The sequence below is a fragment of the Hibiscus syriacus genome, unplaced genomic scaffold (assembly GCF_006381635.1).
Source record: "Hibiscus syriacus cultivar Baekdansim isolate YM2019G1 unplaced genomic scaffold, ASM638163v2 tig00110247_pilon, whole genome shotgun sequence".
Classification (NCBI taxonomy): domain Eukaryota; kingdom Viridiplantae; phylum Streptophyta; class Magnoliopsida; order Malvales; family Malvaceae; genus Hibiscus; species Hibiscus syriacus.
In genome coordinates this window covers 69,276-205,000 of record NW_024062645.1, presented here as the reverse complement: position 1 = coordinate 205,000, position 135,725 = coordinate 69,276, and the positions used below count along the sequence as shown (strand labels likewise).

The 135,725-nt window shown below is 33.6% G+C and overlaps 16 protein-coding genes and 4 pseudogenes across 21 annotated transcripts; 14 read left to right on the top strand and 6 right to left on the bottom strand.

Annotated features, from left to right (window-relative positions):
* Positions 1-3,817: 3,817 nt before the first annotated feature.
* LOC120114775 lies at positions 3,818-6,220 on the top strand (annotated as a pseudogene).
* Positions 6,221-6,876: 656 nt separating this feature from the next.
* LOC120114774 (brefeldin A-inhibited guanine nucleotide-exchange protein 5-like) lies at positions 6,877-9,145 on the bottom strand. The gene is made up of 8 exons (XM_039135564.1): positions 9,135-9,145; positions 8,887-9,046; positions 8,377-8,526; positions 8,172-8,264; positions 7,924-8,083; positions 7,449-7,746; positions 7,079-7,364; positions 6,877-6,941 (listed from the first exon to the last, which is right to left on the bottom strand). Exons 1-8 carry the CDS (start codon positions 9,143-9,145, stop codon positions 6,918-6,920), a joined length of 1,182 nt encoding a protein of 393 aa, XP_038991495.1. The 3' UTR covers positions 6,877-6,917.
* Positions 9,146-11,567: 2,422 nt separating this feature from the next.
* LOC120114814 (protein TIFY 3B-like) lies at positions 11,568-18,514 on the top strand. The gene is made up of 5 exons (XM_039135596.1): positions 11,568-11,859; positions 17,465-17,576; positions 17,668-17,821; positions 17,915-17,972; positions 18,061-18,514. Exons 1-5 carry the CDS (start codon positions 11,708-11,710, stop codon positions 18,218-18,220), a joined length of 636 nt encoding a protein of 211 aa, XP_038991527.1. The 5' UTR covers positions 11,568-11,707; the 3' UTR covers positions 18,221-18,514.
* Positions 18,515-19,008: 494 nt separating this feature from the next.
* LOC120114773 (protein FATTY ACID EXPORT 7-like) lies at positions 19,009-20,796 on the bottom strand (the record flags this gene model as incomplete). Its single annotated transcript, XM_039135562.1, has 3 exons — positions 19,009-19,322; positions 20,133-20,267; positions 20,568-20,796. Coding segments are annotated over 3 exons (504 nt in total), but the record flags the coding sequence as incomplete, so codon positions are not given.
* A 3,849-nt stretch (positions 20,797-24,645) lies between these two features.
* Positions 24,646-25,595, top strand: LOC120114772 (E3 ubiquitin-protein ligase AIP2-like). Its single transcript, XM_039135561.1, has 3 exons — positions 24,646-24,886; positions 24,975-25,141; positions 25,577-25,595. Exons 1-3 carry the CDS (start codon positions 24,731-24,733, stop codon positions 25,593-25,595), a joined length of 342 nt encoding a protein of 113 aa, XP_038991492.1. The 5' UTR covers positions 24,646-24,730.
* A 1,956-nt stretch (positions 25,596-27,551) lies between these two features.
* LOC120114815 lies at positions 27,552-39,684 on the top strand. 2 transcript variants are annotated; one of them, XM_039135598.1, is made up of 2 exons: positions 27,552-27,558; positions 39,284-39,684. In XM_039135598.1, the coding sequence occupies exon 2, from the start codon at positions 39,292-39,294 to the stop codon at positions 39,667-39,669; it is 378 nt and encodes a 125-aa protein (XP_038991529.1). In that variant the 5' UTR covers positions 27,552-27,558; positions 39,284-39,291; the 3' UTR covers positions 39,670-39,684. The 2 variants fall into 2 exon arrangements, with proteins under 2 accessions (XP_038991529.1, XP_038991528.1); XM_039135597.1 differs by lacking the exon at positions 27,552-27,558 and adding an exon at positions 39,023-39,194.
* On the top strand, positions 29,387-29,986 carry LOC120114771 (ethylene-responsive transcription factor ERF017-like). Its single transcript, XM_039135560.1, has one exon. The coding sequence runs from the start codon at positions 29,387-29,389 to the stop codon at positions 29,984-29,986; it is 600 nt and encodes a 199-aa protein (XP_038991491.1).
* Positions 39,685-44,639: 4,955 nt separating the features above from the next.
* On the top strand, positions 44,640-45,240 carry LOC120114870 (copper transporter 5.1-like). The gene has a single exon (XM_039135653.1). The coding sequence runs from the start codon at positions 44,706-44,708 to the stop codon at positions 45,120-45,122; it is 417 nt and encodes a 138-aa protein (XP_038991584.1). The 5' UTR covers positions 44,640-44,705; the 3' UTR covers positions 45,123-45,240.
* A 3,375-nt stretch (positions 45,241-48,615) lies between these two features.
* On the top strand, positions 48,616-50,098 carry LOC120114812 (annotated as a pseudogene).
* A 184-nt stretch (positions 50,099-50,282) lies between these two features.
* On the bottom strand, positions 50,283-52,681 carry LOC120114811 (F-box/LRR-repeat protein fbxl-1-like). Its single transcript, XM_039135594.1, has 6 exons — positions 52,389-52,681; positions 51,732-52,165; positions 51,488-51,649; positions 51,193-51,268; positions 50,914-51,069; positions 50,283-50,653 (listed from the first exon to the last, which is right to left on the bottom strand). Exons 1-6 carry the CDS (start codon positions 52,653-52,655, stop codon positions 50,510-50,512), a joined length of 1,239 nt encoding a protein of 412 aa, XP_038991525.1. The 5' UTR covers positions 52,656-52,681; the 3' UTR covers positions 50,283-50,509.
* Positions 52,682-55,222: 2,541 nt separating this feature from the next.
* LOC120114813 (F-box/LRR-repeat protein 15-like) lies at positions 55,223-56,921 on the bottom strand. The gene is made up of 4 exons (XM_039135595.1): positions 56,621-56,921; positions 55,952-56,535; positions 55,675-55,835; positions 55,223-55,608 (listed from the first exon to the last, which is right to left on the bottom strand). Exons 2-4 carry the CDS (start codon positions 56,174-56,176, stop codon positions 55,566-55,568), a joined length of 429 nt encoding a protein of 142 aa, XP_038991526.1. The 5' UTR covers positions 56,177-56,535; positions 56,621-56,921; the 3' UTR covers positions 55,223-55,565.
* Positions 56,922-66,788: 9,867 nt separating this feature from the next.
* Positions 66,789-87,158, top strand: LOC120114769 (annotated as a pseudogene).
* On the top strand, positions 69,227-69,805 carry LOC120114768 (leucine-rich repeat extensin-like protein 3). Its single transcript, XM_039135559.1, has one exon. The coding sequence runs from the start codon at positions 69,227-69,229 to the stop codon at positions 69,803-69,805; it is 579 nt and encodes a 192-aa protein (XP_038991490.1).
* LOC120114809 (serine/threonine-protein kinase EDR1-like) lies at positions 74,618-81,140 on the top strand. Its single transcript, XM_039135588.1, has 13 exons — positions 74,618-75,069; positions 75,998-76,438; positions 76,677-76,780; positions 77,073-78,136; positions 78,442-78,482; positions 78,731-78,799; positions 78,932-79,032; positions 79,502-79,580; positions 79,706-79,804; positions 79,932-80,000; positions 80,112-80,161; positions 80,237-80,413; positions 80,747-81,140. The coding sequence occupies exons 1-13, from the start codon at positions 74,674-74,676 to the stop codon at positions 80,850-80,852; spliced, it is 2,796 nt and encodes a 931-aa protein (XP_038991519.1). The 5' UTR covers positions 74,618-74,673; the 3' UTR covers positions 80,853-81,140.
* LOC120114810 (protein REVERSION-TO-ETHYLENE SENSITIVITY1-like) lies at positions 86,266-88,615 on the top strand. Of its 4 annotated transcripts, none has more exons than XM_039135593.1 (3): positions 86,266-86,484; positions 87,520-87,838; positions 87,950-88,615. In XM_039135593.1, exons 2-3 carry the CDS (start codon positions 87,536-87,538, stop codon positions 88,370-88,372), a joined length of 726 nt encoding a protein of 241 aa, XP_038991524.1. In that variant the 5' UTR covers positions 86,266-86,484; positions 87,520-87,535; the 3' UTR covers positions 88,373-88,615. The 4 variants fall into 4 exon arrangements, with proteins under 4 accessions (XP_038991524.1, XP_038991523.1, XP_038991520.1 ...); XM_039135592.1 differs by having other exon boundaries at positions 86,267-86,459; XM_039135589.1 differs by having other exon boundaries at positions 86,269-86,459; positions 87,439-87,838.
* A 2,092-nt stretch (positions 88,616-90,707) lies between these two features.
* LOC120114767 lies at positions 90,708-91,682 on the top strand (annotated as a pseudogene).
* A 2,428-nt stretch (positions 91,683-94,110) lies between these two features.
* LOC120114864 (protein NDL1-like) lies at positions 94,111-97,205 on the bottom strand. The gene is made up of 11 exons (XM_039135647.1): positions 97,139-97,205; positions 96,378-96,477; positions 95,934-96,031; positions 95,752-95,840; positions 95,383-95,443; positions 95,188-95,274; positions 95,024-95,101; positions 94,877-94,933; positions 94,701-94,756; positions 94,477-94,612; positions 94,111-94,377 (listed from the first exon to the last, which is right to left on the bottom strand). Exons 1-11 carry the CDS (start codon positions 97,196-97,198, stop codon positions 94,165-94,167), a joined length of 1,035 nt encoding a protein of 344 aa, XP_038991578.1. The 5' UTR covers positions 97,199-97,205; the 3' UTR covers positions 94,111-94,164.
* A 13,816-nt stretch (positions 97,206-111,021) lies between these two features.
* Positions 111,022-111,755, top strand: LOC120114766 (vacuolar-processing enzyme-like). The gene is made up of 3 exons (XM_039135558.1): positions 111,022-111,174; positions 111,289-111,465; positions 111,582-111,755. The coding sequence occupies exons 1-3, from the start codon at positions 111,022-111,024 to the stop codon at positions 111,753-111,755; spliced, it is 504 nt and encodes a 167-aa protein (XP_038991489.1).
* Positions 111,756-115,987: 4,232 nt separating this feature from the next.
* LOC120114808 lies at positions 115,988-122,784 on the top strand. 2 transcript variants are annotated; one of them, XM_039135586.1, is made up of 7 exons: positions 115,988-116,174; positions 116,301-116,390; positions 116,489-116,702; positions 117,681-118,074; positions 120,652-121,021; positions 122,347-122,422; positions 122,563-122,784. In XM_039135586.1, exons 4-6 carry the CDS (start codon positions 117,695-117,697, stop codon positions 122,377-122,379), a joined length of 783 nt encoding a protein of 260 aa, XP_038991517.1. In that variant the 5' UTR covers positions 115,988-116,174; positions 116,301-116,390; positions 116,489-116,702; positions 117,681-117,694; the 3' UTR covers positions 122,380-122,422; positions 122,563-122,784. The 2 variants fall into 2 exon arrangements, with proteins under 2 accessions (XP_038991517.1, XP_038991518.1); XM_039135587.1 differs by lacking the exons at positions 115,988-116,174; positions 116,301-116,390; positions 116,489-116,702 and adding an exon at positions 117,221-117,350 and having other exon boundaries at positions 122,563-122,783.
* Positions 122,785-133,548: 10,764 nt separating this feature from the next.
* LOC120114765 (transcription factor RAX2-like) lies at positions 133,549-134,716 on the bottom strand. Its single transcript, XM_039135557.1, has 3 exons — positions 134,523-134,716; positions 134,265-134,394; positions 133,549-134,119 (listed from the first exon to the last, which is right to left on the bottom strand). The coding sequence occupies exons 1-3, from the start codon at positions 134,656-134,658 to the stop codon at positions 133,549-133,551; spliced, it is 837 nt and encodes a 278-aa protein (XP_038991488.1). The 5' UTR covers positions 134,659-134,716.
* Positions 134,717-135,725: the final 1,009 nt, after the last annotated feature.

The following is a 135,725-nucleotide window of genomic DNA, read 5'->3' as shown; positions in this document are numbered from 1 at the left end:
AAATTTTGAGCATTCAAATTTCATCCCCAAACTATGAATCTCATTCTAAATCAGTCCCTAAACTTTTAGAACTTCCAATCTCATCCCCAATTCATCCAAATATGTAATCCTTTTCAACCATAGTTTAACCTAAATTTTATTTTTTTTAAACATATAATAGTATAACTTGCCTAATGGTTTATTACAAGAGATGTGATTAGTATATATGAATAATTTAGGATAAAATAGAAATATTTAAAAGTTTGGGACCAATTTAGAATGAATATCACAACTTGGGATGAAAATGAAATGTTCAAAGTTTGAGGACTAATTTATAATAGTCATAGTTTAAGGATGAAATTGAAATGTTTACTATTTTAGGGACCAAATTGAATTGAGAGTCATAGATTGGGGACGTATAATGCAATTAACTCATACCTAAATATATTTAAAATTAGACTAGAGTAAACTTAAATGGGTAAATTACATAATTCATCATTCAAACTATTCGTATAGTTTTGTTTTTTATTATTTTTTTTTCAAAATCTTCACTAATGTCATGTTTTAATTTTATTTTGAGCATACACTATTAAAAAATTAATTGTAATGTTGATGTATCATATAAGATAAAGTCATATCATCTTGAAAAAGATAAAAAATATATAAAATGTATTTAGAAAATAAGACTTACATATTCATGTATGAAGATTTGATAAGTTAGGGATCTATTATATATAAATTCTAATTGGCATAATATCAAAAATTTTAATATTTTTAAAATTTAAAATTGCACGTAACGTTTAGTTTTTTTTTCATTTTAGTATCTCATCGTTAAAACTTAATGGCACTACATTTTTATGGGTAATTACATCATTCACCACTCCACTATCTTCTTACTCTTGTTTTGGTACTAAAGTGTAAAAGTTTTCAATTTAACTATTCAACTTTCAGATTGCTCCTATTTTATTCATCTAATTTATTTATTAATAATTGTTGTGATATAATTTTTTTTATTAATATAATTAAAAATATTTTTTGAAATTTAGAGTGATTAATTAGGAGTAATTTTTAATGTTAAGTAATTAAATTAAAAAATTAAATTTTAGTGACCAAATAAGAGTGAGAAGATTGTTAAGTGATGATGATGCAATTTACCCATAAAAAGTATCACTTGCAATCACTTGTTAAGTTTTTAATGGCGAGATACTAAAACGAAACAAAAACTAAATATTACGTGTGATTTTGAAAAACTGAAAATTTAGATACTAAAACGGACTAAAATTGATAGTTAGATACTAAACACGTAATTTACCCAATATTATATTTATCCATTATAATATACATTCAGATCTGATTTTACGTAAAAGAAATCCTATAACGACACCGTTTAATTTCATTGAAAAGACAAAATATAAGATAAAGAAAACCGTAGAAAAACTAGAGTATTCAACAACCTAATTTAATATTAAAGAACGACATGAAAAATAATATTTATGATTAAACATGACTTAAAATTTATTTTTTATATTTTTCGATTGCAAACATTTTTAGTAATATTTTCGATTCAATTAAAAATGTTAACATTTTAAAGTGCGTTGAACTTAAAATATTATATCTTTTTATAATATTCTCGATTGCACTCATTCATTATCGTCTTTAGTATTTTTTTAATAATTTGAGATAAGTATAAGATAATATTTGTTCGAAGATAAATCTCAACCTTTCAATATTAAAGGCCTACACCTTTAACATCTATGATGGTTAAACTCGAATATTTAAGAATAAATATAATTATTTTATCATAGAAATAACTTTATTCATATTTATTTTAAGTTTTAAATTAAATTGTCCTACAACATAACTTCTTTAGAAAAACAACTGAAGAGAAGATTAAAAAAAAAACAGAGCATGTGAGTGTTGTCGGCGAATGAGGAGTGAAGCACAGAGTGAGATATGATATTATCCACATTTGCCTCAACTGATGCACCGGGCTCAGTATTAATTCGTCCCCAACTCAATGACTCGGTATTACCATAAAGTAATAATATTAGACCCCAATTCCGTCCCCTTATAAGGGCCCTATGTACCCCACTCTCCCTGTGTTTCTTTTGTTCCTTTGCTCAGTTGAAGAAAAACAATAATTTCTTGGCTGATTTTGTTTTTGTCTTGAAGGGGTAGTCTTTAGTTGGTGGATTTATTGTGTCAGCAGTCCAATAAGACCTGATCATGAAATTCAACTGAAAAAAAGAAGGGAAAAAAATTGAATCTTTGGGGTTGGTGTTTTGTGTTTCATTAGATTTTGTGTTGATGCTTTGTTTAAAGCCTGAAGCTTTGGATGAAGATCGTCTTCATCCTCCTCAAAGTCCTAATGGAGATTGCCATGGTGGTAATAACGGGGGCTTGTTCTTCCAATCAACTGGTGGGTCCCTTCTTCTTCTTCTTCTTCTTCTTCATTTGATGCTTATGTGTTCTTGTCTTGTGTTTTTAGCTATGGTGAATGCAGTATTGTTAATGGTTTTTTTTTTGCAGGGTAGGTTCTATTAATAGATATTTGCAATGGAAAAGTGGCAAGGTTTGGAGCAAGTCATTGTCAGCCGAGATGAGTCGTGTAACTCGTGTTCTGAGTTGGAGGTAATTTTTCCAGAATGCTAATTGTTGATGGAGGTAATTTTGTTTATTGCTTTTACCGAGTTTTGGATTCTGGACTCATTTTTCTGTCACCAGGAAAGGAGTGGACAAGAGACAAGTCAGCAGATCTGTGATTATAAACACCAGCTCGAGCAAGAAGTAAGAATGGTTTTATTTGTCCCTTTGCATATATATTTTGTGAGCGTTGAAATCGGTTCATGGAGCTTGCCTGCTAGGTTTTAGGGTTCGTGTCGGGTTTAGGGTTATTCGAGCTTAAATGCCACATGAACACGGTTCTTTGGTGCATAGGAACTCCAGTCATTTGCTGTATAGTTCATTTTCCGTTCGGCATTTCCGATTTCTTCGATTTGTGCTAGTCGGAGAAGTGTTTTAGGTAAGGCAATTGAAAGGGATATGAAACATCAGTGTTTTCTAGAGCATAACCACCGCATGAACATGGTTCTTTGGTGCATAGGAACTCCAGTCATTTGTTGTATAGTTCGTTTTCCGTTCGACATTTCCGATTTCTTCGATTTGTGCTAGTCGGAGAAGTGTATTAGGTAAGGCAATCGAAAGGGATATGAAACATCAGTGTTTTCTAGAGCATAACCACCACATGAACATGGTTCATCAGTTAAAAACTCCAGTCTTTTATTGGGAAGTTCGTTTTCCTTTCGACATTTCCGATTTCTTCGATTTGTGCTAGTCGGAGAAGTGTATTAGGTAAGGCAATCGAAAGGGGTATGTAACGATCAGTGTTTTCTAGAGCTTAACTACCACATGGACATGGTACATAAAGACTCCAGTCATTTGTTGTAAATTTCATTTTCCTTTCGGCATTTTCGATTCTTCAATTTGTACCAGTCGGAGAAGTGGCAATCGAAAGGGACGTGCAATGATCGGTGTTTTCTAGAGCATTTCCCTTGTTTCGCTTTACTAACACCCGAGGCAAGATGGGTTCTAGGCATTGAGCTCTTTTGTAGTCTACAACTATATGCCGGTTAACTCCTGGTCATCTTATATCTTGAGCTTATCAAAGGTTGATTTGATTTATTCCGCAACAGCATTGGCGTAACGAACCAACGGTAGACTCGATCGAGGGAGAAATACGAAATATAGAGAATAACAGTAGTGCTGATGAATGTTGAGCATGCCTTGATCATGACGCATATGTTTTGAAATATTTATATCTCATTCTCATGCAGGTTAAAAGTTGCAGCAGCAGTTGCAGGAAGAGACCGATTTGCACTTAGCTCTAGCAAGTGCTGTTGAAAACTGTGGTTCACCTTCTACTAGTTCTCCGGGCAAGCTTCCGGATAAGGTCAGCCGCCGTGTGTGCGATTTCTCTTCTATTTATATGATCTCTCAATCTCCTAAATCCGGATTTCAGGCCCGAGAGCTTTTAGATAGCATAACTGCTCTGGAGATTACTGTATCAAAGCTTGAGGAGGAATTTGTTTCTCTACAATATCGGCTTAGTCAGGAGAGGAACGAGCGGCGTCTTGCCGAGTACCATTTAAAGCATTTGCCGTGTCACACAACATCACGTTTGAACAACTCTCCGGGTTACATAACCGAATCGGTACTGTCATCTATTCCTTAAGGCATTATAATACATCTGCTGTAGGAACGAAAGCCGACTAACAATCTGTATGTTTCAGAATGCAAGGGTACGCAATGGAGAAGAAGCCGAAGAAAACACGGACGACATGCCTCTGTCGGAGGCTTTTATCGATAATATAATTGTGGAGAACCTTTGGCATCATCCCAATCAGCTAGCCAAGGAAATGGTACTGCGTATGAGAGACATTTTCATTTTCTTAGCAGATTCATCGATGCTTTCTTCTTCTTCGGTGTCACCCGCTTCACCTCACTGTCCCCTTGCCAATTTTTTGGCATCTTCCTCGGACTCACCCGTTGTAACTTCCTTAGTAAGCAGTCCCCTGGGAGGTGGTGCATTCGATCCATACGAAGTCTCTGACAAAGTCGACTGGAGCTGTGACATTGGGACCTACAGTAAAGCAGTTGAAGTCTCGTGGTTGTCTGTTGGGAAGAAAGAACTCGAATATGCCGCTACGGCTCTAAAACGATTCAGGTCAACTATTTGTATCGTATTTTTAGACTAGCTTTTATATCCTCATTTCATTGGCTTCTAAGCATTGAGTTTAGACTAGAGAATTGCAATTGATGCACGTATTACGGACAGCCTGAAGATTGCTTTTATCGTTCTGCTTTTTTCGCCTGCAGATTGCTTGTTGAGCAGTTGTCCATGGTGGATCCGTCTCGAATGAGTTACAACGAGAAACTGGCATTTTGGATTAACCTGTACAATGCTTTGATTATGCATGTAATACGCTTCTACCTTTCCGATCTATGCAGTCGTGTTTAGAAGAAGCGCGGACATGGTCTAAGACCTCAGTTTATGACCATCTCATGTAATTTTATCCGTCTCCGTCTCTATTTCGCAGGCATATTTGGCATACGGAGTTCCGAGAAATGAAATCAAACTATTTTCCCTAATGCAGAAGGTTCGATGCCGGAATTTTTCCTCTTTAACCCTTAAAACCCTCCCCCATAATGTTGCACCGGACCGATGTTAACAGTACACCATGATAATGTGCAGGCTGCCTACACGGTTGGAGGACTCTCGGTGAGTGCGGCTGACATAGAATGCACCGTTCTAAAGATGAATCCGGCTACTTATCGGCCACAAATTGTACGTATTATTACTTCATTTATCTACGGTTACATGCACCATGCGATGCCATAGGAACCACCTTTGTCCAAATTTTGAAACATGCACCGTGCGACCGAATATTATGCGAAAATAGAAAGAAAACCGCGAACACCAGTATTCTATGTCATATCTAACTTCTGATCATAATCATTTTCAGGCTGCGGTTTTCGTACTTCAGAAACTCAAGGCTTCCGTCGAGCTGCAGAAGTATACGATCGATCGCCCCGAGCCTCTACTTCATTTCGCTTTAAGTTGCGGGTTGCATTCTTCACCTGCTGTAAGACCTCATCATCTGCCTCTAGTATTCTCATCAGAACGAAACCAACAATGAAGTTTCCAATTCGATATGATTGAGGCCAGGTTCTAACTTTACCGACTTTTCCCGTTTCAGGTTCGTATCTTCAGTCCCGAAAATACGAGCGAGTTGCTAAAGCAATCGATGGAAGATTACATCCAGGCATCCGTTGGCATAAGCAACAAAGGGAAGCTATTGGTGCCAAAACTGTTGCATTGCTTCGCCAAAGGAGTCGTGGAAGACTCGGTTTTACCCGAATGGATTTGTCGATTCTTATCGCCGCAGCAAGCTTCCATGGTTAGGAGCTGTTTATCGCGCAATAAGTGGAGGCTCCTCGGTGCTCGGTCTTCTCTATCGTACCCTTTGATTCGAGGTTCCGGTTTCTCTTCATATCGGATGACGATCGGAGCAGCCGGCCTTCAAATCTTAAGTTTTGGAAGACAGCGTGCTTTGAGTACCGGAAACAGCGTTGTCCATATCACATTGTATATTTAGTAGTAGTAGTTGCCGATGACGAAGATTTTCCTACATAATCTATTGTTACTCAAATTAGAGAGTGAATTAATTTTATCACATGTCCTTAACTATGATCCTCATTTTAAATTAGTCCTTAAACTTTTAAATATTTCATTTTATCCTTAAACTATGGTTATCATTATAAATTAGTCTTTAAACTTTTGAATATTTAAATTACTTCCTTAAACTATGACCTTCATTTTAAATTAGTCCCTAAACTTTTTAAACATTCTAATTTCATCTCGAACTATACATATACACCTAAACTATCAATTTTAACTTATTTTAGTACCTAAACTTTTAATTTTTTTTTTAAAATCAAGCATAAAATTTAATTTTATTTCATTTTAGTACACCCGTTCAAAATCTAACATTAAATTTTGATTTTTTTTGAAAGTTTAGATACTAAAACGGCCAAAACTGATAGTTTATGTACTAAACGAGCTAAGTTTTTAATGACGAGATACTAAAATGAAACAAAAACTAAACGTTAGACATGATTTTGAAAATGATTACAAGTTTAGATACTAAAACGGATAAAAACTGATAGTTTAGATACTAAATACATAGTTTACCCAAAACAATAGCATCAAACTAAAGTCCTCAATAACTATTACCAGCTCCGGCAACGTTGCCGACGACTTTAGTCTAAATATCTTCTCAAGCACCACACGACTTCACCGGATACTATATTCCGCCCTAAATCCCTAAATAATGTCCTAGGATAGAAATCGCTGAGGTGTCTCCTGAAAATCTTTCTGTTCATGAGCACATGCCTCTAAGCACCTGCAAGATCAAAAGGAAGAAAGATTCTTATCACCCACTGTAACTAATACATTAATTACTGAACATTCTTGCATCGACGACATAGTCTAAACCATGTCAATTTTCAGTATCGATTCTTCGTTTTCCTGATATAGTACCTTAATGATGATTGGGGACCGCAACTCCAGAACCCGATGAATGCCCAAATTGCTAGTATCCCCTATTGTAGACCGGAGGTCGGTTGCATCCCTGAGTACCTGTTCACAGAAAGACACCAGCCTCTCTTCTGCTATTCCCTCCAGTTTCGTTTCAGCAGTGTCACGAGTCCCATTAGATTCTAGACGTTGTCCATTATTGCTATCGAGTCCCGATGTTACTCTTTGCAAGACATCCAGATGAACACAAGTTCCTGCTAACTCCTGACGAAGAAGATTTAGAGGGGGCCTGCGAAGATACAAGTTATTAGAAGCAAGGTTCTTTGACCTTGAGAGTGATAGTAAAAGACGAAATTAGGAAACATTTTCTTACCTTTCTGCAGGAACGTGGTTCATTCGGGTTCTGAGGTTAGAATATGAATTGTATGAGGCGGCAAACTCAAGTAAGGATAGCACGACGTCCATTACAACAACCAAAGATGATTTGCGTACCTTCAGCGGCGAAGATGGAACTGAAGTCCCTGATGTAGGACTCTTTGGTTTTGAGGGAAAACTTCTAACAAATATGTTATCCATCATATTTCCCATGATTCTTTGACCTATTGTTTGACTTCGTTGGAGACTCCCAGCTTCAGCGGACTTATGAGCTCTACCTGATGATGAGGGTACACCTACAACAGTGACAATGTATATATTAAGCAGGTTTAATAAAGGACAGATTCAAATGTACAGATTGGGTTGTATGAACAGTATATGAATGATATTAACTGATGCATATGATCAGTTAATTAAACTTCGTGAAACATTAGACAGATGATTCTTAAGGCGAAAGATTCTCAACAACTAACCTTCATATCCATCTGGAATATATTGTAATTCTTGATTGTGATCTTGTGAAACAGATGCATTAGCATTCCTTGTGCTGCATGGGGATGCATGTGGTGAAATCTTCCCATTATCATTAGAACCAAACTGATAAATTTCACCGTCTGTATGAACCTTAAATCTCTTACAATCGAGGAGTACATTGGGTTCTCTAGTCCTAATGCACTGAGTAGCTCATGCGATTGTGTTGTGTACGAAACAACACGTCTACCTTGTAAAAGGTGTTGAAAAGGTTGCACAGCAACTGAAGAGAATGAATGCCGCTTTCACGAAACAACACATCCCCAGAGGAAATTAAGCTCTCCTTTCCGGCATGTCTCACATGATCAAACATGGGAAACAAGACACGGTGGAAAATGCTCTCCCACAATGATGTTGAGAACTTGCCACCTCTTTCATTCAGCAAATCAACAAACTTCAATTGCACAACTCCTAACCTCTGGTCTTGAATCTGATGTCAGGTCAGACAAACCAGCCAGCATTGGGAACCAATAACGCTCAGTTACATCAAATGTTGTGTCAGCGTCGACATTAACTGGTTTAAGAGCCCCACCAGGTATACGTCCCTGTAATTGAAAACCAAGTTGAAGCATTCAACAAAGATGTCAATTACAAGAAAGGAACGCATCGGGAAGTTGCAAATTCACAATCATGGTTTCAAATAATCAATGAGATGAAACAGCTAATGTTAACTTTGTATTCCCCAGAGCTAAGCCAAAGAGTTCATAGAAAACTTCCCATTCAATAAAAAATTGCAGCATGCTGATCATAAGAGAGATAATTAACAAAGTCTTCTCGGTAGAAGGGTTGGCAACCATGGCCAGTTTTAGACCATACTCTTGACTGTTTTAGTCCTAAAATGGAAGATATCAAGAGGGGAGAACAACATGCTCAAGTAACAAATAAGGCTGAAGAATAAAGCAAACCTCCGCTAGACGATCTTCACATATCCGGTGAAGGGCCACAGCCTTCAAACTTATACGGTGGGAAGCTTTATTGTTGGCAAAACCTAATAAGACAGTTGACACAGTCCATAAACAATCTCCGACAACTTGATCAAAGTGTTCCAGTATAACTTCAAAGAATCTATGGCATACATGACAATTTTCTCATCAGCGTGGCTGCCAGCAGAAACGAAATGATCTGCAAGGACAGTCCATATTCTACCCCAGACCTGGAAGGCATAACATTAAAGCTTTTAGAATATAGAAAGGATGTACTTTAGCAGGAAAATACTAAATCATTTTCGATAATAAATCAATTTATAAACCATAATTTAATAAAATAAATAAATATACCAAAAAATAAAGATTAAATTAATAAAAAATTTAAAGTAGTTTTTTTTTTTGAAAATTTATAGGTTTAATCTTAATTTAAGATAATTTAAAAAAAATTAATCATTTATATTTAAAAATTATAGGTTTAATCTGTTTTTATAATCTTATAAATCAAATGATTATATTAATAAAATAAATAATACCAAAAAATAAGATTAAATTATAAAAAATTTAAAGTATTTTTTTGAAGCAATAGATTCCCTGACTTTATTAAAAAAATTAAAACTACAATGATGGTTTACAACCATAAGTGTAACCTAAATGCATAATTAGGGTATGTTGTTTGCCGTAAAACCAATTACGGAATTGGTTTTCCCTAAAATTTCGTGTTTGTTTCATGTAATTCGTTTTTCGGAAAATGTTTTTCCGTGTTTGTTTCACGTAATACGTAATTCGTTTTCCATAAAATATTTTTCGGTGTTTGTTTTACGTAATTCATTCTCTGGAATGTAATTCATTTTTCTAATAACAGAATTTCCTTTGTGTTTTCTGTAAAATGACTTACGGATTCATTTTCCGTAAGTTATTTTCCGAACTTTTCACTTTAAAGCAAAAATACTCAAAATAATTTTATTTTATGAATTTAATATTAATAAAATATTTTAATATCATTTTCATCAAAATATTATTTATTAAAATATTTAAAATATATTTATTAATATTTATAATAATATAATTTTATATTTTTAATATTATATAAAATAATCAATTATATTATAATAATATAATAAGATATATATTTTTATTTAATAATATATAATAATTTTTTTATATTTAATAATGAATAATATTATTTATATATTTAAATAATATTTTAGTAAAGATATTTAAATATACTAATTAATATTTTTAAAATATAATATAACACTATTACTTTAATAAATAATTAATATAATTTATAATATTTATTTCACTAAAATATACCAATATTAATATTTTATTAATAAATTATAAAAATAATATTAATAATAAATAAATTATTTTAATATTTTAAAATAATAATATTAATTTTATGATAAATAATATTATTTATTACATTTAATATTTGTAATAAATAATTTTTAAAAAACTCTTCAACTAGTGGGAAAAATGTTTAAATAACATCTTCCAAACATCATAAAACGTTTTCCAGATGTTTTCCAAAAATGTAATTCATTTTCCATAAATGTAATTCATTTTCCAGAATTCAAATTCTAGTAATTCATTTTCCAGTAATTCAAATTGCAAAAATGTAATATATTTTTGCACGTATCAGTGGCATATGTGGTAAAAGAATTATCGTTATTCCTTAAGTACCCAAGTTCAAGTATTGAGAATGTCAATGGTTTGAACTCACGTATACTATCTTATATTGGATGTCGGCCGTTTGTATTTTTTTTATATCACATCTTTTATTTCTCTTGTTTTTAATTTTTAATAAGTTTATCTTTATGACACATTTTTATTTGTCTTTATGATATATTTTTCTCTGTCTTTTGACATGTTTTCAGTCGTCTGGTCATTGTTTTTCATTTATCTTTTTTAAGGGTTGATTTGACATCAGTATCACCACGATTGATCGAGATAACGATTATCTGTTATCATGTTGATATTTCCTACTTTGAACCATCAGATTGGATTTGGATATTTTATTTGTGTTCATGGATAATTTTTTTATGTCGCTCGACTCTGATTTACAGTTTTGTTGATAGTCTTTCAATTGCTCGATCCTCTTTTATGATTCGTTTATCAATGCGATCATATTTGTTATATTTATCATTTGTTCTGATTTTGATTAAGCTTTTTAATCTTTCCTTTGTACGGTCTCATGTGATTTTAAGTTATTAATTTTATGTCAAAAATTTTAGGAAAATATTTTAGTAATGTATTTAATTTACTATTATGCTTGTAAATCTCCGTCATAATTCATGATATTTTATTTTTTTAAATAAAATTAATGACTTCTATCGATAAGATCTTTGGAAAATATTAAAATTACATAAAAAAACTTGAGGAAAATAAAGATATAAATAAATCGAACAACATCAATAAATAAATCACAATAAAAGATCAAACTACTAAAATATCACCGAATAAATAATTAGCTTACCGTAATATTTATTCAAAATTCTTAAATAATTGATAATATATATGTATTATAAATTATAAATATAAATACAGTTATTCGAATTTAAAATTTAAAAATAAAATAATATTAAAATATTGATTGAACAAAGAAAACGGTCATAAATGTTAGACACGTATCAACCATGAAAACAACGACCCTTGGATCGGTTCATTTGCTTTCACTTTCACGTTCTTTAATTAATCCCGTCGCCCACATCCTTAAAACACACAGTTTTGGTCCGCCACTGCCCAGACAGTGAGAAATCAGAGAGTTTATCAACGGAAGGAAACTCTGGTTGTTTCCATGGAAGAAGAAGCTGAATCACGCGAGGAAGTCATGCCAGACGTCGTCGTCGTTGATGGGACTAACGGAGATATCGTCGCCGACAACGATGTTTCAGATCTGGGATCCGTTGAAACCCTTGATTTTCTTTCCCGGAAGATTTTCCAGAACTGGTAAGCTTAACTGTATTCCATTCTGTGGGAACAAAAGAAGAGAAAATTGTTTTGTTTTTCGGGACCTAGGTCATGTTATTCAGCTGTTTAATGATCAATTGTGAAATTCCCAATAATCAATTGTGAAATTTAATGCAAAATTAATTACCTTAAAAAAGGTTGTTTAGTTGTTTAATTTAGATCTATTGGAATATTAGTAATGCATGAGTGTGATTGTGTGTGAATATAGGCGTGTGCTGTTGAGCTGATATGGTTGTGTGAGTTGGTTAGTTGGTTAGGGGCTGTTAGCAAGTTGTTAAGAGTTGATTAAGGCTGTTAAGCCAGCTCAGCTGAATAAATGTATATATATATATAGATCTAGCTGATAAATGAAAGATATATACGTTTTCTGTATTACTTCAATATTCTTGAATCTCAACATGGTATCTTTCGTTGGACGATCCGGACGACTTGCTTCTGTTTCCACTGCTTGACAAGAGTCCTCACAATGAGCGTTGATCAGCTTGCTTCTTTAATGGAGGGGGTCTCGAGGAATGCTAAGGCTTTCTCGAATAAAAGAGTCAATGTCGTATTGGATGAATCAAAATTTTTGTTGTGGAAGCAACAAGTGCTTCTCACCGGTTGCAGCCATAAACTTGAACGGCTTCTCATTGGCTCCATGATTGCTCCGCCACAAACGGTGGTTAGTGATTCTGGTGAGGAAGTATTGAACGAGTTATATGAAGAATATGTGGCTCAGGATAGTGCTCTTGCGTCCTGGCTTCTGTCAACAATCAGTCCACATTTGTTACCTCAGTTTGTGGGTGCTGAAACAGCCTCTGCTGTGTGGAGCACGGTGCTTCAATTTTTCTCGAATAGATCCACAACGGCGGTTATCAGCTTGCATTACAAGCTTCAGTCTCTTAAGAAAGGAGACGAGTCCATGCGAGTTTATCTTACTCGCGTTAAAGAGGTGTGCGATGCATTAGCATCGTGCGACAGTGCTGTGTCACAGGCAGTGCATGTTGCGAGCATTTTAAAGGGGTTACCTCGTGAGTACCAACTTTTTGTGGCTGTCATAACAACCATGTGTGAGTCGGTGTCTCTTGACACTATTTACACTATGCTGATGGATGCAGAGACTCAATTAGCAGGATTTTATGATCCGCTTGAGTCACTTCCTATGAGTGCACATATGGTTCAAGGGCAAGTGTCAAGTAAGACTGTGGATCCGTCTGATCGTAACACTGTGTCTAGTCAAATGTACTCATGTGGTCGATTGACAGGTCGAGGTCGGGGTCGGTCTCGGTTGCAATGCCAATTATGTGGCAAAAATGGCCATTTAGTCGACCGGTGTTGGCATCGGTTTGATGAAGACTTCCCTGGTGTTACAGCCAACAGCAACAATTATTCAAAGGTTGAGTCAGGAAATGCTTACTATGCTGCCAAGGATAATTCGTATGATTGCAATACCAGTCAAAAATCTGGTGCCCATCAGCTCAAGTCACAGGTTGCTCGTGAACACTGGGTGGTGGATTCGGGTGCCACACAACATGTCACCTCTGATGGCACAAACATCTCACAGACAGTGGACTTTAATAATCCAGGTAAATTAATAGTTGGTGATGGTGGTGTTTTAAATGTACAAACTGTTGGTAGCTCTTCTCTATTTACATCATCTCGTGTACTGTTGTTAACCGATTTGTTGCATGTGCCAAGAATAACCAAGAATCTGCTATCGGTGTCAAAGCTTGCTAGGGATAACAACGTTTTCCTTGAATTTCATGCGCATGAGTGTTTTGTACGTGATGAGAAAACCAGTTTAATTTTACTTCGAGGGAAGGAAGATGGTGGCTTATACGCCTTTGCAGTTAGCTCAACACCTGAAGATAATTCCAAGGCAGAGAATTACTCAACACAACTGTCTACAGCTGTGTATGACTTGTGGCATCAGCGTTTGGGACATCCTTCGCATGACAGCTTACTGAAAGTTTGTAAAGAAATAAATGTAATTCTTCCTTCAAGTGTTAATAAAATGTGTTGCATGCCAAATGGGAAAGAGTCATAAATTGCCATTTCATGCTTCTACAACAATATATGATGCTCCTTTTCAGTTAGTTTTCACAGACCTCTGGGGACCTTCACATGTTGCTTCGACTGGTTACAAGTACTATGTCACCTTTGTTGATGCATGTACCAGACACTCATGGCTTTACCTGCTCAAAGACAAAGCTCAAGCAATTAGTGCATTTGAAATGTTCCAGCAGATGGTTAAGGTGCAATCTGATTTGCCCATCAAGGCTGTTCAGAGCGATTGGGGAGGTGAATATCGAAGGCTGTCGAGCTGCTTGTTGAAAGCAGGCATTGCACACAGGCTTACATGTCCACACACTTCTGAGCAGAATGGAGTGGTGGAACGCAAGCATCGTCATGTTATAGAGCTAGCTCTTGTGCTGCTTGCTCAAGCATCGACGCGTGTCAAATTTTGGGCTTATGCAGTTGTTACTGCAGTCCATTTAATTAATAGACTGCCTACAAGGGTCTTGCATGGTGCATCACCGTTCGAGAAGCTATTTCATCAAAAACCTGCTTATGGACAGCTAAGAGTATTTGGTTGCCTTTGCTTTCCTCATTTGAGACCATACTTGAAGCACAAGTTGGACTTTAGGTCCAAACCATGCACCTTCTTAGGCTATAGTACTCGGCATAAGGGTTTTCAGTGTCTTGCTGATGATGGTCGAATCTATATCACAAGACATGTGGTGTTTGATGAGAGTCAGTTTCCATTTGCAAAGAAATGTGCTCAGTTACATGCTGCCACATCGACCACCAACAAACCATCTGGCTCAATCGAAATTGTTACTGATGTTAGCAGACTTCAAGGAGAAAGGTGCACCACAGGGTCTCAACATAATTTAGTAGATAATGCAAATGATGATTCAAGTAGTTTGCATGTTGCAAGTTCAGGTCATCGGGTGGAGACTGCTGATAATGTGTCGAGTGCTGAGCAACAACTGTAGAGTGATTTTTCAGTCACTGGTCAAAATACTAGTAATATTGAGCAGGTTGAGGTAGTCAGTACACATGATGAGACTCAAGAGTTGAATACCACAGAAGAAGGTGCAGAAAATTTGAGTGATGCACAAGTTAATAGTCATCCGATGATGACAAGGAGTAAATGTGGCATATTCAGACCAAAGGTTTTTACCTCTAATGCTGTGAGTGAAGTCCCAAACAATGTCTATGAGGCTCTCAACAATTCTAGCTAGAGAGAAGCTGTTCAAGCCGAGTTTGATGCACTGCAAAGAAACAATACTTGGTCGGTTATGAAGATGCCTACAGATCGTGAGGTGATTGGATGCAGATGGTTATTTCGAATAAAAAGGAGGCCTGATCGAACTGTGGAAAGACACAAAGCTAGGCTTGTGGCAAAGGGATACTCGCAAGTACTTGGTTGCGATTTTAAAGAGACCTATAGTCCTGTTGTTAAGTTTGCCACGTTGAATACAGTGTTATCAATTGCTGTTGCGAGGAATTGGCCATTACGACAAATCGATGTGAATAATGTTTTCTTGAATGGTGATCTAACCGAGGATGTCTTTATGCAGCAGCCACCTGGATTTGAGGAGTATGCTGCTGATGGAAGTTTGCTTGTATGTAAACTTAACAAAGCATTATATGGTCTTCGACAGGCACCAAGGAACTGGCATGATAAACTTAAAACCAATTTGATCAGGATGGGATTCAGTGAGTATCTAGCTGATGTCTCACTGTTTGTTAAGAATAATGGAGGTTGCTTTACTTATATTCTTGTCTATGTTGATGACATAATCCTTACTTGTGGTTCCTCTCATGTTATTGATGAAGTGGTGAGAACATTGAACCTGCAATTTCCTTTAAAAGATTTAGGAGAGCTATCCTACTTTTTGGGCATTGAAGTTACAAAGAAAAATGAGTCCTTGGTGTTGTCTCAGAGGAAGTATATAATTGAGTTGTTAGAGAAAACAAATTTACTAGGTGTTACACCTACTGCTACCCCGATGATTGGTGCTCCAAAATTAACACAGGATGCTGGTGAATTGTTAACAAATGCTCGAGAGTATCGTAGCATTGTTGGTGCTCTTTTGTATGTGTGTCATACACGACTGGATGTTGCCTTCAGTGTTAACAAGATTGCTCAGTACATGCACGCTCCACGTGAGCTACATATGGCTGCAGTAAAGAGGATACTCCGGTATTTAGCTGGAACATTGGACTATGGTCTCACATTTACAGGTGCTAACAAGGCACCAGATGTTGTGGCATTTGCTGATGCAGATTAGGGAGGCAGTCTTGATGACCGAAGATCGGTTTCTGGCCATGTAGTGTATCTTGGTGCGTGTCCTGTAGTTTGGTGCTCGAGGAAGCAAAAGACTGTCTCCAGGTCTACGATGGAGGCTGAATATCGAAGTGTTGCTGAGGCAGCTTCTGAAGTTACTTGGATCAGCTCGCTATTAGGTGAGTTGGGGGTGAAAAATCGAATCCCATCTGTCATTTGATGTGATAATACAAGCGTTGTTGCATTGAGTACGAATCCAGTGTACCATGCTCAGTCAAAACAAGTTGACATGGACGTGCATTTCGTTCGTGAAAAGGTTAAAGCTAAACAACTTCAGGTGAACTATGTTCCAGCGTGCCATCAGGTGGCAGATGGGCTGACCAAGTCGCTGACAAATGGAGCGTTTGAGGTCTTCAGAGATCAACTATGTGTATTGCCCTGTTGTTAAAAAAAGGGTCGAAGGAGCAGGAAGAATATTGGAATATTAGTAATGCATGAGTGTGATTGTGTGTGAATATATGCGTGTGTTGTTGAGTTGATATGGTTGTGTGAGTTGGTTAGGGGCTGTTAGCAAGTTGTTAAGAGTTGGTTAAGGCTGTTAAGCCAGCTCAGCTGAATAAATGTATATATATATAGATCTAGCTGATAAATGAAAGATATATACGTTTTCTGTATTACTTCAATATTCTTGAATCTCAACAAGATCAGATACTATAGAACTATAGAAGCTCATTATGGGACGGATCATAAACGAATATCAGGATCTGAATCTCTGGTCTTGCTTAAATATTAGGATAGATTACGTGTTTAGTAGCTAAACTATCAATTTTAGTTCGTTTTATTACCTAAACTTCTAATTTTTTAAAACCATATCTAAAGTTTAGTTTTTATTTCATTTTAGCATTTATAGTTAAGTTTTGGAAAATTGAAAGTTTAGGTATTAAAACGAACCAAAACTGCGGGTAATAAAATAAAATGAAAACTAAAAGTTAAGTATAATTTGGAAAAAAATTAAAAGTTTATGTACTAAAACGGATTAAAACTAATAGTTTAGCTACCAAAAGCGTAGATTACTTTGCATCTCATAGTTCTTTTAAGTACATATATAGTTTCTCTTTTGATGAAAATCTGGAAGATGTTCATGAAATCATAGTGACAACTTAAAAAGAAGAGCAATCTACTCTTGTTGTTATAAAGTTTCCTGTGAAACCAGAGCTATCTCACTCATGAGTTAAGGAAAGAGTGCACTAGTCATATTTGTGCATGCTTCAATAATGTTGTGAAGCTTTTGTTCTGCTGTTGTACAAGTTCCCTACAAATGCCGGCATCAAAAGTAATTACACCAAATCGCGGTCCGTCCCAACTTACCATCTTCTATGGCGGAAGAGTTTGCGTGTTTGATGCAATTCCTCTGGAAAAGGTTGGCTTTTACTTAACAACAATAGATGTTAATATCTTCTGTTAAGAGTGATGGTTTATCCGAAAACTTATCCTTGGTTGATTTCTATCAGATGCAAGAGATTATGCTTATTGCTACCACTGCTGCCGCAGCTGGTAACACTGTTGACATGAAGAATGATGTAACTGACACTGCCACCACCTTAGCATCGCCACGGGCTCAGTTGTATCCTCATTCTAGGGCTTCTCTTTGCAAACTGCATGCTGGTAACTCTTAAAACAACTTCTCTTGGCTTGGCTTTATTTGTATTGCATGTAAGCTAATATGGCAGTACTTTATGTGAATATCAATCGGATCAGAACTACCAATTGCAAGAAGACACTCCCTTCAGCGCTTCCTTGAGAAGCGACGGGACAGGTACTCCTTCCATATGAACTACAGTCCTGTTTCCCTTTTATCTCTTCTATCCTCGAGCAGAATAATCCAGGTCTGTTCCCTTTTGTAGGCTGGTGACCAAGAACCCATATCCTGGTCCATCGATGCCAACAATGGGTGATGACGCCAAAGCCAACCACAGCCCTGCAACTTCACCAGAGTCTGTCTGCTTTGGGACGTCACCCGTCCATCAAGAAGAGCTCCAACCAAAAGCTCCACATGTTGCCTAAGCTAAGCATATAGGATTCCTTTATATATATATAATGATAAAAACTAAAACCTAGCCGAGTTATTACAGTAAAATGCAAAGTGCACTGGAATGCATCTAATCTGCCTTTGGAGTTATGCGGATGGCAAGTATTAAACAGGTTTTAGGTGTGGCTATCCACTTCCTTCATGGGCACTTTTGATGTTTCCTAAACCTGGACACTCTGTCTAATATAACAAACTTAGCTATCTAGGATTTGCTGTGCATCTATGGTTTCTCTGTTCTATGGTTATGTGAAGATTGATAATTCGTGTGCGATTGTTCAAACATTTAGCATTACGTTTCTCCGCGATTAGCATCCTATGCATCCATAGATCATTAAATTGTTTAAACTGGGTCGGCATTTAAACACATGTTATTATTAGTGCTACCAAGTTATGGTCATTCTTTGGCCTCAATGTACAGGCTGATAGGTACAGGCCAACCGATCCCAGATGGTCGATAATAAACCGAGACTCGAAATGCAGCAGCTTCATCAGATTGCCTTCTGGTTCAAACTAAAACCTATAGGCAAAGAAAGTTTGAAACAATTATGCCCTCATATAGAATGATAAAAAAATATGATTTATAACTCAAGCTTGCATCCTATGACCCAAGATTTAAGGGTTCTTACTTCTATCTAATGATTAACGATGCATTGTTTATATCATTAAGCATAATGTTCCAAGAGCTCAAAATTTCATAACTGAAAATACATGCAGTATTTCTTATTGGCTAACACCACCATAATTTGCATCACATGAACAAAGAGGAAAAGGCGTTCAAATACAAAAGCAACCGAGTGCCGAAACACGTTGCTCGATGGTGATGGTCTAAAAGAAGTTCACAACTTAAAAAGTTACGAGACACAGCGAAGCATTATACATGGCTAGCTATATACCAAAATACCATGTGGTGTAAGCATAACATGACTACTGCTTCACACTAGTGCAAACTCCTCATGATGCCATGTAGGTAGCCCCCTGTCATCACAAGCGACACAACTGATACAACACCAGCAGGGAAGACTTTTCCCGATCGCTTGAAACGGGAGCCCATCACTCCCAAAAGTGCAGCAGATATACCTTCAAACCAGATATCATTAATGAAAATGGGGATAAGCATGATGAAGCTATAATAAACAAGAGAAAAGCTCAATCCTATTTATGGCCTCACATCTAAAATCAACATTCGAACAAGTACTTATACGATTCACTTCTTATTCCATATAAGTAAGGTTATCAAAATCAGCGAGTAGAACCACCTGTTAAAATTCTCTCAAGTTTCATGGTAAGAAACACAAGTGCATGCTATCTCAAGGTGGGATTGGTACTACTCTCTTTCTTTCATACAGCAATGAAACCGAGCAACAATCGCTTTCTCTTCCTCTCTCACATTTCCTTCTCACAAAAGCAAAAAAATTAATCTTATCAGTAGTACTCTAAAGAATAAAAAAGGGCAAATTAGAACTCGGCATTTACGGCAAGTTCAACACTAATTGACCGGCATCATCTCTCTAACCTCATCATTTGAGAGGTAACATAAACCACACCATGGTGAAGAACCTTAGACTTCACCCAATAAAACTGAACAGCATACCGTTCCTCTTCCGTGCTCTCACCTTTCCACACAAGAGACGCTCTTAAAGTTAACAAAAGGGAAAACCGGAATTCAGCATTTATGGCAAGTTCAACAGAATTGACAAGCGCTATCTCTTCCATGGAAGAGAACTTCGTATCACTCTTTTTGTTTTCGCCTTTCCTTCCCTCGAAAGCAAGAAAATCGATCTTAAAGCATGCATTTCTACTAATCTCATCACTTGATATGTAAACTAATCATTTGTAGCAACATAAAGACCACCAAAATGCCAACAACATACGAAATTAGCAACTTACCAAGCCCAATGGATGAGGCGAAAACTGGATTTGTGGGAAGCTGAGTATAAACATAATAGAGCACGGCGGCCGACAATCCTCCTGCCGCAAGCGATTTCTGGCTGCCACTCTTCATATAGCCCATAGCACCACCCACTATATATACACACACACATTAACAAAAAAAATGAAAACCCCCAAGTCAAAATGAAACATCTGCACATTTGCAATTCCAATATCCATAGAAAATCATTCCCAATTTTATTTTAGGATAAATTACGAGTTTAGTACCTAAACTATAAGTTTTGATCATTTTAATACCTAAAATTCATCGTTAAGTTTTGATTTTTTTTTGAAAGTTAAGTACTAAAATGGAACAAAACTGATAGTTTAGGTACTGAATTGCTGCCTAAATCACCCAATAATCAAGTCAAATAGCCGGATCAAGAAGTTTACCTCCGACGAGAGGAGAATAGCCAAGAGTCCATTTCTGTGACATAGACAAAGCCATCTTTCTATTCCCACCGTCGTCCGAGAACTCCCCTTCTCCTTTACTCCCACTATCGTCTCCGCCGCCGCTCCTGTCGTCAAATTTGTCCCCTCCTCCGTTCCCCGTGTCAATTTCGATGTCGATTCCTCCCTTTTCGGAACCGAAGGTGTTGGTAACGATCGTGGGTGCTTTTGAAAGAAAATAATATATATAGGGGTATTATTATAATTATCCCTAAATATATAAAATAAAACTATAATTTTTTGGGTCGAGTCGGGTATTTCACCCTAAACTCAAACCCGACCCGAACTTTATTTTTTTTAAAAAAATTGACCCAATCGGGTAGGGTCAGGTCGGAAGTCGTCGGGTTCGAGTCTCTTGCCCATCCCTAAATCGAATTTATACTCTTAAAATTTGTATTGAATCGAAGTCATGTGGAGGATATATATTTTTGAATTAGGTAGGGTCAAGTGGATGATATATAATTTTCAAGTTGGATCGGGTTGGAGTAAAAGATACATAATTTTCGAGTCAGGTTAACCGAAAACCCGAACTTACCTGACCCGTCGCTATCTCTAGGCCTACCCCATTTGGTAAAAGGTTGATGCTCTTTTATTAGACTGAGATGATATTTGTTCATAATCTCTCTTAATCTCTAATAATGTACTCATCATATAAACGTAACTGCTTGAATCTATGACCTTAAATAATAATAATATATCCTTTAATCATTGAGGTTTTTCGATAAGTTGATATAAGACTGTCATTTTAAAATTGTCTAATTATGATTTTATTTAAAGGTGAATATCCGATTTTAGATATATTATCATCGCTTAGCCTATTTTTTTTTAAAACGTTCTTAATTACTTGACATGAAATATTATATATTTAAATATTAATAATAAAATGGGTAAAGTACAAATAGTCTCCCGATCATTGGGTGTTTGTTGAGTCTCTTAACTATTAAAAGTTATAAAATAATCGTTTGATTATAAGACACTATGTTGTTGAGTTTTCTAACTATTATAAGTTACAAAATAGTCACCTAACTATTCATATATTTCAAACCCGTCATTTTTTGTTAAAAATTTGATGATCATTTGAGCTAGATGTTAACTTAGTGAATATGATATGATAAAATCGTATTTTAATTATGTATATTGACACCGTTGTTGCTTTCAAGCATTGGCTCGACGTCATAATATTTCAGACACTAGCTCGATGAGATAATATAAATGGAGAGTCGATTCATAAAATATAACTTAAATGGTTATATATAAGATTTTATCATATGTCAATCAACATGTTAATGTCAAACTCAAATGATCACTAATTTTTTAACAGAAAATGACAAGTTTAAAAACATATGAATATTATGAGACCATTTTGTAATTTATAATAGTCTAGGGAACTCAACAAAATAGTACCATATAATTAGCGACCATTTTATAATTTTTTTATAATAATGAAACTTAACAAAACATCGTCATATAATAAAAAATCATTTGTGTAGTTTTCCCTGATAAAATTAATGACCTAATAAAATTAATGTCATTATTTGAATGGAAGTAATTAAATTCTACGAATTATCAATTAATTTGGGGAGATGAGACGTTAAATTCTTTTAAATAAATTAATGTTAGGAATGAAACAATTTAAGTTTAAAGGATCAACTCTCCTAATAATATTTTACAATATTGAATCTAGATTAATCGAGCATAAGATAAAAGTAGTTTAAAAAAATATAAATTATGTATTTAGTATCTAAACTATTAAGTTTGGTTCGTTTTAGTATCTAAACTTTCAATCTTTTCAAAATCATGCCTAAATTTTAGTTTTTGTTTCATTTTAGTATCCCACTATTAAAAACTTTAGTTTTTATTTCATTTTAGTACCCTCGTTCAAAATTTAACATTAAGTTTTGAAAATTTTGAAAGTTTAGGTACTAAAACAAACCAAAAATGATAGTTTAGGTACTAAACGATATAAGCTTTTAACGTCGGGTACTAAATGTAATGAAAACTAAATGTTAGGCGTGGTTTTGAAAAAAAATTAAAGTTTATGTACTAAAACGGATCAAAACTGATAGTTTAGGTATTAAATTCGGAGATTACCCTTTAAAAAATGACACTGATTAAATTTCAAACTTTAACATATTAGGGACTAAAATTAATGTTTAGACAATCAAAAGCAAAGGGCTCACCGCCACCGTTGTTGCCCCGGGCCAAGAAATCTGCTAATAAAAAAAGGTAAAAAGGCATTAGAGGTCCTTGTATTTTTGAAAAAATCAATGTTTCCATTGTATTATTTTTTTCTCTCAATGTGACCCTCCAACTCAGAAAACAAATCCAATGTGGCCCTTTGAGCAACGTTTTTTTCGCCGTTGACCGTTACAGTTTTGATGTGGCATTTCATGGCATTTATATGGCAGCCCAAGAAGGCAGATTAACGTGACGGATGAAATGACAGATTGACTAAGTTGGTAACTCAAATAGGGGCGGAGGTAGGCATGGGCATACTTAGGCCTTGGCCCCCATATGCCCAAGATAATTTTTTTTATACTTTCATTATATTTAATTTTAATTTTATTTAATTAAATTTAAGCTAATTAGAGTCCTATTTTATTTTAAATTTAACTATAATTTTACCTCTTTAAAATCTTAAATTAAGAGTTGTTTGCTTCTAATTTATATGATATGATGTTATCTTTCTCTTATTTATTTATTTATTTATTTATTTTCACCATGTTCTTTTTAAATTCAAAGAATTTTTTTAAAAGCATGAAAGTAATTTTTTAAAGTCATGAAACTCAACAAAGCAGCTTCATGTAATCGAATATCATTTGTGTACTTTTCCCTAATAAAATTAATGTAATTATTTGAATAACAATAATTAAATTCTACGAATTATCAATTAGTTTGGGGAAATGAGATGTTAACTTTTTTTAAAAAATAAATTAAGGTTAGGAATGAAATAATTTAAGTTTACAGGATCAACTCTCCTAATAATATTTTACGATAATATTGAATCAGATTAATCGAGCATAAGATAAAAGTAGTATACAAGAGAATAAATTATGTATTTAATATCTAAATTATCAATTTCTATTTCAGTGTCTAAACTTTCAATATTTTCAAAAACATACCTAAACTTTAGTTTTTATTTTATTTTAGTATCCCACCATTAAAAAATTTAGTTTTTGTTTCATTTTAGTGTCCTTATTCAGAATTTAACGTTAAGTTTTGAAAAAATTGAAAGTTTAGGTACTAAAACGGACAAAAGGTTATAGTTTGGGTACTAAATGCATTAAGTTTTTAACGTCGGGTACTAAAATGAAATGAAAGTAAACTTTAGGCGTGGTTTTGAAAAAAAATAAAGTTTATGTACTAAAATGGATTAAAATTGATAGTTTAGGTATTAAATGTGTAGATTACCCTTTAAAAATGACAATTATTAAATTTCAAACTTTAACATATTAGAGGGTCTAAAATTAATATTTAGACAATCAAAGCAAAGGGCTCACCGCCACCGTTGTTGCCCCTCGCCGAGAAATATGCTAATAAGAAAAAGGCAAAAAGGATTAGAGGTCTCTCTATATTTTTTTGAAAAAAAATAATGCGACATTTATATTATTTTTTTTAATGTGATCCTCTAACTTTTAAAATAAATCAAATGTGACCTTTTCATCAACATTTTTTTCATCGTTGACCGTTACGATATTAATATGGTATTTCATGGTATTTATATGACAGTCCAAGATGTCAGATTAACGTGACGGATGACATGACAGATTGACTAAATTAGTAACTCAAACATGTCAAATGGACTGTCACGTCAACATAGTGGACAGTCATGACAGTACAATGAACTGACATGCCAATACTATAATAATCAACGACGAAAAATGTTAGTCAAAAGGTCACGTTGATTTATTTTTTGAGTTGAAAAGTCACGTTTTGAGAAAAAATAATGAGTACCACATTGATTTTTTTTCAAAAGTATAGGGACTCTGATATATTATTTTTCCTAAACAAACTCAAAATCCGATTCAGATTTCCAAATCAACCGCCGACAGATCAAAGCTGAAACGAAATTCCATATTCAATAATTTAATTACTGTTCTAAAAGAATGGAATCTTCCTCGTCGGAATCGAGCTTGAATCAACAATTAGAGGAATTGCAGAAACAGATCGAGAAGAAGCAGAGATTCGAGGAGTCCGTTCCCGCCATCAATTCACATCTCAAACTCCGTTACCCGTCCGCTTCTCCCTCTCTTCGCAAATCGGCACTGATTTCCGAATTCCTCTTTCGGTTTTACGAATCGGAATCAACAAAATAATCAGATTTTCAACACTCGTCGGCTTGATTTCCAGTTTTATTCGGTTGTTTGTCGAGTTGCAACCATTTTGAAAACGAGATACACCGCCCCTGGCTTCTGGCTTGCCGGTTTACGTCTCTTCGAGCTATCGGAATCCCTTGTCTCCGCTCCTGCTGAAAAGGATCACTTGAAGAATTGCATTTCTCAGGCTAAGAAACAGAGGTTAGTTTCATTAAACAAAAAATGAAGGCTTATAATAAATAAGTACCTAAAGTATGCTCTATTTTTCATTTAAGTATCTAAAGTATTTTTTGATCAAAATAAGTACCTAAAATTGTCTTTTAATTAAAATATGTACTTAAAGTATTCTAATTTTTCATTTAAGTACATAAAGTATTCTTTAATTAATGTCACGTGTCAACTTTTTAGAACTTAGATGAAAAAGTTTGAATAGTTTAGGTACATATTTTGACATAAAATACTTTAAGTACTTACTTTGACAAAGAATATAACTTTAAATATTTATTTTGATCAAAAAATATTTTAGGTACTTAAATGAAAAAGAATAAATAATTTATATACTTATTTGTGATATAAGCCAAAAATAAATCCGTTTGTTCTCCCATTCTCTGAAGTAATTGGTTTATTATGTTGTAGGTCCCTTCACTATAGCTAAGTTTGATATTCAGTCATTGTACTTATAATTCAGTTTTAAAATATTGGACAAACTATGCATTTAATACCTAAACTATCAGTTTTGGTCTGTTCTGTTACCTAAACTCTCATTTTTTCAAAACCATACTTAATGTTTAGTTTTCATTTCATTTTTGTACCTTACCGTTAAAAACTTAACACATTTAGTACATAAACTATGAGTTTTGGTCCGTTTTAGTATCTAAATTTCCAATTTTTTCAAAACTTAACGTTAGATTTTGATTGGGGTACTTAAATGAAATAAAAACTAAAGTTTTTAAAATCGGGGTACTAAAATAAAATAAAAACTAAATGTTAGGTATAGTTTAGAAAAAAAATTAAAAGTTTAGGTGTTAAAACGGATCAAAACTAACAGTTTAGATACTAAGAGCGTAATTTACTAAAAAAACCTTTTGTTCTCCCCTTCTCTAAAGTAATTGGTTTATTATGTCGTAGGTCCCTTTACTATAGCTAAGTTTGATATTCAGTCCTTGTACTTATAATTTAGTTTTAAAATGTTTAGAGTAATTCTTGATATTTTAAAGAAGAAATTTCAAATTCTCATATAGTTTAAATTCTTTTAATATTTTCTGTTGATGTTCTGATTTCGTACTCCTTAAAATTTTGTAATTTTACACTCTTAAATCTCTAATATAACTTCTTAAGTTCGTATCCCTTGACATAAAATCATCACTCCGTCCCTGATCATATTACGCATTATATGTTGGTATGACCCATGGTATTTGTTAATCAACATATGATGTTGGTAGGTATGAAGCCAGAAATTCTTTAGGGGTCAAGCTTGAATTGTAAATTTTTTAGCAGTTAAAGAGCAATCTTATCATTTTTTTAACTAAAAACTTTGTAATTTTTTAGCAGTCCGAAATGTTGGGGGTTTATATTTTTAACGAACATTGAAGTATAGGGACTAAATTTGAACTTAAGTAGAGTATATGGATCTATGGCGTATTATGACAAGTATTTTTTATGCATTGAAGGTTACCGATCTGTGTTTTATTGCCCCATAGGTTGTCTTTCTGAAGGGCATCTTACTGTGGATCCTGAACCACCACGGTCCCAATGGTTGGTCCGATCGAATCTCATGAATACCGTTGCTTCCGCTGCAACCGCCGATTCATTTTAGCGTTCGAGCTCGAATGGTATCACGGTGGAAAACGCAGCCATTGTTATCCTCCTTGCCTGAAGCCATGGCCGGTAAGTTATGTTCCATGAATCTCTATTTGTTTAGGGCTGATGGAGTGTTAACCGAACGGTTTCCGTGAGCAGGACGAGCACAATTCTTGCCCGATTTGTCGATACGAGCTGCAGAGGGATGATCACGATTACGAGAGCCGGGATTTGTTGATACGAGCTGCAGAGGGATGATCACGATTACGAGAGCCGGAAGGAGTGGGAGAAGGAGGCCGAAGAAGAGAGGAGCGAAGCTGCGAATGCGGTTCGTGACGGCGAATACATGTATGTTTAGATGATCGAATCTTTACATTATGAATAAAATAAAATAAATTTATCGTATTTATAATAAATTTTTACTATATTTAATCTAAATTAATCGATTAATGAATTAAATATCGATAATTCTTTGACTGATAGATCACTCAACTTCCTTGACCTCTCTAGTCTAGAAATTTAATCTTCTTTAGTTCGGTTTCATTGATTGAATTTCTACGCTTTGAAATAAAATAAATATATGGGTAAACTACACAAATGGTCACTGATATTTGACTAAGTTTTTTTTCTCACTAAAGTTTTAAAAGTAAAAATTAGTCACTAACATTATCGATCTATAACAAAATGGTCACTCTATCATCATTTTTGTTAAATTAATTATGTTGCAACTCTAACAAAATGATTAATATTTAATTTTATCTCTAAATCACTACAACATAAAATTATCATTCAAGGACTTATGTGATGTTTTAGCAGTTGTTTAGGGGAAAATTAAATATTAAATATTAAATATTTTATTAACATTCTCATGTCATTAATTTAATGGAAATGACGGTATAGTAACTATTTTGTGACAAATCGATAATGTTAGTGATCAGTTTGTTACTTTTAAAACTTTGAATGGGGAAAACGAAATTGTACTCAAACATTAGTTACCGTTTGTGTAGTTTACCCTAAATATATTCCTTTTCAGATTAGTCGACTAATTTTAAGCTTTCAAAAAGTCATCATCATGAGATTTGGTTTATCATCACATTTTTTTTATTAAAGGTTTATCATCACATTGGTCCTTCTAATTGTAATAGGACCGAATCGGTCCAACTCAGAATGGAGACCGGTGAGTCAAATGGGTGCATGTACCAAAATGGAAATAGGAAGATCTTATAATAGATACTTAATATAAAAACAAGTACCTAAATTATACTTAAAGTTAATTTTTGGTGTCTAATTTGTTTTTAGTTAAAAACAGTTGTCTAACGTTTTTTTCATTAGATTTTTAAGTGTTTACAGTTAAAAGTAATTGTTAAGTGAAAAAAATATGAACATACGTGATACGTATCAATTAACATATTTTTTAACGATAAATACCTAAAAGTATAAAAAAAACATTAAGTACCTATTTTTGATAAAAAAAAAATTCATTAAGCATCAAAAAGTTAACTTTAACCCTATTATAAATTAAAAACATGCAATAAAGATGGGACATATGGCTGGAATTCTAGAATCATTGATTAATAAATATAAATTAAATATTATAATAAAAATAACATAAAAGTAAATTTTTAACCTAATTTATTTTATTTATAATATTATGATTTTTATTAAACAGATTTCACTATAATTGGTTAGACAGCCATATTTAATTTATTTTTATAATTGATTATTTATTTTATTAAACAGATTTTTATAATTGATTATTTGTAGGGTTTAGTTTTATACGAGTATTTAATTTCATAATTAATTAATTAATTAATATCATTTAAATTTTTAAAATATAATGAATTTAATTTTTCAAATCGAATAAATAAAAAAGTGGGACTTAATAAGATCAACTGTTGTTATTCAGTCAGAGTCTTATGGGCCCTTTATGTTCCCTTCGAAGAGCCCCCACTTGCATGGATGCAATGGACCATTAGATTGGAAGTTTCTAAAATGGTTTCTTCGAATTATAGTATATTTCTTTGTTAACTCACTTTACTATTAAAAAATTACAAAATAATCACCTGAATATTCTTTATGTTTTGAATTCGGCTTTTCTGTTGAAAATTTAATGGTTGTCTAAGTTGGATTTTAATATGATGAATTTGATATAATAGTCATTCAAGATCATGTGATTAAATTTTATTATATCACAGTCAACGATTAATGTTCAGCCAAGAATACTATCATTTTTAACGAAAATAGACGACTTTGGAATATAATGAATAGTCGGATAATCATTTTATAACTTGTAATACTCGAGGGACACAACAAAATAACACTCTATAATTAGAAGATCGTTTTATATTATTTAATAGTTGTGAGACTATTTATGTAATTTAATCCACATTTTAGTCGGATTTTCAAACTCAAAAACATTTTGTCGCCAATAATAAATGCACGTGGTTTTCACATACTCTATCATTAGAAGATCGTTTTATAATATTTAATAGTTGTGAGACTATTTATGTAATTTAATCCACATTTTAGTCGGATTTTCGAACTCAAAAAACATTTTGTCGCCATTTTCATTATCCACATCTCTCTCTCTCTCTCTGTCAGACATTCAGGGGGCAAAAACCCTTTTTTTCCCGGTAACAATCTCCCATGGTGAAGCCACAGCCGGAATCCCCCACACGCGGCGAACCGAGCGGCGGTTCTTCCAAGTACAAGGGCGTCCGGAAGCGGAAATGGGGGAAATGGGTGTCCGAAATCCGACTCCCCAACAGCCGCGAGCGGATTTGGTTAGGCTCTTACGACTCGCCGGAGAAAGCCGCCCGGGCGTTCGACGCCGCGCAGTATTGTCTGCGCGGCAGCGGAGTGAAACTCAACTTCCCCGACAACCCTCCGGATATGGCGGGAGCACGGTCTCTTAGCCCGCTCGAGATCCAAGCCTTCGCGTCTAGGTATGCCAACGAGTCCTCCTTCAATGACAACAACAATGTCGGGATTACCAATTCTAACCACCGCCGGTTTACGAAATCGTCGACGATGATCTCGACGGCGTCGGCGATCATGCGTCGTTTCTTTGGAACTTCTAAAGGCAAAAATATCTCATTTAGTCCTCCATATTTTTTTTTCTCAGAGTATACAATAGAAGTAGCTGGGTTATCAGGAATTTGGCGAATTTTAAGTGCCACATTCGTGATTTCCCCTCAAGCTATATACGTGTCGGACAGCAACGGTGAAGCTAGGTTTTTCTTTTAACACGCGATATTATATGTTGGGTTTAAGTAGGGATGGTATTTTAATCCAGAATTGTTGGGTTTTGATTCAGTTCAACTTGATAAGGTCATAATTTTTTTTAAAAAAATCGAATACAAGTTAGGTCGAATTTTTTTAAGGGTGTGAGGTCGGGTTAGGTTGGGTTTGAGTGGAGGGTGAAAAAATTACGACTCGATCCTGGGATAATAATGCAATTTCTAAAAAATATTATTATTTTAATTAAGTCATTTTATACTGGATCAGGTCGGGTCGGGTCAAATTTATACTCTAAACATTCAAGCCGGGTCAAAATCAAGTGAAGTATATATATTTTTAGGGTCGGATCGAATCGGATCAGGTGAAAGATATGTATTTTTTAAGTATGATCGGGTTAACCAAAAATCCAACCCGTTACCCTCCCTAGGTGTAAGTTTTATATAAAAGGATGTAAGTGTTATATAAATTTGGTTCAATATATTTTTAAATAAACATATTTTTTTATTTAGTCATTAGTAATCCGATTAATCGATTCAATAATTTAAAATAAATATTACATAAATTTATATAATAAAATTTAAATTACGATAAATTTTAGAAATAATCTACACGTGATTTGGCAATAATTAAAAATAAATTTAAATATTCCAGAATCTATGACTTCAAAGTGTGTCAAAATTGAAAATAAAAATAAATATTTGATTAATTTATTAAACATGGAGTAATGGAAGAATTAAAATTTGAAAGTCAAAGCATGCAAGCATTGCTTACATTGACAACGCCACGTCAGCATTTGTTCATCATTTCTTACGTCCTATCCTTCTACCCCCTCCTTCAGACATAAAGGTCTAACTTTTGTTCTAGTCCCTTTATTATGACTAAAATATGAGATTTGATCTTTCTATTTTTAGTTAACATAGTTTGGTCCTTTATCTTTACTAGTTTTTAATATCACACGTATTGGATGTGATTGTACGCGTCTATTCTTACTATAAAATCAGATTCGAGCAGTTATATTTGTAGAGTGTAATTTAGAATGAAATATTAGGATAAATTATGCACTTAGTATTTAAATTATCAGTTTTAGACTGTTTTAGTTTTTATTTCATTTGAGTACCTCACCGTTCAAATTTTAATGTGATTTGTACATAAACTATCAATTTTGGTCCGTTTTAGTACTTAAACTCTCATTTTTTTTTCAAAACTCATCATTAAATTTTGAACGAGAATACTAAAACGAAATAAAAACTAATTTTTTTAACGAATGAGTACTAAAATGAAATAAAAATTTAAATTTAAGTACGATTTTAAAAAATTTGAAAGTTTAAATATTAAAACGATCAAAACTAATAATTTCAATACTAAATATGTAATTTACCCTAAATATCACGAGGGAGTCCAAAATAATAGAGATTTATTAGGTATTTAATCTAAAAGATCGGAGAGAGCAAAAGTTTAATTTTACTTAAATTTAAATTAATAGAGATTTAAATTATTATTATCCGATAATTTGGGAAGAAAAAAAATACCCTCACACTCTTATGTATATTCGTGCCTGGTTCTCAATTGAGTAAGAACAATTTTAAATATATACTATATTTTAATCGTCTCGTACTATTAAAAATATTATAAATTAATTAAAAATTCAGGATCGGGTCAGATTTTTTAAGTTTGATGTTTGGGTCGGGTCGGGATTTTTAAGTGTGATATTCGGGTCGGGGTCGGGTTTAGGGTAAAAAATACCCGACCCGACCCGAAAAATATATATAATTTTACCTTATATATTTAGGAATAATTACAATAATACCCCTCTATATATAATTTTTCAATTTAGTCACTGTTTTTATTGAATAAAAATATTTTTTTTATTTCGGGTCGGGTCGGGTGAAAGTTTAGTTTGGTCGGGTCGGGTCGGATCGGGTCTAGGGTGGAGATTCCCTTGTTCTCGGGTCGGGTGGACCAAAAATCCGACTCATGGTCATCCCTAATTGGGATGATTTTAGCTGATGATGTTTATTAGTATGATTTTTTATAATTTATTAAAATGAATAATCAATCAATAAAATGAAAATTTAATATTTTTAATTTTTTTTAATATATTGCTATATATAAGTTATAAAACAAACTAAAATTAAGCAAAAAAAAGAAGAAGGGCAATTCTGTTATTTTACATTACTGAAATAAAATTCATCTGACATGTCTGCAAACCAAACAAAATTTGGAATTGGATTCCAATTCAATTTCCTGCCAACCAAACATGTTTCAGATTCAGATTCCAATTTCTTTAAATTTCAATTCCTTCACATATTCCAATTCCCTCATAAATATTCCGACGAACCAAACACCACCTAAGATTAAACATACGAAAGAATTATAACAAATATATAACTTTTCAAAGAGATCCAAGGAAGGTGCAACTGGGTTATTTGTAAATTTAATGTGTTAAATAATTTCAAAGCCTGGGAGGATCATAATCAATAAAATAAATAAGGGTAAACTACTTCAAATATCGCCTGACCTTTAAGCACATGATTGAAAATGCCACATACGTTTTAATTTTGTCAATTTTAACACTAACATTTATATTTAATTCCAATTATGTCATCTCGTCATTAATCTATTAACGGGACGTTGACACGATATTTTTATTCCGTGACGGTGATGACGTGTCCCCCTCACTAAAACTATTTTATTTTGGTACGATCGTTTAGATGCTAAAAAAGCTCAAAATGATGTCGTTATGTTGATGGAAAAATGATCTCAATGAGATATGAACCGTAGACATTTAAAAACCATAACACTTAACTACATGTTAACTTAATACCTTGTTATAAACTTAACAAAACTATTATAAATGCTAAATAACGGTTTGAATTTTTAATTTTTATAAACACAAACAGTCGTCTCCTTCCTTTCTTCCTCAATAAAACCCTAAAAATTTTGAGAGTATTGAACTGAAAATCTTCAAGGAAGATTGGGTGTTGAACCTCTTGTCTGCAACTTCGAATTTCGACCGAGACACTCTACTAGCGGAAGGGAAGTTCGGGCCTGGTGAAATCCATGTAGCTGTTAAAGTTTAGGTCCATGGATCCAGGTTGACAGACCAAGAAGCTGCAATGCAGCTCGAGTATCTCGGTCGAATCAAGCACCCCAACCTCTTCCCCTTAACATGATATTGTTTGGTCGTGGATCAAAGGATTGCCATTTACGATCACATGGAAAACGGCAACTCGCAGAATCTGTTACACGACAACAACAATGGGATACAACAAAATGTCGGGTTGTTAACAACATGGGATTTTCGACACAGAATAGCCCTTGGCACTGCAAGGGCACTCACATTTCTTCACCGCGGTTGCTCACCTTCAATAATCCACAGAGATGTTAAAGCCTGCAATGTTCATCTTGAGTTGAATTTAGAGCCCAGATGATCAGACTTCAGATTGGCCAACATCCTTGGAACTGGTCTAGTGGATGAAATTGCAGCTGAAGGTGATGCCCCGACCCTGAAATCTGACGTGTATTGCTTTGGGGTTGTCTTGTTTGAGCTGATTACAGGGGAAAACAGTAGGGATTTAAGGATAGGGCTGCAAATTAGGGTTTTATATCAAATAAATTATTATTTAAATACCAACAATTATCTTGAATCATAAATGACTTTAATTAGACCGTTTATGTCATCACCGTCACGGTAAGGAGATGTCATGTTAGCGTCATGTTAACGAGATTAACAATGGGGTGACATAATTAGAGTTAAACATAAACGTCAGTATTAAAATTAGTAAAATTAAAATGCCTTGAAGTAATTTACTCAATAAATAATTATCCGAAGAAAATTTGATTTTACGTGATCACTCTCAGTTAAACGTGAATCCGTTACTGATGTCAATGTACCAAATTCAACCTAAATCCAAACCCGATTTAAATATATAAGATAAAATTATATTTTTTTCCTAATCCGGTCAAATTGAATATTTTCACCCTAAATCCAAACCCGATTTATTATAATCTCTAAAAAACATGAACCGACTCAAATTAAACCCAATTTTTTTTAAAAAAAGATCATTCGATAGAATATGATCGAATCAAAACTCATCGGATTCAGATCTCATGCCCGTCCCTAGAATAATTAATGTATGTTTGCCCCCCACATCTCTTCATCAGCAATAAATATTTGGACCACCCCACTCCTCCGTTTTTTAGTAATGTCCATTTCAGCCCCCTTCTTTTTCTACTTTACAAATGCATTGCCATAATAAGCTCTGATTCTTTCATATCTTGCTTTTGTACACTATTTGAAAACAGACGTCCATATGATTAGGACATATGCTTAAAAATATAAAAAAATATTTAGATTATATGAAAATTTAAAATTTATAAAAGATACGTTCGTCCCTCAACATCCTTCGATCCATTTTAGATGAAGACCACATGGATAACTCGTCCAACGGTCCCATGATATCCTTTTCTAGAATGTTTTTTTTTTAAATTGTCTAGGGTTTTTGATTCTTTTTGTTTAAGGTCTAGTTAGAAGCAGATTCAGTGAATTGCCCGTCCAGCTCAGTTGGTAAGAGCGCAAGGCTCTTAACCTTGTGGTCTTGGGATCAAGTCCCACGGTGGGCAATTCATAATTCTGACTGTCGGAGGTCTCCCACGGAAGCTGTTCTCAACCTGGCGTTGGGGGCAGCTTACTATCCTACCTCCCCTTATCTCATTACATATGAGAATAGGGTCAACTAATTTTTTTTGTAAGTAGCGGATTCAGAAATATTTTTAAGAGTGAACACGTACATATTAATTATTAAAAGTTTTCTTATGGAGTGGGTATAAATAAGATTTTAGGGTGGACACATGCCCATCCTGGATGCTTTGCATCCGCCCCTAGGTCTAGTTCGTTTTGCTTTTATTAGTCTTCATGTTTTTAAAATTATCATATATTTTAATTTTTTTTTCTATGTATTTTTTATTGAAAATTTATTCTCATTCTATGTATGTGCTAGGTGCTGTAGTTTGCTTGCTGCATGCTGCTATCCCTATGGTTACACATCACCTTTTATGGTAGTTATGGTATAAGAACCCTATTTAATAATAGTTATCAACTTTTCAATGACGCACCATATTTTGACCAAGGGAAATGGGTTGTCTCACTTACGACATTCTTAATACACGACTAAGAAAAAGATTATAGAAAATATTATTTTTTTAATATTTTCAATAAAACGTTACGTAAATCAATATTTTTTCTACCGAAAATGTTAGTATTGGGCTCTACCTAAAATGTTTAACATTTCTGGTAAAGCGCTAACTAAAATATTATTTTTTCTACCGGAAATGTTAATATTAGGTTATACCGAAAATTAGTTAGCGAAAATAATATTTTAGATAAAATTAATGTTTTAGATAGCGCTTTACCAGAAATATTAAAAAAATAATAAAATTTTCGCTAGGTATTTCCTGAGTCGTATATTAAGGTTGTCGTACAGCAGAACTACCCATGGAAAATGACTTGTATATGTGAACTAATTACACGCTCCAAATGACCCCATTCGGACTTTTTTTTATTACATGTCGGTACTTAAATTTGATTTCTTGGCTCAAATTGGTACATGGATTTGTTTTTCTTTTCAAATTGGTATTTGTAGTAAATTATGAATTTGAAATATGAAGCCAAGTTCATATACCAATTTAAACCAAAAAATGAAGTTCAAGTTCTTAATTGGATCAAAATAAAAGTTAAAGTACCAAATTTAACATTCAGACAAAGCTCAAGTACCTATTTGGATAAAAAAAATGCAAGGAATTGTTTTAGAGAAAGCATAAATTGCTACTTTGATTTTTATTTTCTTTAAAGCGTTTAAGAGACAACGTTTAATTTTTTGTTCAAATTACTCCATACGAAAAGGAAATCGTTAGTTAACTGATAGTCAACACATGTTTTTTATGTGAATTTTTCACATATACTTAATTGTTGACTTGGTATGTAACACGTCACATAAAATAATAATATAACACGTGACACGTCACTCAAAGTGATAATATGATATGTGTTACGTTACCTAAAGTGATAACATGATATTTGTCACATTAATAATTAAATACATGTAAAAATGTCACGTCAATATCATGTGTTAATTATTACTCAACTAATGATTTTCTTCCAATAAGAGATATTTTGATTAAAGATTAAAACGTTAGGGACTAAAATGCTTAAAAAAAAGAATAGAAATTAAAACGACAGTCTATACAAACGTAGGAAGTGATTTTGTCACCATGTCAAATGGATCAAGCTTTTGAAAGCACCGATTATTAAAAGGCTAAATATAAATAAAGTGTTCAAATTATATTATTTTTCACGAATAGGTGCCTAAATTGGTGTCCTAACCGTCAACGGTGTTAATTTCTTTCGTTAAGTGACAAGTGGCACAATATGATGATATTAAAATACTTAAAATTTTCATTATATTTATAAAAATATAATTTCTTTTAAATTATAAAAAAACCTCAAAATCTCTAAATCCTAACCTTAGCCCGCCACCGTCACCCTTTTCGAGCATAACCATTGCTGTGGACGTAGTCTCTGTCATCCTCCTAGTCATGTTGTCGATTGTTTTTCGGAATCGCAATTTTCATCTTAGAATTTGCTGGTATAAAATGTCGATTCGTCGTCAATCGATCACAATTTCATAGGGATTTTGGTCATAAAGAGGTGAGGTCGGGTAGAGCTTAATCGATGGTTGGTGTGGTTTTAGGAGTAGAAATGAATGTTTTCAAAGTTTTGGGATTATTTCAAAAAAAATATTTTTTAAATATATAATTTTATTTTTTTAATTTTAAATAAAACTTTTAAATTACCATATTGTTAAACATGTCACTTAACGAGAAACTAACATTGTTGACGGCTCGAAAACTTAAAATAGTAACATTTGTAACTTTAAGCATCGAGATGAGTCAAAAATACCTTAAACACATATTCGTAAATAATATTATAGTTTCATCACTTGTTTTATATTTAAGCCTTATTAAAATAATAGTTACAATTTTTCGTTGGTCCCCACCCTATATAATTTTTATACTCTAATTTAATCAATTTTAGTCGTCATAACTCTTAACTTTTGAAATTTTAATGTTAATTCAAATAATATATGTATAATATGATTGAATTACGTAGAATTAAAATTTTAATTTAAAGAATAATAATTAAATCTATAATTTACATATAATATATGGACTAATTTCATAATTTGATTTAACAATTTTGAGAGTTACTAACTTACTATTTGGGTTAGGGCTAAAATTTTATCACTTAGAAAACAATGGACCATAAATAACTAAATTGTAGTTCATGAGTTAATTTCACAAATAAATTCATGGTATAGGGGCTAATCCAATAATATGACCTAAAAGTTGCTGGCCTTTTTCGCCTGCAAGCTTTGAAGTGGCCAGTGTTCAAAACAAGGCTTTAATATAAAATAAGTGTTTCATTGATCCCTAATGTCACAGTTTAGAGTAAAAAAAATCCCTATTTTGAAGCATTGATTGATATTGTGTTAATCAGCACTAATTAATCGACCTCGGTGGTAAAGAAAGTGTTGGTATTCATTGATGTCTGGGGTTCGAGTACTAGAAATGTCAACGGTGTAAGCGTTCGATTTCAAATGGTGAAGAGTTATTTATGAATAGATATTGCTTTGTATTTACCCCATATTAATAAAAAAATATCTTCTGTTAACTAATGATTTCCATCTATAGAATATAATCCCCCAAGATGAAACGTTAAGGGCTAAAATACTCTAGAGAAATAATAAGAGTCAAAATGATTGTTTTGATAAACATTGGGGGCCAATATTGACATTACACCATTAACTTTTCTATTAAACAATCTGACGTGGCGAGGCGGCTAACTACAAAAAATAGCTACAGACCCAGTACAAACGCGCATGTCAGGTTTGGGCAGTACGATCGCGTGGGGACCAAACCTGTTAAAAACAAAGGCAGAAAACCGCCTTTAACCGGACGTTAGTATGCGACACGCGCCTGTGATTGGTCGTGGGGAAAGGTTAAGATTGGGAGTGGGAGGAAGGAACAGAAAACCTGTGGAATGAGTGAATAGCACGTTTTCCGTTTTCGGCTGAGACAACATTTGAGATCGGTAATTGTCTTCACAGCTGGCACCTCTTGTCCTTATCCAGCCCAAAGTTTAAGGTTAATTTTGTACGTGGCACATAAATTATCGGCTCGAGTAATTATATGTTACGACAATTTAATATAAGATTAAGAAATTAATAATTTTGTAATGTAATAAAAAATATGATAAAAAAAGTAATAATCAGTTGATTTAGTGAAATTAATTAAATTTTTTTAAATAATATCATAGATTTGAATCGTGATAATTGAGAATGTAGTAAATTGAGTTAATAGGGTTATCATTACCTCTATAGTACTCGATCCTGATTAATCGATTAATAGATCATATATCGGTGCTTATACCAAGAAAATATGATAAGAATCACAACATTTTAATTTCGGTGTAGCCTAAAATGTTACTATTTTTTAAATATTTTCGGTTGAATGTAAAATGTTACGAAGAATGTAACATTTCTAGTTGTCTCCCGAAAATATTCCGAAGAAATATAATATTTTTCAGTTGAATCGAAAATGATAGGAAGAAGATAACATTGTCAGCTGTGCGTACCTCTGACTTATATGATACTCGAATTTAAAATTAAAGTAGATATAAAATAATATATATTCAAAGATTTTCAACCCATCGACCATGAATATTCGTACCTTTAACTTACACGATACTCAAATTTAAAACTTCAAAAAATAGCAACAGATTCTTTAACTTCTGAAATCGTTTAATTATTATGAAATTTCAATAAAAAGGCAGTGAAAAAAAAGGGTGACGTGGAGAGCAATTACAGTGGCTTGAATCTTCTAATGATTGGGGCCTTCATCTCTTTTTTTCTTTATATATACGAATCTAAATCTTCTCTTTCACACCAAAATTCATTCAAAAAACAATGCAAATCGTCTTCTTCTCCTTCGTGTTCCCTTAGATTTTGCTCTTTGAATCGAAGAAAGAGAGCCAATTAGGCTCTGAAATGTATATGAATATCACGGTTCTTCCTCTCATGCTCGTTGCTGAAAATCCAGTGAAATTCCAAGAAAGGGAGTGGGAAAAAGAGAGATAAACGAAGAATTCATAATCTGGGTCCGAATCAAAATTCGACAACAAATTCTGGGTTTATTTTATTTTATGATTTTTCTTATTACTTTGGGCTGAATCCAAGCTTTGTGCAGGTGCTCCAATGGCGGAAGTCGAGTCCGTGAAGTGCGATTGTTGCGGGCTAACCGAGGAGTGCACGCTCGCTTACATTGCCAGCGTGAGAGAGAAATTCGAAGGGCGGTGGCTCTGCGGCCTTTGCTCGGTGGCCGTCGACGACGAGACCGTCAGAGCTGAGGAAGATATCACGACCAACGAAGCGATGGATCGGCACATGAGATTCCGTGAGCAGTTCAAGTCGTCCAGTCCGCCGGCGAATCCCGCCGAGGAATTGATCTCCGCGATGAGACATTTGCTCCGGAGGACTCTCGGATCGCCGAGGAAGAAAGGGTTGTCCACGACGTCGTTTTCTCGATCGGAGAATCGTTTCTCGTCGATGTCGAATGAAGAAGTTAGTACTTAATTGTGAGATTTGAGAAATTAAGAGGATCAAATAAGGCAATAGTTTTGTCCTGATTTTAGGTTAATTTATTATCAAATTAAATTTCATGTTTGGTTCAAATAATTTCCCAACTATTCAAGGAGTTTGGTAATAAAAATAAAAATAAAATATTGACTAAATTACGCGTTTAGTATCTAAATTAATAAATTTTAATATGTTTTATTTTTCTCACCGTTAAAGGCACTGTATTTTTTATGGGTAAATTACATAATTCATCATATAACTATCTTTTTACTCTTATTTTGGTACTAAAGTTTAAAAATCTTCAATTTAATTACTCAACATTCAAATTACTCATTTTTAATCACTTTAATTCATTTTATTAATGTTTTTTTGACATGATATTTTTTTTATTATTTTATTAATATATAATTAACAATAAAAATAAAATTCAAAGTTAGAGTGATTTAATTAGGAGTAATTTGAAAGTTCACTAATTAAATTAAGAAAAATAAATTTTAGTGACCAAAATAGGAGTGAAAAGATAGTTTGGTGATGAAGGATGTAATTTATCCATAAAAAATGTTACACATCCAAATCATCCGTTAAGTTTTTAAGGGCGAGGTACTGAAACGAAACAAAAACTAAATGTTAGGCATGATTTTGAAAAAGTTAAAAGTTTAAGCATTAAAACAGACCAAAACTAATAGTTTAGGTGTTAAATGTGTAATTTAAACTAAATTATTTAAATAATATATCATGTTTCGAATAATGATATTATAAATAAAATAAATTAAAAGAATTATATAATATATAATTTAAATTAGTGGACTATTACGGCTATTTTTATTTAAATGTATTTTAATTGAAGTAAATATATTTTACGTTATTTATATTTCTTTTACTTACATAATAATGGGTGTAACATAGTTTAATATTTTGGTAAAATACACAAACAATCTCTCGTTTACAAGATACTAATTTATTAAGTCATTCGACGATTAAAAATTACAAAATGATCCTCTAATTATATAGTATTACTTTGTTGAGTCCCTTAACTATTAAAAGCTACAAAATGGTCACCAGACTGTTCATTATGTTCGCAACTTGTCTTTTTTCGTTAGAAAATTGGCGGTTGACTAAGTTTGATGTTAACATGATGATTAAGATATGACAATTGTTAGAGATTCTTAGATCATATTTTATTATATCACAGTCAATAAGTTAACGTTCAACTTTGAATATCATTAATTTTTTAATGGAAAAGGACGAGTTTAGAATATAATGAATAATCGTCTCACCATTTTATAACTTTTAATAGTTAAATTACTCAGAAAAAAATACTATAGTCAAAGGACTATTTTGTAACTTTTAATAGTCGAATGACTATTTTTGTACTTTACCCTTACTATTTTTGGTTGAACTTAATGTCAGTTGATTTGATATATAACAAAATTAAATAATATTCTTTGAGATTTTGATTTCATTATATATATATATATATAAGAGTACGAGTATTTAATGTCAAATAATTAATAATTTTTAAATAAATATATATAAATAAAATAAATATTTGATTTTTATTAATAAAAAAATAAGACTAAAATATTCAAATAAATATTAATTTTATTAAAATATAAAAATAACAAGTCCTAAGAAAAGAAAATATCTGAGGACTAGCATTGGAGACTGCGACCTCACTAGGTCGAGGCAGATATTTCATGTGGCCAGTTTTTCAGTATAAGAGAAAATGATTGGTCCCAAATAGTTAAAAACAAATGTATTTATCCCTTTACATATAATTTGTCATTTTCCTATGAAAAAAATCGACAATAGTCTGAGTTAGACGTTAACATGTTAATTAAGATATGATAATAATTTGAGAATGTGAGAATATATTTTATCATATCTCAGTCAGCATGTTAATATACACAGTGGCATGTCCAGAAATATTTTTTAGTGTGGACACATATGTTAACAACATAAAATTTTTAAATGGGACGAGTACGAATAAAATTTCAGGGTGAGCCTTGTCCGTAAAATAAGTAACTAATCGAATAAAACTCAGATTCAAGGGTGGGCACGAAAAAATTTAAGAGGGGAAACATTAGTAAAATAAGTAACTAATCGAAGAAAATTCGAATTTCAGGGTGGGCACCCTCACCAAGACGTGGCTCCGCCACTGAATATACAACTTAGAACCTATCAAAATTTTAACAAAAAAATGATGAACTTGGAATATAATGAATAATTAGATTATCATTTTGTAATTTTTAATAGTCAATGAACTTAATAAAACACTATCTTATAGTTGAGGATTATTTGTATACTCTACCCTATACAATTACCCATATATAGCATAAACTGCGCATTTAGTGCCTAAACTATAAGTTTTTTAGTTTGTTTTAATGCCTAAACTATAAGTTTTAGTCCGTTTTAATCCCTATAAAATCATACTTAACGTTTTATTTTTCATTTTATTTTAGCAGTAACGTGTTTAGTACCTAGACTTTTAATTTTTTTCAAAACTTAACGTTAATTTTTGAACGGGATACTAAAATAAAATAAAAACTAAAGTTTTTAAAAGCAAGAACTGAAATGAAACAAAAACTAAACTTTAGGTATAATTTTTAAAAATTGAAAGTTTAGGTATTAAAATGAAGTAAAACTAATAGTTTAAGTACTAAATGTGTCATTTACCCATATATATATATATATATATATATATATATATATATAGTACAATATTTGGTTCTTGAAATCTATAATGATAATTATCTCTATCTACTCTTATCTCTTAAGTCTTAACCACCAAGTAATGATTGCTTACGTCAATAATTTGATCTCCTTGTTCTTAGTCTAATCTGTTAATAATTAGTTTGACAACCCTTAAACTAATGTCTAATTTAAAAATTAAATGAAATTGTTGGGAGACTTTAAATTTTTTACGTTTAGGGTTAACGAGCAAAACTCAACCCGGCTCGAAATAACTTCGAGTTGTAATTTCATAAACTCGACTCAAAAAATTTTCAAGCTCAAATCGAGTTATAAGATACAACTCGAATAACTTGAAATTTTTAGTAATTAGTGGATGTATTTTCAAGTTTGAGTCGAGTTTCTCAATTCTGTATACACAAATGAAATAAATATATATGTATTGTATTTTTTTTTATCAAAAATCATACAAGAATGAATTGTTATATATATGTATTGTATTTGATCATAAAAATATTTAAATTGAAATTAAATAATATCATAATATTATAAAAATTTATAATTAAAATTAATAAAATGTGAATATTTTTTTTATTAATACACTTTTATCCAGTGACGGAGCTACGTAGGAGCTTGGGAGAGTCGGTGTGTCCCCTAATTTTTTTAATCATTAAAAAGTATAAAGACAAGTACCTATTTAACTCATTAAATTTTAGTTTATTTTGATTTTCTCCCATTTTTATCGTTAATTATATTTTACCCCTGAACTAGAATCCCGGCTCCGTCCCTGTTTTTACGGGTAGTAAACTTTTAGTTATTTTCTAGATACATCCTTAGTCATATGTAAATGACTAAATGGTGTGTTGGAAGATTGTTGCGTTGAAGTTTAGTTCCAACGTGACACGGTTGTTAGAGGAAACATGAATAATCACGAAACTGGCCTAATGCATTATTGTTGGTCAATCATAATCTTAAGTTTTGTTATCATTGGATCAATATACGTTTTGGTACCTCAACTTTATTTAAAGATTCAAGTTAGTATTTTAGTTTTTATTTTTATTTTATTTGATCATATTTTCAACATTGTATGTTGAAGAAGACCATCTTAGGGGAAGAATACATTTATTGAATTTAATTTAAGTTAGAACCAAATTAATAGATTGTGTAAGTAATGTTAGGGATGGCAATTTCACCCGTATCTGACGGGTTCTGACCCGACCAGGTTGGATTTTTTCTTTAAAAAAGTTCGGGGTCGGGTGGAGGGTGAAAAAGCTTCAACTCAACCCAACTTGAGGATAATCATGTAATTTTCTTAAAAATTATTATTTTTAATTAAATATTTAATTTATACCGGGTCTGGTCGAGTCAGATTTATACTATAAAAAATCATGTCGAAGTTGGGTGGAGGATGTATATTTTCGGTCGGGTCAAATGTAAGATATAAATTTTTTGGGTTGGGTCAGGTTCAGGTGGATGGTGCATATTTTTTAGTTAGGTCAGATTGACAAAAAATATGACTCGTTGCCATCCCTAAGTAGTATAGATCGAATATATAATAATATTAATTGTGTTAATTGTCAGGTTATCTCCTTTGTCAAATATTGATGATAAATGACTTGATGGATATTATTTAAATAATTAAGTGATAGAATTGATAGAATTGAAAGATAAATGATTAGATTAGAATCTTCCGTAATTAAGTGGTTATGAACTTTACTCTCTCTCATATTTCACTCGTTGTACTTTAAATATTTTCAATTTCTCATTAAACTTAATACATTGCGGGGTTTTTTCTTCAATCAATCGTTTCTCAATAACCGCGTTATTACACGGTTTTCTATTTTATTTTTAAATGGGTAAATTTCAAATTTAATCATTGAACATTATTCTCTCTCCTATTTCAATCACTATAATTTTAATTATTTTCAATTTAATCACTAAACTTTGTGCATTGAATTTTTTTGTCACTCCTCTGTTAGCAACAAAAAAGCCACATGCCATTAGTGATGAAACGACTAAGTGACAAAAAATTATAATGTATTAAGTTTGGTGAGGAAATTAAAAAGATGTAAAGTATAGTCAGTGGAATAGGAGAGAAAATATTGTTTAATTACCGAATTTGTAATTTAACCTTTCTCAAAATTCGAAAAGTATGGAGATTAAAATTATCAACTTAAAATATAGGGACCAAAGTTACAATTTATGCATGGTATAGGGACCGGTGATAAACTTCGACCTGTTTTCTTATATTGTACTACACAAACCAACTTTAAAATATAGTACAAGTTCTTCTCTTTAATTCTGGGAATTGTTTTCCTCTGCGATTGAAGCATTCAACGACGATGATGCACATGACCTTTTACTGGAGCCGGCAGGTGACTCTCTTGTTCAGTTCATGGCGGACCGATTCGTGGCCGAGTTACTTGTTGACTCTCCTAGCTTGTGTTCTGGCTTCCGTTTTCTACCAGTACCTGGAGCACGCGAGGTACATCGTGAGGCACGGCGGGAATCCGGCGGCGGAAGAGCCGTTGTTGTCGAACCGGTCCGGAGTAGGTAAGCGGTCGGGGAGGAAGATCGCCGACGGGTTGCTGTTCGGGTTGAGCTCGGGTTTGGGGTATCTCTTGATGCTGGAGATCATGTCGTTCAACGGAGGCGTGTTCGTGGCCGTCGTTTTGGGGTTGTCGATTGGGTATTTAGGGTTTCGGAGCGACGACGACGACGGAATCGGCGGCGTTAACAGCACTTGTGCCTGTGCCTGATTACAATGGATGAAATTAAATTTGATTTGGGATTTGGGAGTTAGGATTTGAATGATCATTTATGTAAACTTGTGTAATTATAACGATGTTAAATATTTGAGAATTATCATTAAATAAATATTGTCTTATATATATCTCATTATCGATTGAAATATAGGTGTGAGTTTTTTACTTTAAAAATTAAATCGAATGAAACCTCTTTAAATTCGACTTATAGGTATAATACTCCAATGCGATTCAAATAGATAAATTTTTAACTTGATTCAGTTTATGCTCATCCCTAGTAACATTTTTGTCTATGTGATGGTACAATTGTAAGAATTTATAAAAGAATGACCAAAAATGAAAAAAAATGATTAAATAGGAAAAAAATACACACATATTTATATGAATATGAGTACGAGTCAGATCGAAAATGACTTACTTATACGAGCATTCTTTTAATGTGATTCTTCAACTCGGAAACTAAACTCAATATGACCCTTTGACCAATGTTTTTTTCCCCTTCGTTTGATCATTACAATGCTGACGTGGCAATCCATGGTACTGACTTGACAGTCCACCTGTCATGTTTAAGTTATCGATTTAGCCTATCTAATATGTTATTCGTCACGTTATCAACCATCATGGACTACCATGTCAACATCGTGGACCGTCACATCAGCATCATGGACCGTCACATAAGTACCGTAACGATTAATGACGATGGTTATGTCTTTTTTTTTTGCATTTATTTTAGAGTTTGATGGTCCTTTAAATCAATTTCTAAACTATAAATTAGTATGGAGGTAGCACTCTAAGATTACGACACACTAAATTACTAGAAAACAAATGATTGGTTCACATCACATAAGTGGGACGAAATTTCCAACTTCATTTTGGCAGCCAATGTACACATTAGAGTTTAAGAAATATGTGAAAACTTTATACTATAAAATTAATTAGGATAACTGGCCCGCCCTTAGTGGTGGTTGAAAATTCCAATATTCTTTTCTTGTAACGTTGTAACATCAATAATATATATATAAGGATGGCAACGAGTGGGGTTAGGGTCGGTTTTCGATCAATAGATTCGATTCGAAAATGTGTATCTTTCATTTGAATTCGATTTGATTTGGAAATTATATAACCTTTATTCGACTCGATCGACCTGGAAAAATATCATCCACTTGACTCTGATCAGATATGAATTTTTAGAGTAAATCTAATCCGATCAAACCCAATAAAAATAATGATTTAATTAAAAAATAATAAATTTTTAAGAAAATTACATTATTATCCTGGGTCGGGCTGGTCGTAGTTTTTTCACCCTCTACCCGAACCCGATTTTTTTTTTTAAAAATCCGACTTATATATATGACCGATATTTAATTACACCATATAAAATTCTTTTAATTTTACACCTTTGTAAGACCATTAGATGAGAGAAATTAAAGGCTGAGATTAACATTAGAAAATGAGAAGATATTCACATAACAAAATAAAGAGTTAATCTCAACCTTTGATTTCCTTCAATCCAACGGTCCTAAAAAAGTGTAAAACTAAAAGAGTTTTACACAGTGTAAGTAGATTTGGTTAGGATTTTGTCAACTTTCAAGGAGTTAATTGTACCGTACATTCTTAAATTATGACATTTGTTTGAAATTGATTCTTTAACTTTTAAACATTCTAATTCCATCATTGAATTATGATTCTCATTCTAAATTGATCCCAGAACTTTTGAATTCCATATCAATTCTAAAACTCTGACCCTCATTATAAATTAATCCCCAAACATTTGAACATTCCAATAATGTCCCCCAAAATCTTTCAAAAGTTTGGGGATGAAATTGAAACATTCAAGAGTTTAGAGACCAACCGTAGTTTGGGAATGAATTTGGAACATTCAAAAGTTCGGAGACCAAATTAGAATGACAGTCATAATTTTAGGATAAAATTAGAATGTTCAAAAGTGTAGGGATTAATTTAAAATAAGGATCATAGTCTAGGGACGTATAGTATAATTAACTCATTTCAAGCTATATATGAACAATTAATATGAAGTTTTACGTGTTAGGTTGGTCTTTATGTCTTGATTTTGTTAAAGACAACATGTTGGAAACGTACATGTCGAATCATAGAGCTTATCTAAAAGACTTACAGAGTCTAATAAGATGTTTGAAGATTTAAAGTCCCTATATATCACCGGTTTACCGGCTTCGTGTAGGAAGGCCAAGCCCTTTGCCGCTCCTAAAGCGATTTTCATCCTCGTTGACCACGACAACGTAGCCGAATGCCACCATTGACCACCGTCGACCGCTGTAGATGGTGGTCATTCGGTCCCAAATTTCATGAGTCGCTTTACCTCGACACATTGAGTCTGAATATGACCTCCACTTTGTCGAAACTTACTCTAAAGTTCACGAATTAGAGATTGAAAGTGAATAACCCGAAACGTTTCAATCGAGACTCATGGATTTGAGAATTTTTTCCGATGAAACAACCACCATATCAGACTCAGAGGGTCGAGAAGAATTGACCCATAAATTTTGAGACCGAACGACAATAGACGGTGATTGAAATGAAAATTGATGTGATGGTTGACGGTGGCAACTAGTCACCTTATTTGCAAAGTAGAGAGAAAATAAGGGGAGAGAAGATGACTCGAAACGATGTCGTTTTGGTGTATATTTGAATTTTTCAAAACGACTTCATTTTGATGTTTGTGTCATGTCATAACACAGTTAAAAAATTAATGCCAAAGTGACCAAAATTATTAAATCTATAAAGTTCAGTGAACGAATTAGAAAAATTTAATGTATGGTGAGTAAAATAGAAAAAGAGAGTAAAATTTTGTGAGGAATGATATAATTTACCCAAATATATTTTAACAATTTTTAATTAAATTAAAATTCGATTAATCAGTGACAGTATTTTTATCATAATTTTAATAAAAATGTAAAATATATATCTAAAAAAGTAAATTTAGTTTTGAGATTTTTTCCAATTTTTTCAAAGGCCTCTTAGGGATGAGTACGAGAACCGAATCCAATGGGTTCTCATTCGATTTGATTTTATTGGATTATTTTTTTTTTAAAATTTAAGTTCGGATAGAGTTGAGTTCAGATTTAGGGTGAAAATATCTGACCCAACTAATCAAAAAAATTATAATTTTACCTTATATATTTAAAGATAATTGTAATAAGACCCTTCTATATATTATTTTCTCGATTAACTTTTGATTTTTTATTGAATAAGTATAAATATAATATTTCAGATCAGATCAAATTAAATTCTAATTTTATCTCAAAAGGACGAATCGTGTCAGGTACAAGTCGAATGAAGAGTCCATAGTTTATGAGTTAGATTCGAGTAAGGTGAAACGTGTATAATTTTCAGAATAGATCGACTTAACCGAAAATACGATCCATGCCAATCCCTACTGGTCGGTGGTTTTAAATAACGCAAAGCATCGAGCAAATAAGTTCGTGCCACGTGGGTTGAAATAAAAATATATCTTTTAAGAAGATCCTAATCCACTTAAAAATGGAGAAGCGCTATCTCCTTCCTTCTTCTTCCTCTCGTCATCACTCGAAAGCAGAGCTTCTCGATTTTCTCTGCTCTTCAAAGGAAAATGGTCGGTATTGTGGCCATTACCGAGCTTAACAAACAAACCCCAAGGTCCAAATCCCTAAATTCAGTTCCCAGATCCTTACTACTCTCTTCGGCATTTATTCAAACACCACTCGCGCCTCCATTTTCTAGGCCATCATCGTCAAAGCCCAATCTCGTTCCCTTTGTCCCTGAAAACGTAATCCGTCACCTTCACCATTCAATCGTTTCAACCGCCAATAAATTATGGAATTCCCTTAACCAAAACCCAGTTTTCAAAAACATTATCTCCTTATCATCCGAATTCCAGAGCTTCTGTAATGAGGTAACTGGTTTTCGTTATCTAATTTGTTTCAATCACGATTCTAGTTTTTGATTTGTGAAGATTATGAATTATTCCGGCAGGTAAAAACTTGCAGAAACGACTACGTGAAGATTATGAAATTTTCCCCGCTTTCAAATCGCAATTTTGCGGCGGTTTTGCCCGGCGATTCAGTGGCAGGGGTCGTGGTTGCCAATGGAATCCTAAATTTCTTAAACATTACAATACGCTGTTGATTGTAAGGCTGGTTTTGACTTGGTTCCCCAACTCGCCTCCAGCCATTGTTAGTCCCCTCAGGTACCTCCAGTTCATCTCAAGAAACAGTTAAAATTATGGTTTTAATCCTTCTAATATGCTTAAATCTAGAATTTATTGATAATTTGTTATCTATTTTTATAATGTCATTTGTTAATTTAAATAGCTAACATCGTTAAAGACTATTTATATCATTGTGATTAGTCGGTCAATAGATTGAGTTAGGTGGTGCCACCAAAAAGGTAGACAGATTGAATCATGATTGCCAAAAGAACAAAGTAAATAGATTAAATCATAATTTTGAACAAGTAGAGGGACTAAAACCAGACTTTTGAAATACTTTAAATCTTCGTAGTAATATATAAAAGCTAACAAGTTTATTTATGTTTTTGATTCAGTACTCTATGTGATCCGTACCTGAACATTTTCCGGGGAATAATTCCTCCATTAGGAGGAACATTGGATCTATCTCCAATACTTGCATTTATAGTTCTAAACGCATTTACTAGCACTGCCGCTGCTCTTCCAGCCGAGCTTCCGGTGGCTGGACAACATCCTAGAAGGGCTTTGTCACATTCATTGTTCACCGCTTTAACCTCGTCACAGAAGAAATGGATGAGACGACTCAACCAGAGCCGGTCAAAGAATTCCGAATCCAATGCCGACAATTAAACTTGTTCTTCCTTTTAGAGTTAAATGGAGGTCCTTTAAACCTTTTTACTCTTTATTTTGGATCAGTGGAAATTCTTTTGCTATGAAACTATTCAATTAAAACCTGGAAATCATTATTCTTTTTGTTCTTGTTTAATCATCTGCAGGAATCACTAGAATCAAAATGTTAGATAATAAAAGAGGAACTTTGCACATAGATTCTGCTCCTTTAAGGATCAAGGATAAGGCTGAGAAAATAGAAGAAAACCATATAGAATAAACCGAAATACACTTTCAACTATGGAAGAAGAATTCTACCTCTTTAATTTGATCATATCATGTAAACTAACCAAAATATTCCATTGACCATTATACATGTTTTGAATGATTGTGAATGTAATAGTACACCAAAAGAAGTGTGGAGCGTAGTACTAAAGAGATTAGCTCAATCTGGTGTTTAGTAATTGTTTGCAGTTATGCTTCTTGAAGGCCTTAAATGAATCAGTTTTGCTTTTTGTATATGTCAATGAATTGAGGTTGAGCCTAGCGAACCGAGTAACCTTGTTAATCAGTGTAGACGACCGATAGGCGAATACCGCAGTGGAGGTTCTTGGGGTTTGAGCACATTGAGAAATTTTGATACTGTTCTCAGCTCCTGTCCTATGATCTGAACCTGGGGATTCGAATGCCCTTTTAGGAACACATCCGTGAGCTGCATTGAACACGAAAAGGTCCCGGATAAGAAACACATCTTCATTTGCAGAAGCACAAATATCATCAAACTATCAAACTATGAGATGTTTCCCCATCTATTTGAATTGGCATTTGCTCTTTCTTGCAGTTTAGATTATGTTTTAACTTGAGGAATAAATAATCATTCTCTTTAGAAATTGCACATGAATAGATTGGCCTGAAATGGCAATCCTGCAGTGACAGGATGATCTTTAGAGACAGAGAGGTTGGCAAATTTACCTGTGTACAACCGAAGAGTTTTAGCTGCTTCAGTGACAAGCAACTATCTACAATCAGCCCTAGTGCTTCATCGTTCAAGTGACGGCACCATGATAGGTCCAAACTGAATAATTTTCTCGAGCATTTGGAAAGCGCTAAAGCAGTGTTCAGTCCCACCTGTTACAAGTTGTTCGACACAGTAAGTTGTTTACCAATCACCACAATATGAGGAGAAGCCGAAGCGGTTCAATAGATACAACGTGAATGTGGTAAGGCGTATCAATAACTTGATAATCTCACCAAGGCAATGTTGTTCAGGGAAAGTTCAGTTAGGTCACTTCCTGAAGCTTCCAAGAAGGCAGCAATAGCTTCGTCGCTGTCATACAAAACGAAATAATTCAATTACAGGTACTGCTTCCCTCAAAGTCGAAAGAAAGTGGATATTTGAAAGTGGATATTGCATACGATAATCAGCAGCGTGATTGACAAGGATGGAATGATTAAACATGAGAGAACGATATAAAACAGTGTCACAATGGAAGTATCATTATGTACAGAGGTTAGGAAATGAACAGATGAAGGTATAGAAGGAAACCTGAAACGGTTGCGGATCAGTTTAAGCCTGTTAATTGATCGACAGCCATTGGCAAGATATCTCAGTGATTTATCTGTCAACTTCGACAAGTAAGAAAGGTCAATTGTGCATAACTTGGAACAATTCTTCCCCACAGATTTGATAGATACATCAGTCAATTCCCTGCATCAAAAAACACCACTTGTTACCAAATCTGATGATAGATATACTTCTGAATTTGTTAGAATGATCTTAGATGACTTACAAACAATTGGTGAAAACAAGCTCTTTCATATTTTTGCCACATGCTTCAACCATTTGGATGACGAAATCATCACAAACAGTCGGAATTCCAGCCATTGACAGAACTTCCAGACATTTAAGCTTCTTCAGTGCAGGCAATACAACCATGGCTTCTATATTATGACATTCATCTAAATAAAGCTCTCTTAAGGTGGATTCGAAGCAGTTAGCTAGATTGTTGATACCAGCAGATGTGAGAAGTGAGCAATGGCTCAGATTTATTGACTGCAGAGCAGGGGCAGACAATGCAAGCATATTTAGCCCTTCGTCCGTCATGCGATGTGCACCATTCAGAGACAAGGTAGCTAACGCGGGGAGGCTTTTCGATGAGCAGGCTAACGTATCTCGTAATACATAATCCGGCATGCAAGATCCACACAAGTCAAGCTGCAACACCTGCCTCCAGAGCCCGAAAACATCATAAACGACTGACAGCCAGGTATAAACAAATACTGATCTTTCAATTGCAATTTTTGGCATTGTTTTGGTTATAGGACTCATACGCAGGATAACAGGGTCAACAATAATCTTCACAGCTAAAACCACATGATCCCTACAGTCAAGTTGAAAAATATCTTGCTAAAACCAAACGGAGCAAAATGTGTGAAAGTTCACTTACAGTCAAGTTGTTGGTATCACAGCAGCCAAATATCTTGGTGAATTCGTCTTCAGTCACTTGCGAACAGTCGTTGATTCGAATCTCTTCTGGCAATCCACTGGCAAGAAGTTGCAAAAAATGAGCATCCATTTTCCTAGAATCACACAACAACCGAGTAAGCTTATGCCTCAGCATATCAGGAACATGGTCAAGTGATACGATCACATCAGCATTCTTCGCAAGAGTACGCAAACTAAGGTCGAGCAAAGAAGGAGCCTCACGATCCATAAAGGTGATCTTTTAACATTCTTGGGTACCCATTTGAACTCAACTTCTAATCCACCACTCGATAACATCTTTCTCGAAACTCGGGTTTTAATCATCTCCATTGCCATACCAAAAGGAGTTCCTAATTGTTCTTTATTATCATCGTCGTCATCAACGACAACACTCTTCAAAGCAGGAGCAGCAGCCTTCTTGGTAGAATATTTCGAAAGGTACCTATAATCAACTTGACCACATGCATAGTCTAGGGCAAATTGTTTAGCAATCTCATGGAATCTTTCTGCTTTCTCCCTTTCGTGCCTTTCTCTACGAGCAACCTCGTCTTCACGAAGAAACTGAAGGTATTTTGGCTCAACCTGTTTCTCTCTGAAAGCTCTCATCATTTCCAAATCATGCTGAATTTCCTCTTGTGTTAATGCAAAAGAAAATCTCCTCTTTTTACTTGAAGAACCAGCCGTTTCGGCACCTGGGTCTCCTCCAATTCTCAATTCAATGCCCATAAAAGACTTGACGAAACCAGTTGTTGGTATTCCGGGGAACAAAGGATCAGAATCCACCGGCACGATCTCCGGCAGCAGGTTAAGATCGAAATTCAACGGTGCATTCCGCTGCTGCTGCTGCTGGTGCTGCTGCGTACTAAAACCGGTACTTCCTTCTTCTTTTTCTCTCGAATTCTCATCACTTTCCTGAGAATCAGTTTTCTCGGAAAACCCCACATCACCCATTTCCCAGATTCTTCTTCTTCTTCTTCTTCTTCTTCTTCTTCTTCTTCGATATTCGATACGCCCGCGAACCAATTGTAACTGAAGATTTCGAGAAGCGTGCCCCCCTTTTTAATCTGTTAAAAAACCTAAAGCCTCGAGAGAAAAGACTGGGTTTTTCACGCTTCTTTCAGTGCTGATAATTACTATTCAAAAGGGTAGTAATAATTGGAGCATAGATGTCTAGTTTTTGGCATTGGGGTGGCTCTGATTTTGCCACGTGGAATTTGACTTTTGATCGGACGGTAGATCTAAAGTACATTTATTCAAATTAAAAATAATTTATTCATGTGGAAATTTTGGAATGAAAATTAGGTTTTGGGTGTGAAAAGGGAATAAAACATGAAAGTGGGGACTTTGAAGTTAGGTACTGAAAAAGAATTGTCTTTGAGTTTGGGTTAGGAGGTTAGGGTTTGCCCTAATAGTCAATAAGGTATTGAATGTGTGAGTCACATGGCACTTAAACCACTAAATTAGACTTTGCATGCTTTATTCTTTTTATGGTTAAGCATATTCCCTTTTTTTAAAGTGCAAAAAATTTGTTCATGGGTTAAGCTACCTGTATTAAATAAACGTAATGGTACGCAACTGTTTGAACCCATAATTTACAACACTCCATTTAATCGCTCAATTCAAAACAAAAGAAACTCGAAAAGAATAAGTTTAATATAAGCACGTTAATGGGTTAAGCTATCTGCATAATATAAAAGTAATTGAACGTAACTGTTTAAACCCATAATATCTAAAAATAACAACACTCTCTTTAATCATCCAATTCAAAACAAAAGAAATTAGAAAAGAGCACTTTTTCTTCTTAAATTTGGAATAATTTAGAATACATAATTAAGAAACATAAACCCACTTAAATTATAGGTCATGTTTAAATTCCAACATTTGATGCCTAAACCTATCCCCATCCATGTTTTGCTAATGGTGTTTCGGTATCAATAGTAAAAGAAGAGTTTTTTTTTTTGAGATCTCAAGTTCGAATAGTTGTGTGTGTATGGTGTGTACATTATCAATAAGTCAATAAAATATCTGAACAAATATTACATTAAAAAGCTTGGAGATTAATACAGAACGAGGGTCGTAGTTTCGGGATAAAGTTGGAATGTTTAAATTCTTGGATCAATTTAGAACGGGAGTTATAATTTGAGGATGAAATTAAAAGTTTTAAAAGTTCAATGACTAATTTAAAATAAAAGTCATAGTTTAAGAACATAGAATGAATTAGGATAAACTATGCATTCAGTATCTAAACTACTATGTTGGCCGTCGGTTTCAATATCTCAGTTTCTCTCTCGCATCCTCCTTGCACCCAACTGTACGATTTCTATTCTTTTCATTTATGGATCCATCAGTCTTTCAAAGACTTCAAAGCTAAATTTTAAGTTTTTTTTTCCCCACTGCAGATGCCATTGCAGGTAGCTTTCTGGATAAATACGTGAAAAAGTAATTATTAATCACTCATACCCTCTTGAATCACTAATTTGTACTATGGGTATTATTTATTTATTCACTTTTGTGTTGATGATGTGCAATTTAACAGGAAAAAGTTGGATCCGCTCGAGGTTTACGTGCCTGTTGTTTGTTTTTAAGTTTGTTTGTGTTTTATGAATGATGATCAAGACTTTAAAACTTGTGCGGGTGCTTGTTCATTTAAGTAATACATGTTTGATGTTTGCGAACACTAAACGAATATATTCATGAACATATAATCGAGTATGATGGCAAGTAGTTAAAAGTTTGTTTATTAATAGAAATGCGAACATTAACTAGTTTTGAATTAGTGTTTATTAACTGCGAGTATGGAGATACACACATGCACACATTTGTAAATGACAAAAACAAGTTGACATGAAGGAAACAAGAAATTGAAGCATATTTTGGAAAACAATAATTGCAGCAATACGTCGGCACATAACCATGTAAGCAACTTGCAGCTTCCCGGATGAGCACTCTCCTAATTTTTGGACAACCTCACAGTTGAGGTTCGCTCATTGATGTTCTCAAAAGAAAACGGAATAGATCCATTATGTATAACATAGTGACTCAAATCCAACACCAGTAGAACCCCAATTAAGGTCATGCATATTTATACATCCATTCAAGCTCACATGGGTAAGATGTGTGCAATAAGCAAGAAGCTCTTCTATGGCAGACTGGCACAGGGTATCGCGTGACAAGTCCAAATCCTGCAGAAGCATCAATCATAGGCCAAAACAAAGTATCATAAAAAGAAGGTAGCACTTGCAACAAACCTGCAAAGGGAGGCATCAAGTGATGTCAATAGGGGACAATTTATTGATGCTTCAGATAATACACCACGTCCTTTCAACTCAAGTGACACCATACATGGAGCATCAATTTTGAGTGTGTTCAATTTGGGGCATATTCCGAGGTTAAGTGACAGAAGAGAAGCCTAAAAGGGGGGGGGGGGAAGGGCTTCAACGCTTTCATTTTTACGTATCAAGTAGTCGATTAATATATAAGCAAAATCATCTCAGAGAAAGTCGGCTAGAGTCGCTATAAACATACAGGACAAAACGATGCTCTCTCAAGATGATCACAACCATCTAAGCAAATTTTCTCAAGACAAGATCCAGAGCAGTAATAGCACGACAACCAACCAGAGAAAGGTTGACTAAAGATGTACCGGGTAACTGCACTGCTGTCAAGCTCTGGTCGACATAAAAACAAGAAATCGTCGGAAAGCACAATAAAACGACGAACACAATGCAGGAACCAAGGAGCTACATTCATTTGATAGCACCAAAACCAATCAAAAAATATTTGAAACTCATAAGTAATGCTAGATGCAGAGAAGAATTGAACAGATAAAACTATGGTGCCATTTGAAGTGATCCATCAGCTGAGAAGAACTCAAAACTTGGAGATTCGCACAACTGTGAGCTATCTCACGCAATGTCTCATCACTAACACAAGAACAATTCGACATGTCTAAAGATTCTAATTGGGGGCAAGAAGTCACTGCCGAACAAATTACCGCATCCGTAAGTTCGTGGCATGAGCTTATGTCAAGCAGGTTTATAAGAGGGCAATTCAGGGCCACCGGTGCCATATTACTACGTTTCAAAGACAAACTTTTTAGCTGTGGACACCTGCAAAAGATTCAGGCTTTAGCATGAAGAATAACCACATTGACACCAAGATAAAGTCAACATTCAAATGAAGCCTTCGTTTCACCTGATAGATAGACGCATCACACGGCATTTTGTTACTTGCAGATCACACAATCGATCATGGTTAATAGGTATTTCTTGAACACCATTACCGTAATGAAGAGACAGCTCTCATAACTAGCAGGTGCATATTACGAGTGTCACCGAGATTCACTTCAGTGGCATTCGGATATCTTTTTGACACATGCCTTCAACTGCAGAACCAAATTGAAATGTTATAGCAGTCCGGAATCCAGTTTTATTATTGATAATGCAGTCCTTTTACTATGTAAAGTTGTAAAATTTAGACTATATTTTGACGACTTCGCATTTTTTTAATAGTCTAGTGATTATAATATAATATCTATTTAAAAAAATTGATATAAAAGAACGTAAAGGAGAGAAAACTAGAGTCTTAAGGCTCCTTCTCCAAGAACATCAACACTATTTTTTAATGGAAAATGACGAGTATGGAACATAATGAATAGTCGAGTGACCAATATATTATTTTTAATGGTCGAGAGACTCGATAGAAACAATGCTCTAAATGTAACCCCCCAGACCGATGCAGGTAGCCCGATCCGATCCAGGAAGTCACATTAGGGCCACCGGAGCGACCCACTGTAAAAATAGCGGAAAATTTAAATCTTTTTATCCGAACATGTAAACTTATAAAATCATTTGTCACTATTTAAAAATAAAACATATTTCCAGACTCGTATATAAATCAAAATACAATTACATGCCCCCTATTCACATGTACCATACTCTGCTACAACGCCGGAAAAACTCCCTTACTGAAGTCGATAGATGCACTGGTACAATTCTTTTAACCTGAAAAGGTGAGTAATAGAGTGAGCTTCAAAAAGCTCAGTAATACAAAACTACCAGATGATGCTGAAAAACGTGCAGATACAGATAAACATATTTTCCTTATTGGTTCAGATATTTACAGATTTTTATGTTGAGCAAAGATCCTACTGATATTTCAGGTAGTAACGGACAATGAGCTTTCGTTTCAGAGAAATATTTCGGATGACTGAGTTCAGGAGATCAGAATAGGTTTTCTAGTGTGTTCCCAAAAAAAACCATGTAACTTTTCAGATCTTTTTAAAACATATATATATACCCCCATCCGTCACGAACAAAATGTGTAGGTTCCCCAGAACCATACAACCCCGTCACTAACAGTAAGGCCCTGAGCACACAGCCGAGGAACCGGTAAGTAAGGCCCTGAGCACACAGCCGAGGAACCTCCAAGTAATCTTCCTCCAACAATACCCCCCAATAAAACATGTTCCGTCCGTAAACGGATATATCAAAAATCAAAACATAATTCAAGTCAAGTATCATATCAGAATCCAGGTCATGTATCAGATCAGAATCCATGTCAATATCAGATCAGAATCCAGGTCAGGATCATAATAGAATTCAAGTCGGAAATCAGATAAAATATTTATATGATTAGGGAACACACCAGAGTTTACAGATATTATTCAGAGGTATTGGATAATCTTAACAGGTAGAGAAACATGAATATTCAGTATACCGATAGGATATCGGAATTTAGAATCACTATTTGAAAGAGTTCATTAACTGACAGAATCATCAGTTATTCAGAATGTGAATTATCAGGATATTATCTTATTCGGACAGTTTTCAGAAGCTGTACGTAATCAGAAGGGTATTCAGAATCCTTTACATCCATGTCGATTGATCGGATAATCGAACAACTTGAGAACGAAGATTCATAACCTTAACAATCTATGTCGACTGGTCAATTCATTTTCCTTCTAGGGTATTTACTCTTTAATACCACAAATTCTTGTCCGTAGACCATTTTCGGAATTATCGCTGAATAAATCTTCCAATGACTTTATTTCATTTCCACACTTCCACAATATCATGAAATGTTGACGTACTTGATTAATTTGTTCATAACCCATTGTAATTGTACACTACGTAAACTCATCAGAGTTTCCAGACTTATCCAAATCACTTACTAAATCCTCAGTCATTGAGGTTACCTATTTCATTTAGCAGTCATCTCCATTCCAGTTACTTCAGAATTTTCCAGAGTAATTCAACGTTCCTGAATTTCAGATACATGTTGTACTTCCATCCCATTCAATTTGGTCTTCGTGGTTGATTGTTGAACAAACGTCCAATTCTTAGTACTGAATACAATCTAGAGCTGAGTTGAATACTTCCAAAATTTATCATCGAGCCAAACTTGAGAAGATGAACACATGTTCCAGTAATATCTATGTCATTCAGGTATTGACATAGCTTTAGGGTTGATCTATTCACTTGAATTGTTTTCCATTACCTTTAAAGGTAGTCCAATACTTATCTTACTTGGATTCCTTAATTAATCCAAGACATTTACTTAATTTAGGCCATAAGGGTATTTTGGTAATTTTGATGTTCAGTTTTATTCCATTCATTTCAGAGCTCGAGGATATTCAATCATTCCTGAGCTTGGTGATATTCTTGGGTCATTTCTATTACAGGGGTATTTTGGTCATTTTACAGATTCACGGTATTTCAATCTTTTCCTTCCATCCGATCTTATTATTTAATTCAATCTTATCATTTACTTCAGTCCTTTCGAACAATTCTGATAGCAGAATACCCCCGATAAATTACTCTTCCAGTATTTACTCATTATTCGAATATTTTCAGGTCAAGTGTCTTCTCAGACTTTACAAACGGAATATCATAAATTTTCCTGCACTAAGTCGGGATCTTAACAATTAAATCCGTACTTATTCGAGTTAAGTACGAATCCTCTAAGTATTTTCTCATTCAGAGTCATCTCAAACTATTCTACCTCTTAAGGCATTTCCGTAATTTCTTAGCCAGATAAGTTCGATATTAGCTCTTAACGAAAATAATATAATTTAGAGATCCTATGATTAATTGCTTTCTTGAACAATCTCTGATCTTGAAATAATTCCCTTAACACACTTCTAGTATCTTGCATAAACCTTATTGGGGTTAAAAACCGGTTCTCCATAATTTCCAAGTAAAACTAACATTTCTTATGCACATCAATAGTTTTAGCAGATCAATAATTCTTTTCAGATTTATTAATCCACTTCCAGAGACAATTCTTATCATTTTCCAACATAAGGGTAATTTCGTAATTTTCCCTAATCGAAATATTCTCTTAATTTATCATCTAAGTACCTTTAATGAGATAAATTATAATCTACAATCCATGGTTAATTCTTTTATTACTTAATTCCAGAACTTGTAATTTAATTCAAACCGTCCTCCAATTTCTTATAATAGTCATCTGAGCTATATTCAGTTATCTACTTTCTACCGTATTCGTACCTAGTGTAGATCTTCATTAATTACACATATGAGACTAAACATTTTCATTCATGCATTTATCAATACCAACATGTTCCATAAAGCATAAAGAGGTAGTAAAGTATTACCTCAATTTCCGTACACTATTGATCGACCATAAAAATTCCATTCGAACATCTTTGATCTTCAATTCAACTTCCAATAATTCCTCAGATACATATAAACATAAATTATATCAGAAACGAAGCTTAATTACGATAAACGGATCGAATCGGGTGATAAATCAGTGAAAGACGGCTTACCGGGTTCGAATTTGGCGAAACGGACTTCGGATTCGGATTCAGGACGTCGAAAGCATAAAATATGACTTTTCGGAAATTTGGAATATTCGGTCAAAATCAAAGTCAACGGGTTTGACCGGCAATTTCGAGACCTTCGGGTTTGAATTTCGAAAAACGGACAGCGGAATCAGATTTGGAACGTCGAAAAATGTCAGGATAGGTATACTCGGTCAAAGTCAAAGGTCGTTTAATGCCCGATCAAAGCCGGTCAAAGTTTTGGTCAACAGTGGTCAACGGTCAATGGGTCAACGGTCAACGGGTCGGGTCAACGGGTCGGGTAAACGGGTCGGGTCGGGTCAACGGGTCGGGTCAACGGGTCGGGTCGGGTTGTGACCGGTCAAACCGGTCAACTATTCACTAAAACCGGTCAAACCGGTCATTTAGACTATCCCCACTCGCAGTGGCGGCGCGTGGGGGCGCGTGGGCACTGTTCCGGCAGCGTAAAATTCACAGAAAATTTTCTAAAAATTATTTTGAGCGATTTCGAGATACTTACAAAGCTCGGTTCACAATTTTGAACGGCGGAGAGCTCGATTTTGAAACGTCGGAAACTTTGACCGCTTCACCTCCACACGCGCTGCCGCCGCCGGAGAAAAAGGAGAACATCGGTGAACTCGGAACGGCACAAGGAACACGATGGTGCGGGAGGTGTCGTAAACGGATCATCGGATCGTCGTGAATCGATGAAAAACCAACTAAAACGAGTTATTACCGACGATACTTCCGACTGAAATTCACGACGAACGGCGATGATTCTCGACGAAAGGTTTGAGGGGTTTTGTTCCTCGATTGACAACGAACACGATGGTGGTTTCGGCTCGTCGTTTGGAGGTCGGACGGCGAGTAGATCGGAGTTGGAAGTTGGGTCAACGGAAGAGAAAAACTGGAAAATTATACATTCTGCAGCACGGGGAGGGGTTATAAATTCTCTCATAAAGGAAATTGGCTAAACCAAGAGTTTAGTCACTGAACTTCCTACACTTCTTAAAACGGTCTGCTAACTTTGAAATCTTACAATTTAATCCCCGATTCCTTCCAAAAATACCAATTAAATCCACCACTTTATAATTTCTTAAATTTAGCCCCTAAATTGGGGTGTTACAATTCTCCCCTCCTTAAAAGAATTTCGTCCTCGAAATTCATCCATGTTACATAATTGCATAAATGAAACTTCCAACAGTTCTTTCAAATCTATCAATAGCTTTTATAAAAGTACGATTCCTCCACTTATCCTTAACCAGCTGAGCATACATTCTTATCATAAATTTTCCTTATTTCAATAAAAGAATTTAAAATTTTCTCGAGTAATCAATCTCTTCAGAATTCTCCCTCAGTCCAAGTAAATAATCAGAACAACTTTATTCTTGTGAAATCAATTCAGCATTGGATACGTGAATAGGCTCGTAGAGCAGCAACATATCTCAATTTCATTTCCGGAGTCGAGTCAGAAATTCTCAGATGAATAACTCTCACATGGCTCATGAGATACTTTACAACGTTTAGACAGATGTTACTGGTATTCCTTTTTGTACAAGTATAGCCTTAGCAGATAGAAACTTTGGTTTACTCAATACAGATAGGGACTCAGCCCTGGAGTTCCGGCTCAGAGAGGTACGATTGCAGTCTAGGGCATGTACTGATCAGACATATTTTGACATTTGACCGGCCGGTCTAACTTGAAAATTTTTGACTCAAACCATAGCTCTGATACCACTAAATGTAACCCCCCAGACCGATGCAGGTAGCCCGATCCGATCCAGGAAGTCACATTAGGGCCACCGGAGCGACCCACTGTAAAAATAGCGGAAAATTTAAATCTTTTTATCCGAACATGTAAACTTATAAAATCATTTGTCACTATTTAAAAATAAAACATATTTCCAGACTCGTATATAAATCAAAATACAATTACATGCCCCCTATTCACATGTACCATACTCTGCTACAACGCCGGAAAAACTCCCTTACTGAAGTCGATAGATGCACTGGTACAATTCTTTTAACCTGAAAAGGTGAGTAATAGAGTGAGCTTCAAAAAGCTCAGTAATACAAAACTACCAGATGATGCTGAAAAACGTGCAGATACAGATAAACATATTTTCCTTATTGGTTCAGATATTTACAGATTTTTATGTTGAGCAAAGATCCTACTGATATTTCAGGTAGTAACGGACAATGAGCTTTCGTTTCAGAGAAATATTTCGGATGACTGAGTTCAGGAGATCAGAATAGGTTTTCTAGTGTGTTCCCAAAAAAAACCATGTAACTTTTCAGATCTTTTTAAAACATATATATATATACCCCCATCCGTCACGAACAAAATGTGTAGGTTCCCCAGAACCATACAACCCCGTCACTAACAGTAAGGCCCTGAGCACACAGCCGAGGAACCGGTAAGTAAGGCCCTGAGCACACAGCCGAGGAACCTCCAAGTAATCTTCCTCCAACAATACCCCCCAATAAAACATGTTCCGTCCGTAAACGGATATATCAAAAATCAAAACATAATTCAAGTCAAGTATCATATCAGAATCCAGGTCATGTATCAGATCAGAATCCATGTCAATATCAGATCAGAATCCAGGTCAGGATCATAATAGAATTCAAGTCGGAAATCAGATAAAATATTTATATGATTAGGGAACACACCAGAGTTTACAGATATTATTCAGAGGTATTGGATAATCTTAACAGGTAGAGAAACATGAATATTCAGTATACCGATAGGATATCGGAATTTAGAATCACTATTTGAAAGAGTTCATTAACTGACAGAATCATCAGTTATTCAGAATGTGAATTATCAGGATATTATCTTATTCGGACAGTTTTCAGAAGCTGTACGTAATCAGAAGGGTATTCAGAATCCTTTACATCCATGTCGATTGATCGGATAATCGAACAACTTGAGAACGAAGATTCATAACCTTAACAATCTATGTCGACTGGTCAATTCATTTTCCTTCTAGGGTATTTACTCTTTAATACCACAAATTCTTGTCCGTAGACCATTTTCGGAATTATCGCTGAATAAATCTTCCAATGACTTTATTTCATTTCCACACTTCCACAATATCATGAAATGTTGACGTACTTGATTAATTTGTTCATAACCCATTGTAATTGTACACTACGTAAACTCATCAGAGTTTCCAGACTTATCCAAATCACTTACTAAATCCTCAGTCATTGAGGTTACCTATTTCATTTAGCAGTCATCTCCATTCCAGTTACTTCAGAATTTTCCAGAGTAATTCAAACGTTCCTGAATTTCAGATACATGTTGTACTTCCATCCCATTCAATTTGGTCTTCGTGGTTGATTGTTGAACAAACGTCCAATTCTTAGTACTGAATACAATCTAGAGCTGAGTTGAATACTTCCAAAATTTATCATCGAGCCAAACTTGAGAAGATGAACACATGTTCCAGTAATATCTATGTCATTCAGGTATTGACATAGCTTTAGGGTTGATCTATTCACTTGAATTGTTTTCCATTACCTTTAAAGGTAGTCCAATACTTATCTTACTTGGATTCCTTAATTAATCCAAGACATTTACTTAATTTAGGCCATAAGGGTATTTTGGTAATTTTGATGTTCAGTTTTATTCCATTCATTTCAGAGCTCGAGGATATTCAATCATTCCTGAGCTTGGTGATATTCTTGGGTCATTTCTATTACAGGGGTATTTTGGTCATTTTACAGATTCACGGTATTTCAATCTTTTCCTTCCATCCGATCTTATTATTTAATTCAATCTTATCATTTACTTCAGTCCTTTCGAACAATTCTGATAGCAGAATACCCCCGATAAATTACTCTTCCAGTATTTACTCATTATTCGAATATTTTCAGGTCAAGTGTCTTCTCAGACTTTACAAACGGAATATCATAAATTTTCCTGCACTAAGTCGGGATCTTAACAATTAAATCCGTACTTATTCGAGTTAAGTACGAATCCTCTAAGTATTTTCTCATTCAGAGTCATCTCAAACTATTCTACCTCTTAAGGCATTTCCGTAATTTCTTAGCCAGATAAGTTCGATATTAGCTCTTAACGAAAATAATATAATTTAGAGATCCTATGATTAATTGCTTTCTTGAACAATCTCTGATCTTGAAATAATTCCCTTAACACACTTCTAGTATCTTGCATAAACCTTATTGGGGTTAAAAACCGGTTCTCCATAATTTCCAAGTAAAACTAACATTTCTTATGCACATCAATAGTTTTAGCAGATCAATAATTCTTTTCAGATTTATTAATCCACTTCCAGAGACAATTCTTATCATTTTCCAACATAAGGGTAATTTCGTAATTTTCCCTAATCGAAATATTCTCTTAATTTATCATCTAAGTACCTTTAATGAGATAAATTATAATCTACAATCCATGGTTAATTCTTTTATTACTTAATTCCAGAACTTGTAATTTAATTCAAACCGTCCTCCAATTTCTTATAATAGTCATCTGAGCTATATTCAGTTATCTACTTTCTACCGTATTCGTACCTAGTGTAGATCTTCATTAATTACACATATGAGACTAAACATTTTCATTCATGCATTTATCAATACCAACATGTTCCATAAAGCATAAAGAGGTAGTAAAGTATTACCTCAATTTCCGTACACTATTGATCGACCATAAAATTCCATTCGAACATCTTTGATCTTCAATTCAACTTCCAATAATTCCTCAGATACATATAAACATAAATTATATCAGAAACGAAGCTTAATTACGATAAACGGATCGAATCGGGTGATAAATCAGTGAAAGACGGCTTACCGGGTTCGAATTTGGCGAAACGGACTTCGGATTCGGATTCAGGACGTCGAAAGCATAAAATATGACTTTTCGGAAATTTGGAATATTCGGTCAAAATCAAAGTCAACGGGTTTGACCGGCAATTTCGAGACCTTCGGGTTTGAATTTCGAAAAACGGACAGCGGAATCAGATTTGGAACGTCGAAAAATGTCAGGATAGGTATACTCGGTCAAAGTCAAAGGTCGTTTAATGCCCGATCAAAGCCGGTCAAAGTTTTGGTCAACAGTGGTCAACGGTCAATGGGTCAACGGTCAACGGGTCGGGTCAACGGGTCGGGTAAACGGGTCGGGTCGGGTCAACGGGTCGGGTCAACGGGTCGGGTCGGGTTGTGACCGGTCAAACCGGTCAACTATTCACTAAAACCGGTCAAACCGGTCATTTAGACTATCCCCACTCGCAGTGGCGGCGCGTGGGGGCGCGTGGGCACTGTTCCGGCAGCGTAAAATTCACAGAAAATTTTCTAAAAATTATTTTGAGCGATTTCGAGATACTTACAAAGCTCGGTTCACAATTTTGAACGGCGGAGAGCTCGATTTTGAAACGTCGGAAACTTTGACCGCTTCACCTCCACACGCGCTGCCGCCGCCGGAGAAAAAGGAGAACATCGGTGAACTCGGAACGGCACAAGGAACACGATGGTGCGGGAGGTGTCGTAAACGGATCATCGGATCGTCGTGAATCGATGAAAAACCAACTAAAACGAGTTATTACCGACGATACTTCCGACTGAAATTCACGACGAACGGCGATGATTCTCGACGAAAGGTTTGAGGGGTTTTGTTCCTCGATTGACAACGAACACGATGGTGGTTTCGGCTCGTCGTTTGGAGGTCGGACGGCGAGTAGATCGGAGTTGGAAGTTGGGTCAACGGAAGAGAAAAACTGGAAAATTATACATTCTGCAGCACGGGGAGGGGTTATAAATTCTCTCATAAAGGAAATTGGCTAAACCAAGAGTTTAGTCACTGAACTTCCTACACTTCTTAAAACGGTCTGCTAACTTTGAAATCTTACAATTTAATCCCCGATTCCTTCCAAAAATACCAATTAAATCCACCACTTTATAATTTCTTAAATTTAGCCCCTAAATTGGGGTGTTACAAATATATTATTTTTAATGGTCGAGAGACTCGATAGAAACAATGCTCTATAGTTAAAGTATCATTTTGTAACTTTTAGTAGTCGATGGACTTAATAAAACAATATCATATAGTAGGGACTATTTACTTTAACCTTCAATAAATTTGTTGATGTCATAGCAAAAATGTTAATGAAAGGGGGCTTTGTTTTTTCTTCTTTCCAAATTAGTCCAAAAATCAGTGGCCTCTTCTCTTATCAAATGCTTGGGCCAAATCTTGTGTTTTTGTACTGCCCATTACATATGTTTGAATCTTGTCTTTAAATGCAAGAATTTGTGTTCTGGTTTCTGTGCATAAATGCAGGTGATTGTAAGAACTCGTATTCATGATGCCAAGCTCTCTCGTCTAGTGGTCGATAACAGCTTCAAGAACTCGAACGTAGTGATCGTGGTTGTTGCACATCGAAGCGCGCCTCGGTTCTGGTCCCCTGTAACGAGCAGCCTATCCCCCGTTAACCGAATTCGGCACGTCTGCAAGATCATCAAAGGTTCTCTTCTCTATGAAGAACATGTAATCTGGTCTTGATGGTGTCGAGTGGCATAGTGATTAAAGCCGAAATGCCACTAGCCATGGCTGCACTTGACCCTTGTATTGCAAGGGTCCTTGAATCAGGCCTAAAACCAGAAACCACCCTAAATGAGCTTGTGTGCAACAGAGTAAGACGCCCTAAAAACTTCATTTGCCGATGATATCGATACCCCGAATCCCCTATATGATCCTTGAGGACCACCTGCAAATAAAACCTTTGATTAGAGTCGAATAAATAGGTAGTGCTGCTGCTGGGTTTAGTTCAGAAATGGCTGCTACTCGTTGGTACCCCATGATTAGAGTTTGTCCATGATTGATATAGGAATAAATTAAAATACAGGATCCAAAGTATTACGTCTTCGTCGTCGGCATGCCGGGGCTGAAATCCGGGGACATCAAAGTACAGGTGGAGGCCGACAACGTGTTGTTGATCAGCGGATAACGGAAGCGAGAGGACGAGAAGGAAGGGGCGAAGTACGTGAGGATGGAGAGGAGGGTGGGCAAGTTTATGAGGAAGTTCGTGTTGCCGGAGAATCCTAACACGGATGCGATCTCGGCCGTGTGTCCAGACGGGGTTTTGACGGTGACCGTGGAGAAATTGCGGCCGCCGGAGCCTAAGAAACCGAAGACCATTGAGGTCAAGATATGTTGAGACTTGAGAATGTTAGAATCTTGTTTGTTATGAAATCATGATAATGAACATGTTCTATGGAAGTTTAATTAAATATGTTTTAGGGAAAGTACACAAATCATCCATCGATTACAATCGTATTATTTTACTGAATCTTTTAAATATTAAAAATTACAATTTTTTTTTTTTAAATTTAGGATCTTTTTGGGTCATTTAGGTTATTTCCGGTCTAGGTAGGAATGACAAATGGGCGGGAAGAGTACGAATTTTCCTTCCTTTATCCCTATACTCATTTAATATTTTTATATCCATCACTATCCACTACCCACGACGGATAAAATTTTTAAATCTATATCTGCCCACGCGGATACAATTTCAAATACATCCCCCACACTCACTATTCAACTGGATACCCACCACCCATCTTGTACCCGATTGTACCCACCTATATCCGCCCGATAGTAACCTCACAGATTACATAATAGATCGTCTTCAATTTTAAAAATGTTTATGCTCTAACATTGTGTTAAATTACAAGTTATGTCTTATAAAATCTTAAAATTTATACAATAATCTTTGAAACTATACGTAAATTCATAATAGTCCAAAATGTATATGATGAATAGTTAGTGGGTAGGTGGATGCATGGTGGACGGATGCGGTGCGGGTAATATCTGAAATCCATCACCTACCCACCACTCACGGCGACTATGACTTTTTACATCCACACATGCATACTACCTACTAAACTTATACTCATCCCCACTCTAATTAGATTTGATCATATATCATTAACATGGAGGGGTATGAGTCAGGTTAGGTATTATGATAATTATCCTTAAATATATATAAAAGTCGATCATACTATTATTACTAGGTCAAGTAATTTTCACATTAAACCTAAACCCGATATGACTTGAACTTATCTTTTGAAAAATCTATTATTACTAGATCATGTATTTTTCACATTAAACCTAAACCTGACGTGATTTGATCTTATCTTTCGAAAAAATCAATTTGAACTCTATTTTTCAAAATAAAAATTTAATCTTATAAAATTAGATCGAAACTCATCAAATTTGTGTCGGTTATCTACCCTTAACTCTTTCTAGTCATTCAAGTTTGTTTCATACTCAACTTAATTCATCAATGGTGAATATTCAAGTCATTCAGGGGAGCCCTCCTTCTAAAGCAAAGAATAAAGTGTCAAGGGTCACATTTTTAAGTGTAGAATTGATTCTCACAAAAGATGAAACTAGGTTAAGAAATAAATAAATAAATAAATAAAAATTTTGGATTCCTTCGACCAATTAAAGATCTTGATTTAAATTTTATTCGATTCGATTAAAAAAATATAAGAAGACTTGTTTAATATAACTTATTTCTTATCTGGTATATATATACTTAGACTTTTCACGATCTGTAATATGTACAATTTTCGATCATATATGTTAGGATGGACCGAGGGGAGGGTAGCTGGAGGTAGTCGTCCCCTGAAAATTTTAATTTTTTTCTATTTTATATATTTTTTTATATTTTCTATTGATAACATGTTTTTGTCATCGTTAAAAATTTATGAATTTTCCTCTGATAAAATTGTAGAAGTCTATACCTATAAATCTATTTCTTTTAAACAATCCAAAAGAGTTTTTCAGAGATCGAAGAAAAGAATTTTGTGGAAAGTAAAGTAATACGTCATAAAACAATCATTAAGGGAAGCATCTAAAACCAAACTTTTAGAAGAGCCCTACACACGCATGTAAAAGGGTTAAGTGCCCTATCTTGTAGGTGCGTTACCCTTCATTTGTGATTTGTGCACAAAGGAGCAAAACCAAAATGGTGATGGGATTTTCATATGGTTCACTCTTCCAAGGGCACAAATGGGTTGTCTTGGTTCTGAAATTAGGTCTCATGGGGATGATCATGGCTGCTAGAACATCATCGGGAGATGAAATCGGGACACCATCGGCCGGTTTACTATGTATCAGCGAATGTGGAACATGTCCGGTCAAATGTTCACCCCAACCGGCACCAACGTCGAAGTCGTTTCCACCGCCATCGCCGGTTCACCACTCGTCACCACCGACGGTACCTTACTTTTACTTCCCACCACAAACTCCCAACCACTCCCCGCCACCGTTGGAATCAGAATCTTTCTCACCACCTCCATCTCCACCTCGCCCGCCACCGTCCGCACCTTCGTCGTCATCCTCCAAGGGCAGTCCGCCACCACCGCCTCCTCAGTATGTCTACGGTGCACCTGCAGGCCAAGGGTCACCCTCAGTAGGACCTCATGAGTACCCTTACCCTTACCCCTATTACTATTTCTATTCATCCAAGGCCTCTTCTATTTCTCTTCGTGTGTCAATCTCAATTGTGATGTTGTTTTTCGGTGCTGCATTGTTCCATTGTTGAGTCCTTGGATGTTTATAGGGTTTTGGGGTTAGTAGATGCAAATAGATTATATACATGTGTGCATAAATTATCCTATTGACCATCAAAGGGTTAATCACCAGTTTATTTCGTATCTTATATAAATTTTCGATTGTATCCGTTTTTTTAACTGTTTCTTAGTTTTAAATTAATTTATCGTACGACAGAACTATCCTATTGCATTGTTGATGTTCAACAATTATATATATACATGCTAGTTTCAATAACACGTGCTACACATAATTAAAGAAGGGGCTCATTGCGAAAATTTAGACAAACAGTTGCGAAAATTTGATTAAAAGATTTAAAGACTTGAAGGACCTAATGAAAGAAATTAGAGAAGTTGGAGGACCCATTGCGGAGCTTAGGTAGAGAATGGCGTGCATGAAGAAAGGTTCAAAGGGCTTTATCATGTAATCTGAATTAACTTAAATTTAAAATAATTCGAAAATTTTAAAATTTAAAATCTATTTAATCCAAAATCAATATAATTAATTAAATTTACATATTTATGAAATAATCATAATAAATTAACTTAAATTTACACATTTGCTTTATAATATTTAAAAGTTTGGATCTTCACGTTATAAATAAAATAAAATGAATTATAGAAATTATCAATCATAGTAAATCTTTATATTATTTAATATTTTTTTCTTTGGTAGGCAATGACATCGGTCTTAATGTCGGTTATCGATGGTTTGTATTTTTTCGCTTTATTTTTTATATCTCACATTTTGCTTTTCTTTTGTTTTTAATTTTTAGTAACTCTGTATGTATGATACGTTTTTTGATCTTCATGACACATTTTTATATGCCTTTTAGTACGTTTTCAATATTTTCTATTAGTCGTTTGACAGTTATTTTTTGTGTAATTTTCTCAGAGCTCGATTGGACACCACCTCGACTAATCAATATGACATTTATTTATTATTATGCTAATCTTCCATGCTTTAGACCATCATATTGGATTTGGATACGTAGTTTTCTCAAATTATTTCGATTCTGATTTATGATTGTCAATGGGCTTTCAAATATCTCTTTTAACCTCTCAATTATAATTAAAATTTTATTTCGATATTTTTCTAATATTTTTAAGCATAATTTTAGAAATTATAAAAATAAATTATTTTTTATTTTTTAAAAAAAATAATTATAAAATTCTTTAAATTTTGATCAAATTGATTGCAATTGATGCCTTCATTGACTTGCCAACTATGACCAAATGAATGTGATGCTTTCTATTGAATTTGAATATTGTGACTTTATATGGCCATTCATGTTCATTGCTTTCCCATAAATTCATAGTAATTCATAATTGGTGGATATAATTACAAATTTCATCACTAAATTTTACTATATCTCCTATTTTTCTCATTAAACTTTAAAAAATTTCAATTTTCTCATCGAACTTAATATATTGAATTTTTTGGTCACTGAACTCTATTTTCTCTCCTATTTTGGTCACTTCATTGTTAAATAGTTAACGGCGTTAAAAACGACGCCGTTAAAAAAACAAAAATTTCACAAAATAACGTCGTTTTGCATCTATATAACAACCCATTTTAATGTGTTAACTATTTAACGGCCGGGTGACTAAAAAAACTCAATGTATTAAGTTAAGTGAGAAAATTAAAATACAATAAGTGAAATAAGAGAGAGTAAAGTTCAGTTACCAAATTTGTAATTTATCCCAAAATATAATTAGAAAATAGTTTTTTAATCCATATTGAACAAATTTAATTTAAAATATTATTTGATAATAAAAAGTTTATTTAAATAATTTAATAGAGACATCACATTTATAATTTATATTAACATAGCCTAATTGGATAAAAACTCAATAATTGATGGAAAATATGCTCAAATATTTGGCCAAGTAGTCAAAGATAGATCGAGGATCTAGTAGGACAATCCCCTCCAAAAATTTTAAATTTTCATATAATTTAAGTATTTTTTTTATACTTTTTTGTTGATAACCTGTTTCTCAGAAGAAAAAAAATTTATAAATTCATCCTAAAATTTTATAAATTTATCTTCTACCGTAAAAATCTATATATGTCCAACCAAGAAATGCATGAATTTGGCGGTTTGTGCAAATTGAGAGGCAAATAACTAGAGATGGGCATGGGTCAGTTTTGGGTCGGGTTTCGGCTAATCTGATCCGACCCGAAAAATTGTACATCCTTCATCCGACCTGACCCAAAAAATATATACCCTCCACCTGACACGAACCCGACCCGACTTTTTGAGATAAAATCCGAATCCTACCCGAAATAATAAAAAATATTATTTTTATTCAATAAAAACAATAATTTAATTGAAAAAATAATATATAGAGGGATATTATTATAATTATTCTTAAATATATAAGATAAAATTATATTTTTTTCGGGATGAATATTTTTCACCCTAAACCTGAATTCGACCCGAACATCAACTTTAAAAAATCCCGACCCGATAACCCATCTGGTTCTGGTCCATGCACATCCCTACAACTAACCCAGAAGTGCATGAACATGCTAAGTAATAATATACACATAAAATCAGATTTTGAAAACATTGACAAAAACTAAGATCTTCTGGAGATTCCAAATTTTGTATTATATTTATAATTTTCCTTTTCTCTGGGGCCTTTCTATATTTTGTATGTTCTTTTAGTGAACACGTTTTACACGATGATATGAGATCCGAACCCGACGCATTTCGACCTCATCAGATTTGATTGAGTCATGTTCTTTTAAAAAATTTTGTGTTCGGGTTAGGTTCTTCAGAGTAGAAGTTCGGGTTGGATTCGAGTTTATAGTGAAAAATATACGAACTTATCCGAGTTGAAAAATAATCTAATTTTATCTTATATGTTTAAAGATAATGGCAAGAATACCCCTTTTATATTATATTTTCAATTAATTTCTAATTTTATTTTAATAAAATTAATATTTTTTTATAAATATATTTATTTTACACTGGTTTTATTTTTTTTTTAAAACTTGAGTATATATTGGGGTCGGATGAAATCACCCTAAACTCGAGTCGAATAGAATTCGAGTAATAAAGATTTATTTTTCAGATTAGATTAGTCAAAAGTCCGATCAAACCCAACCCATTCCCAATTCCTAGGTTTTAGGCATAGATAATAGTAAATGCATGCCCTTTTCCATGGTTTTCAAAATCAGACTGGTTAGCGAACCGGTCATACTATCGGTTCACTGGTTCAACCGGTAGAATCGGTCGGAAGAACCGGACGACGTCATAATTATTTAAAAAATTAAATAAAAATACAAAAAATATTTAATAAAAAATAATTTTTTATATCACAATTCATATTCAAAGCAAGTCATAACATATATAAGTTAAAACCCATAAAATCAAGTAAAACAAAATGATTCAAATTAACTACAACATAATATTTAAGGTAAAACATATTAAATAATAAATATAATTATATAACTATAATTAAAAAATAAATTTGGGGTTAAAAAATCATAACATAATGATATTGTTTGGTTTAATTTTTTTTTAAAAACAATCACACATGGCTAAGAAACATAGAAGAGCATCTCAAAAGTCTAAAGAGTAAAAATATGAGAACAAAACAATCCCACATTGCTAAGAAACATAGAAGAGCATCACAACTAACTTCTATAAATAATAGAGGTAATTTGGCATTCAAAATCATAGAGCCTTTTGGTGAGCATTGAGTGAACTATTCTTTCACTTCAATCAAGCTCGAATTTTAGGCTTCAATTGAGCTTCTAAATATTTTTTTAGTTTAAGCCTTTTTGAGTTCAAGTTTCAATATTATATTTCGAGCTTGAGTTGAACTTGATAATTTTTAGTTTGTGAGTTTGAGTTGAGCTTACTTTTAAAGTTTTCAAGTTCGAGTCGAGCACAACAATAATCGAGTTCGACTTGGCTCGTTTAACAAGCGACGTTGTTTGGTTTAATTTTTTCTTTTTTAAAAAAAATCCGTTTTTTTTTTCGGTTTTTTCCGATTTTCAGCCGATCCGGTTCGAACGATTCAACCGGTTTAAATTAAACCGGACTAGCACACGATTCCCGATTGAACCGACCGATCCGGTCCGATTTTCAAAACAATGCCATTTTCAACTATCTTTACATCACACGTCGATACAACCAATATTTGCCTCTCGTTAATAATTTGATAAATTATACTCATAACTATCTAATTATAAAAAAATTATAATCTAATCATTAAAATTTTAATTATATTAATTAAATTATTTAATCATTTAAATGATATCAACCGATTCATTATTGATGTATATTTGATGAATGATGTGATATGATAGTTAAAAGATCGTTCATCGTTCGCCGTTGGATGAAACCACTTCTACATAATGTTGCTCACACAGTGATAGGTACATCTTCACCATTAATATTTACCAATGACTGTTGAAACATCGAGAATCGAGACGTGTAAAGAATTTACTGACTATGATTTTGTCTTACGTAGTCATCTCGAAAACAATCGCTTGGCGGGTGAGCTGCCTTCATCTTTAATGAACCTACCACCAAACTTGAGAGAATTGTAAGTCCCTCGAAGTTTGAGGACTATTTATGTATTTTATCCTTTATTTGATTACCGTTTTGTATGTGCATCTGGAGGGAATTTGTTGGGCGTTTATTGTTTGAAACCGTTTACCGTTTAGCTTTGACGGCAAAAGAGTGCGCAGGATAAGCGAATCTACTTTTGTCCTTTGGGCGTAGGTTAAGACTGTACATAGAATAGTAATAGAAATTAAGAACAGTGGTACAAGAAAAAAAAAACAATTACAAAAAAAAAATTCTTAAAAGAAATAAAAAAGAATAGTCGCCGTTGATGATCGATGTCGAAAATGAAGCATCTCTTAAGGAAGCTCCACATCGGCGGTGGTTTAAACGAGCACCAAAGATTGGCGGAGGCGCGGTCCGTTATCGCCTCGAGTCCGAACTCGAATCCGATGAACGTGACGGGAACGGCGACGAATTCTTCTTCTCCATCATCGCCTTCTGTCGATTCAAGGGCAACGGGGAGAATCGGGACCGTTGAATCGGTCGAGGCAGATCGGACGGCTGGAGACGAGGTGGATTTTAATTTATTGGAAGAAGAGTTTCAGATGCAGTTGGCCTTGGCAATCAGTGCCTCCGATCCCGAGACAGCTCAGATCGACGCAGCTAAAAGGATTAGTCTCGCCGGCACCGACACCAAGGCGTTTGATGAGTTACTCTCGCTTCGTTATTGGGTAATGTATTCTTTCATATTTCAATTATATATGCGTATTAGTATAATTAGGTTTTCGAAATTGCATTTCCTGTTTGAATCGGTTTCAATAGTCAATTACTTGTTTCCTCAATTCGGTTATGAGATCATTCTATTTATTCCTTTTATATTCATTTCCCCCTTTTTTGTGAATTGATGTCTTTTACTAATAATTTCTGATTGCATTTCGTGTTTTCTCTCTGTGATTACTAGTTTATTTGTTTATTTTCATTAGTAGTAAACTTTTGAAATTCTTAACTTTGATGCCATTCTCGTTAGTCATGAACTGGTTGGGATAGAAATTCACTAATTTTTAAAATTCTTATTAGTTTTTTATCTCTTTAGTTGAAGTTTTGCTAAATATTGCAATTCGTACATCCTTATTGATTCGTTCATATACGTTGATAACATCTCATTGTTTAAACATGTTAAGTTCTGCATGCGGCCAAGGCCGATGAACTGTGTTTATGAAAAATTGTTTTATTATTTAGGCAGTACAATATGCTTGTTTATTTGAACTCTGTTATACAATGGCAGCTCCGTTTTAAGCAGAGCTAGTTGGTAAGTCTTTTTCCTTATCCCTCACCACAATAAAATTTACATGTATGCTTCTTTTTTCTCCATAAATATAAATGATATATTACCTTGTTTCTGTTTATTCTCATTTTTATGATTTGATTCATCATTGGTTATTACGATGGGATATTGTATTCAATATGGATACGAATATTGCTTGTTATTAATTTTGATTACGTTTTCCTTATGTTGATTAGTAAAACTAAATCCATTTTCATCCTTTGGTTTTACGCATTGTACTTGTCTGAACAAGTTCTAAAACACGTTAGATAATATATTTGTTTCTTTTTCTCTTGAGGAAAAGAAAAGTAATTTCTATGTTTTGTTATTTGCAGAACTATAATGTTGTAAACTATGATGAAAAGATTGTGGATGGGTTTTATGATGTGTATGGAATTGCATCAAATTTGGGTGCCCAAGGGAAGATGCCAACTTTGGTTGATCTTCAAGCAATATCAGTGTTGGATAATGTTGATTATGAAGTAATTTTGGTTAACCGATTGTTTGATCCTGAATTGCAAGCACTTGAGAAAAGAGTGAATAACATATATGTGCAAGCCCAAGCTTTTGGCCATGTCCCAGTTTTAAATGGCATGATTCAGCAAATTGCTGAAACAGTTGTAAATAGAATGGGTGGTCCCGTTGCTGATGCTGAAGAGATGTTGAGAATGTGGACCTCGAGAAGTTATGAGTTACGGAATTCTCTTAACACTATCATTCTTCCACTTGGACGGCTTGATGTCGGACTTTCTCGTCACAGAGCCTTGCTTTTTAAGGTTGTAAAAACCCTTGAATACTCTTATTCCCATAAGTTTAACTCATCAAAGATGTTTTCCTTTTAACTTCACTAATGTCTACACCACCTCTCGTTTTCCTTTCATTTGATATCTTTTGTTTGACTTACTTTTTCTGCTAGTCATATATTCTGCCACTTTTGTCTAATTTTAACTTGCATTAATGATAACAGTATGTGAACCGTTTATAAGGAAATTGTTTTTATGTATCGGGTTCCAGGTTCTAGCTGATAGAATTAACCTCCCCTGCATTCTGGTCAAAGGGAGTTATTACACTGGTACAGATGATGGAGCTGTGAACTTGGTCAGAATGAATAACGGAAGGTAGTCTCCTCCAACTCTAATATATCATCTTTGGTTTTGGTAACTATGCAGTGTATTATACTATTTGTGCATATAAAGGTCTTTTTTCTTGAGTTTATCCCTCAACATTTTGTCATACCAGTTAATATTTTCTGTTAAGCACTGTTCTTTAGTTGGTGCAAATTTTTTCCTTCAGGCTAAATACACATAACTTTTTGAGTTTTTTTTTTCAGTTCCATTCTGTCTTCTGCTTCAGCCTTTAAGCAGTTTTGCTGTCTAGCGAAGAAAAGTTAATATTATCTGAAATATGCAGTGAATATATTATTGATCTGATGGGTGCTCCTGGGACACTGATTCCTGCTGAAGTACCAAGCTGTCACCTCCTAAGTTCTGCGCTTGATGTAAGAGGCTTTGCTGATCGTTCTGAAGCTTCTCAGAGTCCACCTGTTCTGCTTGACAAAGGAATTGTAGATTTGGCAGTTTCAGCTGCTCTCAATATGGGCCCTAAAGTTGGTGCCATGAGGTCAACAGAGTTTTTCAGCAGTCAGGCAAATGAAGAGGAGAGGAGCCATGCTGAAAGAGTTGTCTTTGAGAGATTTGAACAAGATTTTAGGAAGCTTCTTCCCTTGACACCTAAATCTAGTGAAAATGTTTCTGGCATCCATGAAAAGCCATCATCAGCGCAAAAGAGAAAGGTTAAAAATGTTTCTAAGTATGTTATCAGTGCAGCAAAGGACCCAGAATTTGCTCAGAAGTTACATGCTGTTTTGATGGAGAGTGGCGCATCACCTCCTCCAGATTTGTTCATGGATAGTAATTCTCAGGATCATTGTGAACAAAGTAGGGCTGAACAAGTGGTGAAAGGGATAAATGTAGATGATGCTGCTAGCTGCCATTCAAATGAGTTGCCAGTCAATGCGCTCCGTCTTGTATCCTCTGGCATGGAGACTTCAGAAAATACTGATTCAAATCTTGGACAAAACCACATGGCTAAATACCAGAGAGAGCTTGGAATGAATGCCATAAAAACTTTAAATACTGAAGTTACATCTGCATCTGATGCTACATGTGAGGAATTTCTTGTTGGTAATACGGTTAATGAGCGGACACAAGTTTGTGAGACTTCCTTCTGCTCTGCTAATGAGTTTTGCCAAATACAGTCAGAAAATGTCTTGGTCACGGATGACAAGTTAATACAAAGGACTTCTGGTACAGAGTTCTATAAAGAATCTGCACTGGAGTTGATCAAAACCGCAGATTGTGATTTGCATTTGATTAGTAAGGTTCACAGTGAGAAGATACATCCTATGCTTAGGGAGGTTTCAGAATGGGAAATCCCATGGGAGGATCTTCAAGTTGGTGAACGCATCGGTATTGGTAAGGCCTCATCATAACAACATTTATATGTCTGGTTCTGTTTTCCCTAGTTCTTTTAAGTTTCAGATATCTCCTGCCTAGGCTAACCTGGAATAACATAGTATAAGGAACAATCCCGGAACTTTCAGATATCTTTTAAACCTTCTTTTTGATGCAACAATTTAGGAATAAGAACTGGCTCAGTTGATTGCATTTTTTTATATTCATGTTTTACTGGATCTACAGTCAGAATGCGGTGCTTGAATATGACTCGACTGTTCCTTACCGGTGCACACTTGCTTAATAGATGAACTTTTTTCTTACAGGATCATATGGTGAGGTCTACCGAGCAGATTGGAATGGCACTGTGAGTTACATTTGCTATTACTTTTGTTCCGTGGAACTTTTAGGAGTAGTGTACTAATTGATACAATGAACAATTACAGTTCCACATGCCAAGCTGTAGTAAGTTTACTAAGTGCATCTGCATTAGCTTCTCTTGAATAATTCTTCTATGACTGATGACAGTATATGGCTTGTTCGAAAAGTCTCTTTAATGACTTCTATGGTATTTTCATTGGAGTGTTTGGCTCATTTTCTTTGACGGGTCTTCAGGAGGTTGCTGTGAAGAAGTTTCTAGATCAAGACTTCTCTGGTGATGCAGTGGTTCAGTTTAAATGTGAAGTAAGCCCTAAAAGCTTCCTATAGTATGATGCTTGTTAATTTCCCCACATGCTTGTGAGCTTAACTTTACTGTAGAATTGAATGAATTTATATTTAGAATTGAGGTCGTCTCTGATTGATGACCCTGTGCAGGTTGAAATCATGTTAAGGTTAAGACATCCAAATGTTGTTCTTTTCATGGGAGCTGTTACTCGGTCTCCACATTTCTCTATACTCACAGAGTTTCTACCCAGGTTGATTTTCTGTATACAATCGAAATTGTTCTCTTTTCTTTTCTTTTGTTTTTAATGCTTTTGTTATTAGTAAGTTAACGTTATTTGTATGCTCTTTTCAATTGTTATGGATATTAGTGGTCATTTTTTTGCTTCATGGTAATTTCCCTCTGGTATTAAAAGATGAAAAAAGAAAATAGTGCTCAAACTGTCCTCTTAGTAATACGGTGCATATTTTGTCACTGATGTTTTGTTTGTAGATGGTAGGTACTGAAATCTCCTTGTACCCCGGTGTAAGCTACTAAATGCATATATTTTGTGTTTTGCTGTGTATGAAAACAGCATATCCTTATCTAGAAGTGTCTTTTTTTTTTATTAAGATGACCACTCTTATTGCTTTTGTGCTTTTTGCCAATAACTGATTAATTAATAAGACAAGGTTGGCCTACCTGTTTTACATTCTTCTTTTTCCTTCCTCATTCTCATGCAGGGGAAGTTTGTATAAGATACTGCATCGATCCAATCCGCAACTTGATGAGAAGAGACGGATGAGAATGGCTCTTGATGTGGTACTAGTCACAAGTGAATAGATTATTTATTTTTATTTTGCTTCATATTTTGCACTGTAATTCCCTGTCTCCCCTTCACTCTTCTTCCTGCTCGGTTGTTAACTGAAACTTGCTATTATCTGCAGGCTAAAGGAATGAATTATTTGCACACAATCCATCCTACTATAGTTCATCGAGATCTGAAAACACCAAATCTCCTTGTCGATAAGAACTGGGTTGTAAAGGTTCTTAACATAAATCTAATTTCTGGCTAAAACTGTTCCTTGTTTTTAAGCTACTTTACTGATTGCTTAACTTTCTGCTGGAAGATGCTTATGGATTTCATTTGGAATATGTTTGTTTCCCATTCAGGTATGTGATTTCGGGTTGTCACGCATGAAACATCACACATTCCTCTCTTCAAAGTCTACTGCTGGAACGGTAGTATTACTAAAAGACGATCCTTTGTTTCACTTTGAATTTTCTGTTACTTTCCTATTAATCCAAATATATCTTCTTTTTATGAAGTAAATGTTCTCTCTTGGACTGCAGCCTCAATGGATGGCCCCGGAAGTTGTAAGGAACGAACCAGCTAATGAGAAGTAAGTGACTTTTGACCGGCACATGCATGACATTTCTATCCCGTTTCTCATACGAATAGACTGGCTTGGTTTCAGATGTGATGTGTACAGTTTTGGTGTGATATTATGGGAGCTGGTTACACTGCGTGTTCCTTGGAAAGGTTTGAATCCAATGCAAGTTGTTGGAGCTGTTGGATTCCAGAATAGGCGTCTCGAAATTCCCGAAGATATTGACCCAATTGTTGCACATATAATACGTGAATGTTGGCAAACGTGAGTTCTAGACATAATTTGTTTTACATTTATCCATGTCTGGAGAATGATCATAGAAAATGCACCAACTCAATCTCATCTGAATGTTTAATCGGTCTCTCGTTTCTCGGGTGCTCATAAACTTCCGAAACAAACCCTAGTTATTTTCCCCTTGCATTGAATAAAAGGATTTTTGTTCATAATTAACTCAAAATAATTAGAATGATCTTTTTTATGGTTAGTCGTGCTCGTGACTCGGTGCAAGTATCCGAGTATATCATATAGGTGATATAGTCTGCAATATTGATTGTTGTGTAACTCACATTAATATAACTTGTGTTATCATCTCTGCAGGGAGCCACACCTCCGACCATCATTTGCACAGCTCGTATCCCGACTACGACGTCTTCAACAGCTGTATGTCGAAAAGCCGAACTCGGAAAATCAAATTACAGGTTGATTTTTGATGTAATAAGAACTCCATTAGCTGTTTCCTGGCTTGAAAATGAACCAGGCAGCCAGAAAGGTTAGTTCTAAATGTGCAAAGAAAGTTCAAAAAAGAGTGGGGATGGGGACGTGCCGGCTCATTCGAAACGGGGGATCGGCACTTCCGTCCCGAATGAGAGTGGATCGATTCCTCTGATAAGTGATCAGCTGCATAAGTGCAGTGGAGGATACCACCTGAAAACCGTGCTTAGTATTATGAATAGGTTCAGCATTTGTCAACTGTAAGAATGTTGCAAAAAAAAAAATAATAATCAAAAGTGATAAAAATAAAAGAAAAGAAAAAAAAGGTAAATAATCATACGTGGAGGTCTTTGTTTTGGGGTAAAAAAATCCCAATCCCTGGAATTGTAAACAAGTGTGATCTCATTCTGAATAATTAATTAGCGAAATAGGGCATCTTTAAATATATTTTGGGATTTATGGCATTTACTTTAGTGTTTTGAAACTCATCACGTAAGCATGTCGAGTTCAAATAAAATACATTTTTAATAAAAAAATTATATTTTATTGAAATTCGTCATGTCCACGTGATGAGTTCTAATATATATATATATATATATATATATATATATATATATATTATTAGAACTTATCATGTTTAAGTGACGAGTTCCAAAGCACTATAATAAATGTCATAGATCTTAAAATAAATTTTCGCCAACGATATATTTTTAAAAAAATTAAACAAACAACGAGTCAAGCAACAAATTTTCTTAATGAGTATGAGTCGATCAAAATTTTAACGATCTTAACGAGTAGAGTCAAACAACAAAAACTTTTAACGAGTAAAAGTCGAGTACTATCTAACTCGCGATCGACTCACTCGATAATTACCCTAACTAGGCTAATTCTAGCCTCAATTAAAGCACATTGTGGAGGGCAATTGATGCGTTTTGTTCTAATTCTTTTTCTATAACAAAACCTGGCACTAAGTAATGGGCAGAGTGGTTGCAAATGATGTGTATAATTAAAATAAGGTTTTGATATTTTAAATAATATCTATTTTTATTTAGTTTAACTATTTTTAAATAATTTATTCATATATATATATATATATATATATATATTCTTATAAACACATTCATATGTTTGTAGTTGAGGAATATCTATATGCATGTATTTAATTTTAAAAATTAAAAAAAATATAAATATATTTAAAACTAAAGAATTACTTGCATATCCTTAATTTTACCAATTTAGTAATATTAACACTTAAACTTTTATTGTGTTTCTTTTGACATTTGAATTTTTGATTTTTTGTTCAAATTGATCCAAATACGATGGGAAATAATGATGCTGATAAATATGATTTTTTTATTATTAATCTGGGGTAAGTACAATGTAGTAACTGTTCAAAGATAGTTCTCAACCTTTCGACATTAAACGTTCACACTTCTGGCATCTATGGTGCTCAACCTGAGTCCTCAGGAATAACAACAATTCGTGCATATGATGTTAAATACTAAATAGACTCTTATAATCTAAAAATAAGATCCTAAAGAATAGTCCCAACAGTGAAAGAATGTATATTTTCTTTTAAATAATTTGGATTTAAACAATATTATTTATATTAAAAAAATTATAAAATTGAGTTTTTTATATAAATATATTTATGAGTAGCCGTTGTTTGAACTAAATAACTTTAAATTCGAGTACTTTATATGTATGTATGTGCATGAACTTGAAAATAAAATAATAATGCATGATGATATACTGAAAAAAGTTAGAAGCCATCGGCAAGTGTTAATTGTTAGGTTAGGTTAGGTTAGGTGTATTTGTTTCTTACACTGAATTTCACCACCCTTGTTGTAAACATGACGTGACCAAAAGTCCAAAACTACATATTTAGTACATTAACTATCATTTTTGTTCTATTTTGGTAACTTAATTATTTTTTTAAATCATACCTAATGTTACATTTTGATTCCATCTTGGTCATCTATCGTTAAAAAATTAACAAAATTACTTATGTGATATATATATTTTTTAACGATGATGTGGCATTATCTTATGATGACAACTGACACATCAGCATCACCATTAATTTTTTAACAATGGGTGACTAAAATGAAAGAAAAATTAAACGTTAGGTACGATTTTGAAAAAAATTATTTGGGTGACCAAAATGAAACAGAAATGTTGGTTGAGATATTAAACTTGTATTTTACCCTATTTTTATTCAAAAAATACGAAATGAAATATATAGGGATAGGATCTTGTTACACAGATGTAAAATTCTTTTAGTTTACACGGATTTAAGATCGTTGGATGAGTAAAAATATAGTTTTACACAGTGTTAATGGATCTTAACCATATATATATACAAACGAAGGTAGTAATAATAATTAAATAAATAAACGTACAATATGAATATCTTTTAGTTTAATTAAATAAAAGGTAAAATACACAAATGGTTCCCTGACTATAAGACGATGTTTTATTGAGTCTCTTGACTATTAAAAGTTATAAAATGGTCTCCTGACTATAGGATATTGTTTTTTTGTGTCCCTTAACTATTAAAGTTACAAAATGGCCATTCAACTATTCATATGTTCTAAACTCGCCATTTTCTGTTAAAAATTCATTGCAATCTAAGATTACGTTAACTTGTTGACTAAGATATGATAAAATATGATCTCATAATCTCAAAAGACTATTATATCCAGTCAGCATGTTAACGTCCAACTTATACGACCTATAAATTTTTAATGGAAAAATATGAGTTTTGAACATATAAAGTAGGGTGGTCATTTTGTAACTTTTAATAGTCAATAGACTCACCAAAGTAATGTCGTATAGTCTAAGGATCATTTTATAATTTTTAATAATAAGAGGACTCAACAAAACAATACCATATAGTCAGGAGACTATTTGTATATTTTACCCTTAAATAAAAATAGTTGCTATCTAGTTTTAAATGGAATAAGAAGTACACCAAAAGAACTAAAAGTTTAATCAAATAATTTAAAAGAAAATAAAAATATATTAACAAACACTAATATAACAATAAATGATAAGCAGTGTGGATATCAAAATAAAAATAAATTATTATTATTATTATTATTATTATTATTATTATTATTATTATTTATATGATAATTAAAAAATCACTTGTTTCCAACAAAATGATTGACGAAGATAATATAATATAATATAATATAATATAATATAGAAGAATAAAATCAACCCGAGTCATATTATTTAATATTTTAAAAACAGTGCACGAATCAAATGACTTCCATGATAAAGGAATTGTTGTTATTTCTCGAAGATCCGGGTTCGAGCACCATAAATGTCAGGGGTGTGAGCCTTCAATGTCAAAGGGTTGAGAGTTATCTTTGAACATATATTGTCTTGTACTTACCCCAGATTAATCAAAAAAAAAATTAAAAATAGTATTTGCGGTTTTATTGGTGGTCTTTTAATAGTTTAATTTTTTGGATCGTTTACCAATGCAATCAGATATGTTTGTATTTATTATTGTTCAAGTTTCGGTTAAAATTTTTTTATCTTTCTTTGTATGGTCCTTACGTGATCTTAAGTTATTAATTAACCTTTGAAACGATAATTTTTTTTTTTTTTTGAAAATAATACTTTAGCATGTCGCATCATTTTCTATTAACAATAAATAATAATGATGATAATAATGAAAGTATATTAAAAGTTTAGTGGTCGTAAGTATAATTTATCTTTTTAGAAATAATATCTTAGCAAAATTTTAAATGAAATTAAGGGTAAAGTACACAAAATATACCCCAATTATCGAATGTTGATTTGTTTGGTCTCTCGACTAACTAAAGTTATAAAATGATCTCTCGATTATAGGATGTTGATTTATTGAGTCCATTGACTATTAAAAGTTACAAAATGATCATTCGACTATTCATATGTTCCAAACTCATCCTTTTTCGTTAAAAAATTGACGACAATCTGAGTTTGATGTTAACCTATCGGTTGAGATACGATAAATTCATATTTTAATGATGTTTGTTGGTATCGTCGATGCTTTCAAACACTAGCTCGATCGATATAATATAAATAGAGACTCGATCCATAAAATACAATTCAAACAGTCAAAGGATTGGATTTTTATCATAACTTGGTGAAAAAGTTAATGTCATACTCAAACGATTGTTGTATTTTAATGTAAAATAACGAATTTGGAACACATGAATAGTCAAATGACCATGTTATAACTTTTAATGGTAAGAAAACTCAATAAAACAACGTCTTTTAGTTAGAGAAACATTTTATAACTTTCAATAGTTGATGACTCAACGAAGTAACATTTGTTTACTTTACCCTAAAATAAAGACTTAGTGCTTAAATAAGTGTCCAACCTATATCTTTTGTGCCGAATAGGAGCCTACATTGTTTTTTTGGCTCATTCAGGTGTCAAACGTTATCCTTTTAGGTGTCTGTACCGTCAATGGCGCTAGTTTTCCCCGTTAAGTGACACGTGTCTGGTAATTTTGAAGTTTATTTTTTAAAATTATCATATTTATAAATAAAAAACCTAACTTCTTTTAAATTATAAAATCCATAAAATCCTCAAATCCTAGCACTAACATGCCACTGACGCCCTCTCCGGCCACGACCATTGCCGTCGACGTAGTCCCTACCATCATCCTAGTTATATTTCGTCGTAGTTGTCGCCGATTTACCATTAGAATCGTGTGGGATCACGATTTTCATCCTAGGGTTCGCGGGGTATAAAATGCTAATTTTTCGTCGATCGATCGTCAATCGGCCACGATTTCATAGGGGGTTTGGTCCTCGGGGAAGGGGAGATCGGGTGGAGCTTCTTCGACAACAAAAGGCGGTGGTCGGTGTGGGTTTAGGGGTTAGAATGAAGGTTTTCAAAGTATAGGGGTTATTTCAAAATGTATGTGTTTTCTTTTTTTTAAAATATATAATTTTTTTTTAATTTTTTATAAAATTTTAAAATTACTAGATTATGACCCTTATTATTTAACGAGAAAAATTAATATCGTTGACGGTCCAAACAACTCAAAAGATAATGTTTGTAATATTAAATATATGGATGTGTCAAAAAAAATATAATATAATTCATATTCGGCATAAACGATATAGTTTGGGGGCATTTATTTGGGCATTAACCCTAAAATAAATAAGAAACTATAAAAACGTGGAGAGGAGTGGGGGAGGGCGTGGGTCCCACACCTGGAAGCGAAAATCCGGAATTGTTCATGAACCTTGCCAGTTGCCATGGCCTCTCTCTTTTTCCTTTCCAATTCCCAATTCATTATCTTTTTTTTTTTTAATCTGATTAATTCCACAAATTGACTCTCTTTTTTTTTTGGTCAGGATATATAAAATCTGTTGTTGTTATGCATCTTCAAAATGAAGCTGCTTAGTCATCTCTTCCACCGCCCTTCAACAACACTTGCCAAAACCAAAAATCAGATTCCCAAATCGCCAACTTTTCTTCTTCTTCTTCTTCTTCTTTACCAACCCTTCAAAAAGATCTATGCTTTGATTCATATTTGCTTTACCCTTTTCTGTTTCCTAGCATTTTACCCTACTTTTCTTGTTGCAGGTTAGGGAAGTGTCTTCCTTCACTGGTAAAGTTTTCATTTCCTTTCTTCTTAGTTCAACATGCATTTCATAGGGTTAAAGTTCTTGTTCTTGTTTTCGATTTGATTGGTTTGCATGAAGAACTGATTTTGAACCTTGGGGACTTGATAATTCCATTGGTGTTCTTGTCTTGGATTTGCTCTTTTGCTGATTCCCTAATGATAAAATGGAGTGTTTAGGGTTTAATGATCTGATTAGTTTGCTTGAGGAAAAGGACCTATTTGAATAATTGCAAACTTTGTTGTGCTGGTCTGGTAGTTTTGTGATGCAAATTTTGGCTTGGAAATTTGGTAATTGCTTTGTCATTGAATGGAGTCTTGCATGTCGGTTTCGACTTTCGAGCTCGAATGGTGCTTCGTCCTCCGTATCTGGCTGCGGAGAAAACGCATTGTTGTGACGAGTCTTTAGTTTGTGTAAAGTTGGAATGATGTTTCCTGACTTGAGTTGAATGTAGATGTACTCTGAAAGGCGAAAAGGAATGTTATTCGACGATAACTAGATGCTTGCTAGGTTCCTAAATCGACAAGAAGTTAGCATTTTATCAGGTGAATGAATAATAATTAGTAAAGTTGCGATTCACGAATGTGGTCGTATATATCGTAGTGTATATTAGTTTGGATCTCAATGAACTTTGAATTTACAGAAAGGTTTGATGATCTTACTAAGATATGCAGTCATTTAGCACTTAACTAGTTACCGGATTTAATCCCGATTTCGAATAGCAACGATTGCAACCTGCATTAAAGTGATCGTTGTGTGATAGTGTATTTCGGAAAATCTTTTGGTTTATGTCGATGACCAATCACCATATATTGACATTTGGAACTTTTGCAATCTTAGAACAATTTTGTTGCCCTTTTCGTGCATGGCATTTACTTATTGACGTCGTATGTTGTGTTTAATCGTTTTTGAAAAGTAACGGTATTACATATTTATTGTAGAATGATAGTATCGTCTTTGTGATTGGATAACAAGTCAATGTTTGAGGGTGTTGTCTGAAATGGTGATGGTTCGCCACGTAGAATTGCAGAAAACCGTATGCCGCGTGGAAGACTTCCTATGATGGATCTAAAAAGAGGTTATGATGTCGAACGTGATGGATCTAGAATTCAGCATGACCTGTGGCCTTTAGATGAAATTGATCCGAAGAACGCGAAGTTTCCTTGTTGTCTAGTTTGGACCCCACTCCCGGTTGTCTCATGGTTGGCGCCTTTCATTGGACATGTCGGCATTTGCCTTGAGGCAGGAGCGATTTTGGACTTTTCGGGATCGTATTTTGTTAATATCGAGGATTTTGCTTTTGGTGCTGTTGCTCGATACGTACAACTCGATAGAGAAAAGGTATAGTTTTGTCGGAATTTAACCTTTTACATCTCTACATGCATACAAAGGCATATTTCTCTTTGTCGGAACTAGGGGTTGTTTCATTAACCAGTTTTATTGTGGAACTAGTGCTGCTTTCCCCCGAACCTGGCCGGGCACACATGCAAGCATGGGTACCAGCACACAGAGTATGAGACTGCACTCACATGGGATGATGCCTTGCAGTCGAGCGTGCGTTACTTTGAGCACAAGAGCTACAACCTCTTCACGTGCAACTCTTACTCGTTCGTTGCCAATTGTCTCAACCGGCTCTGCTACGACGGATCAATGAATTGGAACATGATAAGCGTGGCTGTACTGTTGATGCTCAAGGGGCAGTGGGTCGATACAATGTCGATAGTAAGATCATTCCTCCCTTTCACAGTAGTGCTCTGCCTTGGGTTAGTACTGGTCGGGTGGCCGTTCATGGCCGGACTCTTCTCGTTTTCTCTCCTCCTCCTCATGTGGTTTCTGTTGGGGACTTACTGTGCAAAAACCTTACTGGAAAGCTAGAGGTTTCACTCTCTTCTCTCCTTTTTACCCCCACTGAAGTTGAATTTTCCGGTTAGTCGAAAGATGCAGGCATAGTCGGTACAGTTCGGTGTTTCTTTCGAAATCCTAGGTTGTCGAATACCTAACAGACAGTGGCCTAAGGTTGTCTTGTCCCTTCCCTCAACAAACTAAATTGTAGATTTGCTTCAGTAAAGGGAAACTGAACATCTTATTACAATCCTAATAGTTCTGGTAGTAACTTCACCAAGTTAGCTTATCTTATCTATTTCAATCACTTTCAAGATTGGCCAAAGCATATAATTTAGATATAAACGGGGCCGAAGCCGAGAACTTTGTCTCTTGTCGGAACGGAGTCGTACTTGAGGAAGTGATGGATTGTCCTTGTGAAGCGGCGATTTCGACGAACAAATCTTCGGACGACTTCCCTTATCTTCCGGCGATCATGCAAATTTTCATCGGGTGTCGAATTTTGAATGATTTTGGGATGTTATTAGATACTTCAAAAGAAAGTTTGGGGACCTTTAAAAGGAATGTGATAGTCTAGGGATGAATTCAGAATGTTTAAAAGTTTGAGGATTGATTTAAAATGAAAATAAGTATTCAGGAACGTATAACGCTATTAACTCATAAAAATATTTTAAAAATAGTCAAATTAAAATGTTTGACCAGTGACATACATGATTTGTAATAAAACATGTTATGCAAAATCATTTTTGAATTTAGTAACTAAACTATCAATTTTAGTATCTAAACTATATAATTTAAATACGTATTTAGTATATAAATTATTAATTTTAGTACTTAAAGTTTCATTTTTTTTAAAATCATATCTAAAATTTTATTTTCATTTCATTTTAGTACCCTCATTAAAAACTTATTGTGTGTAGTACTTAAATTATTAGTTTTGGTTCGTTTTAGTACCTAAACTTTTAATTTTTTTATTAAATTTAACGTTAAATTTTGAACGGGACCTCAAGGAATAACAATAATTAGAAACAATATATGAACTAGTCAATCAATAGATTGGATACAAATGATAATATCGAGAAAAATAAGATATCTCGAGTATAATATGAATCTCATAAAGATGGATTAGTAGTTAGGAAGAACTTTACCAATCAGTAATATTAGACAAAAATCATTAGAAATAAGTATAGTGTAAATGAAACTGGTTTGAACGAAAAAGTTTATTTTCGTGTTTGTTTGTTTGTTTTTCAATGTATTTTTGTTCGGTTCATATTCATTTAAATTTTTAATAATAATATGTTCGTGTTTATTTGTTTGGCTTTCAATGTGTTCTTGTTCGGTTAAATTAACGTTTGCAAGTATGCTTGTTTGTTTATTCGTATCCTATTATTTGCAAGTAAAAGAAAAGTGGTGTAATTAAACTATCAGTTTTGGTCCGTTTTAGTATCTAAACATTCAAAATTTCAAAATTTAACATTAAATTTTGAACGGTTACTAAATAAAACAAAAACTAAACTTTAGATATGATTTTGGAAAGGCTTATATCACAAATAATTACCTAAAGTATATCATTTTTCATTTAAGTACCTAAAGTAATTTTTGGTCGAAATAAGTATCTAAACTTATTTTTTTGGTCAAAATAGGTAATTAAAGTATTTTTTGGTCAAAATAGGTACCTAAAGTATTCAATTTTTCTCATCTAAGTATCTAAAGTATTCTTTAATTAATATCACATCATGTGTCAACTTTTGAGAACTTAGATGAAACAAATTGAATAATTTAGGTACCTATTTGACAAAAAATACTTTAGGCAACTATTTTGACAACAACAAAAAAAAGAGATAAGTTTGGGTATTTCTTTTGACCAAAAAATACTTTAGGTCTTTAGAAGAAAAAAAGAGTATACTTTAGGTACTTATTTATAATATAAGCCTTTTGAAAAAAATTAAAAGTTTAGGTACTAAAACGAATCAAAATTGATAGTTTAGATACTAAATGCGTAATTTACCCTTTCGTTGATTCTTTCACTACAGTTATTTTCTGGCTTTTTTGACAATGATCTTTTACCCAATGAGATTTCATTTCTCAACCACTGTAGTTATCTTTAAGCTGATTTTCCATTGTAGAGGGATATGCAAGCTTGAAAACTACTCTCTACTCCTCATATGATCTCGGGTTGATCGTCTTCGAAGAAGACGTAACATAAAATTTTACGTTCGTCCGCTTGATTTTGAGTTATTTATGGCATTGTGAGTCCCAATAAGGAAGCTGTTTAGTGAACAATGAAGGCTAGGATTTAGGGACCCTACATCTTGAAGGAGCTGCTCCATATGCCTAAGGCCATGTGATCTCTGTGCCCCAAAGTGTAATGGAGAATGATATGTTCAGTGTTCAAAATTCTGGAGTTGTCGACGGGATGCCATCGGGGACGATCGCTAATGATTCGATAGTCGAGTTACAACTTATTTAACCAGATCAACCAATGCCAGACACTAATAGCTGGATTTCCTGTGCTTCCCTTGGTGTAAGGGGAGTTTAGGGGCAATCTATGTTCTGATGTCCATACCAATCATGTCCGGTTATTCGACCCTACTGTTGGAAGGAAGGTTGCGATTGTTGCTTCGGGTTCGGAACATAATGTCGAGTTAGAGAATGTAGCACCTTCGATTTACCTAGGGATTTTAGGACCTACTCTTCATATGAATGTTCTGATGGCATGAATTCCACAATGGTGACCTCTGTGAATTGTGTGTTTAATGAAGTTTTTGGTGATATGACCAGTAAATGGGAGTGTGAGAGGTTTCCCGATTTTCTCGAACATACCGGGAAAACCTCGTTGAAGACAGCGTTTCAATCGTATTCGTTGATAGGATATCCGGATCCAAACGGGTGGATACAGTCGAATGGTGCAAATATGAGCCTAGATCGTCCCTGTGGTTCCATGAAAAGTAGTAATGAGCTATCTTTAAGCCTTGCAACATCGCATCTCGACCGATCCTCCGAAATAAACTGTTGCTTGAATACAACAATGTTAGGCTCAGAACAAACTTCTAGCAATGCCAAGGAGATTTTTCCGAGTTTCGGTTCCGACGGACCAGTTCAAGTATCGCATTTGATATCGGGATCGAGATATCTTCATGCAGTTCAAGACATACCAGCTCAAATTGCAAGCTATTCTCTTGTAAATCTAGAGCAGATGAGTGTAGGAGCCAGAGCAACAACGGCGACGGCGGTGATGGATTCGAATGATCTCCCTGATGTCGATGGTCACTCCGAGGTTCAGGTAGAGGCGGTCGAGGCAAAAGAATCCCAACTGCTGACTTTGCTCCAAGTGCTATGTTGATCTTAACTCATGCTGGTAGAATAATGTATGGTCAGTCTTGGTATGCATCAATTGCTGCTTTGGAACATGAACTGCATAATTTTCTTCGTCGTCGAATACATAAGGTAAACGACTCGTGTCTCGACGCGGCATTGCGGTGTAATGAACGTCTTTGCTATCCCTCGTTTAATCGAGACCAGGTCGATGGATTCCGGATTCGAGCAGCTTTTCGGTACAAAAGAAGCACGTCCACCTAAGGTTACAAGTTACAACTATAAAATATTATGATCTACAAATTACATCTTTGCGGCCCATCCTCCGCCTGTCGAAATCTCTGAAGTTCTTGAGAAACCTTCGGAGTTTCATGTCCCCTGAAATTTTATAATTCTTTGATCCGGCCGTTGTCAAGTCCATCATCGATTAAATCTACTAAGCACGATCAAATCTACTCATTTTATTTACTTACAAATAACTATCATCGTCCTAAATCTAATACCAACACTAAAAGTCTGTGTATAAATCTCTTACAAAACTACAAGGGTCTCTAACTCTCTTATTCTCTTAAGATCTAGAGATATCACAATAATAAATTGGGTAAAGTACATGTTTAGTGCTTAAACTAGCACTTTTAACTTGTTTTAGTACCTAAACTCTCAGTCTTTTTAAAATCACATCTAAAGTTTAGTTTTTATTTCATTTTAGTACACGCCGATAAAAACTTTAGTTTTTGTTTTATTTAGTACCTCGTTCAAAATTTAACGTTAATTTTTAAGAAAATTAAAAGTTTAGGTATTAAAATAGACTAAAACTAACGAAAATTGATATTTATGTACTAAATATATAATTTACCCTAATAAATTTAGGTACTACAATGTACCAAAACTAACTAAAACTGATATTTTTTCCTTCTTTTTTATTCTGTTCAATCATAAAAAAAGAAAGTAAAATACTATCTGGATTCACCCAGCTCTAAAAGAGAATAATTTGATGGGAATCAAATCATTTTCCTGGAAAGTTTGGTGGTAAATACAGATATTACTATTTCAGTCAGACACTGTGGCAGCACTGGCCCAATGGATTTTCTTTTCTTTTCTTATCATTTTCCCGGGAAAGTGACATGAACCCATTTTCAATGGCTGACTACATAGCCAGATGATCAGAACTGCACCACATGATTAGCCTCTTGGACCCCACCATGTTTGGTTGAAAACAGGTAGTGTGTTGTTCATCAAAAGATTGAGCAAAATTAAGAGTACTATAGTAAATTTCGAGTTTAATATTTAAATTATTAATTTTTATTTTATTTTAGTATTTCGTCATTAAAAACTTTAATTTTTGTTTTATTTTAATATCAGTTCAAGATTAAACTTTAAGTTTTGAAAAAAATTAAAATTTAGGTATTAAAACAAATCAAAATTGATAGTTTAAATACTAAACAAGTTAAGTTTTAAATTTGTTTATGAATAGAGATATATTCAATTTGTTTATGTTCTCGAATAAATTTATTTATCAATTCATTTATAAATTCATTTATTCAAATTTTTATTTTTATATTTTAAATATTGATGAATGTAAGAATTAAATCGTATATTCAATTTGTTTATGTTCTCAAATAAATTTATTTATCAACTTATCTATTAATTCATTGATTCAGCTTTTTATTTTTTGTATATTTTAAAAATTGATGAAAGTAAAGATTAAATTGAACACGTATAAATTTTGAAGTTCAAATGCTGAAGCCTAAGGAATTTGAGTTTAAATGCTGAAGCCTAAGGAATTTAAGGACTAGTGGTATAATTTCACCATTTCTATTTGACTTGTAAATAAAAGTATGAAAATAGGGTGCGCAACAAACATGTTCAAAAATGCTATACGATCCAAAAACAAACACTTTCAAAAAAAAAATTAAACAAATAAACTCAAATACGATATTAAAAATTTAAATAAATATGAACCGAACATAAACGCCTTCAAATGTTTATAAACACAACTTTATTATCAGTAAAAAACCGAATGTTTCTATTCTAAATAATTATTCTCAGGAATTTACAAAATGGTAACAAATAAAAGAATTGACAATACCCCCTTTCTCCTTCTGTACTTTGTATCTATTTACACACACACATATATATATATATATATATGTATGTATATATGTATGTATATATATATATATATATGTATGTATATATGTATGTATATATATATATATGTATGTATATATATATGTATATATGTATGTATATATGTATGTATCTATATATATATGTATGTATGTATCTATATATGTATGTATGTATGTATGTATGTATCTATGTATGTATGTATGTATGTATGTATCTATATATGTGTATGTATGTATGTATATATATGTATATATATATATGTATATATGTATATATATATATATATATATATGTATATATATATATATATATATATATATATATATGTATTACAAAAAGGTGATGTTGCAGTTTCTACGTCATCTTACCTCTCCAACTTACAGAGAAATCCGGGCTTTAATCGGTTTCAGCTTCAAACCCATGCTTTCCGGCGAAAGGAGCTCCGGAGAGATGCAAGACGGACTCAAAGGGCTTCTCGGGCTAATGCTTAGAGTCGGCCGGTATAAACCGTATACCATAAGAAAGTACTCAATCGGTATCAACATGGCATGGGGTTGCTCCTCTGTCACCATTGATCCGCATGCCTGAACCTGTAGGGTTCCACACCATTTCGAGATTGTTAGTTCATTGGAAAAAGTTGGATGTATGATGTTTGTAACATGTTGGGCGTCGGACTGTTGGTTGCATACCTCCACTAGGGCACTGTATCTGCTATCTAATTTCGATGTCACGTGAAGAGCCTCGGAATGGAACGGAGAGTTCTCGCCGACGAATATTAGCGAACGACAATGGAGTTTTCGCAACCCTTCGCTGAGGTCAGGTCTCCTGAAAGACGGTAAATAAGACATTAGTGCTGGATCGAAGCAGTAACAGCATGCTCGTATGGAAAACCAACCGCATGAGACGGGCTTACCCGTTCATTGCTTCAAGGAATCGGCAAACGTTTATACTCTGCCTTTCATCCAGCAACTGCAGGGGTTGAAAAAACACTATTTGCGTCAGAAAATTGCTGTGAGACGGACTGTCATATTTCATACAAGTCAACTGAACAGCAAATAAAAATCGAATACAAGGGTTCGAAGAACTAACTCTCCTGCATGCCTGAACTATATCAGATTCCGGTACTACAACGCTACCACGAACTTCCTGCAATTGTCATTCGCAACCTCATCACTCAACTAGTCCAGTTCTAGACACAAAAAAGTAAACTACACAAGTTTTTGAAGCAGAAAATACCTTACTGAAGTATCGCTTAAGCAATAACTCCTTCACCATGCCACACATGCCGTAGAAATAAAGCAAATTCGACATCACCTGAAATAATACAAAAGTCTATCTAAGCACGTAATTATTAAACCCCTACGCCCCGAGCAAAACTAAAAACGGTCTAGAACAGGAACCTTATTCAACAACCATTCTTTCCATGAAGGCCGTCTGCAGAGCGGTGAAACGAGTATTAACCCAAGGACACGTTGTCGGTATTTCATCTATTAAGGGAAAAAGAAAGCACAAATAATTATTTTCAATTTCAAGAGAGAGTGATATTTGTTTTGAAATGAAAAAATAAGCATACTATGCCAAGATAGTTGAATTACCGCAAAGAGGGTAAGAATATATGCTCCGGCTGCAACTCCCATACACATTACGGCGCCAAGCCTACGGTTAAAACGTTAAAAAAAGAAGAGTTAAAAGATAAGGAACATCAACTTGCTTGCCTTCATTCTTTCCAACATAGATTATTAGTGGTGATAATATATTAAAGACGACGACAGCTTAAGAAATTATGTAATGGTGGTAGGTGCCTCAATTTGCATCATTTTCAGACAACTACAGCACACCAATTACCAGCCATCATGACAGCATAATGTGTCATAAAATGCCTAAAGCATAAGAGATTATAGTAAAATAAATTTCTAATCGGCCGACCCTTGGAAAGATAAGGCAACGATGAAAATATATTTTACCCGAAAAAATTGAGAACCTCAAGAATCTGATCTGCCAAGTCATCAACGGAAGTAATAAAGTCATCGGAACCGATCGGAGCAGCTCCCAACTGCAATATTTCTTGAAGGAATATCCGATAAGAAAGGTACGAATCATAGGACTCGATCAAGAAGGGAAGATGAAAAACATTCATATAACTGACCTCATGCCCAGGAGGACTTATATGGTATACACAAAAGTTGTGCAGGAGTAAGGAACTAGCTTCTGGGCAAAAGAACAAGCCTTGGAAACAGGAGATATCTGCAGAATGTCACATAATAAAAAAAATGAGATACGAAACCTATCATCGTACGAACGATCTGGTCAGTACACAAATGTAACAAATAAGGCCATGAATTTCCAACATATTTCGGATAAAAGCATTACTGTCTCGAAATCCTGTGCACTATGATGAAAACACAAATGAAGGTCTCAAATGTAAAGCAATATCTATGTTTAAGGAGAAAATTCACCATGCAAAGATAAAAAGCCAAATTGCTAACAAAAACCAATATCCATTTTCGTAGACTCCGAAGCAAATATTTTCTCACAAGGAAGGAAGCATAAAGAAAATTGACGAAACAATAACACTTTCTGAATTACTCACGATTCAGAGCTACATCGGGATAGGTAACAAGAGCCGGCTTATCTTGGTCTCCAAACACAACAACAGAAACCGTGCCGAGACGAGTTTTCACAAGGTACTCCTGCAGATAGATTTAACAATGCATTGTTATTCATTTAACAAACCATCACCAGAACAACCAGATGAATCGAATCCAAATTACCATCGAAACCCGAAAAACGCCTCGATTTGAACTAGAGCAGAAAATTACAATATATGATCCAGTATTACTAGGTATAGAAAATCCAACTAACTCGGGTGACATTTACTTCGAAATTAGTTTCAAAATGCATATCCCGAGTTAAGTATATTCTAACTAGATAAAGCTAGCATGTGCAGCAGAATCCCTTTAATGAGAATACAATTTTGATCATCAAAACATGTTGTTCATCGCCCAAACTCAGGAAATTGCTACTCAAAGTTCCACTCCTCTTGCACATGAAGCAAATAATTGAAAAAAAAAATCCATTATAGTTTCAAAACATCAATGAACTTAATCTATCTGACTACTTCCAAAATGAGGGAAAAAAGAGGAATCAAAAGCCATTAATCAAAGGATAAAAAATAATATAAGCTACAGAGCTTAAAATATAGAATTAAACAAGAAATGGAAGAATAATCCAGCTTAGCTAAAGAAAAGATAGATAGCTGCTGCATTAAGCTTTGTTTCCATTATGTTTTCTCTTCGATTCCCGCATTTTCTCAGTAACCAAACATGAAGGTGAAATATCAATGCAAATTACCTTGCCGCCTAGAGAGATCATTTCCATATCAATGGAAACCGAATCACTAGAATCTGCCATTTTCCCCTCTCACTGCCAAAACGAAGACGCCTTCTTTGAATTGGGTTCCATTACTTATATACTTCAGAGTTATATATTTTTTTAATATTTATCTTCGAAAATAGTACAAGTTTAACTCGTGGTTAACTCTGGCCGAGTCACCGACGCTCCAATGCTCAGAGTCAGAGGAATAACTCGTAACTCACAAGGGTAACTCGTAACCCGGGTCTCGAGTCTATTTAACCCCAGTTTAGAGGCCTACAGTTTGTTTAATTTTACGATATTGACCTCAGATCTTTCCCAATTTACTTGTTTACCATCTTAGCGCGACATTTTATTAATGGTCAAATTCTTTCCCAATTTAGGTTTAGGATTAGTGTTGGAGGTTAATGTTTAAGGGTTAGAATTTAGGGTTAGGTTTGTATAAAATTTATAGTTTCGAGCATTAAATCATTTAAGTAACGCCAGGGTTCAAATTCTGACGATTGTGAATAGAGCAAATTGGGCTGGGATGATCGCTTTTATCTCTATATTATTCGTTTTGGATTAGTCGATCAATAGATAGGATACCGATGGTTATACCAAAAAAATAATTAGAGTTAATTTAATCCGATTGATATAATTATAATTATAATTTATTTTAAAATATATGAATTCAAATATATTGTATTTTAATTTATGAGTGGATAAAGTCTTGAATGGGGAAAAGGACAAGCTATGGAAATCCATTAAAAAGACCATATATCATACGTTTATGCATACATGTTTGCCACTTTGCCTTTATGTTTATGAAGTGTAAAGCGAAAGGAAGCTTCTTTTTACCTTTCTTATTCCTTCTTTTGGACGGCTTTAAATTAGGTTTTAGAAAATATAAATCAACATATAGTCCTTAAAGCTAACTTGATGTAAGGCGAATCTACACGCTTTGATGGAAGAGAGTAGATAGTCTTATTGTGTCCCGATCTAGGATTGGCAAGTACTGATGTCCTTGAATTTATAAGTTTGGGCTGCAAAATAAGATAAAAAATATGATTAATAATGGACTTAATAAAATGAATAATAATATAAGTAATGAAAATAAATAATAAGAATGAAATGAAATAAAGAAATGATAGAGATGGCTGCGGAATTGATGGAAGAGATGGATGATGGTGATAATGAAATGTCAATGGTGATGATGTTGTATCTCAAACATGCCAAAGAGGAAACTATGCTATGAAGCACAATCCTGGTCTTCACAAACTTGCTTGAGGGGTGGTGATAGTGTCTTCAACCCACTAGATATCAATCTAGGAATTTTGGAATCAAAATGGAAGGAATGACGCCACAAGTATAGAAACTATACTTGTTTAATCGATAAAGTTCACAAAGAACTTTGAAGAGAAATAACTCACAAGAGTATATTTTATATAAGAGATGAGATGATTACAAATGAAATGAACTAGCCTATTTATAGTTTTTCAAAGGGTTTAGGCCGAATAGACACATGATGGTTCGGCCAAGGTTGAAACCCCTTTGAAAATACATGATTTTTGATGAAAATACATGATTTTAATGAAGATACATGCTCTTGGCCGAATGTTTATGTGTTGGTTCGGCCCTAAGGATGATTTGAATGCATTTGGAAGTTATTTGGGCGCCAAAATGGAGAGGAATGAGTCTTTGGCCGAATAGGAAGCATCCCTTGGTGTTTTGGCGCCTATTTGATGTCACATGGAGTGCACATGCTTGAATGATGCACATGGCAGCCTACTTGAACGCACATGGGTCTTCTTGCAAGCCTTTGGTGTGGTTGCAACCATAGGATGATGTCTTGAAGTCTATGGGCAGCCTAGAGATGAACTAGCTTCAAGGTAAGCTAGGTGAGTGTCTTGGTAGCTAACTAGGTGAGTTATAGCTTGATGAACTCAAGCTAGTTAGCTTTGGTCTTCTCAGCTCCTCAGCTACTCCCTGCTACCTTTAGTCCACTTTTCAACAATTTAGTCCAAAACTCTCCTCCAACTAGGTTCAGCTACATGCTAGCTCCTTCAGCTAAGTTGAAGCTCTTTAAGTGATGAAATAAGCTGTCATAACGTTCATGAGCTAGTGTGAGCTGCTATGCTTATCCTTTTAGCTAACCAAGCTACCATAATAACCTTGCTTTTTGTTTCACCTATAGGAATTAACAAACAAACCAAGTAAGCAATGTGTGAGCTCATTTAAGGTAAAATGCATGCTGTCGTGAGGTGGCTGAGTGATATGAGCTATGAATGATCATCTAGAAGCTAAGATAACATGTATATAAGCTAGATAAAAGGCATAGGACGTTCATGAGCTTTAAGAAAACATATATGTGCTAGAAAATAGATGTCTGCCTGCAAATGAGCTAAAGAAACATAGATTTAAAGCTAGTGAGCTAATGTAAACATAACATGAGCTAGAATAAATGACATGAGTTAATGAATGAATGAATACATGCTTCCATGATATCTAAATGATATGCAAACATAATAAATGAATCTAAAACATATGTAAACATAATATAAAGCTAAGTAAAGATGTGAAAACATATGTTATGCATGAAAATCATATAGTTGCAAGTGAATTATAACATATGATTATTCAAGCATAGTTTAAGATGCAAAAGTATGCTCATAATAATATATAGTGCATAAATGAGTAAATATAATATAAAGTAAGGTATAACTCTCTTATATTGAGAATGATGAATCTTCAATGATGTGAGTGTGTCATGAAGAAAGTTGGTGCTAGACATGATCACATCATCCTCCCCTTCTTTTAGGCGATTTGTCCTGAAATCGTAAGGCGACTTATCCTTAGTATCTTTCCATTCAAATTTTGCTGATTTGACTTCAAAATGTATCCATTCAATAACAAATTGTTCAAGACTTTTCCTTTTGAAAAGATCTATGAAATGATCCTCGTGAAAGGTCATGAATCTTGAATAAGTACTTTGAATCTCCTTGTCCTGAAAAGAAAGAAGACTTTTATAAGTAAGAGAAATATTAATCATTAGAAAGTTAAAGGTATACTCCCTGTTCACATCTTTTGGATGACCAAAAATGATGTCTTTTGAATCACAAGATATGTTGCCTTGAATTATCATGTCCCCAAAAGTCATGTTCCTTGGTCCTCCAATAGGTGTATTCATTGAATCATGAAAGGTTATAACTCTTGGAATGGAAATGTCCTTAGAATCCTCATAAGTCACGTCCTTTGGATGATAAAATGTCTCTCTTTGCCTCGTATCTCTTGGCTCTTTGAAGGTCACGTCCCATAGCCTCCCAATTTGACAAGTTGTGTCGCTTGGAACATTATAAAAATCAAAGAAAAAATCTGCAATTACATGGTTAGAATAATCGTCCTTGATCTTTCGTTTCATCCATAGGCATTCTCGAGTGACCTTGCCATCACCAAGTGATAAGATAATACCATAGATATGAATCAAATTGCTGCAAAATAAATCAAAACATGTAAAGGAAAAACTATTGACAAGATGAAAGGAAATATCAAACCAGGGTGGATGTTTAATGGGAGTTGGTTGCTGAATTCTTTTCTGGATTGGCAATGTACTTGGAATGTCAATGAACACAACTCTTGGCACTTCAAGTGATGCTTCTTTTGGAACTTCAAATGGCATAACCTTTGAAATATCAAGAGACATTTTTTGTGAATCACCAAAAGTCATGCCTATTGGTTCTTCAAAAGTCACATCTTTTAGTTTTCCAAAAGCAATGATTTTTGAATCATCTCCTTGAAAAGATATGTCACTTGAATTATCCTGCAAAACAAAAGAGAGAATAGGATAAGAAGTAAGGTTAGATAAAAATTGTTCTTCATTCTCCTCTTTTCCTCTAAATTCATTCTTTTCAACTCCAACGGTTTATGCATCCACTCTCCATTCATCATTTTCAACTCGTTCAACTTCAAAATGCTTTTGTTCATTTGAATTTTTCTCCAAACATTCTTCAGTTGCATTGTCTTTAAGTTGTTCTTTCATTGCTTCAATGTTCTTCTTCAAGGTGTTTTGATCTTCATTTACTCGGCTAGGAGATAGTGGAGTCAAGATGATTTTCCTTTTATTGTGAAAGAAAGAGTATCGGTTTGTGAAACCATCATGGAAAGCCCACTTGTCAAATTGCCATGGCCTCCCCAAGAGTAAATGACTCGTATTCATATATACCACGTCACATAGAATCTCTTCTTTGTAACTTCCAAGTGAGAATGTAACAAGTACTTGTTCAGTGACCTTCAACTCTTCCTTGGCGTTCAACCATTGCAAGTCATATGGGCTGGAATGTTTAATTGTCATAAGCCCCAATTTGTTCACCATGTATTTGCTTGCAATGTTTGTGCAACTCCCTCCGTCAATAGCTACAAGACACACTTTACCATTTACATGGCAACGATTATGAAATGTATTTGTTCTTTGTTGTTCGTCCTCTAAGGTTTGGAAAGATGAAAAATCACAAAACATTGTTAGTAAAAAAATTAAACAAAAATTAAAACCTTACCAGCACACTCACAAGGCCTCACAATCTTCACTCCAAAGAAAAGATAAGATCACTCCACTCAACACTCGTGTTTACTCTCGGGAATATAATTATGGCTTTTAACAATTCCCCTTCTGATCTCACTCTCTCAATAGCCTTTTTCCACTCAATTTCTCTTGCTAAGTCCTTTGAAGAACTTACTCAAAATTAGAACAAGTTAATTCTTTCCTTGTGTGCGTCGGCTGCAAATAGGTTAGGGTAGAAAGAGTAGAAAAAAAATGGAAAGGTAGAAGAAAGGATTCAAAGATATTAAAAGAAGGAAATGGTTGAAGACAAGGAAAATGAAATGATAGAAAATGAAGAGGTGACTTACAATTCAAGAAACAACACTTACTGCAACCTTTCTCAAGAACAATAAGGTTATCTTCTCTTATTATATATGGCCTCTTTGATGTACTTTGCAATGGTAGAGCACTTTCCTTGGCTTGCTTTCTCTTTTTGAACTTCTCTTTTACTTTTCTTCTTTTCTGATTTTTCTCTTCTTTTATCTTTTTCTTTCTTTTTGCACTCCAATTTTGATGTAGGAGTCTTTTCTTCTGTTTTGCACGCCAATGACACTTTTGTTGTCAATCCAACTATGCTCTGATTACCGCTTGATGTAAGGTGAATCTACACGCTTTGATGGAAGAGAGTAGATAGCCTTATTGTGTCCCGATCTAGGATTGGCAAGTACTGATGTCCTTGAATTTATAAGTTTGGCCTGCAAAATAAGATAAGAAATATGATTAATAATGGACTTAATAAAGTGAATAATAATATAAGTAATGAAAATAAATAATAAGAATGAAATGAAATAAAGAAAGGATGAAGATGGTTGCGGAATTGATGGAAGAGATAGATGATGGTGATGATGAAATGGCAATGGTGGTGATGTTGTATCTCAAGCACGCCAAAGAGGAAACTATGCTATGAAGCACAATCCCGGTCTTCACAAACTTGCTTGAGGGGTGGTGATAGTGTCTTCAACCCACTAGATATCAATCTAGGAATTTTGGAATCAAAATGGAAGGAATGACGCCACAAGTATAGAAAATATACTTGTTTAATCGATAAAGTTCACAAAGAACTTTGAAGAGAAATAACTCACAAGAGTATATTTTATATAAGAGATGAGATGATTACAAATGAAATGCACTAGCCTATTTATAGTTTTTCAAAGGGTTTAGGCCGAATAGACACATAATGGTTCGGCCAAAGTTGAAACCCCTTTGAAAATACATGATTTTTGATGAAAATACATGATTTTAATGAAGATGCATGCTCTTGGCCGAATGGTTATGTGTTGGGTCGGCCCTAAGGATGATTTGAATGCATTTGGAAGTTATTTGGGCGCCAAAATGGAGAGGAATGAGTCTTTGGCCGAATAGGAAGCATCCCTTGGTGTTTTGACGCCTATTTGATGTCACATGGAGTGCACATGCTTGAATGATGCACATGGCAGCCTACTTGAACGCACATGGGTCTTCTTGCAAGGCTTTGGTGAGGTTGCAACCATAGGATGATGTCTTGAAGTCCATGGGCAGCCTAGAGATGAACTAGCTTCAAGGTAAGCTAGGTGAGTGTCTTGGTAGCTAACTAGGTGAGTTATAGCTTGATGAACTCAAGCTAGTTAGCTTTGGTCTTCTCAGCTCCTCAGCTACTCCCTGCTACCTTTAGTCCACTTTTCAACAATTTAGTCCAAAGCTCTCCTCCAACTAGGTTCAGCTACATGTTAGCTCCTCCAGCTAAGTTGAAGCTCTTTAAGTGATGAAATGAGCTGTCATAACGTTCATGAGCTAGTGTGAGCTGCTATGCTTATCCTTTTAGCTAACCAAGCTACCATAATTATGCCTTGCTTTGTGTTTCACCTATAGGAATTAACAAACAAACCAAGTAAGCAATGTGTGAGCTCATTTATGGTAAAATGCATGCTGTCGTGAGGTGTTTGAGTGATATGAGCTATGAATGATCATCTAGAAGCTAAGATAACATGTATATAAGCTAGATAAAAGGCATAGGATGTTCATGAGCTTTAAGAAAACATATATGAGCTAGAAAATAGTTGTATGCCTGCAAATGAGCTAAAGAAACATGGATTTAAAGCTAGTGAGCTAATGTAAACATAACATGAGCTAGAATAAATGACATGAGTTAATGAATGAATGAATACATGTTGCCATGATATCTAAATGATATGCAAACATAATAAATGAATCTAAAACATATGTAAACATAATATAAAGCTAAGTAAAGATGTGAAAACATATGTTATGCATGAAAATCATATAGTTGCAAGTGAATGATAACATATGATTATTCAAGCATAGTTTAAGATACAAAAGTATGCTCATAATAAATATATAGTGTATAAATGAGTAAATATAATATAAAGTAAAGTATAACTCCCTTATATTGAGCATGATGAATCTTCAATGATGTGAGTGTGTCATGAAGAAAGTTGGTGCTAGACATGATCACATCATAACTTATTCTTTCATTTTGGTCCCTAATTTTCTTTTGTCCACAAAGTTTTAATATAATCACCAACTTTGGATGCTTTATTTGTCTATGTTTTGGTAGTATGATGGAGAAGAAGAAAAGGAAGACATAACTTACGAGAATCAAGACTGGTGTTAGAATTTGAAAAGAAGAGCATATAACTCAATATATATGAGAATGATAAGTGATAACATTAAATGTAATCAAATATTCCGAAAATAAATTTAATGTGGCTCTTTGACCAACTTTTTTTTTCGTTGATCGTTACAGTGTTGGCGTGGCAGTTTATGGTGCTGACATGATAGATTAACGTGACAGATGACATGGCAGATTAATTAAATTAGTAACTCAAACATGGTAGGTGAGCCGTCATGTTAGCATCGTGGGTCGTCACGTCAGCATCGTGAACTGACACGCTAGAACTGTAATGGCTAACGAAGAAAAACATTAGTCAAAGAGCCTCGTTGGGTTTGTTTTATGAGCTGGAGGGCCACATCTAGTGGCGGATGCACTAAGCCCCCATAGGGGCCAAGTACATCTCCATTATTTTGTAAAAGTGGTTAATTTTAACTTAACGTGTTAAGGAAAAAAAGAAAAAAAATTATATTTTTTTCATACCCATTATTTAAAAAAAAAGAAAATTAAAATTTTGGACCCACGTTCTTAAATTTCTGGATCTGTCACTGGCCACATCGAGAAAAAATATAATATGAGAGCCACATTGATTTTTTTCAAAAGTACAAGGACCTTTGATAATTTTTACCAATTAAAAATCTAAATTCAAGGATCAATTTGGGGGGAAATATTAAATTGTAAAAGAAATCAAGGACCAAACCTCTGAAAAATGCTATGTAATTTGTTTCGTTAATTTTGAGGATAATAATAATTAATAAAATGTCGGCTGGCATGATTAGTTGATCACTTGATTGAGTATTGGGACCAAAGAAAAGTTTTAACAATTAAAAGAAAAGTGTAAGAATTTATACTTACGTGGCACCAAAGCAAAGTGTAACAATTAAAAAAATTGAATTTGAGTTGGATCAGATCGGATTTTTAAAGGAATGAGGTCGGGTTGGATCTGGGTAGAAGGTGAAAATCTCTAAACTGACCCGATCCGTGGATAATAATATAATTTTTTTTAAATATTAATATTATTTTAATTAAATTCTTATTTTATATCAGATCGATTCGGATTTATACTTCAAAAATTCGAGTCGGATCAGAGTCAGGTGGATGATATATATTATTTGAATCGGATCGAGTGGAGGATATATATAATTTTCGAGTCGGATCATATTCAGATGGAAGATACATATTTTTTGTTCGGTTCGGGTTAACCCAAAACCCATCCCATTGCAATCCTCACACCTATTCTACATTATTTTCCAATTTAGTATCTTTTTATACCATATAAACATAAATATTTTATACGGAAAGTACATTTTAGAAGGTGATTTCCGTTTATACGGACACAAAAATATCATAATTATTAAAGTTGTGGGTTGAAATGAAATAAAAAGAATAATATAGATAAAAAATGAAATAAAATTATATAAATTTTATCCAAAAAAAAAATAAACATGCACGTAAATTTCAAAACACACATAATAATATACGAGCTAGGCGAAGGCGTTCACGTATTAGCCTTATATCCAATCACTCAATATATATGTATTTAAAATTTTCACGTATTAGCATGCATTTATTAAGTGATTGAATATAAGACTAATATACGTGCGTCACCGTCGCGTGACTCTTGCTTGTACAATTACGTGTTTTCGACATGCACAGTACATTTATTCTTTTTAGTCAAAATTTTTATGATTTAATTCATATTTTTAGTTCTTATTCTTTTCCCCAATCGTTTCAACTTAATTTCAAAAGTTATGATCTTTTTATTTCACATGATAAGAAGACACTTTCTATAAAAATTGTTTATTTTTAATATAAAAATAAGTGTTCAAATTATACTTCGAAAAACGTTTTAGTGTTAAAAGATTTTTTAAAAAATAGGTGTCTGATATTCCCAAAGTTATAATTTTAAGTGCCTAAACGTTAACTGGTTAAAAATCTCTATTAAGTGATACTTGTCACGTTCTGATAATTTTGATATTTTTTTAAAAAGAAATTAAAAAATAAAAATATTTTTATTAAAAGAAACCTAAACATCAACCTGTCTCCCTTCTCCCTCCCCCTTTCTCCTTCCATAGTCGTCGGCCAGCCAGCAGTGATCGTCATCACCACCGGCGTCAACCCCCGATTAAACTCCAGTTAATCTTTCGTCGTAATCTGCCGCTGTTTGTCGTGGAGAATGTTCAAAGGTTCGTCCATTGGTGGTCGAAGTAAGCATATATCTCGAGTTGTTTCCGGGCTATTTACGAATAAATAAATCAAATCAATTCTCCGATGAAATGCCATGTAGAAGGTGGGTATCATTTGAAATTTCGGGTTTCCTTGAACTGCTGCTACTCATGCTTTTGTTGTGAGGATGTTTATGTTCTGTTTTGAATTAAAATGGGTATGAAATACCAACAATCAGTTGGTCTAGTGAGATGAGGCAGTATGTCCCTTAAGCAAGGTCAGGGGTTCGAATCCTGACATTTACGAATGGAGCAAACTGGGTTGGGACGCTCTCGCCTCTGCAGTATCCAATCTAAATTAATCGGTCAATAGATCAGATACCAGTGATTAATTCAAAAAAATTACGAAATAGGGCATTTATCTGGATTTAACAAAGCCTATTAAGTTCAAGTGGGCCTTCATCCGGTTTTTTAAAACTATGTTTAAATCAGTATTATAAAAATTGAATGATTGAACTTTGGTAGAGTACATAAATGGTCCCCTTATTATTGGGTATTGCATTATTAAGTCTATCGACTATTAAAGATTATAAAATGACCCTTTGATTATAGAATGATGTTTTTATTTTAGGGAAAATAAAAGCCCATGAAGTTCAAGTGGGCCTTCAATTGAACTTTGGTAAAGTACATAAATCGTCCCTGATTATAGGGTATTGTTTTATTAAGTTTCTCGACTATTAAAAATTACAAAATTATGCTTTATAATAAAAATTGAATGATTGAACTTTGGTAAAGTACATAAATAGTCCATCGACTATTAAAAATTACAAAATGATCACCTAACTATTTATTATGTTCTAAAGTCGTTGTTTTCTATTAAAAATTGACGGTTATCTGAAGTAGACATTAGAATGATGATTGTGACTTGATAATTGTTTGAAATTTTAAGATCAAATTTTATCATATCACAATCAACATATTAATGTTCAGTTTAGAATACATCAATCTTTTAATAGAAAATGAAGAGTCTGAAACAAAATAAAGAGTCAAATGATCATTTTATATTTTTTTAATAGTTGAGAGATTTAATAAAGTAACACTATAGTGAAAGGATCATTTTGTAACTTTTAATAGCTAAGAGATTTAATGAAATAATATTTTATAATCGAGATCGTTTGTGTATTTTGCCCTTTATGTTTTTTTTTTTAAATATAACAATCCCTGTCAATAAAATATAGATGATGCCACTTGTTTCCTACTATTATAGTCATAAATGACCATTTAGAGCTATACCTAACAAATCTTTTCTATCAATAAAAAATAAATAAATGAGGGCCCCTTATGTAAATCCCCCATATTACTTTTTTTTATAAATTAATCATTAAATTATATTATTATTTAATTATTTATAAAAAATATTTTTTATTGATTAAATATTTCATAAGTGGGTCATGTTAATAACTCTTTAGTTGATTAAGAATTATAATTTTTATATTTTATCATCTAATAAAATAATAAGAGAAAATCGCCTCAGTGACCAAAAATACCTTATAATATACGATTTTAACTAATTTTTTTTGGATTTGCCAAAATGACCAATAAAATCGCAACGCGATATCAAAATCGCAACGCGATTTAGAAAATCGCAACGTTAAAAAGAAAATCGCAACGGTCAAAAGAAAATCGCAACGCGAGCTTCCAAGTTCGCAACGCGATTTAGAAGAAAATCGCAATGCGATTGATTGAATCGCAACGCGATTGAGAGAGTCGCAACGCGATTTAGAAGAGAATCGCAATGCGATTTAGAAGAGAATCGCAATGCGACTGAGAGATTCGCAATGCGACTGAGAGAATCGCAATGCGACTGAGAGAATCGCAATGCGATTGAGAGAATCGCAACACGATTTAGAAAATCGCAACGTTAAAAAGAAAATCGCAACGGTCAAAAGAATAGTTAAAAAAATTTTGTTTCTTAAGAATTTTCTCTAAAAAGATAGTATCCGCGCGGACTTGATAAATACATGAAATAATTCTATTATTAAATAAAAAATATATTTTTTATATTAAAATTATTGAGATAGATATTTACTATAAAAGTAAAAGATTTTTTTTTCACGTACAACCTCTATGTGAATTAGTTTCACAATAAGGTATCGGTTATGCATTGGATTCTTTCGTATTAGATGGTCTTTAATAAGATCATCATCATCATTCTTTTGTTCAACAATACCATATATTAATGAGGTATATTGGTTCATTAACACGACTAATTCATATTGTAATGGATGATAACTTATGAAGAATAATGATATTTGGAACAAGTGTTGGTAATGCTCAATCCCACATAGTATTGGAAATACTATTGGGAATGGTATTTAAGGCTTGTATTTTGCACTTCCTTGTTGAGTGAAAGAGGACAAGGGGGACTCTCGCGCGCCGCCGCCGCCGCCGTCTCGTCTCGGGTCGGGTCGGGTCGTGGTCGTGGTCGTGGTCGTGGTCGTGGTCGTGGTCGTGGTCGTGGTAATACGTGTCTTCGACACGTCCGCGCGGATACTATCTTTTTAGAGAAAATTCTTAAGAAACAAAATTTTTTTAACTATTCTTTTGATCGTTGCGATTTTCTTTTTAACGTTGCGATTTTCTAGATCGCGTTGCGATTCTCTCAATCGCATTGCGATTCTCTCAGTCGCATTGCGATTCTCTCAGTCGCATTGCGATTCTCTTCTAAATCGCGTTGCGATTCTCTTCTAAATCGCGTTGCGACTCTCTTCTAAATCGCGTTGCGACTCTCTCAATCGCATTGCGATTCAATCAATCGCATTGCGATTTTCTTCTAAATCGCGTTGCGAACTTGGAAGCTCGCGTTGCGATTTTCTTTTGACCGTTGCGATTTTCTTTTTAACGTTGCGATTTTCTAAATCGCGTTGCGATTTTGATATCGCGTTGCGATTTTATTTGTCATTTTGGCAAATCCAAAAAAAATTGGTTAAAATCGTATATTATAAGGTATTTTTGGTCACTTAGGCGATTTTCTCAAATAATAATATGTGTCATTGTTTTATTGAAGAAACAAATTTAATTTAATTATATTTATTAAACTTTTTGACGTGATATGATGTCATAATAGTATATCTTATATAGTTATATCAAATTAACTTTATGCACTAAATTCATATACGAGTGATTAAAAAGAATATTGTTATTATTAGTAGTATTAAATTCAAGCAGTTACACTCGTAGAAAGTGTGCGTTATCAATATTTAAAAAAATCTTAAATAAATATTATTTTATAATCACTTTAACTCTTCAAATTTTGAAGAAAAAAATTCTCGTATTAACTATTAATTTTTTATTTAAAAGGGACATTTTAACATAATATTAAAATATTAAAAATAAAATATTTTTAAAAGTAATATAAGTCAAGTAATTATTTAAATTGATAAATTAATTTTGATCGTATAAACTCAATAATTTTTTTTATAAATCTAGGGTGAATACAACATAATATTTGTTCAAAGCTCAATCATTTAACAAAGAATGCTCGTACTTTTAATGCACGCGATATTTAAACATACGATCTCAAAGGATAACATTATATACTTTAAATCTAATTTAAACTTAACTTTATTTAAATTTTAAGATTACTCAAAATTAAAATGAGTACCGAAAAATTATATGAATAAAAATTTACACAAATCTAAAATCAAAAGAATTTAAAATAATTCACATATAAAATAACACAAAGTGACAATTACATTTTGGCTATATTTCGAGAGAACGAAACGGAGTTATCGACAGATTGTCAAAGATGGTATGAAACCTCCCATTCGAACTCCACAACTTTAAATACCCTCCGACAGAAATAGAAAACCTATTGATAAACGATCGAAGAAGAAATATAATAAACTAGCTTAGATTTTTTCTACCTTTGTGTACTAAAAAAACCTATTTAAATCTTTTTTCTGATGCAGTTACAAATTATTGAGCGGTCACCACATCGATGGCAGCGGTGGTGGTCTCTCCTCCTGTCACTTTCCACTAAATTTTATTTTATTGGTTTTAGATTTTCTTAATTTTCATGTATATTTTAACGTATTTAAAATAATATTTTCTCTTGATCATTCTTTTAATAAAGGGTATCATGGCTACCGGGTTTTTTTGTACTCTAGGTCCAGGTTTCTACAATTGGTTTTCTTCTTGATCTATGGTTCTTCGGGATTTCATGGTTGCTTGTTTTTTTTATGTTTGGTTCCTTTGTTTGCATATGGCATCTTGTTGGTTCTCGGACATTTGTTTCAGACAAAACTACGTTAAAGGAGTATTCGTTTTTCATTTGTTCACTTTGAATATTTTTCAAGTTTTCCTCCTCTACGTATGATGCTTTGGGAAGTTGGAGCGATCCATCTCTATATGTTATTGGCTTAATTGTTCAAGCTCTTGCTCATTAGACTATCATTAATGGTCGATCACCGATGTATTTTGCTTATGATAAGTTTGAATGTATTTATCTTGTATGCATGTGACAAGACGTTTGAGCAGTGACACACATAATCTGCGGACCGAGACCTTGCACCGGCAATACGAACCCGTAAGAATCTCTATTTTACATGAACAACTTTGTTTCATTTCTGGGAAAAAATGGGATCTTGTTCATTTCTGGGATAAGGTCCGTATCTCTGTCTCTTAAACCCTATATGATGCTTTTACTGTGAATTAAGGTAAAGATGTGAAACACATTGTTCCATACATTTGTCTCACTCGAATTATATTCGAAGTGCAGTATCCCAAAGCACCCGATGGCTCGGCTAGGAAGGTCGAAGCCCGGAAGCAGTTTATGGAAGCTATGTCTCATAGGATGCATATAGACAACAGTGTTAAACTGATTGGCCCGCTTTTATTCGGGATCGAAAGGGGCTCGGAAGTTCTAAACACCGTTCGACCAGCCGGTCAACCTCTTGTTGATGACTGGAAATGACTTAAGAAAACGGTAATAGCCTTGATTCCCAGCCTAATCTCCCATTGTTTTTCTTAAAGGTCTTGCTGTTTACAAAGACTTTCTTTTCGTCGACACAGGTGAGAACCTTCAAGACGCACTGCAGATCACTGTCGCAGTACGGGCTGAAACACATGCGTTCCTTTGCGAACATCTGCAATGCCGAAATTCAGATGGCCGACGCAGCCGCACAAGCTTGTGCCGACATTCCTTCGGGACGCTGGGGTTCTCTTGAGAAAGGGATCAGTGCATAGAAATGTAGCCGGAGTTGGCAACTCTTAAAGACCATAACTTTGACGATGTTGTATGTGTATCGTAATGTATTTTCTTATGTACTTGTTGTACATTATAAGTCGATCTATCCAAAGACCGAAAATGATAATTTAATAAGTGTAGTGTGGTTCGGGCTGGATTAATATTTTTTTATCTCATTTTGATCGAATTCGATTCTAAATTATTAAAACCGAAACCCAAAATTAGGCGTAGGGAACCACAAATCAAAATTTAGAGGTCTAAATAATATTGTCCTAATAATTAACAATAAAAAAATAGGGAATAAAATTTAAAATAAATCAAAATTTAAAGGGCTAAATAGTAATTTGTCCTCAAGATTTTCTAATAAACAATTTTTTCAAAATTCCTAAATAATGAATTTTAAATTTTCAAATTACCAACAAGATTCAAAAATGTCAAATAAAGCACACACTCAGAATTTAGAAACTTGAACTTTCTCATGACATTTAAGATAATATTAAAATTTAAAAAGGGTAAATTATACCGATCATCACTGAACTTTACTATCTCCTATTTCACTAATTATACTTTAAATCTGTTTAATTTCCTCATTAAATTTAACACAATTAGCATTTTTGGTCACTCAGTCGTTAGGCGTTAAAACAATGTTGTTTTAGAAAAACAAAATTTTCACCAAAACGAAATCGTTTGACATCTATAAAAACTCATTATAACGTCGTTTAGTGAAAAACGGTTGAGCGAACAAAAATACTAATTGTGTTAAATTTAGTGAGAAAATTAAACAGATTTAAAGTACAGTGAGTAAAATAGGAGAGATATTAAATTCCAGTGATTATTAGTGTAATTTACCCCAAAAATTGCAAAATACCGAACGACAAAGTTTAATAAAGTGGGGAAAGTACAATTACCCTTTTTGATTCAGAAGTCAGCCAATAATTACGAAATTGTCCTACAGAAGACTAGTTGAAGGGATTCGGGTCGGGCGACCCTGCTAGTGTTAACCATAGTAAACTAACCAGGGTTTTCTTAACTAACCATTGTTAGCTTTGTGGCGCAGTTGTGCTAAGCAGTAAGCACCACCTCACCCGGCAGCCACAAAATTAAAATAATAAAAAAAATATTATAATAAAATTTTAAAAAAATTATTCCTGGTTGTTCGAAGATTCCGCTAGGCTATTAACGCCGTGAGTTGAAGTTAAGAGTAGTAAGGGACAAGAGTAGGGATAGATTGAGACCAGAACTCGATAAGTTTCGATTCAATCTTATTATGTCGGATCTTTTTAAAAAAAAATTAGGTTTGAGTTGGGTGTATCGGATTTTTTAGAGATCACTTTCGGGTCAAATTTGAGTATATGATAAAAATATTTGATCTGACTCGATCTAAAATAATGTAATTTTATATTATATATTTAGTGCTAATTGCAATAAGACTAATATCTATATATATATATATATTAAATCCCTACTTTTTATTAAATAAAAGTAATATTTTTTTATAAATATATTAATTCAGATGAAGTCGAGTTTGAATTTATCTCAAAATGACGGATCGAATCAAATAAAAAATATAATTTTAATCAGATTTAAATTAGATTGATGATATAATTTTTAAGTTAGATCGGACTGATCATATATTCAACCCAATCTAACTCATACTCATCCCTCGACAAAAACATGGTTAGTTTGTGTAGAAAGTATTATGATTTTTTAATGATTTAGGCCCGGTTTATTTTACATTTTGAGAGTCTAAAATATTGAGTCATAAACAAGATTAAATAGATAATTTATTTTAAAAATATTTTAAAAATATTTTTAATTTAAATATAAAAATTTTAATTTTAATTGTTAAATTTAAAACAGAGATGAACTAAGTGGTATCATAACAATAGTATCTCTTGAAAATTTCAAATTCTTATCCATAAAATTTTTGTAACTTCATAATCCATAAAATTTTAAAGGTTCGTACTCCGTAATATAAAATTATACACCACAATCGACTCGAGTTTAAACATCTTTGTGTGTACGTGTGTTTGAAATTATTCAATTTTCTTTTGGCATCGCACACATTTTATGAACACAATTGCTCGAATTTAGATTTTTTAGAGAGAATAATATTTTTTTCATCATTAAGATCAATGGCACATGCAAAGCATGATTAGGGTGGACACATGTCTACCTTGAAATTCAAATTTATTTACATTAGTTGTCCATTTTACTATTGGTTTCGACCCTGAAATTATATTTGTGCTTATCTTATACAAAAAATTTTAATGATTAATATATGTGAGCAAACGCTTTAGAATATTTTTAAATCCGTCATGACTAAAATCACTCGGTAAGTATATATATATTTAAAATCTAACATAAATATTATTTTTTAATCATATTAGAATCTTGAGAAAACTATTAAACTACCCGTGAGAGGTGTTGAAAACCGTATGGACTTGTGAGTGCCAATGCAAGGTTAAATTAACTAGGAACGAGTAGTTATTTACCTCTATTCGAGCTCAATGCGCAAACTACTCCAAAATAAATGCTCGTCTTCAAGCCACAATCTCAGAGACAGTTGTTCGTTGGAAACTACCCTCACATCCTACAGTAAAGGTGAATGATCATATATTCAACCCAATCTAACTCATACTCATCCTCGACAAAACATGGTTAGTTTGTGTAGAAAGTATGATTTTTTAATGATTTAGGCCCGGTTTATTTTACATTTTGAGAGTCTAAAATATTGAGTCATAAACAAGATTAAATAGATAATTTATTTTAAAAATATTTTAAAATATTTTAATTTAAATATAAAATTTTAATTTTAATTGTTAAATTTAAAACAGAGATGAACTAAGTGGTATCATAATATAGTATCTCTTGAAAATTTCAAATTCTTATCCATAAATTTTTGTAACTCATAATCCATAAAATTTTAAAGGTTCGTACTCCGTAATATAAAATTATACACCACAATCGACTCGAGTTTTGAACATCTTTGTGTGTACGTGTGTTTGAAATTATTCAATTTCTTTGGCATCGCACACATTTTATGACACAATTGCTCGAATTTAGATTTTTTAGAGAGAATAATATTTTTTTCATCATTAAGATCAGTGGCGCATGTAAAGCATGATTAGGGTGGACACGTGTCTACCTTGAAATTCAATTTATTTACATTAGTTGTCCATTTTACTATTTTTTCGACCCTGAAATTATATTTGTGCTCATCTTATTACAAAAAGTTTTAATGATTAATATATGTGAGCACACGCTTTAGAATATTTTTAAATCCGTCATGACTAAGATCACTCGGTAAGTATATATATATTTAAAATCTAACATAATATTATTTTTTAATCATATTAGAATCTTGAGAAAACTATTAAAATCCTGAGAGGTGTTGAAAACCGTATGGGTTTGTGAGTGCCAATGCAAGTTTTTAACTAGAAACGAGTAGTTATTTACCCTATTCGAGCTCAATGCGCAAACTACTCCAAAGCAAATCGTCTTCAAGCCACAATCTCAGAGAGTTGTTCGTTGGAAACCGCCCTCACATCCGAAGTAAAGGTGAATTTCGACGCTCGATTTGACCAACCAAAGAGAAGCAGTCAAGAATAATAATTAGAGATAAAGGGGGTTTTATTTTGGGTGCTCATCGGAAATCTAATAAGAACGAAAACTCATCGTTCATGGCTGAGGCGTTGGCGGTGAAACACGCTGTAAAATTTGCAGCAGACATGGATTTTCATAGAATCATTCTCGAACAGTCATGAATAAACTACAATCCGGACAACCAATTATTCTGAATCAACACTTGGATAAGGGATACAAAGATGAAAGAGCTTCTTTTCATACTTGCATGTATCGATTTACTCCCAGATTGGGAAATCTAGTCGCTCATCTGTGGCAGCGGACAAAACGTGGGTGAAGAAGATAGATACTAGGTGGAAGATGGATCAGTGTGTGTTGAGAACCAAGCGGCGGAGGACCAACGTTGGATTGATCCTCCATTACTACTTTTTCTACCTTTGGTTTTGCTTTTTTTATTTGACGTAAGAAAATCCCGTAACGGGAATGGTAAGATAGACGGAGTTAGCGGTTCGAATTAGGGTATTCAATAAGAGCCGTTGGATTAATTATGAACGGTTTGGATTTCTCGATGAAGAAAGCTTTTGTGGTGTGACGGAGGGTGAAAAGAGGTATAAAATTGGTATTCAGAAGGGAGGAGCGCTTTAATTTCATTTTCCTTCTTCTTTGCTGATCTGCTTCTACTTTCTTTTCTTTCTCGTGAACCAAACAGAAAATTCCCGAGAAAAAAAACCCCTTAAAACTGATGTTAATTTATATAAATTAGTGTTGAGGATCTAATTTCTAAACGAGCGAGCGAAACAAAGAGGGGAGAGGAATTGAGGAATTGTTGAGAGGTGTGTATTAATTTGAGAGCAGAGATTGTTTCTGTTTTGATTTATTCTGACGAATTCTCGTTCGTCTATATTCAATGGATAACTCCGTTAACAACGAATTTCGTTTTTTAATGCCTTTTTCTGCAGATACAATTGAAGAGATTGGAGAAAGTTCTTGCTGGTTCTGATAACCAATAGTGAAGATTTCTTTTATTTCGTTGAAGTTTCTGAGAATCTGTAAGGAAAAAGAAGACCGTGAACTAAGTTGATGAGATTTCGAACTATCGCCATGTTCTTCTTTGAAAATAATTTTCTTCTTCTGTTTTGTTTGACAGATACATTTGGAAGATAACTGAGCTGATTTTGGAGAAATTTTGGACTGAATTCATCTGCGGATAGGCAGATCAATTGTTAACATATTCAAAGGATCAGAATGAGTCTGGAGAATAGGCTACAAATGCCATTATTCTTTGAAATCTAAAGTAACCTTGTGTTTATACCCTTAAGACTGAAGCAAAGTTGTAACGGCTAAGGCTGAGTGATTTCCAGGTACTAGATAAGATCAGAATCTGACTATCTGAATACCGGTTCTAAATCCACCTCAGATAATTGAGTCGCAGTTGATTCGCCAAGCTTTTTGTTTAAAAGAGTTGTCGTTTTTGTCTCCTCAGCCTCTTCCTTTTTCCAGAACGCTCAGTGTTCTGCAAATTGATTTTCTCAAGCTTGGATTTGATCCAAACCGAAGATTTGTTTGACGGAGTTGATTTTTCCTGAGAATGTTACATTCTCAGATTTTAATTTCACTTTGGAAGTTCATTTGTTTTCGTTTTCTCAGAGTTTGAATCACAATTTTTTTCTCTCTTCATATCCATCAATGAAAATTTCCAAACTATTTTAAGAAGAATTTGATCTGTTCCGCTAAGGTTTTTTTCCTCTTCATTGAAATCTTTGCTTGGTTCTAATTTTCGCTTCCTTAATTCTCCCATGAGAAAGGTTTTTCTTTCTTTTGTTGTGACGTCTTCCCGATTCTGTTGATTTTTTTTCCAGTTCTTTTCTCATCTCGTTTCCGCGTAGCCAATAATTTCCCGTTTGGTTACCAAGAAACCTAGAGAAACTCAAAACCGAAAAGAACTTGCAAAGAAGCGTTTTGGTTTCTGTTCAATAGTTTAAAGAAGGTTGAATCTGTGATTTTCTCAGGTAATAAGAACTACGACCAAGACAGCTTCACTTTCTTTGTTTCTTCCATCTCTCTTCGTATACTTAACTAATCTTCAACTTTTCACAAGTGTTTGGCTGCTTTCTTTTATTTTCCCGGAATTTTTTCCTTGAAAATTCCTAGCCGTCCGATGCACATATTCTAGTGCTAATCAGAGGCAAATTGCGTGAAAATTTTACAGAAGTTACATCCAATTCTCCTAATCTCATCCTTTTCTTATCCTTATCGGCACTTTCACTTTATTTCTGAACTGAATCAATAGCTTTTTCCAGAATTAAAATTCTCAATTTATTGCTCTCATGATGGGACAGGTGTGCACAAAAGAATGGAGAAGGACTCGTTAAGAAGCAACAATAACAATGGTATCGGCAATAGCACCAACTACTGCAGAGATAGAACCGCCGGAACCGGAGTCGACGGCGGACTGTTAAGATCCAGCTCGGATCCGGCCAAGCAAACGGCATCTTCTTCTGATTTCGTTTTGCAATGGGGAAATCGGAAACGCCTGCGGTGTATGAAGATCCAGGTCAAAGACGATCAGTCCGGACCGGTCAATCGAACCACGGTTCGAGTCGACCGCCGAGTCGTGAGGGCTGACAAGGACTCTTCGAATCAGCCGAGCAATAATAATCACGGGAACGGGTATTTTAACCTCCGTCAACGGCCCCCTTCCCCTCAAGCTCCGCCACCTCAGCGCGTTCTCAGGTACTGTTTCATTTTACGATTTTATGCTTCTCTTGGGCGCGTGTATTATACGCTCCCTTCTGATGGGGTACTACTACCTGATGGTTTTGGTTCGTTTTTGATGTCTGGTTTTCTTGTGCCACTTGTTTTTTGCTTTAGGTGTTTTGTTCCAGTTGGGGAGATAAAGTACTTTAAAGATTTAGATCCGAGTTAATTTAATCGTATGTTGTTAAATTATGATTTTATTTTAAATTGGTCTCTAACTTTTTAATATTTTAATTTTAATCCCAAATTATGATTTTTTATTTTAAATTAATTTATATATTTCTAGACATTTTAATTTCATTTTCAAATTATGATCATTTTAAATTAGTCCATAAATTTTTAAATATTTCAATTTCGCCCCCTCATCATGTATTAATAAAATTATTAGATGAAATTATATTATTATATGTTTGAAAAAAAATAAATTTTAGGTTAAAATATAATTGAAATTAATTATATATTTGAATAAATTTGGGGATGAAACTGAAAATTTAAAAGTTTGGATACCAATTTAGAATGATTTTCATAGTTCAAGAATAAAATTAAAATTTTCAAAAATTTGAATACTTATTTAAAATAAGAGTTACAATTTGAGGGTTAAATTAAAATATTTAAAATTTTAAAGATTTATTTTGAATAGTCATAATTTGATAACATATAATTCAATTAATTCTTTAGATGTCATCATCGGAAAAATTAGACCGAGAAGGATACTCTTATAACAAAAGTATGATTAATATATATTATATAGGGTAAATTACATGTTTAATACCTCAACTATTGATTTTGGTTTGTTTTAGTATTTATATTTTTAATTTTTTAAAATTATACTCCATGTTTAGTTTTTTTTTTGTTTTAGTACCCTTTTAAAAATTAATGTTTTTAGTACTTAAACTATCAATTTTGATATGTTTTAGTATCGAAACTTTTATTTTTTTTTAAACTTAAGTTTTTAATGTGTATTAAAATGAAATAAAAATTAAATTAAGTTTAATTTTGAAAAAATAATTAAAGTTTCAGTATTAAAATGAATTTAAATAAATAATTTAGGTACTAAATGTGCAGTTTACCCTATTCTAATATTGAATTTGTTAATAAAAGAAGTGTCCGTAAAAAGTGTGAAGAGGTTATGAATATTTACGGATGCCATTTGTGCAGAGTTGATAAAGCGATCTCCGCTTTCATTCCGGTTCTCGGCTCTGTTGCCTTTCCTGATCTTGCTAGAAAGATTCTCAATGTTTTTGAGGGCATAAGTAGCTGGATCTGATCAAAGGTTGCTACCCCCCCCCCCCCGCGTAGTGGAGAGCTTTGTTCCTATAATGGATAAGCTTTCACACTTGGTTGCCATTGACACGCTCCTAGAACCTACACAAATTTGGATCAGATATTTTCAAAGGTAGAACACAATGCTCTTAATTTTGTGGTTGTGGGATCGAGTCTCACTGAAGGTAATTAATAACAGAGATCTTCTACGGGAGTTGCTCTTAACCTGGCGTTGGGATAATCTATTACCCTATTTCCCCTTACCCCATTACATATGAAATATGATCAACTATTTTTATATTTTCATATGGGTATGTGGACTAGTTGGTGAATGCATTTAATGTGTCTCTTTCTCTATAAAAGTAACACCGTATGATTGATGTGTATTCGGGGCTGAGTTAGTTTTGTGCACTCTCCAATGGTCAGGTGGGTTTTGTGTTTAGGGTTCTTGTTATTTTTGATACAGTTTAGAGAGAATATAGTGAATCATTTAGCAAAGTGACATGGTAAACAAGAAGAAGATGGTTCTAGCTTCGATTAGGATTAGTATTGATATATTGATCGAGTTTTTTACTTATGGCAAATGGTTTTAATCGAGATTAGTCTTTTTTTTTCCTTTTAAAGTGGTCTTAATTTGTCGTATATACTACGATAAATTAGATCATTTGTGATTTCCCCCCGAATTTTGTGTTTTTTGTTCCTTTGATGCTAGTGTGTTTAGGGTTCATATTGTTTTTGGTTGATATTGGTGCTACTAATGTTTGGTATTGATGTTGCTTATCCTGGTTGAGGCACTTCACACTAAACACTTGATAATTTGTTGGTTTGTTTTATGTCTCAGCACCTTGCACCACCTGATCCTAGCTCTGTCATCCGTGGTCCTTGGACCAGATGTCCACAACACCAACCTACCTCAGCCGTCCGATCGGAGATTAGATGTGGGAATCTGGTCCCACTTTCTAATACCAACACGTAACCTTAATCCACCGTAAAGCCAAAAAAATGGCTTTAATCAAACGGCCAGAAAACCACTCTTTTCTCTCTTCTCTCCAAAACTTTAACAACTCCCTTATTTAACGCCCAAAATCTCAAAGTCTCGACATTTAAGAATTCTAGCTCACTCCCGAGGTTATATTTGTAAATTCAAAATTTACAACTTTAGCCCCTCTTTTTATTTACTTTCCAAAACTTACCGCGAATCATATTTTTAATCTTATTTTTTTACCCTACTTATTTTTATCTTTGATTTTTCTTGCGTGTGAATTTGTTTTGTTAATATTTTTTTCCCAGGAACTCTGAGAATTCCGGTGCTATGAGAAGCCAAAGCAGCGGAGCTGTAAGGGGATTCGCTTCACCGGATAGGGGTGCGCACGATAAGAGAGTGGGCGGTAACCACAATAACAATAACCACCACCACCGTAGCAGCAGCCACAACAAATCAGCGGCGTATTCTGACATGGCTCACGATAGCAAAAAGGGAGGCTCCTCTTCGGGAAGCGGCGAGGCGACAGCTGCGGCGGCTCCGCCCATCGTTTGGCCGCCGAAATTCGTGATTGCTTTGACGAATAAAGAGAAGGAAGAGGATTTCATGGCCATCAAAGGATCTAAGCTGCCACAGAGACCCAAAAAACGAGCGAAATTTATTCAACGGACGCTCAACGTAAGCCCCTTACTCTTCTCCTTGAATTGAGTATTAGACATTAGATTAGAGCAGAATTTGATTTGAAAATTGAAATTAATTTTACTATTTGGATTGGGGAAATAGTCATATAGATGAGGTAGAGAACTAACTACACGTGAATTTTACGTCAAATAATGACTTCTCCACTTTCCTATCCTTACCCTTTTAGAGTGGGGGATATTTACTGGACAGCAGTCTAATATATAATTAAAGAAATACGCTAAATGTTATTAATTTTTTAATATTTTTGGTAAATTATTATCTAAAATATTATTTTTTTATTGAAAATGTTAATATTAAGTGCTACTTAAAATATTATTATTTTTATCGTTTTTTCTAACATAAATTAGATAGTAAAATTAATATTTCTTGTAAAAATAATATTTTAAGTAATATTTTATTAGAAATATTAAAAAATTAATAACATTTTCGATAATATTTTTTTTTGTCTGTATATTAAGCTGTTGTTAGACAGAATTACTCTTTTTAGAGTGGGTAATGTGACAGTGAGTGAACCATAGTTGTGTACGTGTCAGTCAATGAATGGATGAGAATCTGACCGCAAAGGCTGCGACTCTGTGAGGGTGTGACCCATAATATGTTTTCCGCAATACAAACCGACCATATAGATATATAAAATAATAAAATAAATGATAAATTACGTATTTATACTTAAACTATTAATTTTGATCCGTTTTAGTATTGAACTTTCATTTTATTTAATCATATTTAAAGTTAATTTTTGTTTCATTTTATCAGCATCGATCAAAATTTAACGTTAGGATTTGCAAAGATTCAAAGTTTATGTAATAAAATGAATCAAACTGATAGTTTAGGTATTAAACGCAGTAAATTTTTAAGGGTGGGTATTAAATGAAATAAAAATTAAACGTTAGATTAATTTGAAAAAATTAGAAGTTTAGGTATTTAAATTGATAGTTTAGGTATTAAATGCGTAATTTATTCAGTAATAAAATAAAATTAAAAACGGTTAGATGATGGTTTTCTTATTTAGGAAGGCTTGAACCTTCGAACCGGTTCGAATTGTCCGGAACCCATCGTTGTCCGGAGGGCATTTATGTAAGAACACTGTTATTGTAGGGTTTACTTTTGTCACGGTTGAATAATTTGACTTGCCAGGGTGGACGACTTTGTGATGCATAAAAAACACGAAGCACCAACCGAAATTCCCTTTGTCTTTTCAACGTTATTAGATCATGGTATAATTAGGTAATATCTTATCCGATTGGTCGGTTAATAGATCGAACACTGAAATTCTAATTGTAGATTTTCTTTTTGTACAGTTGGTAAGTCCGGGGCGTGGCTATGTGATCTAACCCTTGATCGATACGAGGTCAGGAGAAGAAGATCTCAAAGAAGGTACGTAATTAGTATCCGGTCTATTAATCTAAAAATTCGAATCATGTAATATAAAATTTTATCGGCCGACACTCGTGATTTTAACAAAAGTAATCATTTTTTTCGAACTCGATTTTTTAGTGTTTTCGGAATGTTTGCAGAGACCAAGAGGATTGAAGGCAATGGGAAATACTAACATGGAATCGGATTCGGAATAAAAAGGCGAGTCGAGTTCGAATATTGTCCGAAGAAACGTCGAAGGTAAGTCGGTGATTTTTTGTAGGAGGTGGGGAAAGGATTCGAAGTGGTGTAAATGAAGACCCTTTTTCATCATCGAGGTGAAAAAATGGAAACAAAAAAAAAAGTAAAAATTAGCCCAAATCTTTATCTTTTACTTTTGGTAGACATCAAATTTAATCTTAATAAATCAATAAATTGAGATTAAATGAATTTAGAATTTAGAAATAGATTTATATTTTTTAAAATTATTAGATCAACATAAATAGATGGTTAAACTCATAGATCTATATAAAATTTTATGTTAATAATATTATATACTAAAATATTATATTATAAATAATATTATATGGAATTATAAAATCTTGTGTTTAAGTGATAAAAAGATATTATTTTTCTTAAAGGTTTTAAATTCAAATTGCTTTTTAAATTGTATTTGTATTTTTTTTTTTGTATAATATATCTGATTTATTAATCGATTAATCTGGATCGAATACTACAGAGGTAAAGACGATTCTCTCTATCTAGTTTATTCTATTCGTAATCGTCAAGCAGCACCCAGAAGCTTATCGCTCTCATAGAATGAAGAAAGAACAAAATCCATATTACATTGACTTGTAATCTTTTAAACATGCATATGAATAAACACCACAATACATGTGGAGAAAAGGTTAACGATCATCAAGCAGCACACAAGATCATTTACCGGTAATTGGTTCATTTGTTCCATAGCAGAACCTGAGAGCGCCGGGTTCATGACTGGCATCCCATATAGAGTAAAGTACAAGTGACCGGATAAAGGAGCACCGGGGAGAATCCCATGTCCTTGATGAGGAGGAGCCGGACCACCGTAAGCTGAAGCCATAAAGTTGCCAATCATTGGAGTTTGTCCATACGGTCCACAGCCTCCACAAACAGATCCCGTTAATCCAGGTCCAGGATAGGGCTTGTATATCAGTTCTTCGGAGGGGGACATGACAGGGACCAACCACTGTTGCCCGAGCATTTGATTGAAACACCAAGGATTCACTTTATTATCACCATTAGCAGCAGAAGGCGGTGGATTTATAAGGAAAGGCCCGTAATTTGAAAGATGACTTAGTTTTTGTTTTATTTTTTAGTATCCACATTAAAAACTTTAGTTTTTGTTTCATTTTAGTACCCGTTCAAAATTTAACTTTAAGTTTTGAAAAAATCAGAAGTTTAGGTACTAAAATATAGGAGGTGTTCAAACGGTTAATTCGGCCACCAACTGAACCGAATTACCATTAATCAAATTAACCGATTTTTTTAAACCATTAATCGAACCAAACTTTTTTTAAAATATTAACCAAACCGAACAAAGTTCGGTTATTTCGGTCGGTTAACCGTTTTTTTTATAAATTTTTATAATTAGATTAATTTAAATATAATAGATGTATATTTTTTTATTTCAGTTAAAATTTAATTAGGTATTGATAAATTAATGAGTCTAGTGTGGTTAAAAATAATTAGGTATTAATTCTTAATGGGTTCGAGCTTAAAATATGTATTTAATATAGATATAATATATATAATATTTAATAATATTGGTTAATTAACCAATTTCGAACCAAATTAACCGTAAACCAAATATTGAAAAAAGTATTAATTGTTCCCCGACTGAACTAATTCGGTGGCCGACCGAATTAACCAAACTAATTTGGTTTGGTTTGTATTCGGTTAAAATTGAATAGTGAATAACCCTACTAAAACGAACCAAAACTTGTAGTTTAGGTACTAAACGTGTTAAGTTTTTAACGATGAGGTACTAAAATGAAATTAAAACTAAACATTTGGTATGATTTTGAAAAATTTAAAGTTTAGGTACTAAAATGAACCAAAATTGATAGTTTAGGTACTAAATGCGTAGTTTACCCTTAAATTTATTAATAAGTTTAAAATATGGTAAAATATACAAATCACCCTTTACTATAAGACGTTGTTTTATTGTCTTCGACTATTTAATGTTATAAAATGATTCTCTAACTATAGAGTGTTATTTTTGTTGAGTCTCTGGCTATTAAAATTTACAAAAATTGTCACTTAACTACTTATATGTTTCAAACTTGTCTTTTTCTATTAAAACTTGAAAGTCGTCTGAGTTGGACTTTAACTTGTTGATTATGACATGATAAAATCATATTTAAATTATGTCTATGACACCGTCGTTGCTTTCAACCACTGGCTTAAGGCATAATATTTCAAGCATTAGTTTATCGACATAATGTAAACAAAGTGTCAATACACAAAAAAAAAACACTCAAATAGTTTCAGGATCGAATTTTATCATATCTCAACCAACATATTAACGTCCAACTTAGAAGACCACCGATTTTTAACAAAAATAGACGAGTTTAGAACATTTAAATAATCGAGTGACCATTGTATAACTTTTAATAGTCATAGGACTTTACAGAGCAATGCCCTATAGTTGGGGGACCATCTATGTACTTTACCCTTTAAAATAATATTACTACTTGTTTTATATGTCTTGAATGATTTAACTCGTTTCCTAATTTATAACTTAATTCGGGAAAAAAAATTAAGTTTAGTAACCGAATTAGAAAAGTGTAGTATTTTTCACACGTTTTATGAATGATATTATTATTTTCACAATTTATAACTTAACTCTGTATAAAGGAATAAATAATTCTATTTTTAAATTCGTTAATGGATTTAAAAAATTATCATGTGTTTTTTTTAATATTTTTTAAGGGTAAACTATGCAGATAGTCCCCTATATTTTCGGTCTGATCGATTTTGATCATCAATTTAAAAATTAATAGGATATGATCCCTAACGTTATCGATATGTTCGATTTTAGTCCCTAACATTATCGATCCGTTCAATGTTAGTCTCTTAGCCTTAACTCCAGTTCGATTTTAGTCTCTCAGTCATGTTACGGACTTAAACAAAATGGGGTTAATGAAAATTAGAGGATGAGGGACTAAACTCGAACGGATCGATAACGTTGGGGATCATTTCCCCTTAATTTTTAAATTGGTGACTAAAGTCGGTCAGACCCTAAACATAGGGGACTATTAGCATAGTTTACCTATTTTGTAATGGCATGATTTATTAATTTGTAACTTCACTCGATATAAAATAAATAAATAAATAAAATCATTTTTAAGTTCAACAATGGGATATTCACAATACTCGATCCAAATTAATCAATTAATGATTAGATACCAATAGTTATATTAGAAAATCTAGATGATAATATGAGTACATTTGCTACAATTGACTTATTTAAATGGAAATTCATACACGTTTTCAAAATGAATTCAAGGCCTCGTCTAGAAAGTATGTATATATATATATATATATATATATATATATATATATATATATATATATATATATATATATATATATATATATATAAGGTTTAGGACAAGGAAAGTGGTTCTAGGACATGAGACTCGAATTCGATATGTTCTGATTTGACCCGATTTGATCATATCTGATTTTTTTTTTAAAAATGGATTTGATTAGGTCGAATTCGGTTTTAGGGTAAAAATACTCAACCCAAAAATTAATATAAATTTATCTTATATGTTTAGGGATAATTGTAATAATAACCCTCTATATATTATTTTTTCAGTTAGATCCCTATTTTTATTGAATAAAATATAATATTTTTATAAATATATTTATTTTAGATCGGGTCGAATCGAGTTCAGATTTTATCTCAAAAAATCGAATCGTATATCGGGTGAAATCACCCCTAAACTCGTGTTAGGTTTCGAATAAATGATATATATTTTCAGGTCGGATCAGGTTACCGAAAACTCGACCCGAACCGACCCATGCACGTCCCTAATAGTATGTAATAAATCAAAGTTTTGCATGTTCAAAATTAAATCTAGAAATGTAAATACAAATATTATTATTTAATTATTGTCTTGTTTGAAGGAACAATTTGTTGTTGATGTGTTTTTTTTAAAAGGTTTATAAGATTCATTGACTTGGAATTGGACCGACACTGACTAAATTAACTTAATAATTCTATCATATGATTCACTATTATTCAAACTTTGAAAGTTACTAATGTCGGGGCAAAGGCAACAAGTAAAATGAAGTTATAGTGACAGATGATCAATGTGGACCGACTTTATTGTATTTGATCATATAATTCAATACATGAATGTATTTGTGCAAATCTTTTAGGGTAATTTATCGTTTAGTACATAAATTATTAGTTTTAGTCCGTTTTAGTATCTAAACTTTTAATTTTTTTCAAAATCATACCTAAAGCTTAATTTTTGTTTTATTTTAGTATTTTGCTGTTAAAAATTTTAGCTTTTGTTTCATTTTAATACCTCGTTCAAAATTTAACGATAAGTTTGAAAAAATTGAAAGTTTAGGTACTAAGACGGGCCAAAACTGATAGTTTAGGTACTAAAAACGTTAAATTTTTAACTTGGGTGTACTAAAATGAAATGAAAATTAAACGTCGGATATTATTTTGAAAAAATAAAAAATTTAGAAACTAAAACGAATCAAAATTGGTGGTTTAAATACTAAATGCGTAGTTTATCCAAAGTTTTATTGCATACCCCAAAGACCGGTCAAATTTGGACATAAAAATTTGCTTTGATTTTTTATCAAATCAAAGATTAAAAAAATTAAGGATGTTTCAAACTTTGCCCTTGTTTGTTTTAACTGTTCCACCTCTTCAAACCTCTTATGTCTGCGCCGCGTAATTCACGTGTAGACATTAGGCTTCGCATACCGTTTGTTTTTTAGAAGACAAAAGCTCTTCTAACATCTGTACGAGCTCTTCTTGATGCAGACATGGTTTTATGTCTTCAAAGGTCTTCAAACCTCTTCAAGAACAATTATAAAATATGATTATTTATTAAAATAATTTTAAATAATTTAATAAGGTTATTTATTTTAAAATAATTTATTATAAAATAATTTATTATAAAATAATTTATTTTAAAATAATTTATTATAAAATATGGATTGATTTATTTTAAATAATTTATTAGTATGGATTGATTTATTTTAAAATATGGATTGATTTATTATTGTAGTTGTATGGATTGATTTATTTTAAATAATTTATTAGTATGGATTGATTTATTTTAACATATGGATTGATTTATTTTAAATAATTTATTAGTATAGATTGATTTATTTTAAAATATGGATTGATTTATTATTGTAGTTGTGTGGATTGATTTATTTTAAATAATTTATTAGTATGGATTGATTTATTTTAAAATATGGATTGATTTATTTTAAAATATGGATTGATTTATTTTAAATAATTTATTATTGTAGTTGTATGGATTATTTAAATTTCAGTATTGTAAAACTAAAATTATTTAAATCTCAGTATTGCAAAACTCTTTTAAGTTTAAAAAATCAGTTTATTTATATTTCAGTTCATATTAGCAGTCTGCAGACGTTAAAAAACAAACAGTCTTATTCTTCCAGACTGCAGACTTTTGGTCTACCTCTTCTGCTGCAGATGCCTGCATATGTGGTCCGCATACTGCAAACCTTTTACCTCAGCAAAAACAAACACAACCTTTGTTTCCTATTGTTTTTTTAGCATTTTAGTCCCTTCAACGTTTCATTTTAGAGTAAAATGTCTCTTAGTTAGATGAAAATTGTTAGTTGATTAACAGTCAATGTTTCATACGGACGTGGTATGTTCATGTGTAATATCATTTTTAGGAAAAAAATTATTTTTAGAGTAAACCGTAATTATAATTAATTACATATACACTTATAAAAATATATTTAAAAATAGTTTAAAAATATTTTTTGATGACGTGACATCACACATGGACATCTCACATCAATAGGAAGAGTTGATCGTTAGTCAACTAATGATTTTCATTCGCTCAGAGAGTATTTTGTCCCAAAATAAAACTTGGGGGGGCTAAAATGCTCCAGGAAAAGGATATGGGTCAAAGTGACCATTTATACAAACGTTAGGGGTAATTTTGTTATTATGCCAAATATCAATTAAATATCAAAATGTATCAATTTAGGATATGCTTAGAACTTTTTTATTTTATTTGTTCGAATCTAAAATATCTAAAGAGGATAATATTTCTTTAATCAATGAGAGCATTTGATGATTTTTTTATTTAATTAAACTTAATAAATAGTTAAACACAAACTAATAGAATAAATATTTTTGAAATGTGAAATATTAAAAAGAATATTGTTTATATTTTATAATTGAACTTCTTTTAATTTTTAAATTTAATAAAGGAGCTGTAGGGCAGCACAAGTTTTATTATATAATAAAAATGGATAAAATTTGATATAATAACAATAAATAAATATATAATATATTTAACCATACTCAAAATATTTGGACGATAATAAAAGGGTAAATGACATATTTAGTACCTAAATTATTGGTTTTGGTATGTTTTACTATCTAAATTTTTAATATTTTCAAAATTATACCTAACATTTAGTTTTTGTTTCATTTTAATACCTTATTGTTAATAACTTAACACATTTAGACCTAAACTATCAATTTTAGTCTATTCTAGTATTTAACTTTAAAAAAATCAAAATTTAACGTTATATTTTGAATGGGGTACTAAAATGAAATAGAAACTAAAGTTTAGGCATGGGTTTGAAAAAATTGAAAGTTTAGATACTAAAATGAACCAAAACTGATAATTTAGGTATCGAACATATAATTTACCGTAATAAAAATGCATATGGGGAGTAGAATATTTAGATTGAATAATACTAATGCCATTGGGAATGAACATCTTCTTTGTCTATATGTTCTAATTTCATGGAAGATTGTGTTTTTATTACTATCTACATCTAATTTGTTGATTGATAGTAGTAAATTCATAAATATTAAATAGAATGGGTATATATATATATATATATACATATTAATAACATAAATTTTTTAAAAGTGGATAGGTAAAAGTAAAATTTTAGGGTAGACACAATCAGCAAAATGAATAATTAACAGCAGAAAATTCAGATTTCTAGATGTGCATTTGTCTACTTGAATAAAGGGTGCATATTTCATTATTGATCGATTAATTCAGACTTGATATTATATAGATTTATTATGGGGATAATCCTTTCGACCCAATTTTCTCATTCACAACGTCATAATTCGAACACTTCGTCTTACTTAAAACCTAGCATCTAATCTTAGGGTAAATTATAGAAATGATCTATGGATTATAGGATACTACTTTATTAAGTCCCTCGATTATTAACAGTTATAAAATAGTCCCTTGACTATAGATTATTGCTTTGTCGAGTCCCTCGACCACTAAAGGTCACAAAATGGTCATCTAACTATTCATTATTTTCCAAATTTATCCTTTTTCGTTAAAAAATTTGACAACATCACGAGCGGAACGTTAACATGTTGACTGTGATATGATAAAATCTGATCATAGAATCTCAAGCGACTTTCATATCTCAATCATCATGTCAACGTCCAACTTAGACAACCGTCAAATTTTTAACGGGAAATGATGAGTTTGGAACATAGTGAATAATCAGGTAACTATTTTATAACTTTTCATGGTCAAAAGACTTGAAAATAGTAACATTCTATAGTTAGATGACCAGTTTGTAACTTTTAATAGTCGAGAGACTTAATTAAGTAATACCCTACAGTCGGAGACCATTTGTGTACCTTACACCTAATCTTATTAGACAAAATGATAATTGATAAAGAGATGATTTTTACTTTTTTAAACGCTCGTTAAACAACAAACTAATTAAGTATTAAATTAAATTACATGTGTCCCCAAGCCAGAAAAGGAAGCAATGGTGGCCTATCCAATGGTGCCGATATGCTTGTCTTTGTTAAACACTTTTGTAAGAAGGAATATTCATTTACATGTAATGACACCAAGATGTAGTTAAAGGACATTATGAATTTTTGATGCAAATTGTCTGAAACTGCAATGTGCAAACATTAGAGGGAACAAAATGTCTGTCCAAACTTTGAATTTTGAACATCCTTTCTCACCATTTCCTTATTAGGGCAAAGATGGGTAAACAGGGTTTGTAATTGTCTGGAGTTATCGGTTTTACCTCAAACGATCGAGATCGAATCACGAATCTTTCGAGATCATAATATAATCTCATCGTTTTATTAATCGAAAATAAGTTTTAAGAGAATCGAAAGAGGTGAGAACATCCGTTCAGTATTGTTTATATAAATCGATTTAATTAAGTTTAGGGTTTCAAGTTTCGAGTCCGGGTACGTAAAAATAAACCGGCCTTTTATCATATAATAATATAAGTTGGCAACGCTTCCTATTGACGTGATATCTCCACATATAATGTCACATCATCAAAAAAATTAAATTATTTTTAAATATATTTTATAAGTATATATTTAGTTTATTGTAATTATAGCCAACTAATATTTTTCATCCAACCAAGGGACATTTGCTCTAAAATAAAACGTTATGGGCTAAAATGTTTCAAAAAAAATGATAAGGGGCAAAGTGATCATTTACGCGAACGTTGAGGGTAATTTTATTATTATGCCAAAAATATATATATCAACACAATACTTAAGGTTGTTTCTCTTTAAATCACATCATGACTTTAACTGCTACGCACAACAATATTATCAATTTAAGATAACATTAGGCAGATAACATTATAACAGCACAGGGACTAAATTGTATGAAACTAAAGTAGAGAGCTTAAAGGTAAATTTTAGCATAGTCGAGGCACTAAAAATACAATATGCCCCTTTTCTTCACTCGGTGGCTTATGGGAAAGTCAGATACAAGGTAAACGAAACCCATTATTTTCTTCTGGGTCTTCATTCAACAATGTACTGCTAAAGAGGTTTCTTTCAAATGGTAAAACCTATGTTGGATGTTCAAAGAATAAGATAATTTATACCTAAAGTAGAGACGTAAAATTTTATGTTACGGTTAAATTTACCCGGGCCTCCTTCAGTTAAAAAAATGTTTAAGGGTTACTTTTATCTTTATAGGATACTCAATTTATCATTTTCACTCCTATAAATATTTTTACATCAGTTTAATCCTTAAAGTTATTTAAGGACATCATCATAAATCTCGAAATCCATTTGACTAACAGAACCGTTAGTCTTTTGCGTTTGTCGAAGCCGACAATTTCCACGTTAGCAAATATTCAAATACGTATAGAGTAGCGAAAAGAAGAAGAAAACAAGAAAGAATCCTGACAGGTAGGGCAGGATGAGATTGCCAAAAACTGGAAAGGAATATGTCTTGAGGAGAGAAAGAGATTTTATGGTTACTGTAAGAAGATAATACGTTTGCAGCAGATGCATGCATGCATGCATGATGATGATGAGGTTTGAACAGGCCATGGGTAGAGCCATCCATGCAACTTTCGTGACCACTCCAAAAACAGCAAAAACACAGGCAAACATGATGATGGAATCACACCCCATGGACCCGAGTCGGACGGATTTTGATGCGATTTGATTTTATTAGGTCAATTTTCTAAAAAACTAATTGAGTTCGAGTTGAGTTTTTTAAAAGATAATAGATTCGAGTTTAGGTTGAAAAATATTCAATATGTCCCAAAAAATAATGTAATTATACATTATTTCCTTATATACAAAATAATCTTCATCTGTTGACGACTTTATCTGATATTGCAGCAATCACTTGATTTCCTTATATATTTTTTAGAACAGTGTTCTCTTAATTCGTTTTCAATCACAATATTTCACTAATTTAACTCAGAGATGGACCGAGGGGTATTAGCGATGTCGGTTCCCTTAAAATTTTAAATTATTTTATATTAATTATTTTCTATTGATAATATGATTTTGTACTCCTAAAATTTTGATATAATCACTTAAAATTTAAGCCATTTAATATAGAATCATGCGTACATTTCTGTTCATATAAGAATTTATATTTTTTTATAATTGTGGAAGTTATGTTACATGTATTATTTTTAACAAAATATAGATATTGATACATATATTGTATTAAAAATAATAATAAATTTATGTATTAAATTACATATTTTAATATACATATAGGGCTAAAAATCGATGTTTGATTACAAAACTACCCTTCACAATAGTGGAAAACGAATGCACCATGTGGTCACAAAAGGAATTTAATACCAATACAAGTAGGTGTTTGACTTAGACCACCAAATAATGTTTTGTTCCCTATATATATATATATTAATTAAAGGATTAATCGAGGGAGGCAGGTGAGTACAGTCACCCCTGAAAATTTAAAATTACTATATATTTTAGATTTTTTCTATATATTTTATTTAAAATATATTTTTGTCTCCCTAAATTTTATAAATTAAAGTTCGCCATCCCATATAAATTTTTTCATATGTCCCTAATAACATTGATTATCATCCTAACACCGCTTGATGTATCAAATAAATATTGATATAATCTAATATAAATATCTTATATTTTAAATTAAAGATAATTATATGTTTTTGCTGTCCTCTCGGTTTTAGGGCTTCGCCCCGATTAATCGTGATCGATTCACGTCGCACACCTGATTTTGATAGGTGAGTCTCCTAATACGTTAGAATTCATAATTTTTAAAAAATAGAATTAAATTAGGATTAGATTGAATATGTATACCAAAAAGGGATCACATATATATATATATATATCTTAATATGGTAGATGGGGTTCAAACATTGAAAGTTTAAGGGCTGCATTCAAAGAACCAAACATATTTAAAGACTAATTGACCACAAAACATCAACATCAGAGATTAATTTAAAGCTACACTTGCTTGACTTGAATCCCACATCGGAGACTAATATAATCCGTTTTGTTTATCTGCATAAACCCTAATAATGTCCAAACCATAAAAAGAAACCACCTTCTTCTTCCTTTTGTAGTTCAAACGATTCCACGTTCAGTATCGGTTAACGACGCTTTGCCTCAGTCCCCGAGTCACCTTTATGTCAGCGTGAGAGAAATCGACTAAACTCGGAACACCGATCTCACCATTGATGAATTCATAAGGGAACTCGAAGCTAAACTGTTGGTGGTGATGATCGTCGACCAGAATACGGCCCGTATCTTCAGTGTATCGGTTACCGGGGGAATCCGACACGGCGGATCTTTCTTGGGACGGCACGACAACGACGTTCTTGTGACTGTTTTCTGGATTTGGACACGTGGGTGACGGAGAAAACAGCATGACTTGGTCCAAAGACAGGCTCTGAGAGGTACCACTACTGCTACTGACAAAGAATCCATGGCCAACATCAGATAAAATCGGCAGTGGGGTTGAATAATGAGGCAACGAAACAGCAGCAGCCTCTGGTTTTTGAGCACCACTGATCATAAGACTGCCATTGTTGTTGTCGGTATTAAAGCTCGATAATTTCCCGGCGAGTAACTTCTTCTTCAACCTCGTGTTCCAGTAGTTCTTCACGTCGTTGTCGGTTCTTCCGGGGAGCTGCGACGCTATCAGAGACCACCTAAAAAACCCCAAAAAACAACCACAAGTTAGCTGTCCGGTATCTGAATAGCGGCCTCTATATAACAGTAATTGTACCGTCTTAAATTGTTATCGCACGATCGCGATATCCGTTATGTCCAAAGACAAAGACAAAGGCAACTTGCCTGCTTCCCATTTGACTGTAGAGAGCGCTTATAACGTTGTCTTCTTCTTCAGTAAAACCTCCATGTTTGATGTCTGGTCTGAGGTAATTAAGCCACCGCAACCGGCAGCTCTTGCCGCATCTCTTTAGACCTATAAACAAAGGACCGGTCACCGGTGTCGTTAGTTTCTTGCAGGGGAAGTTAGCGATAATGTAAACTAAAACAGCTGGGGGGGAAACCAGTGAGAAATCTGTGAAAGCCTAGTTTTTTTTTTGGTACCGGCTTTAAGGGGCAAAGCGATCCAGTTGCCACCGGTGCCGTGGGTCTGAAGGTAGTTCTTGAGGGTGGCGTCTTCTTCGGGAGACCAAGGGCCTCTCTTCACATTTGCTTTGTCACAGCATGGAGCTCTTCCCATGGCTGTCGAAGAACAACTGATAGAGATGAAGGCTTTTCAAAAAAGATTTTGAGGAAAAGGGAAACAGTACTGGGACTCTCATGGTGAAGATTTGGGGTTTATAAAGTTGGTGGCTTCTTTTTTTCAACTTGACTGGTCAAATTTGGTTTGGATCCTTGTACTATGCTCAAATTTGGAATTTAGTTCTTATAACCCTTTCTATTCATCTAGTAGGGATGAAAATTTGACCCGAAATTAACAGATTCCGATATGATAGGGTTGAATTTAAAAAAAAGGAAATCAGGTTCGGATGAGTCGGGTCAGATTTTCTAAGGGAGCGAGGTCGGGTCGGGTTTGAATGAAGAGTGAAAAAACTCCAATCTAACCCTACATGGGGATAATAATATAATTTCTTTAAAAAAATATTATTATTTAATTAAGTCCTTATTTTATACCAGGTCAAGTCATATTTATACTCTAAAAATTTGGGTTGGGTCAGAGTCAAGTTGAGTATATATATATATTTATTTCTCGGGTCGAAAGGGTTGGATTGAGGATATATAATTTTCGGGTCGGATCTAGTTCAAGTGGAGGATACATATTTTTCAAGTCAGGTCAGGTTGATAAAAAATCCAACCCGATCCGTTGCCATCCCTAATTAGGAGTGAGCAAAACGATATTCTACTAAAAAATTAAAAATTTCCAACTCGATTGAATATTAAAAAGAATTTGACTTGACTCGACTTGTAATTTCATGAACTGAACTAAAAAAATTTCGAGTTATAAAATATGACTCGAATAATTAAAAAAATTAAAAAAATTTAGTAATTGTTTTCAAGTTCGAGTTGAGTCCATCGATTCTATATGATATGTATATATCACATGTGAATTTATATATATATATATATATATATATGATTAAATACTATCAAATGAAAGTACATGAACCAAAACCATAATTTCAATATTTGATTTTGGCCCTTTCTTCCTTGCATCTTTCTTGTCTGTTAAGATAGTAGGACTCACTCAACACATTAATATTTATGTGTTGATTTTTAAAAAAAATACAATATAAAGTTTTCATATAT

Excerpts from the sequence above, each read along its gene's own strand:
- LOC120114774 (XM_039135564.1), bottom strand. Across the intron at positions 8,265-8,376 it reads TTAGGAGTTGTGCAATTGAA|GAGAGCTTAATTTCCTCTGG; the intron begins GTTTGTTGATTT and ends CATGCCGGAAAG. Across the intron at positions 7,365-7,448 it reads AACCACGTTCCTGCAGAAAG|GCCCCCTCTAAATCTTCTTC; the intron begins GTAAGAAAATGT and ends GTATCTTCGCAG.
- LOC120114814 (XM_039135596.1), top strand. The coding sequence starts at position 11,708 with ATGGAAGAAGAAGCTGAATCACGCGAGGAAGTCATGCCAGACGTCGTC. Across the intron at positions 11,860-17,464 it reads CGGAAGATTTTCCAGAACTG|TTCCCTACAAATGCCGGCAT; the intron begins GTAAGCTTAACT and ends CTGTTGTACAAG. Across the intron at positions 17,577-17,667 it reads ATGCAATTCCTCTGGAAAAG|ATGCAAGAGATTATGCTTAT; the intron begins GTTGGCTTTTAC and ends GATTTCTATCAG.
- LOC120114772 (XM_039135561.1), top strand. The coding sequence starts at position 24,731 with ATGGAATCTTCCTCGTCGGAATCGAGCTTGAATCAACAATTAGAGGAA. Across the intron at positions 24,887-24,974 it reads CTCCCTCTCTTCGCAAATCG|TTTTATTCGGTTGTTTGTCG; the intron begins GCACTGATTTCC and ends CTTGATTTCCAG.
- LOC120114771 (XM_039135560.1), top strand. The coding sequence starts at position 29,387 with ATGGTGAAGCCACAGCCGGAATCCCCCACACGCGGCGAACCGAGCGGC.
- LOC120114815 (XM_039135598.1), top strand. The coding sequence starts at position 39,292 with ATGGCGGAAGTCGAGTCCGTGAAGTGCGATTGTTGCGGGCTAACCGAG.
- LOC120114870 (XM_039135653.1), top strand. The coding sequence starts at position 44,706 with ATGATGCACATGACCTTTTACTGGAGCCGGCAGGTGACTCTCTTGTTC.
- LOC120114811 (XM_039135594.1), bottom strand. The coding sequence starts at position 52,655 with ATGGATCGTGAGGCTCCTTCTTTGCTCGACCTTAGTTTGCGTACTCTT. Across the intron at positions 51,269-51,487 it reads CTGATCCGCAACCGTTTCAG|CGACGAAGCTATTGCTGCCT; the intron begins GTTTCCTTCTAT and ends TTTGTATGACAG. Across the intron at positions 50,654-50,913 it reads AACTCTTCGGTTGTACACAG|CTCACGGATGTGTTCCTAAA; the intron begins GTAAATTTGCCA and ends TGTTCAATGCAG.
- LOC120114813 (XM_039135595.1), bottom strand. The coding sequence starts at position 56,176 with ATGAATGTAGCTCCTTGGTTCCTGCATTGTGTTCGTCGTTTTATTGTG. Across the intron at positions 55,836-55,951 it reads AGAGAGCATCGTTTTGTCCT|GCTTCTCTTCTGTCACTTAA; the intron begins GTATGTTTATAG and ends CCCCCCTTTTAG. Across the intron at positions 55,609-55,674 it reads CTTGATGCCTCCCTTTGCAG|GATTTGGACTTGTCACGCGA; the intron begins GTTTGTTGCAAG and ends ATGCTTCTGCAG.
- LOC120114768 (XM_039135559.1), top strand. The coding sequence starts at position 69,227 with ATGGTGATGGGATTTTCATATGGTTCACTCTTCCAAGGGCACAAATGG.
- LOC120114809 (XM_039135588.1), top strand. The coding sequence starts at position 74,674 with ATGTCGAAAATGAAGCATCTCTTAAGGAAGCTCCACATCGGCGGTGGT. Across the intron at positions 76,439-76,676 it reads ACAGAGCCTTGCTTTTTAAG|GTTCTAGCTGATAGAATTAA; the intron begins GTTGTAAAAACC and ends ATCGGGTTCCAG. Across the intron at positions 76,781-77,072 it reads GTCAGAATGAATAACGGAAG|TGAATATATTATTGATCTGA; the intron begins GTAGTCTCCTCC and ends TGAAATATGCAG.
- LOC120114810 (XM_039135593.1), top strand. The coding sequence starts at position 87,536 with ATGCCGCGTGGAAGACTTCCTATGATGGATCTAAAAAGAGGTTATGAT. Across the intron at positions 87,839-87,949 it reads TACAACTCGATAGAGAAAAG|TGCTGCTTTCCCCCGAACCT; the intron begins GTATAGTTTTGT and ends TTGTGGAACTAG.
- LOC120114864 (XM_039135647.1), bottom strand. The coding sequence starts at position 97,198 with ATGGCAGATTCTAGTGATTCGGTTTCCATTGATATGGAAATGATCTCT. Across the intron at positions 95,841-95,933 it reads TAAGTCCTCCTGGGCATGAG|TTGGGAGCTGCTCCGATCGG; the intron begins GTCAGTTATATG and ends GAAATATTGCAG. Across the intron at positions 95,102-95,187 it reads AAGAATGGTTGTTGAATAAG|GTGATGTCGAATTTGCTTTA; the intron begins GTTCCTGTTCTA and ends GTATTATTTCAG.
- LOC120114766 (XM_039135558.1), top strand. The coding sequence starts at position 111,022 with ATGCATGTGACAAGACGTTTGAGCAGTGACACACATAATCTGCGGACC. Across the intron at positions 111,175-111,288 it reads TTGTTCATTTCTGGGATAAG|TATCCCAAAGCACCCGATGG; the intron begins GTCCGTATCTCT and ends TTCGAAGTGCAG. Across the intron at positions 111,466-111,581 it reads GACCAGCCGGTCAACCTCTT|GTGAGAACCTTCAAGACGCA; the intron begins GTTGATGACTGG and ends TCGTCGACACAG.
- LOC120114808 (XM_039135586.1), top strand. The coding sequence starts at position 117,695 with ATGGAGAAGGACTCGTTAAGAAGCAACAATAACAATGGTATCGGCAAT. Across the intron at positions 118,075-120,651 it reads CCACCTCAGCGCGTTCTCAG|GAACTCTGAGAATTCCGGTG; the intron begins GTACTGTTTCAT and ends TTTTTTTCCCAG. Across the intron at positions 121,022-122,346 it reads TTATTCAACGGACGCTCAAC|TTGGTAAGTCCGGGGCGTGG; the intron begins GTAAGCCCCTTA and ends CTTTTTGTACAG.
- LOC120114765 (XM_039135557.1), bottom strand. The coding sequence starts at position 134,658 with ATGGGAAGAGCTCCATGCTGTGACAAAGCAAATGTGAAGAGAGGCCCT. Across the intron at positions 134,395-134,522 it reads CGCTTTGCCCCTTAAAGCCG|GTCTAAAGAGATGCGGCAAG; the intron begins GTACCAAAAAAA and ends CTTTGTTTATAG. Across the intron at positions 134,120-134,264 it reads TACAGTCAAATGGGAAGCAG|GTGGTCTCTGATAGCGTCGC; the intron begins GCAAGTTGCCTT and ends GGGGTTTTTTAG.